Below are 144,179 nucleotides of genomic sequence, written 5' to 3' on the forward strand. Positions count from 1 at the left end.
GGAGTTTGCACATTTGCCCCGTGTCTGCATGGGTCTCACCCCCACAAGCCCAAGATGTGCAGGGTAGGTCGATTGGCCACGCCAAATTGCCCCTTAGTTGGAAATAAAAAGAATTTAACAAAAGGATTTGACAGGGTAGATTCAGAAAGAATGTTCCCGATGGGGGGGGAGTCCAGAAGTAGGGCTCAAAGTTTGAGGATAAGGGCATTTTAGGACTGAGGTGAGGAGAGAATTATTCAACCAGAGAGTGGTGAACCGACATGGTAGCACAGTGGTTAGCACTGCGATCTCACAGCTCTAGGGTACCGGGTTCAATTCTGGCCTCGGCTGACTGTCTGTGTGGAGTTTGCACTTTCTCCCCATGTTTGAGTGGGTTTCCTCCCACAGTCCAAAGATGTGCAGGCTAGGTGGATTGGCCATGCTAAATTGCTCCTCAGTGTCCAGGGATTAGTTGGGGTTATGGCGTTAGGGTGGAGGCATGAGCTTTAATGGGGTGCTCTTTCTAAGGGCTGGTGCAGACTCGATGGGCCGATTGGCCTCCTTCTGCACTGTAAATTCTATGATTCTATGAACCTGTAGAATTCACTATCACAGAAAGTAGTTGAGACCAATACGTCATATAACTTCAAGAAGGAATTAGATATAGCTGTTGGGGTTAACGGAATCAAGGGATATGGATGGAAGGCGGTATCAAGCTATTGAACTTGATGATCAGCCATGATCATAATGAATTGCAGAGCAGGTTTGAAGGGCCGAGTGGCTTCCTTCTGCTTCTATTTTCCATGTATGTTTTTATGTATGTTAACAGGAGCATACACCTCTGACAGCACAGCAGTCTCTCAGCACGGTGTTGGTCGTGTCAGCCTGGAGTATGTGCTATAGATTTGTGGGACTCATCATTTTATCATAGTATCATAGAATCTTTACAGTGCCATTCAGCCCATCGAGTGATCTGGGCCACTGCTGACACTCTGCTTAGATTTTGAGTTTTTCCTGCGAATGATCTACATTCACAAAAGATGCAAAATGTACCATGTTCGCTATGGCTGGTGACTGTGGATAAGATGAAGAAAGTTTTATATTCCTGAGAAGGTTTCTTAAGTCACTAACAGTCTAGTGATTTGATGCTTCATGCCATTTATATTCCAGATGCCACTGCCCTCTATATTAGTCCATTGGTGACATGGTTTATTACCGATAATCATAATTTCACAGGATTTAAGATAAATCCTTTCATCCAAACACATTTAATCTGATGTAGATTTGTGTTTACCCTGATTAAAGTTTAATATTAGGAGTGCACATTGCTCCAAAGGGCAGGAACAAATAACTAACTTGCAGTTCCTAAATCATTAGGCAAAACATAATATTTATGTATTTCTGGACAGAAATGGTATGTTGAACTGCCAACATACAGCAATATAAATCTTCTTTATTCAGCCGCCCAGGCTGAGGCTGATAATAACTGACTTCAAAACAAATCAAAGATTTAAAATGAAACACTGATCCCATGGTGTATTTTAATCAGAAGGTACAATTACCGAGGACCATCTGTTAACATTGAAAGCATTTATGAGTGCAGCTGAAAACAATATCTTTATCCCAGATCATGTTGTTATATTGTTGGTTGGGACATGTTTCTGATTCAAGTGATAGCTAACACTCTCCCTGTATATTGGCTTAAAGCAGGAACATTCTTTCACTGGTGCTGTCATTCAGTACCACCTGAATCATTCCATGTGTTCACAATTCTGTTTTGAGGACCAAAAGCTAGCAACGAAGAATATAGATGACAATGAGTTGCATTTAAAGATAACAACAGATTGGGAGTGAACGGGATTCGATGCTCTGAGATTTACAGAGTGACGTTCATTCTGGACATTGAAGCATATTTTCATGTTTAGAGTTAAGGGCACACATTTTAACACGCTGGGCTAAATCGCTGGTTTTTAAAGCAGACCAAGGCAGGCCAGCAGCATGGTTCAATTCCCGTATCAGCCTCCCCGAACAGGCGCCGGAATGTGGTGGCTAGGGGCTTTTCACAGTAACTTCATTGAAGTCTACTTGTGACAGTAAGCGATTTTCATTTAATTTAATTTCATATATGAAGTTCTGCGGAAAGGTCATGAACCTGGAACATTAGATTTGTTGTCTCTTCACAGGGGCTGCCAGACCTGCTGAATATTGTTATTTTTATTTCAGATTTTCAGTGTGGTACTGAAAACAGGCTTCAGAAGATACACATAGGCTATAAACTGACACTGTCTCCTGAGGCCCTGGCTGGAAGCAATACTGGCCATCTGCAAGAGCACTCGTCAAGGCAGCATGGTAGCACAGTGGGTAGCACTGTTGCTTCACAGCTCCAGGGTCCCAGGTTCAATTCCCGGCTTGGGTCCCTGCCTGTGCGGAGTCTGCACATTCTCCCCATGCCTGGGTAGATTTCCTCTGGGTGCTCCAGTTTCCTCCCACAAGTCCTGAAAGACGTGCTGTTAGGTAATTTGGATTTTCTGAATTCTCCCTCAGTGTACCCGAACAGAGTGCAGGTAAAACTTCCAGCTCAGGGGCTTTCCGGTGGCGGCTATGAAGGAGTAAGTCACACATTTGGTGGCTCCCGCTCGGGTCGGACTTTTGGACATTTCCCCCCGGTTTTCTACCGGACTTGAATTGTAAAAGTGAAGTCAGAGGCAATTGTGTACTGAATTCCCACGTCGATGCATGGAGAGAAGGACTAGAAGTGCTCGTAAAGGCAGAAACAGAAAGACAGAGAAGGCTTGGGCTGAAGCTGCAGCAGGAGACAGCATGGCAGAGGTCCGGACCTCTGGTTTGTCGACCCAGCGGTCAACGGAGCAGCTGATGCAAGCTATTAAGGAAGGTTTTGCTAAGCAGAAACGAGACTGCTTGGACCTGATAAAAGAGTCGATTGAACCGGCTGGAGCTTGGATTGGATGCCCAAGATCGGGCGATCCAGAAGGTAGAGAAGGTGCTGGCTGAGCAGGAGGAACATCAAACTGTTGTGGAGTTGGAGGTGGGGATGCTGAGAGTCCAGCAGAAGAAGCTCCTGGAGAAGGTGGAGGACCTCGAGAATAGGTCCCACTGGCAGAACGTGAGAATTGTTGGGCTCCGGGAGGGGTCCAATGGAGCGGACGCTGGGGCATACATCGCGGAAATGTTTGAGAATCTGCTGAGGAATGGGGCATTCTCCCCACGCTTGGAAGTGGACAGAGCTCACAGAGCACTCGCGAGGAAGCCGTGAATGTGAGACCCCCCCGACGGCAATGGTGGTGAGATTCCACAGGTACTTCGATAAGGAGCGTATTCTACAGTGGGCCAAGCAGACACGGAGCTGTAAATGGGCCAACAGTATCCTGCGGATCTACCAAGACCTGAGTGTGGAGGTGGCCAGGAGAAGAGCGGGCTTTAACCAGATCAGGTCAACCATTTTTAAGAAAAAGGTGAGGTTCGGACTGTTGTATCCAGCCCATTTCTGGGTCACGTACGAGGAACATCACTTTTATTTTGAGTCACCTGAGGACACGCTGGAGTTCGCAAAAAGGTGGTGGACTGAGAACTTTTGAACTTTGCTGCAATGTTCATGTATTTAAAAAAAAAGTTTCTCATTTTTCGTTTTGTGGAAGCTGTTTCTAATGCCTTCTGTATTAATTTGGGACCAGTGGCAGAGCTGAGTGAGTTAATATTTACATTTGCGAGTCCCCGATACGGGGGAACCACCGGTTTGTACCAGGGAGCATCGATGGCGGGTTTCTTGGCTGGCACAGGGTAGGTATTAGGAGGTTGAGGGACCTGTTTGTGGATGGGAGGTTTGTGAGCCTGGGTGAGTTAGAGGGGAAGTTTGGGCTCCCCCCGGGGAACATGTTTAGGTACATGCAGGTTATGGCGTTTGCCAGGCGGCAGGTGGAGGGGTTCCCTCTGCTGCCCCCACATGGGGTATGGGACAGAGTGCTCTCGGGAGTGTGGTTTGGAGGGGGGAGGATTTCAGACGTGTACCACGTAATGCAGGAGGTCGATGAGGCCTCGGTGGAGGAGCTGAAGGGTAAATGGGAAGAGGAGCTGGGTGAGGAGATTGAGGAGGGGACGTGGGCGGATGCCCAGGAAAGAGTGAATTCCTCCTCTTCCTGTGCGAGGCTTAGCCTCATAGAGTTCAAGGTGCTGCACCGGGCCCACATGACCGGGACGAGAATTAGTAGGTTTTTCGGGGGCAAAGACAGGTGTGCTAGGTGCTCGGGGAGCCCAGCGAACCACGCCCATATGTTCTGGGCATGCCCAGCGCTGGGGGAGTTTTGGAAGGGTGTGGCAAGGACGGTGTCGAGGGTGGTAGGATCCAGGGTCAAGCCAGGCTGGGGACTCGCAATTTTTGGGGTTGCAGTGGAGCCGGGAGTGCAGGAGGCGAAAGAGGCCGGTGTTCTGGCCTTTGCGTCCCTAGTAGCCCGGCAGAGGATCTTGCTTCAGTGGAAGGATGCGAGGCCCCAAGCGTGGAGGCCTGGATCAATGATATGGCGGGGTTCATCAAATTGGAGAAGGTGAAATTTTCCCTGAGGGGATCAGTACAGGGGTTCTTTAGGCAGTGGCAGCCTTTCCTGGCAGAACAGAAAATAGGCTGGCAGCAGCAGCAACCCGGGGAGGGGGGGGGGGGGGAGGGAAGGGAGGGAGGGAGGGAGGAAGGGAAGAGGAAGAGGGGGGGTGGTTTGTTTCGGGGGAAGGGAGAAATGTGTATATGTGTTTATTGAATATGCTGGGTGTTTATCTATTTCTTCTTTTTGTAGTTACTGGGGGGGGGGGGGAGTGTTGGTTTTGAGGGTTAGTGTGTTTTTTGTTTGGTTGTTGTTAATACTGGTTTCTTGTTGTTATTTTCTGTTTTTGATATGTTTTGGAAAATCTCAAAAATTATTTAAAACTTTTTTTTTACATTTGCACTGTTGGGGGATGGAGATGTGCTTGTTTGGATTTTGGATCTCTGACTTGATCTTTGTTACCTTTATTTTTTTCTTCCTGTTTTTTCTGTCGGGCAATTGTTTTGGGATTGTTTGTCATTGTAATATGTATGTATAAGCGGGGGGAGGGAACAATAGGTGGGAGCCTTTTCGGTGCCAGGGATGGGGGCCACCAAGCTAGCTGGGCGGGTTAGCTCATGGAAGCGTAGCGGGGGTGTGCATATGTTCGGTTTATCAAAGAGGTTGAGTTATATTGTGTTGCTACTCGGGGGGGGGGGGGGGGGGGAAGGGGGAAAATGTTCTGCTGACGAGGGAGGGACTTGGGCCAAGGGACAGAGAGGAGGTTGGGGACGGAGGCTGCCTGGGGGCGGGCCGGTGGAGGCGCGGAGAACAGACTGGAGGCGGGCCCAAAAAAGGGGATGGCTGATTGGCAATGGGGGGGGGGGGGGGGGCAATGAGCCCCCCAACTAGGCTGATCACCTGGAATGTACGAGGGTTAAATGGGCCGGACAAGAGGACACGCGTGTTTGCGCATCTGAGGGGACTGAAGGCAGACGTGGTAATGTTGCAGGAGACGCACCTTAGAGCATCTGACCAGATTAGATTGAGGAAAGGCTGGGTCAGTCAGGTCTTTCACTCAGGACTAGATTCAAAGACTAGAGGTGTCGCAATCCTGATCAATAAGCGGGTGGTGTTTGAAGCGGGTAGAATAGTATCGGATGTGGGAGGTCGATACATTATGGTCAGTGGGAAACAGGAGGGGGTGCAAGTGGTATTAGTAAATGTGTATATGCCAAATTGGGATGATGTGGAGTTCATAAAGAGGATGCTTGGGAAGACACCGGACCTGGATTTGCACACGTTGGTCATGGGAGGGGACTTCAACACAGTTATTGACCCTGGCTTGGACCGGTCAAGCTCGAAAACGGGCAGGGTGCCAGCAATGGCAACGGAACTAAAAGGTTCATGGAACAGATGTGGGGGGTGGACCCATGGAGATTTGGGCAGCCTAGGGTGAAGGAGTTCTCCTTCCACTCGCACGTGCATAAAGTGTACTCCTGGATCGAGTTCTTTATTCTGAGCAGGCCTTTACTGACGGGGGTGGTGGACACTGGGTACTCGGCGATCATCACAATCTCAGAGCATGCCCCGCATTAGGTTGACCTGCAGGATAGTAAAGACAGTAACCAGCGCCCGCACTGGAGGCTAGATGTGGGACTTTTAGCTGACGAAGGGGCGTGCGAGCGGCTGAGGAAATGCATTCAGGTCAATGACACGGGGGAAATTTCAGCTGCGGTGGTCTGGGAAGCACTGAAGGCTTCTCAGAGGGGAGCTGATCTCGATACGGGCCCATAAGGAGAAGGCAGACAGGGCAGAGACGGACCGACTGGTAAAGGAGATACTACAGATCGACAGGAGGTATGCGGAGACCCCAGAGGCAGGGCTTTTAAGGGAACGACAGAGGCTACAGGCGGAGTTCGGCTTGTTAACCACAGGGAGGGCGGTGGAGCAGCTGAGAAAGGCGGGGGGGGGGGGGGGGGCTATCTATGAGCATGGAGAGAAGGAGATTTTTACAGTAGGCTGTATGGGTCGGAACCCCCACCTGGGCTGGAGGGAATGAGGCATTTATATAAGAACATAAGAACATAAGAACTAGGAGCAGGAGTAGGCCATCTGGCCCCTCGAGCCTGCTCCGCCATTCAATTAGATCATGGCTGATCTTTTGTGGACTCAGCTCCACTTTCCGGCCCGAACACCATAACCCTTAATCCCTTTATTCTTCAAAAAACTATCTATCTTTACCTTAAAAACATGCAATGAAGGAGCCTCAACTGCTTCACTGGGCAAGGAATTCCATAGATTCACAACCCTTTGGGTGAAGAAGTTCCTCCTAAACTCAGTCCTAAATCTACTTCCCCTTATTTTGAGGCTATGCCCCCTAGTTCTGCTGTCACCCGCCAGTGGAAACAACCTGCCCGCATCTATCCTATCAATTCCCTTCATAATTTTAAATGTTTCTATAAGATCCCCCCTCATCCTTCTAAATTCCAACGAGTACAGTCCCAGTCTACTCAACCTCTCCTCATAATCCAACCCCTTCAGCTCTGGGATTAACCTAGTGAATCTCCTCTGCACACCCTCCAGTGCCAGTACGTCCTTTCTCAAGTAAGGAGACCAAAACTGAACACAATACTCCAGGTGTGGCCGCACTAACACCTTATACAATTGCAACATAACCTCCCTAGTCTTATACTCCATCCCTCTAGCAATGAAGGACAAAATTCCATTTGCCTTCTTAATCACCTGTTGCACTTGTAAACCAACCTTCTGTGACTCATGCACTAGCACACCCAAGTCTCTCTGAACAGCGGCATGCTTTAATATTTTATCGTTTAAATAATAATCCCGTTTGCTGTTATTCCTACCAAAATGGATAACCTCACATTTGTCAACATTGTATTCCATCTGCCAGACCCGAGCCCATTCACTTAACCTATCCAAATCCCTCTGCAGACTTCCAGTATCCTCTGCACTTTTCGCTTTACCACTCATCTTAGTGTCATCTGCAAACTTGGACACATTTCTTAGGGGGACTGAATTTCCCAAAGGTGGAGGGGGAGCTGGGGGCCCCCGATCGGGTTGGAAGAGATAGTGGAGGGTCTGAAGGCCATGCAGTCGGGTAAAGCCCCGGGGCCAGACGGGTACCCAGTGGAGTTCTATAGAAAGTTCTCTGGGATATTGGGACCGTTGTTGATGAGGCTGTTCAATGAGGCAAGGGAGAGAGGGGTGCTGCCCCCGGCGATGTCGCAGGCGACGATTTCGCTAATCCTGAAGCAGGACAAGAACCTGGAGCTGTGTGGGTCCTACAGGCCGATATCCCTGTTGAATATGGACGCCAAACTGCTGGCCAAAATTTTGTCCTCCAGGATTGAGGATTGTGTTCCGGACGTTATTGGGGAGGACCAGACGGGGTTTGTTAAGTGCAGTTGGTGGCCAATATAAGAAGGCTGTTAAATGGGATCATGATGCCCCCGGAAGGTAGGGAGGTGGAGGTAGTGGTCGCAATGGATGCAGAGAAGGCTTTTGATCGGGTAGAATGGGAATATCTATGGGAAGTACTGGGACGGTTCGGATTTGGGCGGGGCTTTATTGACTGAGTCAGGTTGCTGTATCAGGCTCCTGTTACAAGCATACGGACAAATAGGACAACATCGGACTACTTTAGACTGCACCAGGGGACGAGACAGGGATGCCCCCTCTCCCCACTGTTCGCGCTAGCTATAGAGCTGCTGGCAATTGCTCTGAGAGCTCAGGGGGCTGGAAGGGGCTCATCCGGGGGGGGGGGGGGGGGGGGGGGGGGAGGGTGGAGCCCAGAGTCTTGTTTTATGCAGGCAACCTGCTTCTGTATGTATCGGACCTAATAGAGGGGATGGAAGAAATCATGAGGATTCTAGGCGATTTGACTGATTTTCGGGTATAAGTTAAATATGGGGAAATGTGAGATGTGTGCGGTCCAGGCGAGGGGACAGGATAGGCGATTGGGGGAGCTGCCGTTTATATTAGTAGGGGGATGCTTTTGGTATCTAGGCATCCAAGTGGTGCGGGAATGGGACCGGCTGCATAAATTAAATCTGGCCTGACTAGTAGACCAAATGAAGGACGATTTACGGAGATGGGACGCGCTTCCGTTGTCACTAGTTGGGAGGGTGCAGACGGTGAAGATGATGGTCCTCCAGGGAAGGTAATGCTTGAGTGGAGTCGGGGAGAGGGCGGGCTGGCGCTGCCAAATTTTAGTAAATATTACTGGGCGGTAAATATGGCCATGATCAGGAAGTGGGTGGTGGGGGGAGGGTCAGCATGGTAGCGTATGGAGGCAGCTTCAAGCAAGGGCACCAGTCTGGGTGCGTTGGGAGCTGCACCTCTGCCGTTCCCGCTGGCACGGTACTCCACCAGCCCCGTGGTGTTGGCGGCCCTGAGAGTCTGGGGGCAATGGAGGAGACAAATGGGAGCAGAGGGATCATTGGTCTGGTCCCCAATCTGTAATAATCACCGGTTTGCCCCGGGAAGGCCAGATGGGGGGGTTCCGGATATGGCGGAGAGCAGGGATTGAAAGGATGGGGAATATGTTTATAGAGGGAGCTTTTCGAGTATGAGGGCGCTGGAGAAGAAGTTTGGGTTGGCGAGGGGAAACAAATTCAGGTACCTGCAGGTGCGGCACTTCCTACATAAACAGGTGTCAACCTTCCCGCTCCTACCACTAAGGGGGATTCAGGACAGGATAGTTTCCAGAGGGTGGGTGGGAGAGGGGAGCATTTCTGACATTTGCGAGGAACTTATGGGGCCTGAGGAGACGCAGACCGAGGAGCTGAAGTGCAAGTGGGAGGAGGAGTTAGAAGGAGATATAGAGGATGGTCTATGGGGGGACGTGTAAAGCAGAGTCAACGCGTCCACAACATGTGCCAGGCTCAGCCTGATACAGTTCAAGGTCATTCATCGGGCTCACATGACAGTGGCCCGGATGAGCAGATTCTTTGGGGTGGAAGACAGGTGTGCAAAGTGTGCGGGAGGACCAGCGAACCATGTCCACATGTTCTGGACATGTCTGAAGCTTAGGGGATTTTGGCAGGGGTGTGCAGATGTCATGTCCACGGTGTTAAAAACAAGGGTAGCACCGAGTCCAGAAGTGGCGATTTTCGGGGTGTCGGAAGATCCGGGAATACAGGAGGAGAAAGACACAGACATTCTGGCCTTTGGTTCCCTGGTAGCCCAGAGACGGATACTCTTAGCTTGGAGGGACTCAAAGCCCCCGAAGTCGGAGACCTGGCTATCGGTCATGGCTAGCTTTCTCTGTTTGGAGAAAATCAAGTTTGCCTTGAGAGGGTCACTGTTAGGGTTCGCCCGGAGGTGGCAACCGTTCATCGACTTCTTTGCGGAAAATTAATCGTCAGCAGAAGGGGGTGTGTGGGGGGAGTTAGTTTAGCTTAGAGTAGGAGGTTAATAAAGGTGGGACCTGTAGGGAGGGAGACGGCATTTGCACTATGTTGATAGACTCATGTACATTGTTTATTTTGCTGTTGTAATACCAAAAATACCTCAATAAAATGTTTATTAAAAAAAAACTTCCAGCTCAGCTGTGAGTCTGTCAGATTTTGTTGAGTAAGAGAATTATGAATAAAGTTGCATCAAACTGTGAACCTGTTTTGTCCTTTATTCATCTCGCAAGTAAGGGCACCTGGGTAAAACTATTAAGTTAACTGGTCGAAAGTATCAGAGGTTTTACAGGTACAACACCAGTATCCACATTATTCTGCCTTCCAATATAAAGTTTTAACACTGGGCAATGGCTGGAATCTCTCCAGTGGATCACAATAGGAATTAATGCATTGCATAAGGTTTATGGTGCCAATATATTTCTCCTTTGGTTATTTATTTCAATAAGTCTCTTTAACAATTACACATTAGCATGAAAGCAAATTGCTGCAGGTGCTGGAAATCTGAAATCGAAACAGAAAATTCTGAAAGTGCTTCGCAGGCCAGGCAACATCTGGGAAAGAGAAACCGAGTTATGTTTCAGGTTGATTTCCTTTCTGTGTCAGGGTCATGAAGGGTCATTGGCCTGAAATGTTAATTCTGTTTCCCTTCGCAGATGGTGCCTAACCTGCTGAGTATTTCCAGCATTTTCAAATGTTATTAATTATTGCACATTAGTGGGAATGTGATTTCCAAACACTAACTCCAATTAGGCAGCTTGCTCTGTGGTTCATTTTCAAATGATGATCTGGATCTGAAATGGGTGAATGTGCTGTTATTACTTAGTGAACAGATGGGGTTATTTCTCAAACTGTCTGGTTTGAGCTGCAGGAAGTAAATGAAAGACAACTTAATTTCTACAGATAAATGTTGAAGATGTAAAGTTGCTCTGATTTAAAAAAAGAACTGGACAAATATGAGGGGATGCTAATTGTTCAAATTATACAAGATAATTGCTCTGTTAATGATTGGGCCAGATTATCTACTGAGAAATTGATGCATTCAGAGCAGGTCCCGTATCCAAACCTCTGAAAGTTGATGAGTTCTGCTGGGATAACAGCAGCGAGGTGAGGTTTGGATGTATTTCAATTTTCCCAGTATAGGCGCAAGGGACATTTGGCAAGATTTTTGCTTCTTGTGGCTCGTGAGCAACTGACAGAGGAATGTTTATGTACTTGGACATCAGCTGAAAGACAGGACTATGTTCAGCTATAAAACAAGAAAGATCTTTCATTTGTATAGCACCTTTGGTGGCCTAAGGATTCCTTTTTGCAGTCAATTAAGTACTTTTGAAGTGCAGTCATTATTCCACTCTCCATGGCTACATCAACAGCAAGTTCAGAATCCTCAACCCTTACAGAACAGGGCAAGCAAACGTATGGAAACAACACCAACTGCAAGTTCCCCTCCATGTTACTCACCATCTTAGATACGGACTATATCATCAACCCTTCATTATTGCTGGGTCCAACTCTTGCAGCTCCCCACCTAATATCTACACCACATGGACTTCAGTGGTTGAAGAAGGCAATTAGTGATGGGAATAAATGCTGGCCTATCCAGTGATGCTCACATCCCAGGAAACTGCTGGTACATTTTGCACAGCAATGTTCCACAAACAACAAGGGGATAATGGCAAAAGATAATGTTATTCCAGTGGTGTTGGCTGGGAGATAAATATTGGTGCCAGGGCACTGGGGAGAACTTCCTCCTTCTTCTGTAAAAATAGTGTCACAGGATCTGTTGTGAACTAAGAGTGCAGAATGTTTCTCAGTTGAACAGTGCAGCATCCCCTGGAGCGTCAGCCTCAATTTTGTGGTAAAATCTCTGGGGCGAGATTTGAACCCACAACTTTTAAGATAATTGGCAAAAGGACAAGAGAGGAGATGTGGATTTATTTTTAATGCAGTGCGTTGATAGGATCAGGAATGCACTGTCTGGAAAGGCAGCTTCATTAGTCACTTTTAAAAGGGAATTTGATATAAACTTGAAAAAGGAAACATTTAGATGGTCATGGGGGAAGAGCAGGCGAATGGACTAATTGAATAGCTCTCTCAGAGAGCTGGTACAGGCCTAATGGGCCCGATGTTCCCATTCTGTGTTGTATGACCCATGATTGTAGGAATGGAGGGGAAAATATTGCAAGAAAAAATTATATGATTATATAATTAAAAGTGGGAAGTGCTGCTAATTGTGAAAGTTATATCCCGAGAGTAGTGTTCCCTCCCCCCCACCCCCCATGTTTCTTACAGGATCATAAAAATATTTTTAAAAAAGATAAACAGACATGATTAACCAATAGTGGTGAAAAATACAGGCAATTCTTGTACACTGGGACCGAGCACAATGATTTGAAAAAGGTCAGATTTACTGCAATGACTTCACCTGTTTCTAGTCAGAAACTAATCAGAAAACATGACCAGCCTTCAACTGTGAAATTTGCATCACACAGTGCCACAGTAGGAATTACATTGTTCTGTGTTACTACATCTGTAATTTACCATCGTAGAAGTTTCAGAATTGAGAAAGCTGGATGAGGGACAAAAGCTGACAGTGCAGAATAGCAAAAAGGCTGAAATCTATGCATTTCCATAGAGCTTTTAATGACGGAAAGATTTTCCCAAAGTGCTTTACAGTCAATGAAGTACTTTTCAAATTGTAGCCACTTTGTACACAGCATGATCCCACACACTTGAAATGGATGGCGGTATTCTGTTGCTCGAGGGACACGCAATAGGGAAAACATTTCATAGAATTTACAGTGTAGAAGGAGGCCATTCGGCCCATCAAGTCTGCACCAGCTCCTGGAAAGAGCACCCTACCCAAGGTCAAAGCCTCCACCCTATCCCCATAACCCAGCAACCCCACTGAACACTAAGGGCAATTTTGGACACTAAGGGCAATTTATCATGGCCAATCCACCTAACCTGCACATCTTTGGACTGTGGGAGGAAACCGGAGTACCAGGAGGAAACCCATGCAGACATGGGGAGGATGTGCAGACTCCGCACAATGACCCAAGCCGGAATCGAACCTGGGACCCTGGAGCTGTGAAGCAATTGTGCTATCCATAATGCTACCGTGCTGCCCCAAATTAAGTGCTTCCTTGAGATTGAGCGATGGTATATTTTACATAATATAATATTCTTTATTGTCACAAATAGGCTTACATTAACACTGCAATGACATTACTGTGAAAAACCCCTAGTCACCACAATCCAGCAACTGTTCGGGTACACGGAGGGATAATTCAGAATGTCCAATTCACCAAACAAGCACGTCTTTCAGGTCTTGTGGGCTGGAGCACCCGGAGGAAACCCACACAGACACGGGGAGGACGTGCAGACTCCACACAGACAGTGACCCAAGCCGGGAATCGAACCTGGGATCTTGGAGCGGTGAAGCAACAGTGCTAACCACTGTGCTACCGTGCCGCTCATATTCCCCCCCAGAGGACAACCAAGTTCTCAGTTGGACAGTCAGCTGGACAGATTGGAGCTCGGGCTGTGCAGCACCCCCTCAGTACTGCATCCGCCTGGAGTGCTGAAGGAACCCATAAACCTCTGACTCAGAAGCACTCAGGTGTGTGAGCCACATAACCACTGCAGACTAAATACAAAGTGTAGGCAGGGAAAGCTAGGCGAATGAGGGGTCGAGCAGGCTTGCTTTTATTTGCAGCTAAAATAACAATGTCATTTTATTGAGAATATATAACAATCTGACGGTATTTCAATTGCCCGCGAGAATCGATGTGGGGCATTGAGACCTGCCAAGGCTGTATGAATACACGCCCAAGTGCACACATTCTGCTTTGCGCTTTTCCACATTGCCTTGCAGACTGAAGCAGGTAGAAGGCGGCAGGAGCTGGGGGGGGGGGGGGGGGGGGGATCGCTGGGGACTTGTCAGCTTCGCAAGCAACACTCGAATAACAATGGTTGTGAGGACGCCCGGAGCGCTGGTGTTGGCGAGAGCACCTCGATGTCGCTGTCCTCCAATGAGGTGCTGAAATGCAAGCTGCGGGAGGGGGGAGTGGGTGCTTACCCCAGCTCCCGCCCTCCCAGCTCAACATTACACAGCACAGGAGCCAGGGAGGAGCAGAGCTCGCATCAACAGCAGCCTGTTCAACACATCGGACGGGGCAGGCAGTCAGAGTGGCGGATTGGCAACTCGCGATGTGGCCACAGCCCAAGTGGCTTCATCCAGGATCCTGATCCAAGACCTCAAAGCGCAAGTTTGACACCCAAATCGCTGTGGGCTCACCCCTGGGTGGAGCAGCCACTGGTTCCAGCGGGGAGACAGCGGGGTGACATGGCTAATTCCCCTTGGAGGGGGAGATGGAAGAGCTTGATGCTATTTTTCTGCAGGTTGGTCAGCATTCTGGATGGAGCGAGCGGGCAGATCCGCTATTCCATTCCCGAGGAGTTGAAGCACGGGGCTTTCGTTGGGAATATCGCGGACGATCTGGGGTTAAACGTGGCCGAATTGTCCGCTCGGAGGTTCCGGATCGTGCCCAGCGCCCGCAGGCATTACCTGGAGGTGAATTTGGAGAATGGCATCTTGTTTGTCAATGAGAAAATCGACCGGGAAGCTGTGTGCGGGCTGAATGCCGCCTGCTTCCTCAGCCTGGAGGTGGTGATTGAAAGTCCTCTGGAGCTGTACCAGGCTGAAATCGAGATTCTGGATGTGAATGACAACCCCCCAGCTTTCCCCAGCACCCAGGTCAAGCTGGACATCACCGAGTCGGCGGCCCCCGGCTCCCGCTTCCCCCTGGAAAGTGCCCAGGACCCAGACGTGGGCACCAACTCCCTGCGCACCTACCGGCTCAGCCCCAATGAACACTTCGTCCTGGAGGTGCAGACCAGGAGTGAGCGCAGCAAGATCCCAGAGCTGATCCTGGAGAGGTCCCTGGACCGGGAGAGGCAGACGGTGCACCGGCTGCTGCTCACCGCGCTCGACGGGGGGGTCCCGGAGAGATCGGGCAGCGTCCGCATCGCCATCCACGTTGTGGACGCCAACGACAACGCGCCGGTGTTCGAGCGGCCGGTCTACACGGTGAGGGTGGCGGAGAACGCGCCCAGGGGCACACTCCTCATCCAGCTCAACGCCAGCGACCTGGATGAAGGCACCAATGGCCGAATAGCTTACTCCCTGGGCAGCCACGCGCACGGGACGGTGCGGGAGCTGTTCTCGGTGGATCCGCACACGGGGCAGGTGCGGGTGAAGGGGGGGTTGGATTACGAGGGGGGTCCCGTGCATGAGGTCTATGTCCAAGCCAAGGATCTGGGACCCAACGCGGTGGCCGCCCATTGCAACGTGATAGTGGAGGTGGAGGACGTGAATGACAACCGGCCGGAGATTGTGCTGACCTCCCTGTCCAGCCCGGTACCAGAGGACGCTTCCCCGGGTACGGTCATCGCCCTGATCAGTGTGACGGACCGGGACACCGGGGCTAACGGCAGAGTGAGCTGCCGGCTGACCGGGAGCCCCCCCTTCAAGCTGCTGCCCTCCTTCAGGAAGTATTTCACTCTAGTGACCGAGCGGCGGCTCGACCGGGAGCTGGTGCCCGAGTATAATGTGACGGTGGCGGCCCGGGACGGCGGCTCGCCCCCGCTCTCCAGCAGCCGCACCATCCGGGTGAAGGTGTCGGATGTGAACGACAACGCGCCCCGCTTCTCCCGAGCCTCCTACACCGTGTACGTGATGGAGAACAACGCGCCCGGAGCCTCCATCTGCTCGGTGACGGCAGAGGATCCCGACGCCAACCAGAATTCCTACCTGTCCTACTCCATCCTGGAGGGCCAGGTCCAGGGAATGCCCGTCTCCACCTACGTGTCGGTGAACTCGGACACCGGTAGCCTGTACGCGCTGCGCTCCTTCGACTTTGAGCAGCTCAGGAAGTTCCGCGTGCAGATCCGGGCGCAGGACGCAGGCTTCACGCCTCTGAGCAGCAATTGCACCATCAACATCTTGATCCTGGACCAGAACGACAACGGCCCGGTGATCGTGGCGCCGCTGCCCCGCAATGGCTCGGTGGCAGCGGAGACGGTGCCCCGCTGGGCGGCGGCGGGGCATCTGGCGGTGAGAGTGACGGCGGTGGACGCGGACCAGGGGGCGAACGCCCGGCTCTCCTACCGCCTGCTGCGGGCCACCGAGCGCGGGCTCTTCAAGCTGGATGTGCACACCGGGGAGATTCGCATGGCGCGGCCCTTCGGCCCCCGGGACTCGCCCCAGCAGAGCCTGGTACTGCAAGCCCAGGACGGTGGGGTGCCCCCGCTCTCTGCCACCCTCACCATCCTGCTGACGGCGGTGGACCGGGTGCCCGAGCCCCGGGCAGAGCCTGACCGGGACAGCCAGCTGAACTCAGACCTGACCCTCTACCTGATCATCTCGCTGGGCTCCATCTCCTTCCTCTTCCTGCTCGCCATCCTGCTGCTCGCCCTCGCCCGCTGGCACCGGCACCGGCTCCACGCTGATGGCTGCTCCCCGCTCGCCTGCTGCCCCGCCGCCCGGAGGAGGAACACGGCCCACATCTTCCAGAAGCCCGATGTGAACCTGCAGCTGGCGGCTGGCGCCCAGGGCGCAGCGATCGGCAGTGGCGAGTTCCCCACCTGTGGCGAGTTCCCTGCCTGCCGCCTGCCCTCCCAGGCTTATCGCTACAAAGTGTGCCTGACCCCCGAATCTGCCAAGAGCGACTTCATGTTCCTCAGACCGTGCGGACCTGCCACCCCGCCCAATAACAACCCCCTGCAGGGCTGCCATGTCCGAGTGGCCGGAGGCAGTGGGCTCAGCGCTGCCACCAAGGCACCAACTGAGGTGAGGCTACATCACTCAACTCACTATCCAGCGGATGGAACTGAGCCCAATTTCCCCATTTCCAGACCCTTTATACTTCACCCTCACGCAGCTCATTTCAACCTCCTGTGCAATACAACACAAAACATGGCAATTCGGCCCATCTTCATTGTGCTGGCTCATTGAGAGAGATATCCTGTTAGCCCACCCCCCCACCCAACTGCTCCTTGACCTCAGAAATCCAAAGTTTGGCTTTCCACTTCCTATCCTTCAGAGATTTACTGTTCAACCTGTTTCTTCCAGGCAGAGCCCGCCTAAGGGAAGCCTCCTCCCCATCCCTCTCACACACACACACACACACAGCAGACACACAGACACACACAGCCAGACATAACACACACACAGCCAGACACACACACAGCCAGACACACATGTACACACACATATAGCCAGACACACACATACATACAGCCAGACACAGACACACACAGCCAGACATAACACACACACAGCCAGACACACACACAGCCAGACACACATGTACACACACATATAGCCAGACACACACATACATACAGCCAGACACACACACACAGCCAGACGCACACACATACACACACATACAGCCAGACACACAGACATACAGCCACACACACACACACAGAGCCACACACACACAGCCATACACACAGCCACACACAGCCAGACACACACACAGCCAGACACACACACACAGAGCCACACACAGCAACACAGCCAGACACACACTCAAACAGCTACACACACACAGCCACACACACACAGCCAGAGAAACACACACAGCCAGACACACACACACACAGCCAGACACACACACACAGCCAGACACACACACACACAGCCAGACACACACACACAGCCAGACACACACACAGCCAGAGAAACACACACAGCCAGACACACAGACACACACAGCCAGACACACGCACACACACAGCCAGACACACACACACACAGCCAGACACACACACACAGCCAGACACACACACACAGCCAGACACACACACACACACACAGACACACACACAGCCAGACACACAGACACACACAGCCAGACACACACACACACACAGCCAGACACACACACAGCCAGACACACGAACTCACACATTGAATGTCCTCACCATTCCTCAGGCACACACACACACACAGCCAGAGACACGAACACACACACACGTTGAATGTCCTCATCATTCCTCACACACATACACTATATAATATGTGACATGTGTGTTAATTTCTTTATTAAGAAACTGCATCAGTGGGGTACCTTTGGGATGTCTAAATATTTGGACACAATTTCCCACCAAGGGCTATTATTTCCAAATTCCAGTTTACGCGTATCTAGCGGGTGACCTGTGTTAATATTGAGTTTTAAAAGCTCCATGGGGAGGGGGGGGGGGGGGGGGGGGTCTTTTTACTGCACACCCACCCGAGAAGACGGAGGACCTCACTGCAAACTACGCATCCAGGGACCAAGTTTAACGCAAACATGAACCAATACCGCCCTCACCTCGTCTTTCACACACGGAACTGACCAAGTATTGTTTGTGTTAACCCTCAGATGACCAGTATCCTTGTCTCTTTAAACATATTACGCTGAGGTCTGGTCCGATCCGCTGTCTTCTACATCCACTGAAGTTATCGGCAATCATGCTTTGAACAGGCGAGATCTAAAACGTCTACTCGAACCACCGCAAGCTCCCAATGGGACAACATGTCCAATCTTACCGGGGCACCTCACTACGCAATCTACAATCACATCAACTGTCCTGTACTCGGGCAGATCCCCTCTGTGTCTTACATTTAGTGAAGCTGTAGTCGCCCTAACAAAGAACGTCTTAATATTTCACCATAGCTCCATCTCCCCCCTTTCCCTCAATAACTCCGACAAAGGAATTATTCGGCCATTGTTATTTCTTGGGTTAATGTTCCAAGGTGACAAGAAATGTACTTGTAGCAAGATTGCCGTCACTGGCTGTGTGCAGGTATCTTGGCAGAGTCAAATGTGTACACCCCGCGCTCTGGCGGTCCGATGTTACTGCCCCCCCCCCCCCCCCCCCCCCCACCACACACACACACACACCCTGTACAGACCCCACTCCCACCCTGATCTGGGTCAGTGGGGGTATTGGATACTCCACACGGTGAGAATCGATGCCCACAGAATCGGAAGAAAGAGCCGGTTCATCACTGAGGGAGTCATCGATACTTTTTATGCCACTTTTTAAAAATTAAGAGTTTTAAAAAAAATTGCAGACTGCAAGATACGATGCTGGATTAGCCCTTGCTGCATTCCGGCGTTGTGAGCCCACACCATTCTCCTGGCTGCCTCCCTTACCCGCCAGATAGAGGGCTAGGGGTGAGACAGGGAGAGCTGAAAACCACATTGATGACTGGAGACGGAGCTGAGCATTTTCCGCGGGCTTTGTAACTCCGCCTGAGTTGATTTGAAGGGAGGTTGCGCTGCTGTCCTCGCTATAGTTTGCACACTGCGATACCCAGAGAATCAGAGAGCTCGGAGGCAGGCCATTCGGCCGGTCGCTTCCCGACCAGCTCTTTGAAAGAGCGACTTGTGCCCCATTACACTGCCTTTTCCCTTGATCCAGTTTCCCTGTTGAAAGACACATTTGGAATTGCTTCTCCCGCCCTGTCAGTGAATTTCGGTGAACAGAGATGCAACATAATGAACTGTTTTCAAGCTGGCTTTGTTTCCCCGCACACACCCAAGTCTGGTTCTGCAATCTCTCTCGTGCTGTCACTGTTTTCACTCCACTGTAATTAATCTCCAATTAGTTCAGTCTCGCTTACCAAACGGGCCCCAAATTGCGGGTGGGCAAGCGATCAGATTGTGAGGTGATTGGGGGGCGAAGGGGAGTGGGGGCGGGGGTGTCATTGCTAATGTCACAGTGTGTATTGATCTAATGATCCGTTCACTCACATCACAGCCTTCTGCAAATCAATAGTACTGTGCCGTCTATGCACAGGACCAGAATTAATATGCAGTCGGATGAGTAACACTCGTAAACCTTAATGCAGCCTCCCCCCCCCTCACCCTCACCCCGCCCTCTGCTGAGAGAACATTCACTTTCCCAGATTGTCAGATTGATAATCCCAATTAATATTGATGTGCCGAGGAAGTGGGATCTCTGGGGCAGAGATGTGTGTGAGACAAGAGAGAAAATATCCCGGTGATTGCTTCGGGTTGTTCTCGTGTCGGTTGCATAAGCAAATGCATTATTTAAATTTGGATTTCGAGTGGAAATGATCTGGAGCTGTGCGCAGAGAGACTTTATTTTTTTTTGAGAAGAAAGGATTCGGACAGCTAATGCAGCGCCGGAGATGGTTTAACAAACCCGCGGATTTAATTAATGTCAAATGCAGTTCCATCAAAATTATTGGCTTCAAAACTGCAGCCTGCAAATCACAAAGTGCCAATGATCCAGTTTACAGATTTGCTTTTGTGTTCTGACCTTCAACTGTTACTCACCGCCAGCACATTGCTGCCGCGGGTAATCCGTCCCATTATTGGCACGGGTTTAATTAGTGTTTAACCCTTTGAAGATGCCGCTGATTATGGATCCGGCCTTCAGGGCCAACGGAGCGGACACAGGCAGACACACAGCAGTGTTGTGGGGGTCACACAGCAGTGTTGTGGGGGTCACACAGACCCCCCCCCCGCGCACATTTCACCTGTCACTGCCCTGGTTTTGGACTAACTTTTAACAGGGGGGAGAAGCGCCCAGGTTACACAAACCCCACCTGCTGTCACTCTCACAGCTTCTTGTGTTGTCTGCGCTGGCGAGTCAATTCAAAACAAACTGGCCCTGTTATGTTTTTCAGGTTAAACAACAAAACACTGACTACCCGCCTTTCCAGAGAAATGTTGGTTTCAGGTACTAATTCTTTCCGCATCTCATTCGCATCTCCATTCATTTTACCCTCGCTCTCTCTGTCGCTCTGTTTTATTTGGTTTCGCTACATGTTGTCGCCGTTAGCTATTCTTTTGGTTTGAAGTTCCTTTGCACATCTCTCTTTTTCTTTCTCTCTTTCTCTATCTTTCTTTCATTCTCTCTTTCTTTCTCTCTCTTTCTTTCGTTCTCTCGCTTTCTTTCTTCCTCTTCCTTTCTTTATCCCTCTTTCTTTCTCTTTATTTCTCTCTCTCTCTCTCTTTCGTTTCTTTATTTCTCTTTAATTCTCTTTCTCTGTCTCTTTCTTTCTCTCTCTTTCTCTCTTTCTTTCTCATTCTTCCTCTCCCTCTTTCTTTATCCCTTTATTTTACTTTATTTCTCACTCTCTCTTTCTTTCTCTCTTTATTTCTCTTTTTTATTTCTCTCTCTCTCTTTCTCTTTCTTCCTCTCCCTCTCTTTCTTTATCCCTCTTTCTTTCTCTTTATTTCTCTCTCTCTCTTTCTCTCTCTCTTTATTTCTCTCTCTCTTTCTCTGCCTCTTTCTCTCTCTCTCTCTCCCTCTTTCTCTCAGCCAGTCTCACGCTGCGGTTTTTTTTTATTTATATCCACTCACAGCTCACGGGAGCCGGAGGAGACGGGGATTCGAAACGATGGGCAGACGGAGTCAGGCAAAGTGCGGTCAGCGGTCACTACACCAACCGGTGAATACTCCGGCCAGGGAGGGAGGGAGGAGGAGGAGGGTGTGGGGGTGAGCGAGGGTGGGAGGAGGGGTGACTGATCGTATGTGTGTGTGAGAGGGTGGGGTGACTGAGGGAGGGGGTGGGGGTGGGGGTGACTGAGGGTGGGGGTGGGGGTGACTGAGGGTGGGGGTGGGGGTGACTGAGGGAGGGGGTGGGGGTGACTGAGGGAGGGGGTGGGGGTGGGGGTGACTGAGGGTGGGGGTGGGGGTGACTGAGGGAGGGGGTGGGGGTGACTGAGGGAGGGGGTGGGGGTGACTGAGGGAGGGGGTGGGGGTGACTGAGGGAGGGGGTGGGGGTGACTGAGGGTGACTGAGGGAGGCGGTGGGGTGAATGAGGGATGGGGTTGACTGACGGGAGGTGGGGTGAGGGGCTGGAGGGTGACTGGGGTGAGGGGCTGGAGGGTGACTGGGGGTAGGTGGTGACTGAGGGGAGGGTGAGCGGTTGGGGGTGACTGAGAGGGAGGGTGCGTGGGGGTGACTGAGCAGGGGTGAGGGAGTGGGGGTGACTGTGGGGGATGGGTGTTACTGAGGGGGTTGTGTGGTGGTGGGGGTGGATGAGGGAGAGGGAGTAGATTGACTGAGTGGGGGTGGGGTGACTGAGGGAGGTGAGTAGCGGTGTGACTGAGGGATGGGGGTTGACTGATGGGAGGTGGGGTGAGGGAGTGGAGGGTGACTGTGGGGGGGGGGGGGGGTGAGCGGTTGGGGGTGCCTGAAGTGGTGGGTGACTGAGAGAGAGGGTGTGTTGTGGTGACTGAGCAGGGGTGAGGGACTGGGGGTGATGGGGTGGATGAGGGAGAGGGAGTGGGTTGACTGAGTGAAGTGATGGGGTGGGATCAGTGGGGGGTAGGGGTGAGGGCAGGGGAGTGAGGCATGGGGATGTCTGAGAATGGGGTGACTGAATGGGGGTAACTGAGGGAAGATGGGATGGGGTGACTCAGGAGGAAATGGGAGTGACTGAGGGAGTGAGCGCAGGGGTGTGAGGGAGTGGGGGTGACTCAGGGGGTGAACGCAGGAGTGTGAGGGAGTGGGGGGTGACTGAGGGTGTGGTGAGAAGCTGGGATGACTGAGGGGTTGGGAGTGCCAGGGAGTTGAGGAGTGATGAGGGAGTGGCGATGACTGAGGGGGGCGTTGAAGGGTGGGGGTGACTGAGGGAGGGGGTTTGATTGGGGGGTGACTGAGGGAGGGGGTTTGGTTGGGGTGGGGGTGACCGAGGGAGGGGGGTTCGATTGGGGGGGTTGACTGAGGGAGGGGGTTTGATTGGAGTGGGGGTGACTGAGGGAGGGGGTTTGATTGGGATGGGGGTGACTGAGGGAGGGGGTTTGATTGGGGGGGTGACTGAGGGAGGGGGTTTGATTGGGGGGTGACTGAGGGAGGGGTTTGATTGGGGTGGGGGTGACTGAGGGGGGCGTTGAAGGGTGGGGGTGACTGAGGGAGGGGGTTTGATTGTAGTGGGGGTGACTGAGGGAGGGGGTTTGATTGGGGTGGGGGTGACTGAGGGAGGGTGTTTGATTGGGGTGGGGTGACTGAGGGAGGGGGTTTGATTGGGGTGGGGGTGACTGAGGGGGGTTTGATTGGAGGGTGACTGAGGGAGGGGGTTTGATTGGGGTGGGGGTGACTGAGGGAGGGGTTTGATTGGGGTGGGGGTGACTGAGGGAGGGGATTTGATTGGGGTGGGGGTGACTGAGGGAGGGGTTTGATTGGGGTGGGGGTGACTGAGGGAGGGGGTTTGATTGGGGTGGGGGTGACTGAGGGAGGGGGTTTGATTGGGGTGGGGGTGACTGAGGGAGGGGGTTTGATTGGGGTGGGGGTGACTGAGGGAGGGGGTTTGATTGGGGTGGAGGTGACTGAGAGAGGGGGTTTGATTGGGGTGGGGGGACTGAGGGAGGGGGTTTGATTGGGTGGGGGTGACTGAGGGAGGATGTTTGATTGGGGGGGTGACTGAGGGGGGGTTTGATTGGGGTGGGGGTGGATGAGGGAGGGGTTTGATTGGGGGGGGTGACTGAGGGAGGGGTTGATGGGGAGGGGGTGATGAGGGAGGGTGTTGATTGGGGGGGGGTGACTGAGGGAGGGGGTTGATTGGGGTGGGGTGACTGAGGGAGGGGTTTGATGGGGTGGGGGTGCTGAGGAGGGGTTGATTGGGGTGGGGGTGACTGAGGGAGGGGGTTTGATTGGGGTGGGGGTGACTGAGGGAGGGGGTTGATTGGGGTGTGTGGTGACTGAGGGGAGGGGTTGATTGGGTGGGGGTGACGAGGAGGGGTTTGATTGGTGGGTGACTGAGTGAGGGGGTTGATGGGGGGGTGATGGGGGTGACTGAGTGGGGTGGCTGAGGGATGGGGGTGAGATGTGGGGGGACTGAGGGAGGGGGTTTGATTGGGGTGGGGGTGACTGAGGGGTGGGAGTGACTGCTGCGGGGGTGGGTGGGGGGTGAGAGGTGGGGTGACTGAGGGAGGCAGTCTGATTTAAAGAGTAGCACTGACAGGCGCCTGTGTAAATATTCACATGGTTTATTTGTGGAAAGATTTTGACACCGGTTGAGGTGAGTGTATTGAAGCGGGTTAAACATTGCTTCAGGTGGACGGGGAACCTCATGTAGAACAGACGCTCCCACAAATCCAGCTTTTGTCACCTCTTTGTTCTGGCTTTTAATATCATTTGACATTTTATTTCAAGAATCCGATTCATTGTCACTCAGTTCAGTGGATGAACAGGGGGTCCGGGGTGGGGGGGGGGGGGGGGGTGTATAAATCAGTTAAATTACAGGCAACTATTATTTATCTTCTAATCCTGCCTTGTGTTCACAGTGTTCGGGTTTGTGTAAGTACAACTTTGCTGCCTGCTGTGATTGGAGAGAATAGGGTCCTTTCCCCACTGGCACTGACTTTGTTCCGTCTCTGAGAACTGGTCATTTCACGTGGGGATGTCTCAGTTCTCACAGAGGCTCAAACAGACAGATGCTCAGGTGAAGGAGGACGCTGAACATAACTCTGAGCTTTTATAAAACATTTAACATTCCATTAGTTAAATTATTACTTATTTGAAGCAACATCTCATTGGCCCAGTCTTCTCGTGTACCCATTGAGAGAACGTGTGACTATTAACACATTTCCTGCCGGTAGAGCTGTCAGCGACTCTGGCTTTCTGTTTGGAGACAGTCTCCACAACGAACACCTTTGCTCTGCACCGCTGATCATTAAGGATTGCCGGACGTGCGATTAGAAAATTGTGTTGCTGATAGGCAGAAACGTAATGCAGCAGGCGAGCACAGCAGGTTTCTCACCAGCCACATCTATCTGTCTCGCTCTCTCTCGGTCCCTCTGTGTGTGTCTCCTTTTCCCATTCCCTCTTTCTCTGCGTCTCTCTCTGTTTCCCCCTCGAAGACTCCGTGTGTGCCTGTACCTATTCTGCCTCTCCCTTTCTTTCCTGTCTCTCACTATCACTCTCCCCTTCTCTATCTCTTGCTGTCTCTCCCCCGTTTCTCTGTCTATTTCTGTTTCTCCACTTCCCTCACTCTCCCACTCTTGTTGCATCGCTGTGTCTCTGTCACACTCCTGCTGTAATTCAACCCAACAGGAGTGAGCAGCTGAAGCGTTCATCGCTTCTAAACCAGTTAAATCTGCATGGCCACCCTGATTATGTTAATATCAGCAGTGCTCATTAAAATAACGAAATCATAAGTAATGAGAACAGTAGAATAAAATTAATGTGATGAGATTTTGAAAGCCGTGCATCTACTTTATGCAGGACTAATCTGAAAGGGCGAATGCAAGAATGAAAATCTGTTTGTGGGGCCCCAGCAAGACATGAAATTCAGAGGAGGGAAGATGGTTATTGGGCAGGTGACATTTAACTACGTTTTGCAAAGGTGATGAATGATTAGCAACAAAACTGAAATCAGAAACCTCCGCAGTCTCAAGCAGGAGTTAGACAGGCATATGGAGATTCCATTACCTCTTAGGTCCCCCAATGGTCTATCTTTGACCACCTCCTATTTCTCACCTTTCTGCTGCCCCTTGGCAATCTCATCCACAAGCAGCTAGTCAAATGTATCTTGACAGAAGTTGGCTTTACCTCAGCACACCTCTCTTGACCACCCCGCCCCCCTCACTCCATTGCCTCTGGACTATCTGACTGAAGATCTACAATTTCCCCCTGATCAGACACAGGGGCAACTGGAGACACTGCTTTTTGTCCTTGCCACAGCTCTGCTTCCTCACCAACCATGGACATTGTCTGAGGCTCAACCAGAACATCTGGAACTTTTACACCTTCTTTGACCCTCAGCTGAGCCTCTGACCCCACGTTACCGTCATTGCTAAAATCTCCTGGTTCCACCTGTTCTTCTGTCTTTTATCCCACATCAATCCCTGTTTACCCATCACCCTTGTGTTTCCTGACTTACATTGGTTCCTAGTCTACCAGTTCTCATCCGTGTGTTCATATCTTCCCACGGCCTCATCTCCTCCCCACTGTGTAACCTCCCACCCTACAACCAGCACTGAGACTGGCTATTTCCACCTCTGTAACATAAGCAGCTCTGCTCCCCCTGACCTCTGCTACTGGAAACCTCATTCATTATTTTGTAACCTCTAAGCTTAATCATTCCCATGCAATCTTCTCTACATTCAACCCTCTGTAAACCTGAGGTCCTCTGAGGCTCACTTTTTATTTTTTTCATTTATGTGATTGGGTATTCCTGCATATATTGCCTGTCCCCAGTTGCCCTTCAGAATTTGGTGAGCTGCCTTCTTGAACCGCTGCGGTCCTTGAGGTGTAAGTGCACCCACTGTGCTGTTAGGGAAGGAAGAGGGAATTCCAGGATTTTGACTCGGTGATAGCGAAGGAACGGCGATATATTCCCAAGTCAGGATAGTGAGTGACTTGGAGGGGAACTTCCAGGTGGTGGTGTTCCCAGGTAACTGCTGATCTTATCCACTTTTTAAAATAAATTTAGAGTACCCAATTATTTTTTCCAATTAAGGGGCAATTTAATATGGCCAATCCACCTACCCTGCACATCTTTGGGTTGTGGGGGCGAAACACACGCAGACATGGGGAGAATGTGCAAACTCCACACGGACAGTGACCCAGAGCTGGGATCGAACCTGGGACCTCGGTGCCGTAGACAGCCATGCTAACCGGTGTGCCACCGTGCTGATCTTATCCTCTTAGATGGTTGTGGTTGTGGGTTTGGAAGGTGCTGCCGAAGGATCCTTGGTGAGTTACTGCAATGCATCTTGTAGATGGTACACACGGCTGCCACTGTGCGTCGGTGGTGGAGGAATAGAATGTTTATGGAAGGGCAGTTGAGCAGGCTGGATGTCCTGGATGGTGGCGAGCTTTTTGAGTGTTGTTAGAGCTGCACTCATCCAGGCAAGTGGAGAGTATTCCATTACACTCCTGAATTGTGCCTTGTAGATGGTGGACAGGCTTTGGGGGGGTCAAGAGGTGAGTTATGCACCAGAGGATTCCTAGCATTTGACCTGCTCTGATAGCCACAGTATTTATATGGCTAGCCCAGTTCAGTTTCCGGTCAATGGTAACCCCCAGGGTTTTGATAGTTGTATCTATTCTTGCTTGTATCTGCCCTGTGCTCACTGATCTACATTGGTTCTGGCGAAGCAACATCTTAATTTTAAAACTCTTATTGACATAGACATAGAATTTACAGTGCAGAAGGAGGCCATTTGGCCCATTGAGTCTGCACCGGCCTTTGGAAAGAGCACCCGACCTAAGCCCACACCTCCACCTTATCCCTGTAACCCCACCTAACCATTTTGGACGCTAAGGGCAATTTAGCATGCCCAATCCACCTAACCTGCACATCTTTGAACTGTGGGAGGAAACTGGAGCACCCGGAGGAAACTCACGCAGACACGGGGAGACCATGCAGACTCCACACGGACAGTGACCCAAGCCGGGAATCGAACCTTGGAGCTGTGAAGCAACTGTGCTAAAAGCTGTGCTACTGTGCTGCCCCTTCTTTCAAATTCCTCCATGGCCTCTTCCTTTTCTATTTCTATAACCTCCTCCAGCTCTGAGATCTGTGTGCTCCTCTACTTCAGGTCTCCTGAACATATCAATTGCTTCAGCACTTTTTGTTTCTTTCTTTTTTAAAATAAATTTAGATCACCCAATTATGTTTTCCAATTAAGGGACAATTTAGTGTGGTCAATCCCCCTACTCTGCACATTTTTGAGTTGTGGGGGTGAAACCCACGCAGACACGGGGAGAATGTGCAAACTCCACACGGACAGTGACCCAGAGCCGGGATCGAACCTGGGACCTCAGCGCCGTGAGGCAGCAGTGCTAACCACTGCGCCACTGTGCTGCCCTAATTGCTTCAGCATTAGCAGCTGTTCAATCAGCTGTCTGGGCCGCAGGCTCCAAAATGCCATCCCTAAACCTCTCTACCTCATTTCGTCCTGCATGACACTCATTAGAACCTACCTCTTTGATTAAGATTTAAGCCAATGTCCTCACCTTATCGGGTTTGGTTTTGAATTTTGCTTTGTAATGTTCCTGTGAGACAACTTGGATCATTTTACTACCTGACCAGCACTATATAAATGCAAATTGCTTTTGAAGAGTTATGTGTTTCTCCAATTCTGGCCTTACACATTAACCTAATCCAGTGTTTTTCAAACTTTTTTTCCGGGGACCCATTTTTACGAACTGGCTGACCTTCGGGACCCACGCCGACCGACATTCGCAACCCATGCTGCCCAAACTTCGTGACCCACCATTTCTGTTTACCTTTAATAAGACAGGTGAGCCTGCTTGGTCCACACGATCTCACTCGCTTTGTCATTCAATGTTACATTTCTGTATGGGCTGTTCATCAGATGTCCTGGTGCTCATACCAGCACTGCTTTGTCTTGTAGATTCTCCTGCGCTGCTCTCTCCAGCAGGTTTTATTGTGAGATCTTGGCCTGTTTGTGTCTCTTGCCCTCTCTTTCTTATTACAAAATGATCCATTGATGGAACCATCAATTCACTAGACACGTGCTTTAAGATATGAACAGTGGTTTTAATCTACTAACAATAGAGCCAGCCTGTTCCACGTTGAACTCTCGATGAACTGAACGACTGGCTCTGAGCATTGGTATTTATACAGCAGTCCAGGGGAGGAGTCATGGGTGGAGCCAAGGGTGGATCCCTGTACAAACTCCTAAGCATTCCCAGCGCTACTCCCCCTAGTGGTCGGGCAACGCAACTGCGCTTACAAATGCATGGTCTCATGTATATACAATACAGTGTGAATTACGGAGTTACATTCACCACATCCATTTTAAATTTTACTCTCCTGTTGCTCGTTTGCGGCTGACAAAATGGAGGAATCACAATCACGCCCAGAGCATGTGACGTCAGTGTTCTGGGCATGTGACTTACTTTCTGGCGCTTCAGGCAAGAATACTGCATTGAATTAAAAAAAAAAAAACTTCTCCTGGGTCAGCGTGCTGGAGTTTCTCACTGGACTCTGGGCCTGCGCACTGATGAGTGCGCCCGCATTCTGAAAGCCGGTCGCGCCCGGCATTTTAAAAAGTCGGCTGCTGCTGCTATTGCGCATTAACTCTTGCGATCGGGAATGCTGCATCGGATGGCTCTGCGCCACTCCCGACACCTGCCCGCGACCCATCCGCAGGCTATGACGCCGACTTTGAAAATCCCTTCATACCACTATTGGAAGCCAAGCTATCAGCCGGATGGGCCCATATGAGTGGCACAGCGATCACACAGTGCCAGAGACCCGGTTTCGATTCCCGGCTTGGGTCACTGTCTGTGCGGCCTCTGCAAGTTCTCCCCGTGTCTGCGTGGGCTTCCTCCCGGGTGCTCCAGTTTCCTCCCACAAGTCCCGAAAGATGCGCTTGATAGGTGAATTGGAAATTCTGAATTCTCCCTCTGTGTACCCAAACAGGTGTGGTGACCGGGGAACTTTCACAATAACTTCACCGTAGTATTAATGTAAGCCTACTTGTGACACTAATAAAGGTTATTATTATTATGTGGCTCTCTCGGGCTGGTTTAGCACACTGGGCTAAGTCACTGGCTTTATAAAGTAGACCAAGGCAGGCCAGCAGCACGGTTCAATTCCTATACCAGCCTCCCTGAACAGGTGCCGGACTAAGGGCTTTTCACAGTAACTTCATTGAAGCCTACTTGTGACAATAAGCAATTTTCATTTCATTTCATTTCTCCCTAAAGCATTCCTTCCTTCTACCTCTCATTTCTTCTTGAAACATTCCTGAAAACTTACCTCTTTGACTAAGTTTTTAAACCACTTGTCCGAACATCACATCATTTGCTTCGGTGTCAGAGTTTGTCTGATTCTGCCCCTTTGAAGAGCATTGGAATGTTTTACGAAATAAGACCATAAGACATAGGAGCAGAATTAGGATATTCGGCCCATCGAGTCTGCTACACCATTCAATCATGGCTGATATAAAAGAACCCTTTATCCCCACTCTCTGCCTTCTGCCAATGAGCCAATCTCTATTCATGCTACTACCTTGCCCCTAACACCATGGGCTCTTATCTTATTTAGCAGCTTCCAGTATGGCCCATTGTCAAAGGCCTTCTGGAAATAAAAATAGATCAGGTCTACCAGCTCTCCTTTGTCTAACTTCCTTGTTACATCCTCAAATAATTTTTTTTCTTGAAAAATATTTTATTCAGGCATGTAAATGATAAATTTTAACAGAATAAGCAACCACACATGAAACAAACAACAAAACCCAGCCAACATGGCTCACATAAATAACTCCCCAACCCCAATTCCCTACCAACCTTCCCCCACTGTATCCAACTCCCCATGCTTCCCCTTTTTAATCCTGCACTCCACCCTAACTCCACTGCTGATAGCTTAATTTTTCCCAAAGAAGTCGATAAATGGCTGCCACTTCCGGATGAACCCTAGCATCGATCCTCTCAGGGCGAACTTGATCTTCTCAAGCCTGAAAAACCCAGCCATGTCACTAACCCACACCTCGGAGCTCCTCAACGAACTCTAACAGATTTGGCAGACACGACCTCCCCTTGACAAAGCCGTGCTGACTCAGTCCAATTTTACCATGCACGTTCAAGTACTCTGCAATCTCATTTTTAATGATGACTAAAATCTAACCAGTGACTGAAATCAGGCTAACCAGCCTATAATTTCCCATCTTCTGCCTCCCTCCCTTCTTAGATAGTGGTGTTACATGAAAGAGGCTACCTGAATAATCTTGAATATTTGCATAACATCTCTTCTCCTGAATAAACAATCCCAGGCTCTTCAATCTCTTATTTTATCTTAAACATATCTTTGTAGCATTGCTTCAGTGACAGCATATCCCTGCTGTAGTACAGTGACCAGAATCACATACTGTGTTCCAACTAGATCTGTATCAGTGCCTTTTACTGTCTGCTTATTCACTCACGGGCTCGGTGTTCCCGGCCCCTGGTTATGCATTCCAAGGTCATACTCCTTACTACTTCCACACAATGTATGTGCGCAATCGCAGTGCGCAATCCACTGATGTCTGTGCTTCCTCCTGCATTTTCTCCCATCCCCTACAGCCATTTAGTCGATCTAGCCAGTGATCATCTCTCTCAGCTATTGTCACTACTTTGCCTTTGTCTATGTCACATGCCATTTGCCACCATCAGCCCCTTTTGTCCCGACCATGTGACCTCTCTCTGCAATTTGCTGTCATCTGCACTTTTGCTTCTGTTTCCAAATCCATAAAAAGCAATGTCCCCAGCACTAATTCCTGAGTGGCACCTTATTGGCGACCCTCTTGTCAGGTCCCTTTATTAAATACAGCTTGTTTTCTTTGGTCTAACCAATTTTCAACCCATTTTAGAAGTAATGAACACATTGATAATCCATTGATTTAAAGTGCTGTTATACTAATGCACAGGGGGATTTCATTCTGTGATGTTTGCTCCTTTATTATTGAATTGCCCATGTTTACAGTGGACCGTTGCTGAAAAGTGGCTTGAAAGACCACCACCATTATCCAGTTGCATACATGGCACCATCAAAGTTTCTGGTTATTCTGTCTGAGATGCTCTGTTCACTTCAGATGCAAACTGGTCACTCATCTAAAAAAACAAAATCCTGTAGATGCTGGGCGGCTGAAATAAAAACAGAAAATGCTGGAAATACTCTGCAGGTCAGGCAGCGTTGGTGGAGAGCACCGACCTTTGTGTCTCTCTTTCACAATCAATGCTGTCTGTCCTGCCGAGTGCTTCCAGTCTTTATGGTGCTTACTCATCAGCTCATACCTCATTATGGTGCAACTGAATTACAGGAACAAACGTATAGATACTGCATTAATAAGAACAATACCAGATGATTTCCATCTTTTGTGTAAGTCAATAGCAACTCTATAAGCGCACTCTGTGTGATGAAATAACCTCTTATTGAGACAGATTTTTGCCTCCCTTAGGTTCCCCCCCCCCGGATTGCTGCTGCTGACCTCTTTTTTTTTATCGTTCTGCCAGGAGATCTAGGAATGGGTGCCATCTCCTGAAAAACCCCTGCACTGATCCCCTTAGGGCAAATTTCACCCCCTTCAATTTAATAAACCCCGCCATATCGTTGACCCTGGCCTCCACGCTTGGGGGCCTCGCATCCTTCCACTGAAGAAGAATCCTCCGCCGGGCTACTAGGAACGCAAAGGCCAGAATGCCGGCCTCTTTTGCCTCCTGCACTCCCGGCTCCTCTGCAACCCTAAATATTGCGAGCCCCCAGCCCGGTTTGACCCTGGATCCTACGACCCTCGACACCACCCTTGCTACGCCCTTCCAAAATTCCCCCAGCGCTGGGCATGCCCAGAACATATGGGCATGGTTTGCTGGGCTCCCTGAGCACCTAATGCACCTGTCCTCGCTCCCAAAGAACCGGCTCATCCTTGTCCCGGTCATGTGAGCCCTATGCAGCACCTTAAACTGTATGAGGCTAAGCCTTGTACAAGAAGAGGAGTTCACCCTTCCTAGGGCGTCCGCCCACGTCCTCCCCTCAATCTCCTCGCCCAGCTCCTCCTCCCATTTACCTTTCAGCTCCTCCACCGAGGCCTCGTCTACCTCCTGCATCACTTGGTACGTTTCCGAGATCCTCCCCTGTCCAACCCACACCCCCGAGAGCACCCTGTCCTGGACCCCACACGGCGGCAGCAGGGGGAACCCCGCCACCTGCCGCCTGACAAACGCCCTTACCTGCATGTACCTAAAGGTGTTCCCCGGGGGGAGCCCAAGCTTCCCTTCCAGCTCACCCAGGCTCGCAAACTTCCTGTCTATGAACAGGTCCCCCAGCCTCCTGACACCTGCCCTGTGCCAACTCAGGAACCCGCCATCAATTCTCCCCGGAACAAACCGGTGGTTCCCCCGTATCGGGGACCTCATTGAGGCCCCCACCTCCCCCCTGTGCCGCCTCCATTGCCCCAGATTTTGAGGGTAGCCGCCACCACCGGGCTTGTGGTATACTTCATTGGAGGGAGCGCCAGCGGCGCCGTTACCAGCGCTTCCAGGCTCGTGCCCACACAGGACGCCATCTCCATCCTCTTCCATGCTGCCCCTTCCCCGTCCATTACACACTTGCGCACCATCGCTGCGTTGGCAGCCCAATAATACCCACAGAGGTTGGGCAGCGCCAGCCCCCCCATCCCTGCCCTGCTCCAAGAACACCCGTCGCACCCTCGGAGTCCCGTGTGCCCAGGCAAACCCCATAATGCTCCTGTTATCCCACCTGAAAAAAGCCTTCGGGATAAGGATGGGTAGGCACTGGAACAGGAACAGAGATCTCGGGAGCACCGTCACCTTGACTGACTGCACTACCTGCCAGAGACAGCGGCAACATGTCCCACCTTTTAAACTCCTCCTCCATTTGCTCCACCAGCCTTGTGAGGTTAAGCTTATGCAAGGCCCCCCAGCTCCTGGCCACCTGAACCCCCAAGTACCTGAAGCACCTCTCCGCCCTTTTCAGTGGGAGCCTACCAAACCCCCCTCCTGGTCCCCTGGGTGTACCACAAACAGCTCGCTCTTCCCAAAGTTGAGCTTATACCCTGAGAAATCCCCAAATTCCCAGAGAATCCCCATCACCACCGGCATTCCCCCCACCGGGTCCACCACATACAACAATAGGTCGTCCGCATAGAGCAACACTCGGTGCTCCTCCCCACCCCGGACCAGCCCCCTCCAATTCCCCGACTCCCTCAGCGCCATAGCCAGGGGCTCGATTGCCAGCACAAAAAGTAGGGGGGACACGGGACACCCCTGCCTCGTCCCTCGGTATAGTCGAAAATACTCCGACCTCCTCTTATTCGTGGCCACGCTCGCCATCGGGGCCTCATATAGCAGCTTCACCCAACTGACAAACCCCTCCCCAAACCCAAACCTTTCCAGCACCTCCCACAAGTACCCCCACTCGACCCTATCAAAGGCCTTCTCCGTTATGGCAGCATTGATGAGTGAGACACATTATAGAGTTTGCAACCAGCTGTGCTTAAACAACAGTCAACGCATTTCATTTACTTTATATTAAAACTATAAGACAGCTCATTATTTTACAGTGTATTGTGGGCAAATTGTGGCAGCATTCCAGTATTTACACCAAAGGCAGAGTATATTTAATGCCTTTTCTTTTCTGACAGTCAGCAAAACAGAAAGTTTTGCTGTGACGGGAATAGCAACATTAGCAAAATCATGAAACTGGACAAAGAGTTGAGGCAGATTGTAAACCTCTTTTATTGAATGACTAAAAAGAACCTCTGTATTTATATAGCAGCCAATCAGGTTAAGGAGTGCATGCATTATGAAATTACAGTGTTTGAGTCAAAGGTTCCCATGTTACACTGGCCATTGCATGTAATGGGGACATGCCTGAAAGAATCCTTGGGGACTTGTAGTAATGCAATTTCAACACTTGCTTGGTCATACAGAACTTGAATATTACTGAAAAGAAAGGCATATTGTTGAAGCTTTTCATCTTGTCCTAATCAGGACAAACACAAGAATGCCAAGTTTCAAAATGATCGCAACAATTTATGGCATAGGAGAAAAGAGTGCTGATTGACTGACACGTTAGTTTGACAGAGGCAATCAGCACCCTTTCCATCAACCAATCAGCACCTTTTCTCCTGTAGCATAAATTGTTGTGACCATTTGAAATTTGACATTCTTGTGTTTGACCTGATGAGTACAAGACGGAAAACTTAGGTAACATGTCTCTTTTTTCAGCAATTTTAAACTCAGGTCTTTAGAACAGAATTAGTCTGTTGGCTACATATTTTCTGTCACTACAGATTGTCTTGCCAACCGATATCACAGTGCCAGCAACAGGGCCATAGTAAAGCCGAATCATTTATTTATTCCAATTTCACAAAAATATAGAACAACTTGCGAATCCACCTATTTAGACCATCTGCATTTTTGAATTCAATAAACCAACAGTGTGTCGGGCTTGTGGGAATAAATTATACCGTTAAACTTACTCATTAGTATCAAGGTTTTGCTTTAGTTTCCTTAGCTTCTCTCATTTCGCCTTATCCAAAGACAAATCTGTTATCAACAGTGTAGTCCCAGAGGAAAAAAAATGGTTAAATAACCACAACAATAATAACTTGCTTCAACACTTGCAGAGTGCATTACCAAGGCGTAAGGAAAACACACTGCCTTAGCCAGAGAAAGAAATGTTAAAGGCTGAGAGAGGGTAAGAGGTTTGGGGAGGTAACTCCGAACTAACGCCATTGCAGTGTTAACATAAACCTACTTGTGATACTGATAAAGATTATTATTATCATAGGCATCAGAGCCACCATTTGGGGGAGGGGACAAAGGGGTGGAATCAGTGGGGAGGTGGTTCTGGTGAAGTGGGTGTTTGGGGATGTGTCAAAAGTGGGCAAGGGTGAGGTCAGGGAAGAACTTGCAAGCAAGAATGGGAATTCTAAATCTGAGGCACTGGGGGCCCAGAAACTAAGTGAAGTTAAATTTCTATTACGAGTTTTCTGCCATTGTATTGGAGAGGGTCGTCTCACATTAGAGCTTGAAACTGTGTTGAGTGAAATTCTTGTAACCTATTTTGCTGCCTGTTCCTTCTTAACCTGCTGGAGTGAGAAGATGAAAATAAAGTATTTCATGAATCCAAGATGTCCCAAGTGCACTTTACAGTCACTGAAGTACTTTAAAGTGTATTTGGTGTTGTAATATGGGAAACACAGCAGGCAATCTGTGTGCCGCAAGGTCCCACAAACAGCAATGTGATCTATTTTAGTGAAGGTTGAGGGAATAGAAGGGGAGAACTCTGGCTCTTCTCTGCATAGTGGTATGGAAACTCTCACATCCACTTGAAAGGGCCGCGATTTAGTATCTCATTTGAAAGACAGCAGTCCTGACAGTGCATCAACCCCCTCAGTACTTAAGCATGTGTTTAACCACATAGAACAATAGTCCTATGCATTCTGTTCTACACACGGGAGACTGGGTCTATGTACCAGCATCTTGTCAAGAAACTCAGCCACTTTGACTGAACTGTCTCCACAGCTTCTGCAGATCAAAATACCAGACACTGAGGTGCTCACCCAAGCGGCATGCCAAGCATATTGCGATAGTCACAACTGAGTTGGGCTGTAGCCAGAATGCCTGACACTCGCTTCCCAAAGGAAATCTTCTCTGGAAAGTGCTCTGGTGGTATTCAAAGGCAGCTCCCTGAGGACTTCACTTAGGAGTTTTGACATCACTCTCGAGCCCTGGGAGAAGTTCCCCAAGGATTGCTGTACCAGCGCATCTAAATAAAAAATGGTGCCATCTCCTTCGCAAACAAGCACTTATTGGCAGCAGTGAGAAAACTAAAGAAGATGAAATCCCAATCCAACAACTCTTCCAAAACTCAATTGTCTGATATGTTGTCCAATTTGGTCTACTGCCTTTGCTGCTCCCAATGTGGTCTCCTCTATATCGGAGAGACCAAACGCAGACTCGGTGATCGCTTTGCTGAGCATCTTCGGTCTGTGCGCATTCAGGACCCTCACCTTCCTGTTGCTTGCCATTTTGACACAAGACCCTGCTCCCATGCCCACATGTCTGTCCTTGGCCTGCTGCAATGTTCCAGTGAAGCTCAACCGCAAACTGGAGGAACAACATCTCATCTTCCGGTTAGGCACGCTACAGCCTTCCGGCCTGAACATCGAATTCAACAACTTCAGATGTTCAGCTCTACCCCACCTCGACCCATTTGTTTTCAATCCATTTCATTTTAACTGTCGTATGCTATTTCTTTCTTAATATATATTTAAACCCCCCATCTTATCCACCTTTCCTTATCCTTCTTCCTCTTTGCTACCCCCTTCCCCTCCCCCCACATCTACAGTTCATCCTCTGATGTTAGTTTCCCTGCTGTTTGACCTTTCACATCTTTTGTCCTCTCTGGGGACTGCTATTAGCCCTCTTTCCCCTTGGTATCTGTGGCCATTAGCACTCGGTTTCCCTGGGTTTCTGTGGCTATGACTCATCTTTCATTCTCACTCCACGGTATAAATATTTCCCACTTTCTCTGTCTATTGGCTTTGACAAAGAGTCATCGGACTCGAAACGTTAGCTCTTTCCTCTCCCTACAGATGCTGCCAGACCAACTGAGATTTTCCAGCATTTTCATTTTCGTCTGTCCTATCTTATCCTATTTGCATTTCTGCGCCCAGTGCGACCTGAGCATCACCTACATGGTGGGAGCGAGCCCTACTAGACACCCTAGATGGTGAACATTGTCATCTTTGCCTCGAAGGATGAATGAGAAGCACAAGAGTAAAAACGTCCATCTCACTTCTGGCCAAGTCACTTATGGCTCCGACCAGGCAGACACTGAGGTATTACGTGACTACCAGTCCTATTATAATAGTCAGCCTCAGGTTGTCAGGCCTTAACATCAATATAGAGAAACCAAAGATAATGTGAATAAACACTCGGAATAACAACTCCATTAAGATAACATGTTTTACTTACCTGGGTAGTGGCACAAGTACTACAGGTAGGATTTTTTTTTTTTTTTTTTTTAAATTTAGATTACCCAATTATTTTTCCCAATTAAGGGGCAATTTAACGTGGCCAATCCACCTACTGTGCACATTTTTGGGTTGTGGGGGCGAAACCCACGCAGACACGGGGAGAATGTGCAAACTCCACACGGACAGTGACCCAGAGCCGGGATCGAACCTGGGACCTCAGCGCCGTGAGGCGGTTGTGCTAACCACTAGGCCACCGTGCTGCCCTGTACTACAGGTAGGATAATGAGGATGTAAAGATCAGAACTGGGAAGGCTAGATCAACATTCATCTCTCTCTCGATTTCCAGATATTGGAGAGATTAAGGCAACAAAGCTGAAGATCATAGAATCATAGAATTTAGAGTGCAGACGAAGGCCATTTAGCCCATTGAATCTGCACCGGCCCTCACTGTGTGTATATATAATCACCGTGTATATAATCACCGTGTATATATACACCGTGTATATATTCACCGTGTATATATTCACCGTGTATATATTCACTGGGTGCATATAATCAACGTGTATATACTCAGTGTGTGTATATACTCAGTGTGTGTATATACTCAGTGTGTGTATATACTCAGTGTGTGTATATACTCAGTGTGTGTATATACTCAGTGTGTGTATATACTCAGTGTGTGTATATACTCAGTGTGTGTATATATAATCACTGTGTATATACGCACTGTGTATATACTCACTGTGTATATACTCACTGGGTGCATATAATCACTGTGTATATACGCACTGTGTATATAATCACCATGTATATATGCACTGTGTATATACTCACTGTGTATATACTCACTGGGTGCATATAATCACTGTGTATATACGCACTGTGTATATAATCACTGTGTATATACTCACTGGGTGCATATAATCACTGTGTATATACTCACTGTGTATATAATCACTGTGTATATACTCACTGGGTGCATATAATCACTGTGTATATACTCACTGTGTATATAATCACTGTGTATATACTCACTGTGTGTGTATACTCAGTGTGTGTATATACTCAGTGTGTGTATATACTCAGTGTGTGTATATACTCAGTGTGTGTATATACTCAGTGTGTGTATATATAATCACTGTGTATATATAATCACTGTGTATATACGCACTGTGTATATACTCACTGGGTGCATATAATCACCGTGTATATACTCACTGTATATATAATCACCATGTATATACGCACTGTGTATATACTCACTGTGTATATACTCACTGGGTGCATATAATCACCGTGTATATACGCACTGTGTATATACTCACTGTGTATATACTCACTGGGTGCATATAATCACTGTGTATATACACACTGTGTATATAATCACTGTGTATATACTCACTGGGTGCATATAATCACTGTGTATATACGCACTGTGTATATAATCACTGTGTATATACTCACTGGGTGCATATAATCACTGTGTATATACACACTGTGTATATAATCACTGTGTATATACTCACTGGGTGCATATAATCACTGTGTATATACGCACTGTGTATATAATCACTGTGTATATACTCACTGGGTGCATATAATCACTGTGTATATACGCACTGTGTATATAATCACTGTGTATATACTCACTGGGTGCATATAATCACCGTGTATATACGCACTGTGTATATAATCACTGTGTATATACTCACTGGGTGCATATAATCACCGTGTATATACTCACTGCGTGTATATACTCACTGTGTATATACTCACTGTGTATATACTCACTCACTGGGTGCATATAATCACCGTGTATATGCTCACTGTGTATATGCTCACTGTGTATATACTCACTGTGTATATGCTCACTGTGTATATGCTCACTGTGTATATACTCACTGTGTATATGCTCACTGTGTATATGCTCACTGTGTATATACTCAGTGTGTGCATATAATCACCGTGTATATACTCAGTGTGTGCATATAATCACCGTGTATATACTCAGTGTGTGTATATATAATCAGTGTATATACTCAGTGTGTGTATATAATCACAGTGTATATACTCAGGGTGCGATTCTCCGCTCCCCACGCTGGGTGGGAGAATCGCGGGAGGGCCGGGCGACTCATTCCACGCCCCCCTGGTGCCGCCCCCCCCGTGATTCTCCCACCCCCCGCTCAGAAGAATCGCCGATCGCCGTTTTTCACGGCAACCGGGGATCTCCGGCCCGGACGGGCCGAGTGGCCTTCCGTTCGCGGCCATTTCACGATGGCGGCAAGCACACCTGGTCGCTGCCGTCGTGAACATGGGCGCCAAAGGCCCGTTTGAAGCTTGTGGGGTCGGGGAGGGGAGAGAGCACCATGGCCGTGCTCAGGAGGGGACTGGCCCGTGATCGGTGCCCACCGATCGTTGGGCCGGCGTCTCAAAGCGACGCACTCTTCCCCCTCTGCCGCCCCGCACGTTCAAGCCGCCACGTCTTGTGGGGCAGCGGAGGGGAAGACGGCCAGCGAGCATGCGCGGGTTTGAGCCGTCAGCCGTCGTGACGTCAGCCACGCATGCGCGGGTTGGAGCCGGCCAACCTGCGCATGCGCGGCTGACATCACATAGGCGCCGCCGTCGCGTCATTCTCGGCGTGCCGCCTTCACGCAAGCGTCAAGACCCGGCGGTCGAGAATAATGGAGCACTGCTCCTAGCTCCCCAGGTGGGGGTGAATAGGGTGAGACGAGCGGCGTCTGAGGCCGTTGTGAAACTCGGCCGAGTTCACGACGGCCTTCCCGATTTTTCCCGGGAGCGGAGAATTCCGCCCTCAGTGTGTGTATATAATCACCGTGTATATACTCACTGTCCATATACTCACTGTGTATATACTCAGTGTGTGTGTGTATATTCACCGTCTTTATATGTTATATATATTCACTGTGTTTATATTCACTTTGTGCATATATAATATATATTCACTATGTAGAAATGTTCACTGTGTGTATATACTCAGTGTTTGTACTTAGTGTGTGTATATAATCAGTGTATATACTCACTGTGTGTACATACTCAGTGTATGTATATGTTGACTGTGTGTATATACTCAGTGTTCACTGTGTGTACATACTCAGTGTATGTATATGTTCACTGTGTGTATATACTTAGTGTATGTACTATTATGATCCCAGACAAAAACCCAACAGTGGCCAGGATACTGGGCACAAATCCCAAAATATCATTGTAATTTTGTAAGTCTGTGAGGAAAGAATTTTCAAAAAACTTTATTAATGTCACAAGTGGGCTTACATTAACACTGCAATGAAGTTACTGTGAAAAGCCCCTAGTCGCCACATTCCGGCACCTGTTCAGGTACACGGAGGGAGAATTCAGAACGTCCAATTAACCTAACAGCACGTCTTTCGGGACTTATGGGAGGAAACTGGAGCACCCGGAGGAAACCCACGCAGACACGGGGAGAACGTGCAACCTCCGCACAGACAGTGACTCCAGCCGGGAATCAAACCCATCTTCCTGGCGCTGTGAAGCAACAGTGCTTACCACTCTGCTACTGTGCTGTATTATGGATATTTCATTCCAGGAGTGATTTCACGCAAAATAGGCATATGGTATAGTAAATCAAACTTTATGATTAACACAGTATTAAAGTCTTTGACATCACACCCAAAAATAGCTCACAATTACTCTTTAAGTAATACTACTCAATACTGTGAATACAATACCCTTAATTGTTATCTTTATTCCCAATTAAACAACAAGAAAATAAACCATCTCAGCTCTTAATTCACCCTAAATACCAATGGCACGCATACCGTACATAGGGAAGGAGAGACTACAGAATGTAATGTTACAGTCATAGATCGGGTGTAGAGAAAAGATCGAGTTAATATGAAGTAGGTCCATTCAAACGTCTGATGGCAGCAGGGAAGAAGCTGTTCTTGAGTCGGTTGGTACGTGGCCTCAAACTTTGGTATCTTTTTCCCGACGGAAGAAGGTGGAAGAGAGTATGTCCGGGGTGCGTGGGGTCCTTAATTATGCTGGCTGCCTTTCTGAGGCAGTGGGAATTATAGATAGAGTCAATGGATGGGAGGCTGGTTTGCGTGATGGATTGACGATACATTCATGATCTTTTGTAGTTTCCTGTGGTCTTGGGCAGAGCAGGAACCATACCAAGCTGTGATACAACCAGAAAGAATGCTTTCTATGGTGCATCTGTAAAAGTTGGTGAGAGTATAGCTGACATACCAAATTTCCTTAGTATTCTGTATTCTGTGAAAGTAGAGTTGTTGTTGGGCTTTCTTAACTTTAGTGTCAGCATGGGGGGGACCATGACAGGCTGTTGGTGATCTGGACACCTACAAACCTGAAGCTCTTGACCCTTTCTACTTTGTTCCCATAAATGTAGACAGGGGCAAGTTCTCCTTTACGCTTCCTGAAGTCGATGACAATGTTCATTTTGTTGACATTGTCGTCACACCAGATTCTCTATCTCATTCCTGTGCTCTGTCTCATCATTGTTTGAAATCCGACCCACTACGGTGGTGTCATCAGCAAATTTGAAAATTGAGTACTCAGTGCTACCCAGGGTCCTGTCGTTTATCATGTATTCCCTCGCCATGTTTGTCCTGCCCAAGTGTATCACTCCGCACTTATCCGGGTTGAATTCAATTTGCTACTGATCAGCCCATCTGACCAGCCCGTCTATATCCTCCTGTAATCAAAGGTTATCCTCTACACTACCACCCCATCAATTTTCACATCTTTCGCAAACTTACTGATCAACCCTCCTACATTCATTTATTTATTTAAAGAAAAGATAGTACCGAATTAATGTCTCCAATTAAGAGGCAATTTAACGTGGCCAATCCACCAACCCACTTTAGATTGTGGGGGTGAAACCCACGCAAACACGGGGAGAATGTACAAACTCCACACGGACAGTGACCCGGGCCCGGGATCGAACCTGGGACCGTGGCGCCGTGAGGCAGCAGTGCTAACCACTGCACCACCATGCTGCCCTTGCCCTCCTACATTCATGTGTAAATCATTTCTATAAACCACAAACAGCAATGGCTCCAGCGCTGATCCCTGTGGGACCCCACTGGATAGAGGCTTCCAGACAGAAAAACACCCCTCAACTATCACCCTCTGCTTCCTGCCACTCAGCCAATTCTGGATCCAATTTCCCAAATAACCTTGGATCCCAAGGACATCATTACCTTTATTATCTGTCTCCCATGAGGGATCTTATCAGAAGCCTTGCTGAAGTTTAAGTGGACTACATCAAATGCATGACATCATCTACACACCTGGCTCTCTCTTCAAAAAACTCAATTGAGTTGGTCAGACATTTATTTTTTAAAGTTAGAGTACCCAATTCATTTTTTCCAATTAAGGGGCAATTTAGCGTGGCTAATCCACCTACCCTGCACATCTTTGGGTTGTGGGGGCGAAACCCACGCAAACACGGGGAGAATGTACAAACTCCACACAGATAGTGACCCAGAGCCAGGATCAAACCTGGGACCTCGGCGCCATGAGGCAGCAGTGCTACCCACTGTGTCACCATGCTGGCCAAAGTTGGCCAGACATGACCTTCCCTTAACAAAACCACGCTGATTGTTCTTGATTAATTCCTGCCTCTCCAAATACAGATTGAGTTTGTCCCTCAGAATTGCTTCCAATAGTTTCCCCACCACTGAGGTTAGACTGACTGGCCTGTAGTTTCCTGGTTTATCCCTTCTTTCCTCCTTGAATAATGATTCCACATTGGCTATCCTTCAATCCTCCGGCACCTCTCCTGTGGCCAGAGAGGAATTGAAAATTATTGCCAGCAACCCTGCTATTTCCTCCCTTGCCTCACTCAGCAGCCTGGGATACATTTCATCTGGCCCTGGAGATTGATCTACCTTTAAGCCTGCCAGACCACTCGGAACCTCCTCCTCTTTCTATGTTAATCTCTTTAATCTTATTACAGCCCTTCTCCCTGATTTTTATACCCACACTGTCTCTCTCTCATGAGTGAATATTGACACAAAGTATTCATTTAAAACCTACCTATATCCTCCGGCTCCATGCACAAATTACACTGTGGTCCTTGATGGGTCCAACTCTTTCCCTAGTTATCTTTTTACCCTTTTTACCCTTAACGGGCGTAGCTAAGGCATCAGGCTTTTTGAGAAAACATTTTCAAAACAACTTAGGATTTTCTTTTATTTTACCTGGCAGTATCCCTTCATGTCCCCTTTTTACTCTCGTAATTTCCTTCTTAAGTTCCCTCTTGCACATTCTATGCACCTCTCGGCCTTCTGTTGTTTTGAGCCCTTGACGAGCTGTCATATGTCTCTCTTTCTCTCCTTATCCAATGCTGTGTGTCCCTTGATATCCAGAATTGATTGAATTTGTTGGTCCCACTTTTTTTTGAGATTGGCTGAACTTCTGGCTGTATGTCTTCGAAAACATTTTCAACTGGCATGTCTCAGCTCCCCTTTATCCTCGGACAAGTCTGTGCTGCTTTAAATACTGTTAATCTCTTTTAACTAACCTACAGTGAGAGGAGAACTGCCTCACTTGTGCACACAGCTTCATTCAGCTGAGGACAGAACTGAACTGAAAATGTTTTCTCAAAAAGCCTGATGCCTTAGCTACGCCCAGCAGTGACATCACCTCACCAAGCTGAAAACTAATTACCATCTGATCAAATCCCCTGAATCGAAAACAAAATTGCATTAGACCAAGCTTTTTATGATGGTTCATTGCACCTCTAGCTGCTAAAAGGTTTGTTGTCTTTCAAGCCAAGGTTCTTTTCAAACGTGGCTTCAGCAGTCAAACACACTCTAACCCAGGTTTTTAACCCTTACTTTACTAAATATTTATAATACAACATATCCAAAATTCCTACATTCAGCACACCTCTCCCTTAAAAAGGTTAACCAGCAATATAAAAAGATGACTTCATTTTCCCAAAGATTGTTAATTCTGAACATTTCACATTATTAAACACAACGTCTGTACAATACTTATATTACATTTAAACATGCAAACTTAAACATGTGTAGTTCATTTCAGTCTTTATCTTCCACCTTTGAACACTCCAATCTTCCCACATTTCACACTCCTGATAAAGCATTGGCAACCATGTTACCTCTTTCTGCTACATGTATCACTTTTAATCCAAATGGTTGTGACAATAAATTCCATCAGAACAGGCTTGCATTTTGATTTTTAAACTTTTCCAAAATCTTAATTTTCTTAATGCTTCCGATTAATTGTTAGCAACATAAATACCAAAATGCTGTAACACCAATACCAAACTCAATGTCTCCTTCTCGATGGTCAGATATTTCTTTTGATAACTATTTTATTTCCGAGAAAAGTAACCAACAGGCCTTTCAATTCTTTCACCATCTTCCTTCAACAGTACAGCACCAACACCCACATCACTTACATCAATTGGTACCTTAAATTGCTTGGCATAATTAGGTGTCCTCAACACTGGTGTGGCGGTTAACACAGTTTTCAGACTATCGAATGCCTCCTGACATTCCGAGGTCCACTCAAATTTCCTGTGCTTTATCAGGAGTTCAGGCAGGGGAGCAGCCATGTTGCTGAAATTTGGCATGAATTTCCAGTAGAAGCCATTCATGCCCAGAATTCCCAGAACTTCTCTCCTCACTGATGGTACTGGAAACTCCACAATAGCTTTCGTTTTCACATTCCGTGGGGCCATCTGACCATTTTCAATTGTATGGCCTAAGAATGTGGCTTGGGCTTTCGCAAATTCACGCGTAGCCAAGTCTACCACAAATCCAGCCTTCTGTCGTTGATGAGTAATTCATTTCAATTTTCCAAACGCTCCTTCCATAGAACATAGAACAGTACAGCACAGAACAGGCCCTTCGGCCCTCGATTTTGTGCCGAGCCATGATCACCCTACTCAAACCCACGTATCCACCCTATACCCGTAACCCAACAACCCCCCCTTAACCTTACTTTTTAGGACACTACGGGCAATTTAGCATGGCCAATCCACCTAACCCGCACATCTTTGGACTGTGGGAGGAAACCGGAGCACCCGGAGGAAACCCACGCACACACGGGGAGGACGTGCAGACTCCGCACAGACAGTGACCCAGCCGAGAATTGAACCTGGGACCCTGGAGCTGTGAAGCATTTCTGCTAACCACCATGCTACCATGTTGCCCCCATGTTTGATTGAACACCACCAAATCACCAATGTACACTGTACAATTGTTTAGTCCAGACATGTCATTGTTAGTTAATCTTTGGAATGTTGCTGACACGTTCTTTATTCCAAATGACATGACTTTAAACTGATACAAACCATTTGGCATCACAAAAGTCAAAACTTCCTTCCCTGTCTGATAAAGGTACTTTCCAATATGCCTCATGTAAGTCAAGTTTGGTAATAAAATGTGTTTGTCCCTCCTTTTCAATAGTCTTTCAAATGAGGAATAGGATACAAATCGGACTTTGTAACTATGTTGACTTTTCTTTAATCCACACGTAATCATTGTGTTTTGGTACCATCACAATAGGTGAGCTCCAATCGCTGCAACTGCCTTTGATGATATCATTCTTGAGCATGCTGTTAATCTCCTTTTGTACCTGTACTAACTTTAGTGGAATTAACCCGTATGGGTGTTGTTTAATAGCATTTCCAACATCTACATCATGCATCATTATTTTTGTACTTCCCAATTTCTTCCCACATACAGTTCTATGTGACTATAATAACTCTTTTAGGTGATTTTGATTTTCCTCTGGAAAGTAACTCAATAATTTATCCCAATTTCTTATTACTTCCTCAATGTCCAATCTAATTTGATGAATGTCAAACTCCGAATCATCTGAATTTATCTCTTTCCCTGAGTTACAACGACTAACACCTCTTTCTTTCCTTCTTTCAAAATACCTTTTGAGCATATTAACATGACACACTGAGTTTTCTTTCCATCTGACATTCTTATCAAATAATTCACCTCACTTAATTTCATTTCAGTTTGATAAGGCCTCCTAAATTTTTCTTTTAATGGTTCACCTACCATTGGTGACAATACTAATACTTTCTCGCCACTAACAAAACTGCAATTTTTAACATTCTTACCTGCCTCTTTTTCATCACATGTTGTGACAAGTTTAATTACTTTCTAGCCAACTCACCAGCCTAGTTAACCTCCCCCTAAAGTTTGACGCACAGTCCAACAATTTAGTCACTGAACGCTGACTCACCAACTTCTCTTTGATCAATTTAAGTGTTCCTCTTACCTCATGATCAAAAATCAATTCTAATAGACTAAATTTAGTTGATTGATTAGGTCCAACTCTAATTGAAAATAGTACAAATGAATACAGAAATGTATCCCAATCCTCTGAATAACTCTCTAACACCCTTTGTGATTCCAAATGATATACAGCTGAATTACATTGCTTTATTCTGAAGCTATCCATAATCTCCTTGAATAACTTCAACATAAAACTAGATCCCTGATCTGATTGAATTTCGTTTGGTAGTCCATATCTCGTAAAATATTTGGTTAACTCCTCTACAACCCTCTTAGATGTGGCAGATGGAGTTTAATGCGGAAAAGTGTGAGGTGGTTCACTTTGGAAGGAGTAACAGGAATGCAGAGTACTGGGCTAATGGCAAGATTCTTGGTAGTGTAGATGAACAGAGAGATCTCGGCATCCAGGTACATAAATCCCTGAAAGTTGCCACCCAGGTTAATAGGGCTGTTAAGAAGGCATATGGTGTGCTAGCCTTTATAAGCAGGGGGATTGAGTTTCGGAACCACAAGGTCATGCTGCAGCTGTACATAACTCTGGTGCGGCCACACCTGGAGTACTGCGTGCAGTTCTGGTCACCACATTATAGGAAGGATGTGGAAGCTTTGGAAAGGGTTCAGAGGAGATTTACTAGGATGTTGCCTGGTATGGAGGGAAGGTCTTACGAGGAAAGGCTCAGGGAATTGAGGTTGTTTTCGTTAGAGAGGAGAAGGCTGAGAGGTGACTTAATAGAGACATATAAGATAGTCAGAGGGTTAGATAGGGTGGACAGTGAGAGTCTTTTTCCTCGGATGGTGATGACCAACACGAGGGGACATAGCTTTAAATTGAGGGGTGAGAGATATAGGACAGATATCAGAGGCAGTTTCTTTACTCAGAGAGTAGTAGGGGTGTGGAACGCCCTGCCTGCAAAAGTAGTAGACTCGCCAACTTTAAGGGTATTTAAGTGGTCACTGGATAGACATATGGATGAAAATGGAATAGTGTAGGTCAGATAGGCTTCAGATGGTTTCACAGGTCGGCGCAACATCGAGGGCCGAAGGGCCCGTACTGCGCTGTAGTGTTCTATGTTCTATGTTCTATGTAATGTTTCTTAATGGAATTGCCTCCAGAAATGTAGTAAACACATCCATCATAGAGTCATAGAATTTACAGTGTAGAAGGAGGCCATTCGGCCCATCAAGTCTGCACCGGCTCTTTGAAAGAGCATCCTACTCAAGCCCACACTTCCACCCTATCCCCATAACCCAATAACTCGACCCAACACTAAGGGCAATTTTGGACACTAAGGGCAATTTAGCATGGCCAATCCACCTAACCTGCACATCTTTGGATTGTGGGAGGAAACCGGAGCACCTGGAGGAAACCCACGCACACAAGGGGAGAACGTGCAGACTCCGCACAGACAGTGAGCCAAGCCGGGAATCGAACCTGGGACCCTGGAGCTGTGAAGCAATTGTGCTAGCCACCATGCTACCGTGCTGTCAAAAGATACTGATTCCCACTTTTTTCTTTAGACAGGGGTCCCATGCAATCAAGTAGGACCCTGGTAAAAGGTTCCTCAAATGCTGGATGGCTATTAAAGGTTAAAAAGGTTTGGTTAACACTTGAGGTTTCCCTATTGTCAGGCAGGTGTGGCATGGATGGCAAAATTCAACAACATCCTCATGCAGCCCGGGTCAATAAAAATATTTTTGTATTTTTGCTGGAGTTTTCCTTACTCCTAAATGACTCCCTACTGGAACCTCATGCGCTACCCTCAAAACCTCCTTTCTATAACCCACCGGTAATACCACTTGATCAACCTCTGCCCATATCTCATCTGCTTGAATATGTAAATGTCTCCATTTTCTCATTAATACACTAGTTCAATGTAATAACACTCTGATATACACTCAGACTCCATTTCTGTATATGCTTTCAGATACAACTGCTTTATCTCTGAATTTTTCTAATGTAATTCAACCAACTTTCTTGAACCAAAGATAGCCACATCATCCACCACTTGCTCTTGTTCTTCACCAATCATCTGACCAAACATGGTTTCTGACAAAACATCAGCCTCCCTATCTGTACTCCTCAAGTTCTCTTCCTCCCATCTCAACTTGTGACTTTGTGATCTTATTCCCACACAATCAGGAAACACCCCAGAATATGCTTCTTACAACATCTCAGTTGTTTGCCTTTCCTCTGGCTTTTCCCCCATCTGTGATCCAGCTGTAGCATTATCCAGGATAAATTGTACTACTCAGAAAGATAATTTTTCTATTACACTTACCAGCACTTCACCATTGTTCACTCGACTCTCTACCCTTACCTTACATAGTGGCACACGACTCCTCTCAACACTAATTTCGCATATTACCAACTTTTCAGGCAATACTCCTTACAAATGATACATCTGCTTATCTCTCGCCATTATAGGCTGACGTGCTCCTGTAACCCTTAAGATCTTAATCTCCTTTTCTACTCCACCTTGTAAACACGAGTGAACATTATCCCCACAAACAAAATCCTTAAAAAGCTCACCTGCTTATCTACCAACCTCTGAACAGGCTGTACACTCTGTTGCACCTTGTCCTCTGGGACAATGCCTTTTTCTCCCCACTTTAATAATCCCCACTTGCTTAACTTGCTTTAATGGGTCTGTCTTCCCAGTACTTTTCTTAATCCACCAACATTCCACGTGCCCAACTTTATTACAATGAAAACACTTATGTTTTGTTTTCCCTCTTCCACTATCAAAGGTTTCCTTTTTAACCTGAGGCAAACTCTCCTAAACATCACCAACTAAACCTCAGTTGCCTTGACCGCCTGTGAATTCCTCAGTTCTCCAGCTTCTATCCTTCACAGGTTGAAATTGATGTTGAAGAAACCAGGCTTTGCTTTGTGAACTAATTCAAAATCATCAACTGTTTCTGCTGTCAATCTCCGAATCTCAAATTCTCTTTCCTTTGCTTCTGCCATTGTCAATCTCTTTTCCCTTATCCCTTTGTTCCTTTGCTAATCTTTCCATTTCTATCTCAAACTCCGTCCTTTCCATTTTGTTTTGAAAAGACGCTTTGCTTTTCTTCTATTTCCAATTTCTTCAATTCTGTTTTTTTTCTATTATTTCCCCTGCATAATTGTTTCACTTGTAATTGAATTATAGCCAATTCCAATGATTCAGGCTGTGTCTCTGGCAAGTTTAAATGCTGAGTTATTGTTGGTATTGTTCCTCACCCCCTTTATTGTAATAATCTTTATTATTGTCACAAGTAGGCTCACATTAACACTGCAATGAAGTTACTGCGAAAAGCCCCTAGTCGCCACATTCCGGCGCCTGTTCGGGTACATGGTGGGAGAATTCAGAATGTCCAAATTACCTAACAGCACGTTGTTCGGGACTTGTGGGAGGAAACCGGAGCATCCGGAGGAAACCCAATCAGACACAGGGAGAACGTGCAGACATCGCACAGAAAGTGACCCAAGCCAGGAACCGAACTTGAGATCCTGGCGTTGTGAAGCAACAATGGTAACCACTGTGCGACCGTGCCCCTTCAAATAAGGTTAACTGCAGCTTTCCTGCCATACCCAACAGTTTTACTTTAGTCACTGTTTGTAAACCGAGGAACATCTTCCATACCCAGGAAAATGTTTGCGATTGAAAGAGCCATCTCCAGTAATAATAATAATAATCTTTATTGTCACAAGTAGGCTTACATTAACACTGCAATGAGGTTGCTGTGAAAATCCCCTAGTCGCCACATTCTGGCATCTGTTCGGGTACACTGAGGGAGAATTCAGAATGTCCAAATTACCTAACAGCACATCTTTTGGGACTCGTGGGAGGAAACTGGAGCACCTGGAGGAAACCCAGGCAGACACGGGGAGAACATGCAGACTCCGCACAGACAGTGACCCAAGCTGGGAATCGAACCTGGGACCCTGGCGCTGTGAGGCTTTAGTGCTAACCACTATGCCACCATGTCACTCTCTATTTAAGCTTCAAAACCTGAAAGAAAGCAACCGTTCCACACACTAAGTATCACCATGAGACCTGATCCGACCTGACCCGGAGAGACCCGCCCAATGCCCTGACTTACTGGCAGATGGAGGAAAGGTGGAGAATACACGTGGGAGTCCAATCAGGCCTACCCGAAGAGACAAATCCAGGAACAACTGACCAGACCACCAATCCTGGAACCGGACTTGTGGCCTGACCCAACCTGCCCCAGCCCTGCCAGTGACCCAAATCCGGACAAAACACGGCCAAAATGGCCGGGATCTTAGACGAGGACAAAAAAGTAGACGCGCACTTGCGAAACCCTGGGGCCCAATTGGATCGCGAACATGCCCCCCCCCCCCCCCCCCCCCCCCCCGGTGACCCCAAAATCGCAACCAGCACCCGGGACCCCGCCAGACGCAACCATCTACCTTCCATGAGGTCAGAAGATGGAGGGGTTTGCCTCCTCATCAACACTTCTTGTGCTCAGAAATGGCGACCCTGGCAACCTACTGCTCCCCGGACCTGGAATGCCTGACTGAAATGCCATCTATTCTACTGTCCACGGGAGTTCACTTCTGCCATTATCACAGCCATCTACATCCCACCCCAAGCGGAAGTGAAGAAGGAACTTGACGAATTGTACACAACTATAAATAACAATGAAACAGAACACCCCGAGCCCTTGTTCATGTTAATCGTGGCCAGGGACTTCAAGTAGGCCAAATTCAAGGGTGTACTGCCAAAATTCGGCCAAAACATCTCCTGTCCCACCAGGGGCACCAACATCCTTGACCACTGCTACACAAACACTAAGGGCAGATATCGATCCATCCGCCAACTGCACTTTGGAAAATCAGAGCACAAGAGGGTGCTCCTTCTCCCAGCATACAAGCAGAAACTTAAGCGGGAGTATCTGGTTAAGAAGATCACGTAATGCTGGTCTGAGGCAACAGAAGAGCTGATACGTAGTTGTTTGGAGTCAGTGGACTGGTCCATATTCAAGAACTCAGCGACCGTCCTAAACGAGGATGCCACCACCATCACAGACTTCATTTGCAGATGTGTAGAAGACTGTGTGCCAAAGAAGGTAGTACGTACGTTCCCCAACCGGAAACAGTGGTTTAACTGGGAGATTCACTCCCTACTGTGAAACTACTGTGAAGTTTCACAGTAACTTCATTGAAGCCTACTCGTGACAATAAGCGATTTTCACTTCATTTCCTTTCATATTGAAGGGAAGGTCTGACGCGATCAGGTCAGGTGACCGTGACCTAGATAGGAAATCCAGGTATGACCTTCAGAAAGCCAACAGGGATGCCAAGAGACAATACCAGACTAAGCTAGAATCACAGACTAAGGACACGGACTCTCGTTGATTGTGGCAAGGCGCAAACAGCATAATGGGCTACAAAGCGAAGCTGAGCAGTATCTCCGGCAGCAGCGCATCATCCCCGATGAACTCAATCCATTCTATCCTCGTTTTGAGCAGGAAACCAAGATGTCACTGTCGAGTGCCCCAGCAGCCTCGGACACACCCTACCTACCATCACAGCTTCTGAAGTCAGATCGGCCTTCTTGAAAGTAAACCCTCGGGAAGCAATGGGTCTTGATGGAGTCCCTGGTCATACACTCAGATCCTGTGTGACCAAGAGGAGGGTGTGTTTGCGGACATCTTCAATCTCTCCCTGCTCCGTTGCGAGGTTCACCTGCTTCAAGAAGACCACCCCAGGCGCCGGTGGCAAACGTAAGAACTAACCGAGTTCGGTTGGAATACTTCAGTCTCTGTTGGGGGATAAGGCAGGAATGCCCGCTCTCCCCATTACTGTTTCCCCTGGCCATAGAACCCTTAGCAATGGCCCTGAGATCAGCGAATGCCTGGCGGGGTATAAAATTTGGGTGATTTTCAGGCTAGAAGTTAAAAATGGGAAAGAGCGAGACGTTCGTGATTCAGGCACGGGGGCAGGAAAGGGGGCTGAAGGAGTTCCTTTTAAAGTGGTTGGGAGGAGTTTTAGGTATCTGGGGATTCAAGTGGCCAAGGATTGGGGGCAGCTCACAAGTTAAATTTGGGCAAAGCAGTGGATCAAATGAGAAGGGATTTTTGTAGATGGGACATGCTCCCACTGACGCTGGCTGGGTACTTAGCCCCCTACTCTCCTCCCTATGCACACATGACTGCGTGGCAAAATTTGGCTCCAACTCCATCTACACATTTACTGATGACACAACCATAGTGAGTCGGATCTCGAGCAAAGATGAGTCAGAATACAGGAGGGAGATAGAGAACCTAGTGGAGTGGTGTAATGACAACAGTCTCTCCCTCAATGCCAGCAAAATGAAAGAGCTGGTCATTGACTTCAGGAAGCAAAGTATTGTACACACCCCTGCCTGCATTAATGATACCGATGTGAAGACTGTGCACAGTGACCCAAGCCGGGAATCGAACCTGGGTCCTGGCACTGTGAAGCAAATTACTGTACTACAGTGCTGCCCATATACGGATGGTACTAGTGTCCTCCACTGTGAAAACTGAAGCAAAATATTGATTTTGCATCTCTGCCATTTCTGTGTTTTCCGCCAGTGTCACCTTCCAAGGGATCAACATTCACTTTAGCAACTCTCTTCCCTTTTATGTAGCTGTCTGCCATTCATCGACCCACTGCCCAATTGATCAAGATCCCATTGCAATCCTTGATAACCTTCTTCACTGTCCACTATGCTACTAATCTTGGTGTCTTCTGCAAACCTACTAACCATGCCTCCTAAATTCTCATCCAAAACATTCATATAAATAACAAATAACAGTGGACCCAGCACCGATCCCTGAGGCACACCGCTGGTCACACGGCTCCAGTTTGTAAAACAACCCTCCACAACCTCCCTTTGTCTCTGTTGTAAAACAAATTTTGTATCCAATTGGCTACCTCACCCTGGATCACATGAGATTTAACCTTATGCAACAACTTACCATACAATACCTTGTCAAAGGCCTTGCTAAAGTCCATGTAGACAACGTCGACGGCACTGCCCTCAGCTACCTTCTTGGTTACCCCTTAAAAAAACTCAATCAAATTCGTGAGACATGATTTTCCGCTCACAAAGCCATACTGACTGTTCCTAATCAGTCCTTGCCTCTCCAAATGCCAGTAGATCCTGTCTCTCAGAATACCTTCTAACAACTTACCCACCACAGACGTTAGAGTCACTGGTCTGTAGTTCCCAGGCTTTTCCTGGCGGGCCGCCTTAAACAAAGGCACAACATTTGTTACCCTCATCTCACCTGTGGCTGTTGGCGATTGAAATATTTCTGCTAGGTCCTGCCTCTCTCTCTCTCTCTCTTACTCTCTGTTCTTTAATGAAGTTCCGCCTCTCTCTCTCTGCGCTCTTTAGTCTCGCCTCTCTCTCCGCGCTCTTTATTGAAGTCTCGCCTCTCTCCGTGTTCTTTAATTGCTATCTTTATTCCCACTTAAACAACAAGGAAACAGTTCTCAATCCACCTTAAATACCAATGGCACAGAGGAATACTGGTTTTACAGAGGTATCCTTTGAGAAAAAGATCTCTTGACACCGCTTCAGAGAAAAGGTCTGATTCCTGTCTGAACATCTGGCTGTCTGGCTTCAACAGCTGTTTCAGCTGGTTTGTTTCAGCTTCCCCTTGTCCTCAGACAAGTCTGCACTGCTTTAAATGCTGTTAATCTGTTTTAACGAACCTACAGTGAGAACAGTACTGCCTCACTTGTGCACACAGCTCCATTCAGCTCATAACAGAACTGAACTGAAAATGTTTTCTCAAAACGCCTGATCATAGAATTTACAGTGCAGAAGGAGGCCATTCGGCCCATCAAGTCTGCACCAGCTCTTGGAAAGAGCACCCTACTCAAGGTCAACACCTCCACCCTATCCCCATAACCCAGTAACCCCACCCAACACTAAGGGAAATTTTGGACACTAAGGGCAATTTATCATGGCTAATCCACCTAACCTGCACATCTTTGGACTGTGGGAGGAAACCGGACCACCCGGATGAAACGCATACATGGGTAGAACGTGCAGACTCCGCACAGACAGTGACCCAAGCCGGAATCGAACCTGGGACCCTGGAGCTGTGAAGCAATTATGCTATCCACAATGCTACCGTGCTGCCCCATGCTTTAGCGATGCTTTAGCTTCACGCAGCAATGTCATCATCTCACCAAGCTGAAAACTAATTACCTCCCCAGGAAATCACCTTAAATTAAAACAAAATTGCATTAGCCCAAGCTTTGTATGATGGTTAATTGTACCTCCAGGTCCTAAAAGTTTTGTTGTCTTTCAACTCAAGAATTGTTTAAAACATGACTTCAGCAGTCAAACTCACTAACCCAGGAAATATTTTTAACATGCATTGCAATGAGGAAGACTGTAGAATCATAGAATTGCTGCTACTTCGAAACCTAAATGCCCTAATAGCTTAGGGTTTAACCCAAATTCTCTTCAAGATCTCTTGAAGTATTGATACAAGTTAATAAGGCCGTAAATATTGCAATCAAAGCACTGGGGTTCATTTTGAGAATTAAAGAGCAGAGAAATGATGTTAAGGTCGATAGAACCTTGGGTTCGACCACATTGTGCATTGTACTTGGTTTCATTATATAAAACTGATGCAGAGGAACCAGAGAAGGTAGAAAAAGATTTTGTGACGCTTGTGATCGGAATGTTGTTTCCAAGGGGTTTCATAGGTCTCGGTGCTCAATCTCTCGCTTTTTGTGGTACATGTCAACCATTTAAAATTAAATGTAGGGGACATGATTAAGAAGCTTGTCGAAGGTGGAAAATGTAAGCATGATAGTGAAGAGGAAAACTGTGAACTGCGGGGAGGTGTAAACGGACTGGTCAGAGGGCAGGAGTGTGGCAAGTGGAGTTCAAGCGGGAGAAATGTGGGGTCATGCGTTTGGGGCGGGTAAAACAAGGCAAGGGGAATTCACAATAAATAGTCGGATTCGGGGAAGTGTAGTGGGGCAGCGGGAACATGAACTGGATTTTTTTCCTTTATTAGCTGTGAATAGAATAAAAGAGCAGGGAGGTTATGCTAAAACTTTATAAAACACCAGTTGGGACAAGTTCTGGTCACCACATTATAGGAAGGATGTGATTGTAGTGGGCAACGTGGAGATTTAGTAGGATGTTGCTGGAACTGGAGAATTTTAGTCATGAGGGAAGATTGGATAGGCTGGGGTTGTTATCTTTGTAACAGAGGAAGCTGAGAGTTTTACAAAAAATTTAGAGTACCCAATTGTATTTTTTCCAATTAGGGGGCAATTTAGCACGGCCAATCCACCTAACCTGCACATCTTTGGGTTGTGGGGGGGGGGGGGGGGTTGAGACCCCCGCAGTCACAGGGAGAATGTGAAAACTACACACAGTTACCCTGGGCCGGGATTGGAACCGGGTCCTCAGCGCCGTGAGGCAGCAGTGCTAAGCTGAGGGGAGATTTATTGAGGTGTATGAAATTATGACGGGTCAGATAGATTTGGTCCTGTTAATTGTACAGGAAAGACCTATTTCATTTAGCAGAGCAGTCACTAACACATGAGCATAGGTTCAATGTAATTGACAGAGGAGAGTGAAGGGTGGTGGGGCCTGAAATTCACTGTTTGAAACCATGGTGGAGGTCCTGTCATCACATTTAAATTGGCAAAGTTTACTGACAATTCCACCACTAGATGGCGCACTCTTCACATTTGAAATTACACAGATATCGTTACCAACAGGGCCACAGACTGGAAAGTAGCAAATAGAATTCCATCTGGGTATCCCTTTTCCTGCCAGCACAGATGATGGGCTGAATGGACTCCTTTTGTACTGTAAGCTGCCTGTGTTTGTATCTTGGAATGATATAAAGACTGAGGGACCAAGCCAATCGGAAAAGATTTTTAAAAAGTTCATTTAACGGGATGTTGGCATCGTCAGCGTTTATTGCCCATCCCTACTTGCCCTTCAGAAGGTGGTGGTGAGTTGCCTCTTGAACCGCGGCAGGCCTTGAGGTGTAGGTACACCCACTGTGCTGTTAGGGAGGAAGTTCCGGGATGTTGCTCCAGTGACAGTGAAGGAACGGCCGATATATTTCCAACTAGTCAGGGTGGTGAGTGACTTGAAGGGGAACCTCCAGGTGGTGGGGATCCCAGGTATCTGCTGCTCTTGTCCTTCTAGATGATAGTGGTCGTGGGTTTGGAAGGTGCTGCCTAAGGAACCTTGGTGAGTTACTGCAGGGCATCTTGTAGATGGTACACACGGCTGCCACTGTTCAGCAGTGATGGAGGGTGTTAAATGTTTGTGGAAGGGGGGAGCAATCAAGCGGGGCTGCTTTGTCCTGGATGGTGCTGAGCTTTGTGAGTGTTGTTGGAGCTGCACTCATCCAGGAAAGTGGAGAATATTCCATTACACCCCTGACTTGTGCCTTGTAGATGGTGGACAGGCTTTGGGGTGTTGGGAGGTGAGTTACTCGCCGCAGGATTCCTAGCGTTTGACCTGCCCTGGTAGCCACAGTATTAATGTGGCTAGTCCAATTCAGTATCTGATCAACGGTAACCACCAGGTTGTTTATTGCTTCCTTAAGGTTGTCAGTAACATATTTACAACATGGGTCATTTACAGTCAACTATAGAACATACAGTGCAGAAGGAGGCCATTCGGCCCATCGAGTATGCACCGACCCATTTAAGCCCTCACTTCCACCCTATCCCCATAACTGAATAACCCTCCCTAACCTTTTTGGTCACTAATGGCAATTTATCATGGCCAATCCACCTTTGGATTTTGGAGGGTTATATAGATTTGGTCCTGTTAATTGTACAGGAAAGACCTATTTCACTTAGCAGAGCAGTCACTAACACATGAGCATAGATTCAATGTAATTGAGGAGAGTCAGAGTGAAGGGTGGTGGGGCCTGAAATTCACTGTTTGAAACAGTGGTGGAGATCCTGTCATCACATTTAAATTGGCAAAGTTTACTGACAATGCCATCACTAGATGGTGCACTTCGTCTTTGGACTGTGGAAGGAAACCAGAGCACCCGGAGGAAACCCACGCAGACACAGGGAGAACGTGCAGATTCCACACAGACAGTGACCCAGCGGGGAATCGAACCTGGGACCCTGTTGCTGTGAAGCCACAGTGCTATCCACTTGTGCTGCCCACCAATGTACAAGGTGTAACAAGGAAAGGTTGAGACAATGAAAGAGAGGGTGTCGACAACAGTCCTTCATAGGGTTAATCTGTCAGGGGTCTTCTGAGGCCTGGTTGACCCAGGTCACTCGGTTCCGGCTCTTCCGTGGGGGCACTCCTGATGCCTGCTGCTTCCTCCTGTTCAGCCGTTAGGGTTGTGGCCTCTCAGTTCATTCCATGGACTACGTGCTTCCACACTCAGCTGCCCTGCAAGCCCACCATGTACGAGGCTGGACCAAACTTTGCCACAATTCTGCCAGGTAACCACTGTGGACCAGATGTGAAGTTTCTTACAAACAGCAGTTTGCCAATTTTCAATAACCTGTTTCCTGTCACTGAATCCTGCTGCCTGCCTCGCGCCCCTCCACCCTCCCTGCCAAATTGGGGAAAACTAGGTCTATGTGGGTCTGGAGACGACAGCCCATTAGGAGCTCTGTTGGCGTCACTCCAGTGATGGTATGGGGATTGGGGGGGGGGGGGGGGGGGGGAGTATTACACAAGAAAAGGAAGTTGTCCAACTTGAGGTGTAACGGTCTGTGATCTCATTGCAGACTTGAACTTTGAAGTGCTCTCTCTGCTAATCCGTTCGAGGACAGGTGGTAAGGGGCTGTTCGAATGTGGTGGATGCTGTTTGTTTTGACAAAGTACTGAAATTCCTCCCCGTTAAACGCCGGGCCATTAACTGACATCAATACCCCGGGAGGCAGTGGATAGCGAAGATGTGCTTCAGCGCGTCAATGGTGACGGCTGAGGTGGTCATCCCCATCTCCTGGTCATCCAACCACTTGGAATGGCCTCTCACCAGTACCAGGAACATTATTCCCAGGAAAAGGCCCACAAACCAATATGCAACCTTGCCCACGGCCAACCGTGCCATTCCCATGGATGCATGAAAAGGTTTGCTGTGTCTGGCAGAAATCCCAGTGGTGGACTAGGATCTCAATATATCTGTTGATGCCGGGCCACCAGATATAGCTCCGGGCCAACATTTTCCTCTTTGTCTGGGCAGGATGTGCAACTCCTGCAGCAGAGGCTCTCTCGCTGCGGGTGGTACCACCTCCCGGGACCCTCCGGGTAAAACCCCATCCTCACAACTGAGCTCATCTTTTCTGATGAGGTTTGGTCTGAGCTGATGTGATTGGTCACCTGGTCAGAACCATTCGCTTCACCTTGGAAAGGATTGGATCACGTTGAATCCAGTTCCTGATATGGGCTGACGGGACCAGCAGGGTCCCATCTGGAAGGTTTAACGCCAGGACAATCTCTTGTGGGACAGGTGGTGGTGTCAGATCTTGGGGAAGTGGGAGCTGACTCATGACATCGGTGCTGGAGACCTGCCCCCCCCCCCCCCACCGAATGATGCTGGAAAATATAGTTATAGGCGGCTAACAACCATGCCCACCGCTGTACCCTGACAGAAGCAAGTGGAGGAATTGGTCTGTCCTCACAGTGGGTCCGAGCAGTGGCTTGTGGTCTGTTATAATGGTGAAAGAGCGGCCGTACACACGCTGGCGAAATTCCTTGACATTGTAATTTACAACGAGGCCTTCGTTTCAAATCGGTGCGTATTCTGCTTTGTGCCAGTGAGAGTTTGGGAGGCAAAAGGCGATGGGCCTTTCTGAGCCGTCCTCCATCCTATAGGACAGGACCACCCCTATATCTTAAGGCGTTGAAGATCAAGATGGTTTGATTGCTTGGACTGAAATGGACTAACAAGCTGGACAAGTGCAGGGCCTGTTTGACTTGGTGGGAAGTCTGTTCTTGTGCGTCTTTCCAACGTTAGTGTTGATGCGTCTTCCACAGGAGGGGCAGTGGCATCAACACCGTTACCAAATTGGGGATGAACCAACCAGAATAGTTTATCATCCCTCGCAATGATTTTAACTCGGCAACATTCTTCGGCATCGAATCTTCTTAGTTGGCTTTTACCTTTTCCTCAAGGGGGCTTCGGCCTTTGGAGTCCACTTTGAATCCTAAGTGTGGCCTGGAATTAACACTTCTCTCGCTTCAGTCTGATACCAGCATCTCTGAATCCTTTAAACCTCTTGTCAGCTGGCTCGGGGCTCTTTGTGCGATGTTCCTGTCACTAAAATATCATCCAAGTCGATCACAACCTTCGGGCTGCCTTGGAGTAGACTTTCCCTTAGGTGCTGAAATATCGCACTGGCAGAGGAGATTCCAAAAGGTGAGCTGGTTTATTGAAGAAGACCTTTGTGCGTATTAATGGCCACATACCTCTGGGAATCCTCGTCCAGTCCACATTCTAAATACGCGTGGCTTAAGCCAGGTTTTGTGTGTGTGAGGACCCCAGACAATTTTGCATAGAGGTTAATCGGATATTTGTCACATTGTGCCGCTTGTAGTCTCCACACATTCTCAGAGCAATCTGGTTTTATGATCCCCAATTCTTCCAGACGTTTTAACTCGGCATCACCTTTTTGTGCCAGAAGAACTTTGGTGTGGATTCAGGGTTGACATAAATCTTGGCTTTACTCCTCAAATTCGGCCGAGCTCGATCTGAAACTTACCTTTATAATTACATGAGACTCCCTGGAAAATGCCATCTGCGGTCTTGAAAATCTCTAACCAGTTTAGCTTGATTTGACGCAGCAAATCTCACCCCAGGAGACTCGGCCATTGCCCTTCCACAGCGATCAAGGGTAACTGGGCATCCTGTGGCTGATGTCACACTGGCATCGCAGTTGTCCCCAAAATCGTCAGGGTCTCCCCTGTGTATGTCCCCAACTTGGTGGTTGTACTGCTTCCGCTCAAAGGCTAAACTCCTCCTCGAAGGTATTTGAAAGTTTGTGCGGCAAACGCTGTGTTGGCCTCAATGCTTAAAGGTGGCCCATGGACCATGAGGACTATTTCTACAGGGGCTCTTTATCTCCCTTTCGCCATGTTCAGCCCGTCAATTTCTGATTCTTTGTCGGAGTTCCTCTTTCTTCTTTATTCACTGGAGTCGTTGTTCGCAGCAACTCGCCTGAACGTGGTCATTTCTGTTGCACCTGAAGCAGATACATTCTCTGCACTGACACACATCTTGGGGGCGACCCCCCCCCCCCCCCCCACCTATAGCATTCAGCATAATTCCTGGGTTGGTGGCTCGTTTCCTTTTGTCCTGACCTCTGACCACCTGATCCTGGGCCTGTGGCTGAACGTTCACTGTGCCTGTTGACCTGTGTGTCGCCTTGCAGCCGTACAGTCGGTTCACCTCCCCCTCTTGCACACATTGGGGCTCTGACGCACCCTTTTCGCCGCATTCGGACGCTTGAGTCGGTTTCAATCATCTTATGCGGGCAAATCTTGGTCTGAGCCAGCGGTTTCCATTGCACGTTGATATTATTCATGCCGCATACCAGCCGGTCACGCAGCATGGCGTCAAGGCCAGGCCGAATTCATTATGTTCGGCCATTTGGCAAGCAAAGCTGAGGTTGTCTCTCCTGGGTCCCTGACAGTCAAATTGAACTTGTCGCACTGGGGCATGTTGGAGAGTCTGGGGTTGAAATGCTGCTTCACAAGCATCACCAATTAATCAAATTGTTTTGTGTCGGGAGCCTCAAATTCCTTACGAGATTGTAGGTCAGGGGCCCAAAAGTCTTTAATAGAATAACCTTTTGTTCATCTTCCTCCGTGATCGCGTTGGCAGTAAAGAAATAGGGGAGCTGCTCGATATACTGACTCCAATCCTTGACCCCCTGATTGAACGGATCGGGTTTCCCAATAATGGGTATGGTGTTTTTCACTCGCTGTTTCTCGGTAACACTTTTTTAATATTCCGGAGTCTTTTGATGTAACCCCATCCCCCACAAACTCTGAGACTAGCAATCGTTGTCTGACTTCCGGTCGTCATCAATGTGGTGGCTTGAGGCAATATCGCGGAGGTTTCTGGTACACATGGTAGCACAGTGGTTAGCACTGCTGCTTCACAGCGCCAGGGACCCGGGTTCGATTCCCGGTTTGGGTCACTGTCTGTGCGGAGTCTGAACATTCTCCCCGTGTCTGTGTGGGTTTCCTCCGGGTGCTCCGGCTTCCTCCCACAAGTCCTGAAAGACGTGCTTGTTAGGTGAATTGGACATTCTGAATTCTCCCTCAGTGTACCCGCCGGAATGTGGTGACTGGGGGATTTTCACAGTAACTTTATTGAATATAACTTTATTAATATAAGTCCACTTGTGACACTAATAAAGATTATTATTATAACCAAAAGAGGGTTATTAAGAAGAAGGGCAGCAGGGTAGCATGGTGGTTAGCATAAATGCTTCACAGCTCCAGGGTCCCAGGTTCGATTCCCGGCTGGGTCACTGTCTGTGTGGAGTCTGCACATCCTCCCCCCGTGTCTGCGTGGGTTTCCTCCGGGTGCTCCGGTTTCCTCCCACAGTCCAAAGATGTGCGGGTTAGGTGGATTGGCCATGCTAAATTGCCCGTAGTGTCCTTATAAAAGTAAGGTTAAGGGGGGGGGGGGGTTGTTGGGTTACGGGTATAGGGTGGATACGTGGGTTTGAGTAGGGTGATCATGGCTTGGCACAACATTGAGGGCCGAAGGGCCTGTTCTGTGCTGTACTGTTCTATGTTCTAAGGGAAAGGTTAACCATACATGGGTCTCTGAAACAGGTCCTCATTCTCTGACTCCCTGGTCTACACTGCCCGGGCCCTGTTTCCAGGGCCCTGTGCTTCTGCCTCATTGATCGGTGTTTGGGCGTTCATGCGCAACAGGCCCCCTAGCCTGTCCGTGAGGGATCGCCCCTTGAAGGCTCCGCGATGCCACATGTAGCACAACTGGATGTCACACACCTCAGTCCTCTCCTCAATGTAATTATCCAGGAGAGAAAATTTAGGAACTGTGGGGAAAAAAGGGGGAGAACATTTTAAAGAGTGAATTCCAGAATTTAGGGCCTGGCCCCCAATAGTGGGTGAAATGAGTGCAGGGAAGTATAATTTGACAGAGAATAAAAATATGGTTTGGCACATGAATAATCAAGGGATTAATGCATAAAATGTGAATAATACAACATGGTATCTACAACACCAGCAGAGGCCTGATTATACTCCCACTGAAATTCAACAAGCAGGATTATCCATGGGAGGTTGCTGAATTTGACCTTTTAGGTTGTCAATCTATTAGAATAGTTGACACGTTGAAACTGTGCAGAAAATCTTCAACATGATCCAACAGCGCCGCCGAGGGGCCAATATCCGCAACTTCATGTGCCTCCAACAGTGCTCATCAGCGCCGTCTTGTGGACACAACTGGGTAGTGCCCGTGAAATGCTGCAACGTGGAAATAGAACGGAGATTTCACAGAAACAGATCATTTGGCCCAACCAGCTGGTATCGCTGTTTAGCCACCATGCAGTGAACTAGTCCCAATCCCTGTTCCCTCTTCAAACTCTCTTCCTTTATCCATCTGTGCAGCGGATCTCAAATCTTGACACTGTTTTCTGCTTCAAGCACAAATTCAGGGAGTAAATTCCACAGCCTCGTAACTCTTGTTTTTTTCTACCTTTTGTTCTGTATCACTTACATTAAATCTTCCATCTGCAGCCCTTTGTTTTGCTGCTCTGAAGAAATGGAGACAGCCTGCTCTGCTACACTTGCAGAGAGACACCACAGGCATGATGGGACAATGGCCTCCTGTGTTGTCTGTGATTCTGTGACCCTTCCATCGTTTTCAATGTTTAAAATTCTATCGTCCCATAATTTGTGTTGTTCCATTGAAAATTCTTAGTAATTGTATTTCCTCAGCTGCTTGGCTCCTGAGTGTGGCGGGGATGGGGTTGGGGGGGAAATGAAATGTCATGTGTTCAAATCCCAGCCAAGGGTCAACATCTAAACTGACAACCCCAGCTTTGTGCTGAGGGAGTGCTGCACTGTCAGATTCTGACATCATTCTGTTGCGGTGCTAAGGCGAGGCCCTGTCTGTCCTCTCGACAGTGGGGGGGGGGGGGGGGGGGTCCAGGTGGACTGAATGGTTGGTGGCAGTGGACATAAAAGATCCCATGGACCAACCCCCGTCCAGTGTCCTGGACAAATGCATCCCTCACACAATGTCGCAAAGACAGATTGTTTGACATCAGTATCCCATTGTTTTTGTGGGATCATGCTGTACACAGTTTGGCTGCCATGTTCCTAACACTGACTGCACTTCAAAAGTTGCTTGATTGATTGATTGATTGATTTATTGTCACATGTACCGGATTACAGTGGAAAGCATTCTTCTGCGGCCACGAGAATGTACACAATACGTACATAGTAGACAAAAAGTATAATTGACAGAGTACATTGACAAACAGTGATTGGTTACAGTTACCGAACAAGGGGCCAAACAAAGCAAATCCATGGGCAGGAGCAGCATAGGGCGTGGTGAATAGTGTTCTTACAGGAAACTGATCAGTCCGAGGGGGAGTCATTGAGGAGTCTGGTAGCCGTGGGGAAGAAGATGTTCCTATGTCTGGATGTGCGGGGTCTTCAGACTTCTGTATCTTCTGCCTGAAGGAAGGGTCTGGAAGAGAGCAAAGCCTGAGTGGGAGGGGATCTCTGACAATGCTGCCTTCCTGAGGCAGCGGGAGGTGTAGACAGGATCAATGTGAGGGTGGCAAGCTTGTGCGATGCGTTGGGCTGAGTTCACCACACTCTGCAGTTTCTTGTGATCTTGGGCCGAGCAGTTGCCATACCAGGCTGTGATGCAGCCAGGTACGATGCTCTCTATGGCACATCTAGAGAAGTTTGTGAGAGTCGATGCAGACATGCCGAATTTCTTTAGCTTTTGCACCATTGTCTGTAAAGCACTTTGAGATGTGTCGACATTTCTCCTTCTTGACAGACACACAACCTTTGACCGCACCACAGACGGGAATCTGCTCTCTCATTTATTTATTTTTTAATGCAGGAACCAATGGGCTAGCCCCGTCGCCAGGAGCTGATGACCATGGATGGACACGAAGGTACGGGCCTCAGTATCCTTACCCTGACCAGCCCACAGGATACAAGCGGAACATCTACATACCTGGCAGTATCCCAGTGAAGACCAGCAAACCAAACTCACCCATCGATCAGGATCAGAACAATACTTTCTCTACCTTTGGGAAAAAGAACAAACTGACTTCATCATCACTTGATATTGAGCGGGATAGAACTTTGAGTTAAAGTTCACAACGTACTGGATTCACGCCCCAGTTTAACAATACAGATCATTAAAAATCATTTTAGAATGGGATGATTAACCAATAATTGACAAAACCAAAGCCACGAGGAGATGAGGAGAATTTGTTCCTACACAGCACGTTGTTCCGATCTGGGATGTACTGTCTGAACCGGAGATGGAAGCAGATTCAGGCGTAACTTTTCAGACCGAAATGGATCATTAATAAGATCGGAAACATTCACATTCACAGTCCTGTGACTGGATTAAGGAAAAGGGAGTGAGGGGTTTGGATTAATTTGTAGACATTCCAGCGAGTTGGCAGAGGTGTGATCGGCTCAATGGCCTCCTCAAGGTTCAATTATCTGTTAATCCAAGAGTTTACTTGGAGCATGTTTCAGATTAAATCACATTGTGATGTTTTATCTTCTTCTGTGTTTTCTCACAAGGACACTTTCTCCCAGCCCCTGAATGTTGGAAACTGTGGAAATGAATAATCTCCCACGCGCGACCTCTACCCGTACTTCTAAAAACATGTTGAGGGGTTGAACAATCATTAAGAGAGAGTGAGGACAGGGAGAGAGATTTTACTTTTATTTTGGAGGTACTAACTCAAGCTGGTGCAGAGTTACATTGGCAGTGAGTGTCCTCCAGGACCTTACCTGGTACTGATTGCCCTCCAGGTCCTTACCTGGCAGTGAGTGTCCTCCAGGTCCTTACCTGGCAGTGAGTGCCCTCCAGGTCCTTACCTGGTACTGATTGCCCTCCAGGACCTTACCTGGTAGTGATTGCCCTCCAGGACCTTACCTGGTAGTGAGTGCCCTCCAGGTCCTTACCTGGCAGTGACTGCCCTCCAGGACCTTACCTGGCAGTGACTGCCCTCCAGGTCCTTACCTGGTAGTGAGTGCCCTCCAGGTCCTTACCTGGCAGAGAGTGGCCTCCAGGACCTTACCTGGCAGTGACTGCCCTCCGGGTCCTTACCTGGCAGTGAGTGCCCTCCGGGTCCTTACCTGGCAGTGAGTGCCCTCCGGGTTCTTACCTGGCAGTGAGTGCCCTCCGGGTCCTTACCTGGCAGTGACTGCCCTCCGGGTCCTTACCTGGCAGTGAGTGCCCTCTGGGTCCTTACCTGGCAGTGAGTGCCCTCCGGGTCCTTACCTGGCAGTGAGTGCCCTCCGGGTCCTTACCTGGCAGTGAGTGCCCTCCGGGTCCTTACCTGGCAGTGAGTGCCCTCCGGGTCCTTACCTGGCAGTGAGTGCCCTCCGGGTCCTTACCTGGCAGTGAGTGCCCTCCGGGTCCTTACCTGGCAGTGAGTGCCCTCCGGGTCCTTACCTGGCAGTGAGTGCCCTCCGGGTCCTTACCTGGCAGTGAGTGCCCTCCGGGTCCTTACCTGGCAGTGAGTGCCCTCCGGGTCCTTACCTGGCAGTGAGTGCCCTCCGGGTCCTTACCTGGCAGTGAGTGCCCTCCGGGTCCTTACCTGGCAGTGAGTGCCCTCCGGGTCCTTACCTGGCAGTGAGTGCCCTCCGGGTCCTTACCTGGCAGTGAGTGCCCTCCGGGTCCTTACCTGGCAGTGAGTGCCCTCCGGGTCCTTACCTGGCAGTGAGTGCCCTCCGGGTCCTTACCTGGCAGTGAGTGCCCTCCGGGTCCTTACCTGGCAGTGAGTGCCCTCCGGGTCCTTACCTGGCAGCGAGTGCCCTCCGGGTCCTTACCTGGCAGCGAGTGCCCTCCGGGTCCTTACCTGGCAGCGAGTGCCCTCCGGGTCCTTACCTGGCAGCGAGTGCCCTCCGGGTCCTTACCTGGCAGCGAGTGCCCTCCGGGTCCTTACCTGGCAGCGAGTGCCCTCCGGGTCCTTACCTGGCAGCGAGTGCCCTCCGGGTCCTTACCTGGCAGCGAGTGCCCTCCGGGTCCTTACCTGGCAGCGAGTGCCCTCCGGGTCCTTACCTGGCAGCGAGTGCCCTCCGGGTCCTTACCTGGCAGCGAGTGCCCTCCGGGTCCTTACCTGGCAGCGAGTGCCCTCCGGGTCCTTACCTGGCAGCGAGTGCCCTCCGGGTCCTTACCTGGCAGTGAGTGCCCTCCGGGTCCTTACCTGGCAGTGAGTGCCCTCCGGGTCCTTACCTGGCAGTGAGTGCCCTCCGGGTCCTTACCTGGCAGTGAGTGCCCTCCGGGTCCTTACCTGGCAGTGAGTGCCCTCCGGGTCCTTACCTGGCAGTGAGTGCCCTCCGGGTCCTTACCTGGCAGTGAGTGCCCTCCGGGTCCTTACCTGGCAGTGAGTGCCCTCCGGGTCCTTACCTGGCAGTGAGTGCCCTCCGGGTCCTTACCTGGCAGTGAGTGCCCTCCGGGTCCTTACCTGGCAGTGAGTGCCCTCCGGGTCCTTACCTGGCAGTGAGTGCCCTCCGGGTCCTTACCTGGCAGTGAGTGCCCTCCGGGTCCTTACCTGGCAGTGAGTGCCCTCCGGGTCCTTACCTGGCAGTGAGTGCCCTCCGGGTCCTTACCTGGCAGTGAGTGCCCTCCGGGTCCTTACCTGGCAGTGAGTGCCCTCCGGGTCCTTACCTGGCAGTGAGTGCCCTCCGGGTCCTTACCTGGCAGTGAGTGCCCTCCGGGTCCTTACCTGGCAGTGAGTGCCCTCCGGGTCCTTACCTGGCAGTGAGTGCCCTCCGGGTCCTTACCTGGCAGTGAGTGCCCTCCGGGTCCTTACCTGGCAGTGAGTGCCCTCCGGGTCCTTACCTGGCAGTGAGTGCCCTCCGGGTCCTTACCTGGCAGTGAGTGCCCTCCGGGTCCTTACCTGGCAGTGAGTGCCCTCCGGGTCCTTACCTGGCAGTGAGTGCCCTCCGGGTCCTTACCTGGCAGTGAGTGCCCTCCGGGTCCTTACCTGGCAGTGAGTGCCCTCCGGGTCCTTACCTGGCAGTGAGTGCCCTCCGGGTCCCTACCTGGCAGTGAGTGCCCTCCGGGTCCTTACCTGGCAGTGAGTGCCCTCCGGGTCCCTACCTGGCAGTGAGTGCCCTCCGGGTCCCTACCTGGCAGTGAGTGCCCTCCGGGTCCCTACCTGGCAGTGAGTGCCCTCCGGGTCCTTACCTGGCAGTGAGTGCCCTCCGGGTCCCTACCTGGCAGTGAGTGCCCTCCGGGTCCTTACCTGGCAGTGAGTGCCCTCCGGGACCTTACCTGGCAGTGAGTGCCCTCCGGGACCTTACCTGGCAGTGAGTGCCCTCCGGGTCCTTACCTGGCAGTGAGTGCCCTCCAGGTCCTTACCTGGCAGTGAGTGCCCTCCAGGTCCTTACCTGGCAGTGAGTGCCCTCCAGGTCCTTACCTGGCAGTGAGTGCCCTCCAGGTCCTTACCTGGCAGTGAGTGCCCTCCAGGTCCTTACCTGGCAGTGAGTGTCCTCCAGGTCCTTACCTGGCAGTGAGTGCCCTCCAGGTCCTTACCTGGCAGTGAGTGCCCTCCAGGTCCTTACCTGGCAGTGAGTGCCCTCCAGGTCCTTACCTGGCAGTGAGTGCCCTCCAGGTCCTTACCTGGCAGTGACTGCCCTCCAGGTCCTTACCTGGCAGTGACTGCCCTCCAGGTCCTTACCTGGCAGTGACTGCCCTCCAGGTCCTTACCTGGCAGTGACTGCCCTCCAGGTCCTTACCTGGCAGTGACTGCCCTCCAGGTCCTTACCTGGCAGTGACTGCCCTCCAGGACCTTACCTGGCAGTGACTGCCCTCCAGGACCTTACCTGGTACTGACTGCCCTCCAGGTCCTTACCTGGCAGTGAGGGCCCTCCAGGTCCTTACCTGGCAGTGAGGGCCCTCCAGGTCCTTACCTGGCAGTGACGGCCCTCCAGGTCCTTACCTGGCAGTGACGGCCCTCCAGGTCCTTACCTGGCAGCGAGGGCCCTCCAGGACCTTACCTGGCAGCGAGTGCCCTCCAGGACCTTACCTGGCAGCGAGTGCCCTCCAGGTCCTTACCTGGCAGCGACTGCCCTCCAGGTCCTTACCTGGCAGCGACTGCCCTCCAGGTCCTTACCTGGCAGCGACTGCCCTCCAGGACCTTACCTGGCAGCGAGGGCCCTCCAGGACCTTACCTGGCAGCGAGGGCCCTCCAGGACCTTACCTGGCAGTGACTGCCCTCCAGGTCCTTACCTGGTACTGAGTGCCTGCAGGTTCTCACCTGGCAGTTAGTGCCCTCCAGTGCCTCACCTCATAGATTTTGCAGTGCATAAGGAGGCCATTCAGCCCATCGAGTCTGCACCAGCCCTTGGAAGGATGGAGGGCAGTGACTGCCAGGTGAGGTGCTGGAGGACAGTCACTGCCAGATGGCACGGTAGCACAGTTTTTAGCACTGTTGCTTCACAGCTCCAGGGTCCCAGGTTCGATTCCCGGCTTGGCTCACTGTGCAGAGTCTGCACGTTCTCCCCGTGTGTGCGTGGGTTTCCTCCGGGTGCTCCGGTTTCCTCCCACAGTCCAAAGATGTGCAGGTTAGGTGGATTGGCCATGCTAAATTGCCCCTTTGTGTCCAAAAAAGGTGGAGCTGTGGGCTTAGGTAGGGTGATCTTTCCACTGCCCTTCAGTGCCTCCCCTATGTTGGCAGATAGCTATTCCTTTGCCACTATAGCTCTCTCCTTAAAGCATTTGTGTCATGCTGGGGTCAGTTGGCTTCCAGTATTTCACCCAAGCGGCCATGATTCCAGCTGATTTTTAAAAAAGATTCAATCACAAGATAGTTAATTACCGACAACTGAGTCGCTTACTGGGCCATTTCCGAGGGCAGGTATGTGCCAATCACATTGATGTGGGTCTGGAGTCACATGTGGGCCAGACCGGGTAAGGACGGCAGATTTCCTTCCCTAAAGGACATGAGTGAAGCAAACTGAATCTGACAACAAACTGGTTTCCATTTCAGATTTATTTCACTGAATTTATATTCTCTGTGGTGGGATTGGGGAAAATGTCTCTGGTGTATTAGCCAAGACCTCTTGATGATTCGTCCAATAACATAACCACTTTGTTACCGTCCCGACAAGCCTTGATAATGACCCCTGAGAAATGCCTCCACCATCACGGGGAGAGGTTGTGGGAGGGGAGATTGGACCAGCCCAGTTCAACCTGTGCTGTATAGTAACGTGTACATCCAGGTGGAGGTGCTGGACTGTGAGAACTCTGGATCATTCTCCGCTCGCCCGGGGTTTTTGTAACTGTTTGAACTTCTGCCCCCCACCCCCTCCCACCATAGCCTGAACGCCCCCCCCCCCCCCCCCCCTCACACCCCGCCCCCACAAACACCATGCCAGCTGATTTGCTGAAGTCAGCACAAATTAAGATTAAAACGAGGCATTTATGGTCAGAAACGCACTGAATAAACTCACGGAAAACTGCAAATAGTTATTTTCCGTGCGCGAGTGCCACATTGAGCATCAGCTGGGGGACTGAACAGCGGAGGCTTCGCAGTTGAATCAGTTCCCTTCTCTCTTGATGCCAGCAGACAGGAATTTTCCATAAGGTATCGCAAGTTGGAAAGCCCATGAATTTCGCCTGCTCTCCACCCCAGGAGCAGCACTGCCTTTATCTACACATTGTTTCAGATCAGCTAACTCAGGTGTAGCGTCTGACCATGGTGACCTGCCTGACTCCCTGCCCATCTTATTGACTGTGGCTAGGTAAGCAGAAATAAGAAAGAGAACATAAGAGCACAAGAACATAAGACCTAGGAGCAGGAGTAGGCCATCTGGCCCCTCGAGCCTGCTCCGCCATTCAATGAGATCATGGCTGATCTTTTGTGGACTCAGCTCCACTTTCCGGCCCGAACACCATAACCCTTAATCCCTTTATTCTTCAAAAAACTATTTATCTTTACCTTAAAAACATTTAATGAAGGAGCCTCAACTGCTTCACTGGCAAGGAATTCCATAGATTCACAACCCTTTGGGTGAAGAAGTTCCTTCTAAACTCAGTCCTAAATCTACTTCCCCTTATTTTGAGGCTATGCTCCCTCGTTCTGCTTTCACCCGCCAGTGGAAACAACCTGCCCGCATCTATCCTATCTATTCCTTTCATAATTTTATATGTTTCTATAAGATCCCCCCCCATCCTTCTCAAGAGTTGACATTTACACAGCAGCTGGTACAGCATCGGGACGTCCAAAGGCCGTCACAGGCAATTAAATACTTTCTTTTGAAGTTTGATTACTATTGCAACATCATGTGGAGATGCCGGCGTTGGACTGGGATGGGCACAGTAAGACGTCTTACAACACCAGGTTAAAGTCCAACAGGTTTGTTTTAAATCACTAGCTTTCAGAGCACTGCTCCTTCCTCAGGTGAATCACTCAGAAAGCTAGTGATTCGAAACACACCTGTCGGACTTTAACCTGAGGTTGTAAGTCTTCTTACTATTGCAACATAGGAATCCCAGTAACCAATTTGCTCACAGCAAGCTCTAACAAACAACAGCGCGCTAATGATCGGATAACTTTGGATTCGCCAAGTTGGCTGAGGGATAAATGTTGAGCAGGACACTGGGGGAAGGATTCCATTGAAATAGTGGACAGCCCGCCTGAGAGGACAGTCCGACGTTGGTTTGCCATCTCACCTGAAAGATGGGAATTCAGAGGGTTTAGCCCTCTCTTAGCACAAGAGTATCAGCCAGGGCCCAAGCCTCTGTGTTGGCATCTTAAAGCCAGAACCTTCTGATTCACAGGCATGACAGCCACGCACTGAATCACAGCTGACCCCAAACGTGGCAGAGCACCAATGATTCATTTTGATTCGCACATTTACAGAGGGGTTTCTTCCACTGGGACACAGCGAATTGACAAGAAAAAGATGCCAGATGGATACAATTCCGTCACCCAACATCTTGTCCATGCTGTAATTACTTGCCGATTCAATGTGTTCACAGCTTGCTCCATTTTTGCTGTTTTCATTAACTGGGTGAATTGATGGAGAGGGTAGTCGGTGCACTGAGAGAGAGAGTGCTGCTATAATGAGCAATGTTAGTGCAAAAATAAAGCAATGGAAATGGGTCGAAAAATTCCATCCACAACATTCAATAATGTTTTGTACCTGGAACCGTGTAGAGTTAGATCACGAGCCTTCACTTTCCCATTTAGGGTGCTGGACTGAGAGGGTGCTGTACTGTCTGAGACACCAACTATTAAATAAGATGGAAAATTGAGGCCCTATCGCACCCCCTCCCACCCCCCCACACCCTCACCCCACCTCCTGTGGATGTAAAAGTCGCATGGTTACTATTTTGAAGACGAGCAGGGGAATTAATCCCAGCCTGGCCAACATATTATTCCCTCAGCCAACAATCACTGAAAAACAGATTATCTGGTTATTACCACGCTGCTGTTTGTGGGAGCTTGCTGTGCAGAGAGTGACCATTGCATTTCCTGTATTGCAACAATAATCACACTTTAACAGTCCTCCATTGACGTGGAAGTGTTTTGGGATGTCCTGATGTTGTGAGAGAGGCTATGTAAATTCAATCCCTTGCTTTCATTCGTGTTTTGGAGTTCCACGGCATTGCACCCAGATTTTTCCATTTAGTATTAATTGCAATGTTTTGGAGTGTTTAAGAAAATGATCTGCGCCGGCTCTTGCTCTGTATTTTCTGTTTCCTTTAATGCAGTTTTATGTCAAAGTATGGGTCACATTAAAACAAAGGAAATCGGTTTAATGTCTCATCCGTAAGTGGCACCTTTGACAATTTGTAACCGTTTTGTCACCTTCTATGCGTAGAGATGGGGCAAAATAAAGTAACCGACCAGGTCCCAGAAGGAAATGTTTTGCAAGATGTCGGGTTGGAACTGGGTGTGATTCTTCCCATAATGGAATAGGCCATGGGCAATGCTATCCAGGATCCCATACAGTTGACACTGGGAGAATCAGTGTGCTTAACTTTCTGGAATGGGACTGTGAACCCTTAACCTACCACCTCAAAGATGAAAGGGCTCCCAACCAACTCGTCAATCGAACAAGTGCTGCCGGACACCGGATTCAGGATGTTTTGAAGACCGTGATCTGCTCATAGAATCATAGAATCTGCAGTGTAGAAGGTGGCCATTTGGCCCATCGAGTCTGTACCAGCCCTTGGTAAGAGCACCCTACCTCCACCCTATCCTAAGCCCACACCTCCACCCTATCCCCGTAATCCAGTTACCCAACCTAACCTTTTTTTGGACATTAAGGGCAATTTTGCGTGGCCAATCCACCTAACCGGCATATCTTTGGACTGTGGGAGGAAACCGGAGCTCCCGGAGGAAATCCACGTAGACACGGGGAGAACGTGCAGAAGCACAGGCAGTGACCTAAGCCAGGAATCAAACCTGGGACCCTGGAACTGTGAAGCAACTGTGCTGACCATGGTGCTACCATGCCGCCTCAGATGGAGAAATTAATGGATGGTCTTAAAATGATAATGGACTCCCAAGCCACATGGCGAACAATGAATTGTGATGCAATTTCTTTGCTTGCTAATTGGTTTAATTACAGAACGCAGCATTACAGATGTCTGCCTCCCATCTACCAACACTCAGTGCCCTGACAGTCTCTCTTTATTCTCTTTTTAAAATAATAAACGGATAGAATAAACTAATCAGCAAATTAGAGTGGCTGACACTGCAATGAAAAGACAAACCTTCAACAGAAACGTTTGTTAAATTTGTTTTGCTGGTACTTTTCTGAGTACCAGAAAAACAAACAAAGAAATTGAAAAAAAGAAGCCAACAATTAAACCAATTGACAGTCCCCAGGGAGCACTGTTGCTGAAGAATAAAAATTAAAGGAACCATATCAAATTAAATTAACATTTATTTTGAGGGCAGTCTCTCTTTATAAGTGCTCTATACACTTAATTAAGCAATACCCTTCACCTATGTATTAACAATATAACAAACCAACAATTAACAGTGAAGAGTGATTTGTATTATATGATAATTTGTCTGTAGCCCTGAATCCCAGTTTTCTGGCAGTCATGTGTGTACACAGACACTGGAGCCCTCTGAGTTTAAACAAGAAGTAAAACCCTCGGCTGGCATTTTTAATATTGAAATAAATATGTATTAATAGCATTCAATTTAGTAAAGCCTTTAGAAATATGCCTTAGCAGCAATGCTATTGTAGCAAGTTTCTGCTGATCTTTTCCTGTTCACCTTGGACACAACCCCTTATTGGACATGACGTTAGTTTGGACTTGATTGATATGATACACCAAGAAATTCCGTTAAAATGTGGAACGTATTTCTCACTGTGAAACTGAATCACATTGCATAGAATTATGTCAAATTCACAGCCAGGCCGTTCTGCCTATCCAGTCTATTCTGTACCCAAAACAGTTTACAGGAGGAGAGGGGTAGCCTGGGGATTTCCAATTCCTGACTCTAGGGGTAGGGGGAGCGGGGGTCTTGGGAGGCTGGAGTGCTGTAAAGACATTTACCTTCTCCCCAAAGCTGCCCTTACGTCATGTCCCTCCTTACCGCACCAAGCCCCCCCCCCCCCTCCCCACCGCCACCCGAGGGTTAGACGACGGCATCCACAGAATGTTGGAGCCATTCACCCAATTGTTCCAGGACCTGTTTGTGGCCAACGAACAAGCAGAAGAATAGCCAGGTAGCCAAGAATCAGGGGAAAGTAGCCAAGGCGTGAGAGGGAGGGATAGACCGGGGGGGGGGGGGGGGGGGGGGGAGGGGGGAGGAACAGCTAAACCTAAGAGAAAAGAAAGGTGAACCACAGCAGAAGGGGAGGGGGGGAAGGGGCGAATGGGGTGGGGGGAGAAGAGGGAGGAGACAGGGAACAATAGAGGGGAACCAGAGAGGTTGGGGGGAGGCAAGGGAATGATAGCCGGAAGGAGGGCATGGGAAACAGTAACAAATTTGGCAAATACAGGAACAGAGAGCAAGGAAAATACTGGTGAAAGACGGGACGAACGGCCGAAGCGGAGGTGAACGTGAGATGACAATGACAGCGAAAACTGTCCGGGAGAAACAAGTAACAACACCAACATCAGATCCATTCCCGTATTGCCCTCTCTGTATTGGGCATAACTGATGTAATTGTTTCTCCGGCACCCAAATGTATACGTACCTCCCCGGTTTCCCCGCCTCCCACAAACAGGTGCCTACTTATATGTTAAATATAATATTGCCAATTGTACAGAGTTGCTGTTATGGAGCTCGTGCATAATATCCGACCAGTTTTATTTTTGTGTGTTGTCTTCTCTTCTATACACACTTTATTTTGTGTACATAACTGTCAATATACTTTGTTCAAAAACCCAATAAAAACCATTTATTAAAAAAAAACCGAGGGACTTAAGAGGAGGTGAGGTTAGAGAAAGTGCGGGGTGGGGGGGGTGGGGAATGGAGGGAATTCCAAAGGATCTCGGTGGTTGAAGGCATATTCCTCAATGGTGGAATGAGAGGGGTACAAGCATCCATTGGGAGAACAGGAAATCTTGGGAAGTGGAGTTCACGGAAATAGGGAGAGGTGAGGCTGAGAAGACAGGCTCTTAAAGACAAGAATACAAATTTTAAACTCAAACGCTTTGGAAGCCAATGTGAGGAAAATAAAAGTCGAATAGTTCTTGTCAAATTTCATGGCAAATATTAAACCAGCAACTCTGGTAAACATTACAAAAATGTCAAATAATGATATACTTGCTTCAGTGATTCTGCAGTTGTTGTTAACTAAAAACATCGCTAACTGCATTGCTGCTGTTGTGGAATTCACCTCACATATGAAGTTTCACACTCCCTGAACCCAATCAGAAACAGCGTGTGTACCAGGCAGCAGTCCCCTTGACTTTAATGACATCCCATTTGAAAGCAGCACGTGAGCAAATACCAATTCCTCAGTGCTGTCTCCCTCACCTTAATCAGTTTGCACAGACAGAAATTCAGCTGAGCCTCTGACGTCCCCGTCTGGGACGTGAGCAGTGTCTTTAGCGCAGATTACATGTGTGAAAATTTTCATTCAATTCCTCATCAACTTTAAATGCTTGTCACTTCCCCTGCCACCCGCCCCCCCACACACACACCCAGCCTCCCCCCCCAATTTTAATTGATGGTTGCTCCCCTGAAATTTTTTTTATCCACCTTCGAAATGTGGGATTGAATTGTGTAAGATAGGTCTATCCAAACCATTATCATCCTGGGCCACTTAGTTGCAAACCATGAAAAGTGGGCCGATATATAAAACTAGGACCCCCTTTGAACTGGCTACATCTGAAGTTGCCCAGACCCACAGTTCTGATTTGGGATTTCATTGCAAATGAGGCAACACTGTTAGTAACAGCTATTTCTAAATATTTGGGCTCACAAGACTCAAACAGGGTCACCCAACAAAATAGAAATAATTGCAAATGAGGGCCGGGCTTAGAGCTGTACAGGAAGCTGGGACAGCAGTTTAGATATTCCTGTCCTAACAAGCAATTGGATGCAGTGTTGTGAAATCATGGGTCATTTTGGGGGGGGGGTAGGGTAAGATGAGAGGAATGGTATTCCACGCCGGTCAATATCCCGTGAATGCAAAGGAAATGAAATGTTGGTTTACGGTTGGACCTACTTATGTGTTTGTTTTAATCGAGGGAGACGTACATGAGAGTCTGTTATTAAAGATGAGATCGCGAAGTACTTGGAAGTGCATGGTAAAATAGGACTGAGTCAGCACGGCTTTGTCAAAGGGAGGTCGTGTCCGACAAATCTGTTAGAGATCTTTGAGGAGGTAACAAGGAAGTAAGACAAAGGAGAACCAGTGGATGAGATTTATTTAGATTTCCAGAAGGCCTTTGACTAGGTGCCGCATAGGAGACTGTTAAATAAGTTAAGAGTCCATGGTGTTAAGGGTAAGATCCTGGCATGGATAGAGAATTGGCTGACTGGCAGAAGGCAGAGAGTGGGGATAAAGGGGTCTTTTTCAGGATGGCAGCCAGTGACTAGTGGTGTACCTCAGGGGTCTGTGCGAGGATCACACCTTTTCACAATATACATTAATAATCTGGAGGAAGGTACTGAAGGCACTGTTGCTAGGTTTGCACATGATACAAAGATCTGTAGAGGGACAGGTAGTATTGAGGAAGTAAGAGGGCTGCAGAAGGGCTTGGACAAGCTAGGAGAGTGGGCAAGGATGTGGCAAACGAAATACAATGTGGAAAAGTGTGAGGTTATGCACTTTGGAAGGAGGAATTTAGGCAAAGACTATTTTCTAAATGGGGAAATGCTTCGGAAAGCAGAAGCACAAAGGGACTTGCGAGTCCTTGTTCACAATTCTCTCAGTCCAGGTTCAGTCGGCAGTTAAGAAGGCAAATGCAATGTTAGCATTCATGTCAAGAGGGCTAAAACACAAGATGAGGGATGTACTTCTGAGGCTGTATGAGGCTCTGGTCAGACCCCATTTGGTGTATTGTGAGCAGTTTTGGGCCCCATATCTAAGGAAGGATGTGCTGGCCTTGGAAAGGGACCAGAGGAGGTTCTCAAGAATAATCCCGAGAATGAAGAACTTGTCGTATGAGGAACGAGTAAGGACTCTGGGTCTGTACTCGTTGAAGTTTAGAAGAATGCTTTGGGATCTTATTGAAACTTACAGGATACTGCGAGGCCTGGATAGAGTGGACGTGGAAAGAATGTTTCCACTTGTAGGAAAAACTAGAAGCAGAGGGCACAATCTCAGACGTAGGGGACGATCCTTTAAAACAGAGATGAGGAGGAATTTTTCAGCCAGAGGGTGGTGAATCTGTGGAACTCTTTGCCGCAGAAGGCTGTGGAGGCCAAATCACTGAGTGTCTTTAAGACGGAGGTAGATAGGTTCTTGATTAATAAGGCGATCAGGGGTTACGGGGAGATGGCAGGAGAATGGGGATGAGAAAATACCAGCCATGATTGAATAGCGGAGCAGACTCGATGGGCCGAGTGGCCTAATTCTGCTCCAATGTCTTATGGTCTTATTTTGAATGAATCTGTCTTTCCGTCTCCTCTGATGTACCTTGTTCAATAAAAGAGGACTTGTCATTGGCCATTAATGTATCTTTGCCAAATTTGATGACAGCCTCATGGTAGACTTGCAGGCATCATTAAAATTCAGGGGATTGGTACAGTTTTGGTTTCCATCCCAAAGGAAAGATGAATCTGACTCAGAGGGGCTGCAAAAAAAGTTTCAATAGATTGATTCCCGGGATGAGATTGGCGTTCCATATGAGGAGACAGTGAGTACACATGAATTAGGAACAGCGGTAGGCGATTCATCTGCCCGACACTGCTCCACCATTCAATAAGATCCATTTATGTTTGGAATTCCATATTTCCATTTGCTCCCGATACCCTTTGATTCCCTCCCCAATAAGAATCTATCCACCTCTGTCTGAAAAACATTAAGTGCCTCCCTCCATTAATGGGGCAGCAGGGTAGCATGGTGGTTAGCATAAATGCTTCACAGCTCCAGGGTCCCAGGTTCGATTCCCGGCTGGGTCACTGTCTGTGTGGAGTCTGCACGTCCTCCCCCTGTGTGTGTGGGTTTCCTCCGAGTGCTCCGGTTTCCTCCCACAGTCCAAAGATGTGCGGGTTAGGTGGATTGGCCATGCTAAATTGCCCGTAGTGTCCTAATAAAAAGTAAGGTTAAGGGGGGGGTTGTTGGGTTACGGGTATAGGGTGGATACGTGGGTTTGAGTAGGGTGATCATGGCACAACATTGAGGGCCGAAGGGCCTGTTCTGTGCTGTACTGTTCTATGTTCTATCTCCTGAGGCAGAGTTCCCAAGTCACACAAACCACTGAGAGAATTAAAATCTCCTCATCTCTGTCCTAAAAGGGTGGTTGATGCCGAATGTTAGAACAGTGTTCCCTCGTTCTGGACTCATGAAATGAAAATCGCTTATTGTCACAAGTAGGCTTCAATGAAGTTACTGTGAAAAGCCCCTAGTCGCCACATTCCGGCCCCTGTTCAGGGAGGCTGTTACGGGAATTGGACCATGCTGCTGGCCTGCCTTGGTCTGCTTTCAAAGCCAGCGATTTAGCCTTGTGCTAAATTCACAAGAGGAAACATTCTTTCCACAGCCACCTTGCCAAGGTCATCTTATTCACTTCAATCAAGTCGACCCTCACTCTTCTAAACTCCAGCAGAATGGACCGATTCCCTCTGCAGTTTAGAAGAATGTGCAGTGATCTCACTAATTCTGAGGGGGTCTGGAGAATCCAGAACTAAGGATTGTAGGAACATAACAACATATGTTGGGGCCTCACGGTAGCATGGTGGTTAGCATCAATGCTTCACAGCTCCAGGGTCCCAGGTTCGATTCCCGGCTGGGTCACTGTCTGTGTGGAGTCTGCACATCCTCCCCGTGCCTGTGTGGGTTTCCTCCGGGTGCTCCGGTTTCCTCCCACAGTCCAAAGATGTGCGGGTTAGGTGGATTGGCCATGCTAAATTGCCCGTAGTGTAAGGTTAATGGGGGGATTGTTGGGTTACGGGTATACGGGTTACGTGGGTTTAAAGTAGGGTGATCATTGTTCGGCACAACATCGAGGGCTGAAGGGCCTGTTCTGTGCTGTACTGTTCTATGTTCTATATGAAAATGGGTAAGCCAGTTATCCCCTCAAAGGCTAGGAATCCTACGGTGAGTAACTCACCTCCTGACCCTCCAAAGCCTCTATCATCTACAAGGCACGTGTCAGGAGTGTGATGAAATATTCTCCACTTGCCTGGATGAGTGCAGCTCCAACAACACTCAAGAAGCCCAACACCATCCAAGACAAAGCAGGACAAACATTCAAACTCTCCACCACCGATGAGCAGTGTCAGATGTATGCACCATCACCTGCAGCTCAAAAACTTCCTACGAAAGGAGACAAGGACGTACCCACAACCGCCACGACAGACACTACTGGAAGACCTACTGGACGCAAGTATCCTAGAGAAAGGGAACTGTAGCGACATGTATGACCGACTGGTAGATAGGGACGACACCGTACTGGACGCAACAAGAAAGAAATGGGAGGATGACCTGGGGATTGAGGTAGGGTGAGGACTCTGGAGCGAAGCACTGCATAGGGTCAACTCCACCTCCATGTGCGCAAGGCTCAGCCTGACGCAACTAAAAGTGGTACATAGAGCCCACTTAACAAGAAACCGTATGAGTAGGTTCTCACCGGAGGCGGAGGACAGATGTGAACGGTGCCAAAGAGGCCCGGCCAACCACGCCCACATGTTCTGGTCTTGCCCCAGACTTGTGGATTACTGGACAGCCTTCTTCGAGGCTATGTCCAAAGTGGTGGGGGTGAGAGTGGAGCCATGCCCGATAGTGGCGGTCTTCGGGGTTTCAGACCAGACAGATCTATTCCTGGGGAGGAGGGAGGACGCCCTTGCCTTTGCCTCCCTGATCGCCCGCCGTAGAATCCTGTTTGGCTGGCGGTCAGCAGCACCGCCCAGAGCTGCAGACTGGCTGTCCGACCTCTTGGAATCTCTCCAAATGGAGAAAATCAAATTCGCCATCTGAGGGTCAGACGACGGCTTCCACAGAACGTGGGAGCCATTCATGCAATTGTTCCGGGACCTGTTTGTGGCCAACGTACAAGAGGAAGAATAGTCGGGTGGCCAAGAATCAGGGGAAAATGGACGGGAATCGGGGGAAGGTAGCCGGGGGGGGGGGGGGGGGGGGGGGGGGGGGGGGGGGGGGGGGGGAGAGGGCTACGGGTTCGTTATGGGGTTTGATGGCTAGCTAAGGCCCAAAACCAAACTATAAATAAATGCCTATAAACATGTGCCTCGCCATATTGGGGAATATAAAATATGTATGCCGGCTAAAGGGGGCGGCCACAGTTGTTCTTACGAAGGTGCTTACCTGTAAATATGTTAATTTTTGCGTGGTTTTTTTTTCTCTCTCTAATAATTTGTAATTTGTTGGATATAAAATATGAAAACTCAATAAAAAACATTTTATAAGATGTATGTACCATCTACAAGATGCTCTGCAGTAACTTACCAAGGTTCATCCAACAGCACCTTCCAAACCTACAACCACTACCATCTAGAAGGACAAGAGCAGCAGATACTTGGGACCACCCCCCCCCCCCCCTCCCCCCAACCTGGAGGTTCCCCTCCAACTCACTCACCACACTGAGTTGGAAACATATCACCGCTCCTTCACTGTCGCTGGGGCAAATTCCTGGAACTCCGTGCCTAATAGCACTGTGGGTGTACCTACACCTTAAGGACCGCAGCCGTTCAAGAAGGCAGCTCACCACCACCTTCTGAAGGGCAGCTAGGGATGGGCAATAAACGCTGGCCTAACCAGCGATGCCCATCCCTAGCTGCCCTTCTAGATGGTAGTGGTCGTAGGTTTGGAAGGTGCTGTTGGATGAACCTTGGTGAGTTACTGCAGAGCATCTTGTAGATGGTACATACATCGGACACTGCTCATCGGTGGTGGAGAGTTTGAATGTTTGAATGAATAAAGAAAAATCTGTCCTGCCATTAAGTGGGATCATGGATGATCTCAGAATAACTACATGTACCTGCTTTTGCCCCATAACTCCTCATATGTTTGAGTAGCAAAAACCTACCAATCTTAACTTTAAATTTAGGAATTGATCTTTCAGTAATTGCTATTCGTGGAAGAGAGCTCCAAACGTTTACTACCCTTTGGGAGTAGAAATGTTTTGTAATTTCATAGGCAGCAACATCTGGGTTTCTGCATTTAATGCGGCATGTGCGGACTCCAGAGGTTACTGTCAGTTTCAGGGCAGTAATGACAGCGAACACGAACAGTTTCCTTATCATTGCTACTGTAAAATCCCAGCTTTAAGTCCAATCCTGATCACCACACTTTAGGAATTGGATTGGATTGGTTTATTGTCACGTGTACCGAGGTCCAGTGAAAAGTATTCTGCATGCAGCTCAAACAGATCATTCCGTACATGAAAAGAGAATACATAATAGGGCAGACATAAAATACACAATGTAAATACAGAGACACAGGCATCGGGTGAAGCATACAGGAGTGTAGTTCCACTCAGTAGAGAAGATGTGTGAAGAGATCAGATCAGTCCATAAGTCTATCAGTCCATAAGAGGTTCGTTGAAGAGTCGTAACAGCGGGGAAGAAGCTGTTTTTGAGTCTGTTAGTGTGTGTTATTATGTCAAGACCTTGAGAAAATACTGTTTAGCTCAGTTTTCTGGGTAGCTGGTTCATGATGCAGAGCGGGGCCAGCAGTGCAGGTTCAATTCCCATACCGGCTGAGGTTATTAATGAAGGTCCTGCCTTCTCAATCTTACCAATCTTTTGTGACCCTCATGTTTAATCACCACCAATCAGCTCTCCTCCTCAAAGGGGGAAGCAGCCTGTGGTCATCTGGGACCATGGAGGCATTACTTTTTACTTTACAAAGCAGCATAGCAAGTATTAAACATGAAGAGTTTCCAAGTTTATAACCAACATCTGGGAAACAACGAAAACAAGAACACACCACATGGTGGCAGCAAGTAACAGCGCAGGGAGGGAACATTCAGGGTGCAACACTGGCCCAGAGTTTGCAGTCAGCAGCCGCCACTGATCTCAAATCAAACTAGACACTTGCCCAGAATTATCCATGCAGCAAGAACTTGGGTTTGAGGGAGGGAGAATTCCTGGTGTGGACCTCTTTAATGAAGAAGCCCATTTGACAAGATTTATCAGTCTGCTGACATGTTTTCATGTTGATTTTTAAAACAAGATTTTCTGATGCATTTTATAAGTTATTTACATTAAAACAATGTAAAAAGTCCGATAAATCTTGTTAAAATAGTTATAAAGTCAGATTAATGTTTTTAAAATGTCATTCATATGAATCCATTTTAACATTTAAAAGAAATGTATCAGTGCCTTTTCATGGAGTATTTTGAAGTGTGAGGAGGCTGTTTAACACTGGATAATACCTGCTCGAAGATCCTTCTGCGTGAAGAGATTGTTAGTGGACAATTAGCCCACTTATTCCATACCTGCCATTTAAATCTGCAGATCAATAATAGAAGTTGCAAGGCCTTGGGAGTTGTGTTGGGTGGTCTATGACAACTTCTGTACTTATGTACGAGAGTGCACATGTCTCCGGGACTTTTTGAGCCTCTCTGACACACAATAATAGTGAATGCTGAGCACATGAAAAATGAAATGAAAATTGCTTATTGTCACAAGTAGGCTTCAATGAAGTTACTGTGAAAAGCCCCTAGTCGCCACATTCCGGCACCTGCCCGGGGAGTGAACCGTGCTGCTTGGTCTGCTTTAAAAGCCAGTGATTTAGCCTAGTGAGCTAAACCAGGCCCTGCAATCACATCACTGGTACCATGAGATGCAGCCAATATGTTTTTTTTTAGCAAGATGTAGCAAAGTTGATAATTTGTTATAGTGACGTTGTTTGAAGGATTAATGTTGACCAGGGAGAACTCTCCTCTTCTTTGATTTGGCACCAAGAGATCGACGTCCAACTGATACCGCAGATGAGGTCTCAGTTAATAATAATAATAATAATAATCTTTTTATTGTCACAAGTAGACTTACATTAATGAAGTTCCTGTGAAAATCCCCTAGTCGCCACACACCGGCACCTGTTCGGGTACACCAAGGGAGAATTCAGAATTCTCAGCTGATACGGGAATTGAACCCGCGCTGCTGGCCTTGTTCTGTAGCACAAACCAGCTGTCTAGCCCACTGAGCTAATCCAGCCCCCTGGCTTAAACCAGTTAAACTTCTCACCTGAAAGATGGTACCTCTGACAGTTTCGCACTCCCTCGGTACTGCACTCGATGTTTGTGTTCAGATCTCTACAATGGGACTGTGAACCCACAACCTTCTGACTTAAAGACGGAGTACTGCCCACTGAGCTGTGGCTGAAGACTTAGCATTGATGTAGCACAGTGGGCTGAATGGTTTCCTTCCATCGTTCAATAATGAGATAATAATAATCTTTATTGTCACAAGTAGGCTTACATTAACACTGCAATTAAGTTACTGTGAAAATCCCCGAGCCGCCACATTCCGGCGCCTGTTCGGGAATAAAAAAAAAAATCACTTATTATCACGAGTAGGCTTCAATGAAGTTACTGTGAAAAGCCCCTAGTCGCCACATTCCGGCGCCTGTCCGGGGAGGCTGGTACGGGAATCGAAACGTGCTGCTGGCCTGCTTTATAAGCCAGCGATTTAGCCTTGTGAGCTAAACCAGCCCCTGGTTCTCCCTTTATGGAGGGAGAATTCAGAATGTTCAAATTACCTAACAGCATGCCTTTTGTTGGAAGTTGTGGGAGGAAACCAGAGCAGCCGAAGGAAACCCACTTAGACACAGGGAGAACTCCGCACAGACAGGCGCCGTGAAGCAGGAATGCTTACCACTGTGTTACCGTGCCACCCTGAAAACCTTTGCTGTTTGTTGGGTGTAAATCTCCCCAGACATGAGTGACCTCCATGGGAAACTGAGAAACATCATTGCAGGTGTTGTCCATCTGAGATAGGGAATGTGGTTATTCTTGATCACTTTTTCCAAGATCTGAGATAACTGATATCAGTACTGGTATTCCATTTTAGTCCTGTGCCTCAGTGTAGCAAACTCACAGACAACCGAAAAGAAAACAAAGAACAAAGAACAAAGAACAAAGAAAAGTACAGCACAGGAACAGGCCCTTCGGCCCTCCAAGCCTGTGCCGACCATGCTGCCCGTCTAAACTAAAATCTCCTGGCACTTCCTGGGTCGTATCCCTCTATTCCCATCCTATTCATGTATTTGTCAAGATGCCCCTTAAATGTCACTATCGTCCCTGCTTCCACTACCTCCTCCAGCAGCGAGTTCCAGGCACCCACTACCCTCTGTGTAAAAATCCTGCCTTGTACATCTCCTCTAAACCTTGCCCCTCGCACCTTAAACCTATGCCCCCTAGTAATTGGCCCCTCTACCCTGGGGAAAAGCCTCTGACTATCCACTCTGTCTATGCCCCTCATAATTTTGTAGACCTCTATCAGGTCACCCCTCAACCTCTGTCGTTCCAGTGAGAACAAACCGAGTTTATTCAACCGCTCCTCATAGCTGATGCCCTCCATACCAGGCAACATCCTAGTGAATCTCTTGTGCACCCTCTCTAAAGCCTCCACATCCTTCTGGTAGTGTGGCGACCAGAATTGAACACTATACTCCAAGTGTGGCCGAACTAAGGTTCTATACAGCTGCAACATGACTTGCCAATTTTTATACTGAATGCCCCGGCCAATGAAGACAAGCATGCCGTATGCCTTCTTGACTACCTTCTCCACCTGTGTTGCCCCTTTCAGTGACCTGTGGACCTGTACACCTAGATCTCTCTGACTGTCAATACTCTTGAGGGTTCTACCATTCACTGTATATTCCCTACCTGCATTAGACTTTCCAAAATGCCTTACCTCACATTTGTCCAGATTAAACTCCATCTGCCATCTCTCCGCCCAAGTCTCCAAATGATCTAAATCCTGCTGTATCCTCTGACAGTCCTCATCGCTATCCGCAATTCCACCAACCTTTGTGTCATCTGCAAACTTACTAATCAGACCAGTTACATTTTCCTCCAAATCATTTATTTATGCTCTGAACAGCAAAGGTCCCAGCACTGATCCCTGCGGAACACCACTAGTCACAGCCCTCCAATCAGAAAAGCATCCTTCCATTGCTACTCTCTGCCTTCTATGACCTAGCCAGTTCTGTATCCATCTTGCCAGCTCACCCCTGATCCCGTGTGACTTCACCTTTTGTTTGTCCCTCTATCAAACACCATCTTTTTTGCATCTTTCTGCCTTTTTCTCAGGGGAGTAGCAGACAAGTGGCAGAAAGTTCTGGAAATTGAAGGAGCTTTTTGGCCGGCCCATTCTGAGGGGGTTGGTTGAAGAAAGACGCATTGACCAGGTAGGTGGAAAACCCTGTTTCTGTTTTGCACACTCCTCTGTAATTCTATCTGCGTTTCTATTTGCACGCATTTTGAATAATGTTATAGCAGCTTGGAAAACATATCAAATCTCAGCCCAAAAAATTCCATTATATGAAAAAAAAATTGGTAAGCACATTTTGAAATGTCGGGACAATCAATAAAGTTAATGCAATGTACATAATTCCTGAGGGATACCTGTCGATCTACAATCCAAGCACAGCCATCTGCTGTCATGAAGTTGGCAGAATAAACGTGTAAACAGCAGATATTTATATTCTCTGCCATCATTTAGGCTATGACAGACTGTGATAAACAATTGAACAATTTTCATAATCAGCCGTGCGTTGAGTCTCTGATTGAGTGTTCTATCGACGCTTGCTCGTTGATAGACTGAGATGAACATCCAAAGAAATATCCAAACCAGCATCAGCTATTGTATCGACAACAGCAACCTGTATTTATCTCGCGTTTCTAACGTACTAAAGTGTTCCAGGAGTCTTTCTGCCCCAGCTTTAGTCCATCAACTGCTGCTTGAAACCCTCAGCCGTGCCGATCTGGAATATTCCAGTTCTCCCCTGGCTGGTCTCCCATCTCCCAATCCTCATCAACTTGAGCTCATGCTGCCAATTCCTAACTCACATTGAGGGCTGCTCGTTCATCGCTCCCCTGAGAAAAATGCAGAAAGATGCACAAAAAATGGTGTTTGATAGAGGGACAAACAAAGGTTTGGAGGAGCTAAGGAACAGATTGTGTGGCTTTAAATTTGCTGTTCACAGGTTTGAATCTGTGCTGCCTTGTCTCACCTTCAGTATCATTAAAAAAATTATTTTTTAACGACTTGTCAAGGCTCCATTTTCACTGGAAATCCACATCGTTCGTCCTCTTGGCCATAGAGTTATAGATGTTTACAGCATGGAAACAGGCCCTTCAGCCCAGCTTGTCCATGCCACCCAGGTTCGATCACTAAGCTAGTCCCACTTGCCCGCATTTGGCCCATACGCCTCGATACCCACCCTGTCCGTGTAACGGTCTAACTGCTTATTAAAGGGCAAAATTGTACACACCTCTACCACTGCCTCTGGCAGCCCGTTCCAGATGCTCACCACCCTCTGTGTGAAGAAATTCCCCTCTGGTCTCTTTTGCATCTCTCCCCTCACACCTTAAACCTCTGCCCTCTAGTAGACTCCGCTTCCTTTGGGAAAAATGTCAACTATCTACCTTATCAATGCTCCTCATTATTTTATGGACCTCTATAAGATTACCCCTACGCTCCAGGAAAAAAAGTCCCAGCCTATCCAGCCTCTCCTTGTAACTCATCCATCAAGTCCTGGTAGCATCCTCGTAAATCTCTTCTACACTCTTTCTTGTTTAACAATATCCTTTCTATAATAGTGTGACCTTTAGCGTTTTGATGTTATCCTTTGTAGCCTGGATACGCAATGCCGCAAGTGAAGTCAAACAGAGCAAGAAACATTTCACATCAAAATATGATACGGAGCATAACAAGGTATTTTGATATAGAATCAATCCGTGGTTTTTTTGCAAATGAATCAATGTTAAAAGGGAGCCAGACTGAATACAGAGCAGAATGTAATGTTCCAACTCTAATTTCCAAATAATTCATGAGTCCCTAGGTTTTGGCTCCATTCATACCCAATAGACTGAGACATATCTGCCCCTTCCATGAAAAAAATAGAGCAGAACAGATGGACAAATGTTCCTCTGTGCGTGTGTGGTCATTGCCCGACATCTTGGCTCCACCGCTCACATTGCCTGCTGTCTGCGACTAGACTCTGTGTGTTTTTGAGTATCTTGTTAGTTAGATCCCGAGTGGTCTGGTAGCAATAAACATTCTAATCTGCAGTCGAGTGGTGTCTGAGTTTTGACAGCTTGAACTTTGCATTTTGGATTTGGAACAATTCAACTTTACATGTTTCAAACCCTCGATGTTATCTGCAGACCTGTCGCTGAAACAAGCACCACTTCTTTTACCTACTTGTAATTTTAAGCCAAGCATTCCAAAAATATATTCTAATTATTGCCAGTGCCAATTAGCATGATTTAGTGTTAGAAATTGCTGCTGATGGATGTTTATATGAGAATATTTATGCCTCAATCAACATCACAATATTACTCCAGGTAATCTGATTGTTCGATATCAGTCCCTTGAAATGAGGCTTTGTGATTTATATGTCCTCAGGTTACTCAGCAGGTCAGTCCTGGAGCGACAGGTATTCGGGCAGAGAGGAGTAGAAATGCCCAGAGGAAGGTGGGGTGTGTGGGGGTGGGGTATTGGGTGTTCTTTGTGTTCTAATCTGAGGATGGTTGGTGTAGTGTCCATAAACCACAATTAGCTTTTATATTGAACATGGAACATAGAACATACAGTGCAGAAGGAGGCCATTCAGCCCATCAAGTCTGCACTGACCCACTTAAGCCCTCACTTCCACCCTATCCCCGTAACCCAATAACCCCTCCTAACTTTTTTGGACACTAAGGGCAATTTAGCATGGCCAATCCACCTAACCTGCACGTCTTTGGACTGTGGGAGGAAACCGGAGCACCCGGAGGAAACCCACGCAGACACGGGGAGAACGTGCAGACTCCGCACAGACAATGACCCAGCGGGGAATCGAACTTGAGACCCTGGCGCTGTAAAGCCAGAGGGCTAGCCACTGTGCTACCGTGCTGCTAAAGATTTATTTGCACTACTTAATTGAATTTGACACTAGTTGTTAATGCCATTCAGACTGACCCATCCCTCCCACTGACCACATGTACATTCTCCCGCAGGATCCTCATCTGACGTTTGCTGGCCCATCCGTGGTGGTCCCACGAGAAGAGCTTGGAGGAGAGCTCCGAGGACACCACCGTGTTCATGGCACAGCCATCATCCCCACCCTCCACCAGCGCAGAGACACACATCTCGATGGATGGCACCAGTGGACAGGCTTCTGGGGCACATTGCGGTGAGCACCACACAGTTGCCGATGCACATCAGGTGGAGGCAGGAACCCCCTGGAGAGGCAGCAGTCAGAGGTCTGCTGGATCCCAGGGCCCAGCTGGGTCCCAGGCAGATGCTGAGCCTCTGGAGCAGGTTTACCCGGAGCTGAAGCAGATGAGGGCAGCACGGTAGCATGGTGGTTAGCATAAATGCTTCACAGCTCCAGGGTCCCAGGTTCGATTCCCGGCTGGGTCACTGTCTGTGTGGAGTCTGCACGTCCTCCCCGTGTGTGCGTGGGTTTCCTCCGGGTGCTCCGGTTTCCTCCCACAGTCCAAAGATGTGCGGGTTAGGTGGATTGGCCATGATAAATTGCCCGTAGTGTCCTAAAAAGTAAGGTTAAGGGGGGGGTTGTTGGGGGTATAGGGTGGATACGTGGGTTTGAGTAGGGTGATCATGGCTCGGCACAACATCGAGGGCCGAAGGGCCTGTTCTGTGCTGTACTGTTCTATGTTCTATGATGTGGTGTGGCCAGGACATTCAGAGGGGGATGTCAGTGACACTCTAGCAGGTCCCTAGCCAATTGGAGGAGTCCCCGAGGCTACGGTGCAGGAGATGGTGCCGGCAATGTATGGCACTGAGGCCAACACTGCTAGGGTGGCGACCGCAGTGGAAAGCCAGGTGCCCAATCTCAGCAGCATGAGTGGAGGTGTCCAAAGCGTGGCTCAGTCAGTGATGGCCATGGCTGAGGGTCTCGGCAGCGTGCCCCAGCCACTGAGGGATGTGACCCAGTATCAGGTGGGCCTTGATTAGGCATTGCGGGGCATGCCCCAGTATCAGAGTAGAGACTCTCCAGTGCACCTCCTGGTCGCTGGTGGAGGTCTCCCAGTCACAGGTGGGCATTGCCGGGATGCTGCGGAGCATGTCCCAGTCACTGAGGAGCATCAACACTGTGCTGCAGATATTGGGGGGGCCGCCAGGGCTGGCAGAGCCAGATGATGCAAGGGCAGCCAGGGCTCGATCCAGCTACCCCTCTGCCCCAAGCAGCACCCCCAGGGCTCTATGGGCACCGACCTGGAGGAGGGGGTGCTGGGTGCAGACCCAGAGCCACCCAACAGAATGGTGATGGAGCCCACCAACTCCCCCAAGACCAAATCCCCTGACAATGGTGCTTCTCGGAAGCACCCGGCACAGTGCGGCACGGCAGGGCATGTGCCACCGGCAAGTGCATCGGGTCTCTCTGGCCCCAGGGCCCCCAGAGGAAGCCCGCCAGGGGCATCGAAGGCTACGCCACACAATAGGCAACAGGCTGCCTCCACCTCTGATGTGCATCCTGGGGACACACCTGGGAGCAGCGGTAGAGCATGGTAGAGCGGTAGAGCAAGCCGAGAATCACTGAGAGGGCACGAGGGGGAGGGGGGTAGAGGGTAAGGGGGTGAAGATGTGCTGGGGGGGTGGGGGGGGGAGGGGTTGGGAGAGTGGGGCGGCACCATTGTGGAATTTGGGCAGTTGGGGACACGTGTATAGCATCAATATGACGCCTCTGGAACTTTCTTCCGCCCTGCGGGCCGAGCACCAGTCCCATGCCCCGGCTCCCTGGACATAGAGGTCCTGGATGCCCCTTTCCTCCTGCTCCCCCCAGCAAGCCCCCCCCCCCCCTCACCCCAGCAAGCCCCTCCCCTCAGAAAGCCCCCCTCTCCATCCCAGCAGCACACGGTGCAGGTGATGGGGGTGAGCGAGTATTTAGCAGACAGACTGGGGTCAGACTATGGCACAGATTGAGGAGCACCAGCCCACAGCTCTAAATCGGGTTATCTTCACCCCCCTCCCCGCCCCGCCCTCGCCAGTGACCTGCTGACAGTGTTTTTTTTTTTTAAATTTAGAGTACCCAATTCATTTTTTCCAATTAAGGGGCAATTTAGCATGTTCAATCCACCTACCCTGCACATCTTTGGGTTGTGGGGGTGAAACCCACGCAGTCACGGGGAGAATGTGCAAACTCCACACGAACAGTGACCCAGAGCCGGAATCGAACCTGGGACCTCAGCGTCGTGAGGCTGCAGTGCTACCACTGCGCCACCGTGCTTCCCCCTGCTGACAGTGTTGACGCAGTCCCGGCACCCTGGAGTGATGTTGTAGAGATACTTTGAGGGTGGGACAGGTGGGGAGCAGGGTGGGTGGGGGGGATGTGGGGGGGAATGACGGACGAGGCCATCTGGTGGTCGCACACGAGCTGGGTGTTCAGGGAGTGGAACCCCTTCCTGTTGATGCAGGGCACTCCCAGACGGCCTGGTGAGCATAAGGCGACATGTGTAGCATCTATTAGCTCCTGGACCTGGGACATCTGTCCTGCTGCCCGGGCATCTTGTTGGGCCTGGTCCATGTCGAAGTTTATATAGCTCGCTGCCTGGGCAAACAGGGCATCCATGACCTCATGGACACACTTGTGGGCTGTAGCCTGTGAGATGCCCCAAATCCCTGCTCGAGCCCTGCAATGATCCTGAGGTGCAGAGGTTCAGGGCTGCGGTGACGTTGACAGCACTGGGAGCTGGTATTCTCCTCCTCCTTTACATGGTGCCAAGTCTGCAAGGACAGCGGGTCCACAGGGTGTTGGAGGGGCCCTGCACAGGAGCTGCTGCCTTGAGTATCTGTCAATGCTGCTGCTGCTGCCTCCCCCAGGCCGGCTAGCAACACCGTGTGGGCAGCTTCCGGGGCTCCAAAATATCCTCCACTGCGTGGAATATCTGGAAGAATTGGGGAGAGGGTGTGAGACTGACAACCAGAGAGGTCTTCCACCTCGGGACCCTCCATTGCCCCATTGCTCCCCCTCCCCGCCACATTCCCCCATTGCCCCCCTCCCTCCCCGCCACATTCCCCCATTGCTCCCCCTCCCCGCCACATTCCCCCATTGCCCCCCTCCCTCCCCGCCACATTCCCCCATTGCTCCCCCTCCCCGCCACATTTCCCCATTAACCCCCCCCCCCCCAGGCCCCCCATCCCCTGCCCCGGCACACCCTGCCCACGCACCGCAGGCCTCAGCGGGGATCCCTGTTCATCGGACCCCACACCCTGTACCCCAGGCACCCGCACGGAACGTAACCTGGACCGGGTGTTGGTCACCTCCCCGGTGCACACCACCCTCCCTCTTCTTGTAGAAATGTGCCCAGTGCTGGGGCCCAGCCCCTGGGTGTTTGGATGTTGGCTGCTGCATCCATGTTGTTTCTTCCCGCAGTGTCCAGGCATCACGGCCTGATTGTGATGCTCGGCAATAACGGCCACATGCCACATGGCACACCTATCCACGGGGATCCACTTGCGAGCTGTGAAGTGCTCACTTTAAAAAAAATTAAATTTTTTATTGGAATTTTTTGAAAAATATATATCAACAAAACAATAATAACAATAACAATAATAGTAATAAACACCCCCGGGCACCCGTAACAAGGCATATAACAAACCCCCACCCCCCAACCCCAATAACAACAGAATAAATTAACAATAAGCAAATTAACTTAAACACTATCCCCCTAAACCCCCCCCCCTTTCCCCCCCGGGTTGCTGCTGCTGCTGACCTAGTACCTTAACGTTGAGCCAGAAAGTCGAGGAAAGGCTGCCACCTCCTAAAGAACCCTTGTACCGACCCCCTCAGGGCGAATTTGACCCTCTCCAGCTGAATGAATCCCGCCATGGCGTTAATCCAGGTCTCCACGCTCGGAGGTCTCGCATCTTTCCACTGCAGCAAGATCCTCCGCCGGGCTACTAGGGACGCAAAGGCCAAGACATCGGCCTCTTTCACCTCCTGCACTCCTGGCTCCACCCCAAACCCAAATACCGCGAGTCCCCAGCCTGGTTTGACCCTGGATCCCACCACCCTCGACACCGTCCTCGCCACCCCCTTCCAGAACTCCTCCAGTGCCGGGCATGTCCAGAACATATGGGCATGGATCGCAGGACTCCCCAAACACCTGACACACCTGTCTTTGCCCCCAAAGAACCTACTCATCCTAGATCCGGACATGTGGGCCCGGTGCAGCACTTTGAACTGGATGAGACTAAGCCTCGCACATGAAGAGGAGGAGTTCACCCTCTCCAGGGCGTCCGCCCATGTCCCCTCTTCAATCTACTCCCCCAGTTCCACCTCCCACTAAGGCTTCAGCTCCTCTACCGACGCCTCCCCCACCTCCTGCATTACCTGGTAGATGTCAGACACCTTCCCATCCCCGACCCACACCCCCGAAAGCACCCTATCCCTTACCCCCTACGGGGGCAACAAAGGGAACCCCTCCACCTGTCGCCTAGCAAACGCCGTGACCTGAAGGTACCTGAACATATTCCCCGGGGGAGCTCAAACTTCTCCTCCAGTTCACCAAGAGTCGCGAACCTCCCGTCGATAAATAGGTCTCCCAACTTCCTAATGCCCGCCCTGTGCCACCCCACGAACCCGCCATCCATGTTCCCTGGGACAAACCGGTGGTTCCCCCGCAGCGGGGCCTCCACCGAGCCCCCCACTTCCCCCCTGTGTCGCCTCCACTGCCCCCAAATTTTGAGGGCAGCCGCAACACCGGGCTCGTAGTGTACCTCGTTGGAGGGAGCGGCAACGGCGCCGTTACCAGTGCCTTCAGGCTCGTGCCTCCACAGGACGCCATCTCCATTCGTTTCCATGCTGCCCCCTCCCCATCCATTACCCACTTACGTACCATCAAGACGTTAGCCGCCCAATAGTACCCAGAGAGGTTGGGCAGCGTTGGATGGTTCTGTTGTTGTGTTTGCTGCGCTCAAGGACCACATTCCGTGGATAATACGAGTCCTTCAACCAGTTACTCGTGTCAGCGTGCTTTGTGGCATCTGCTGTTTTCTTGAGCGTGCCGTCACTGAGTTTGCGGCGCTCCCTGTCTGGAGTCTTGTCCGGCTTACTTGAATCAGCTTTGGCTTGTTGATTCTCCCCATCTTGAGTCTGGTCTGTGTCACCTGAGTCAGTGTTGGTTTGTCGATGCTCCCCGTCTGGAGTCTGGTCTGTGTCACCTGAGTCAGTTTCGGTTTGTCGATGCTCCCCGTCCGGAGTCATAGCAGGTTCACTGGAGTCGGCTGAGATTTCTTGATGCTCCATGTCTGGAGTCAAGACATTCCGGAATGCATTTGCTTGTGGAGAGGCTCGAGCGAATGAGGTTTGAAGTAACGTGGTGTCACCGGAGTCACCAGTGGCCTCACTGTGATCGTCGAGTGCCTCTGCACACACTAGCTGACGCCTGTCACATTGCACATCTGGTATGGGAAGTGGGATGCCGTCGTCACTCGTCTCACATACAGTGGGTAGAGCCTCAGTAGCTTCTTGTTGTTCACTTGAGCTGTGTAGACTGTCAGAGTCTTCTTCTGGTGGCTCAAACAATGTGGGTGGACTGTCATAGTCGCTTTGTTGTTCACTGGAGCGTGGTAGACTGTCATTGTCTTTCTGATGTTCACTTGAGTGTGACAGACTGTCATAGTCTTTCTGTTGTTCACTTGAGTGTGGCAGACCTGCATCATCTGCTGCTGATTGCTCAGAGGAGGTTACTAGACCTTCATGGTCTTGTTCAGGCAAGGACTGCACTTTGGAGTCTTGCGTTGCTTCTGTCGTGGAGGCTGTCCACGAGCTCGCTGTGGAGGCTTGTGTCACTCGAGTCACTTCATGTTCATGCAAGGACTGCGGTGTGAAATCTTGCGATGCTTCATTTGTAGAGGCTGGGACCCTTTGTTGTGCGTCGACCACTCTCTGTGTGGCAGCAGGCCGCTCTCTGTGTGGCAGCAGGCCGCTCTCTGTGTGGCAGCAGGCCGCTCTCTGTGGGCTTGTACCGCTCTCTGTCTCTCGGTGTCAGGCCGCAGCAGAATCCTGCACTCACGAGTCGGGATGCCGTATCTGCTGGGCTGAAGATCCTCAAATTCGAAAAACTCGTCATTGGGGTCTTGAATGTACAACACATCTAGTTGTGGTTCGGATTTGGTATTGGGGTAGCCTCCCAAGGTGAAAGCTTTGTCTGAGTCGTAGTCTTCTAGGACCATATCATCACTTTTTGTGTCAGAGCTGGCATTGGGCTTGTGACATCCAGAGAAGAAATCAAGGTCGATGTCATAGTATTCAAGGACTGAATCATCTCTTTGGGCGGTGCTAACTGCTTGTTGCAGGTTCTGTGGAGGTTACTTTCAGCTACTGGTTGAATTTCAGGCATTGTGCTGTCATTCCAGGTGAAAGAATCTTATTTTACGGCTTTAAGAATTTTTTTTCGAGTTTTGGGCATTTCCTCTTTAAGCGGGCGTGGCCTGGGGCCTCTGACTTCACGACGCGTGTGACGTAGGTCATAGGAAGCGACTGAGCGAGCTCAGATCGCTGTTCCTTTACTGGGGGCCTTTTTCTCCACTGCGCATGTGCAGCACCTTTACCAAGATGGCCGCAATTCAAAACTGCAGATTTCTGCTGCCAGCCTACCTCGTGGTGAGTTTTGGTGCTTCTTTTGCCGTTTTTTCTTGTATTCTCCTTGCCAGAATTCTTGAAATTTGTCCAGGATTGTCTGGAAATCGTTCTTGTTTTGCCCCTTTGAGTATTTGAAAGTCTGGAAGATTTCAGCTGCTTCTGGACCCGCGATGGTGAGTAGAAGCTTTATTTTCTCTGCATCCGCCACGTCATCTAGGTCGGACGCTACCAGGTAGATCTCGAATCTCTGCCTGAACCAACGCCAGTTTTTACTGAGATTGCCTTGGTACCTGAGCTGTTGTGGAACCGGAATCGCGAACATCGTCTTGCCTGGCTGTTGTTGCTGGTTGTCACTGTTTGCTGAGTTGTAACTATATGGATTGAAACAGCCACTCCTGTGTACCATGTCTTGTTATGCTCTTGGCGTAGCATAAGCGGCTTCCTTGATGTGCACTCTGACAAAGGAAGGTTCAGACGTGGAGATAACTTCAACACGTTTATTAAACTATTTACAATTCTCCTACTCGGGTTCGCCACTACTGTTAATCCTTCTATAGCTACTCAGACTGACAAACCAGTCTGCTACAATCCACGTGGTGGGTGTGATCAACCCTGTGTCTGTACTCACTGAGTGTCTCCACTGGAAAGAGGAAGATCATGTGTGCTGTGTCCTTATATATGGGTTGGTGTAATGCCCCCCTGTGGTAGTGTCACCTCTGTGTGTATCGTGAATGCCCATTTTTCGTGTCCTATCTTACTGACCTGTTGGTTGAGTGTCTGTGTGTCATGTCTCTGGTGCTCCCTCTAGTGTCTAGCTAGTCTACGTGTACTTACATTAAACCCTTGTGTGTCTGCAGTGATGCAAATCACCACACGCAGTTTTCGATTTCGGCCTCATCAGGCTCTCGCTTAAGCACAACGTGGTCATTAAATTGCACTCTATGACTCCATGACTACAGATGCTGCAAATTTGAAAATTTAACAATCTGGAAATCTGGGCTCTGACAATAGTGTATTCCACAGCTGCTCCCAGACCTGCTGTGTCTTTCCCATCATTTCTGTACTTTTAAAATGATTCATTCCTGGGAGGAGGGTGTCGCTAGCTCGGCCAGCATTTATTTCCCATCACTAATTACCCTTGAGAAGGTGGTGGTGAGCTGCCTTCTTGAACTACTTGTCACTACCCCCTGGGCTAGTGTGCGATCAATTCCACCCCCACTGATCTGGAATCGCAACACTGGTGAAATTATATATTTAAAGAAATACCCAAGGTCCTTGGTTGAGCCAATAAACTCGTCACCAGGTTTGAACATTTAAAACACAAGTAACCTATAATTGTGTATTGTATTATAATTAAAAGGACAGAAAATGTAACTGACCATATACTACCCCTTTTCCAACCCCCCTTACTAACTTGCCCCACTCTCTATATACACTCACACACACACACACACACACACGACAAACAACAATAGAGGGGAAAGGGTGGTCGATAGGGGAAGAAAATATTAATGAAAATAAAAGGCTAAGGATCTCTGATGCACTGGGATGACTTCCAGTGAATGTCTTTCGGAAGGTCAGATTTTCGTGTTGGTACTTCTTCCTTCGAGGACTGAGATGGTTTTCTCTGGCCAGGTTGTCTACTTTCTCTGCAGATGCAGCCTCATTTCGGGATCACAGCAAAGGATGAGTCAGACACTCACTGATTTCAGGACAACAGAACACTTCTTTCATTGCAGCACGCAAGGGAGAGAAAGAGAGATCGCGTCCTTTTCACTTCAAAGGTCTAAACACGTCTGCTCAGTTCTCTCAGAAAGCATCACGCAGAAACCAATCACTGACCGTTGTCAGGCAGAACACCATCCCTGGCCAACCCACCACTTGCCAGTTAACCAATCGAACCGATTCCCTCCGTAACCTGGTTCCTAAGATCCACTCGGTGCCGAGGAGTCTGGTTTATCCTCTACAAAATATCAAGCCTGGGAACAGTGTTCAGGCAAGCAGACTGTTTCAACTGAGTTTGCTGCTTAAAGGCACATCCCGGTAATGGGTCCGTGCACCAAAATAATGAAAGAAAAGAAATGGTAACAAAGGAAATAAACAGCAAGAACTTTTACTTCCTGTCGTCCATGAGGTGTAGATACACACACAGTGCAGTTAGGAAGGGAGTTCCAGGATGTTCACCCAGTGACAGATATATTTGCATTCAGGATGGGGAGTGCCTCGGAGGGGAACCTCCAGGTGATGGAGGTCCCAGTATTTGCTGCCCTTGTCCTCCTGGAGGTCGCAGGTTTGGAAGGTGCTGTCGAAGGAATCTTGGTGATTTGCTGCAGTTCATCTTGTAGATGGTAAACACTGCCACCAATGTGTGTCAGTGGCGGAGGGAGTGAATAGTTATTTTGGTGATGGGCTGCCAATCAAGCGGGGCTGTTTTGTCCTGGATGGTGTTGAGCTTCTTGAGTGTTGGAGCTGCGCTCATCCAGGCAAGTGGAGAGTATTCCATCACACTCCTGGCTTGTGCCCGTTGGATAGTGGACAGGCTTTGGGGAGTCAGAAGTTGAGTTACAGTATTCTCAGCCTCCTGACCTGCTCTTATAACCACAATAATTATATGGTTGGTCCAGTTCAATTTCTGGTTAATGGTAACCTTCAGGATTGGGGGGGGGGGGGGGGGGGGGGGGGCGGTCAGCGATAGTATAGCCATTTAATGTCAAGGAGAAATGGTTGGATTCTTTCTTGTGGGAGATGGACATTGCCTGGCACTTGTGTTGTGTGAATGTTACTTGTCAGCCTGACCCTGACTATTGTCCAGGTCTTGCTGTATATGGGCATCAACAGCTTCAGTATCTGAGGAGTCGCGAATGGTGCTGAACATTGTGCAATCATCAGCGAACATCCCACTTACGACCTTATGATGGAGGGGAGATCATTTAAAATATATATATTTTTATTGATCAATTTTCATATACATAAAACAGTGAAACACCCCAAAAGAAAAAACGCCCCAAACCCTCTCCCCCCTCCCCAGCCTAACATGAGATGGTGACCAATTCCTTGAAATGCATGGCAAATGGCTGCCATCTTACATCAAACCTCCCAATCGAGCCTCTCCGTCGATATTTGATTTTCTCAAGGTATAAAAACTCCAAGAGATCCCCCAGCCACGCCGAGGCATTGGGGAGAGAAGCTGACCCCCACTCCAGAACCCGTCTGCAAGCAACCAGCGAGGTGAAAGCTAAAACATTTGCCCCGCCCCCATCTGCAGCTCCCGGCCAGTCCGACAACCCAAAAAACTCCGAATAGAGGATCAGGCTCTAATTCCATTTGTAAGATCGCCGACATGGTGTTGAAGAAGGAGCAGCAGGCCTTTGCCAGCTTAGGACATGCCCAGGACATGTGCACATGATTCGCTGGGTCCCTCGCACACCGCTCGCACTTATCCTCTACTCCCTTAAACAACCGACCCATCCTAGCCCTTGTGAAGTGTGCCCAATAAACCACTATTAACTGTATAAGCCCGAGCCACACAGAGGACAACATGGCATTCACCCTCCGTAGGACTTCACAGCACACCCCCTCCTCCGGCTCCCCTCCCAACCCTTACTCCCATTTAACCTGAATCCCCCCCAGTGACACAACGTCCTCCACCATAAATTCTTGAAGTACTCCCCTCCTCCACCCCAGCCAACGACAGGATCCTCTCGAACAACAATGATGGCAGCATCACTGGGAAGATTGGGAAAATCTTCTCAGCAAAATCCCTAACCTGCAAATATCTAAACATTTCGGACTGCGCAAAACCATCCTCCCCCGCTCGCTCCTCCAAACTCGCACAAACCCGTCCAGGAATAAATCCCCCATTACCACCACCTCTAAACCTGGCGTCCAATCTTGCAGGCTCCAACAGGTTATTCTGAAATGGAGCCATCTTTTACCCTGTCCCCAATTTAAAATGCTGCCGTTATTGCCTCCATATTGTTCACGTGACCACCACCACCTTATTCTTCCCTGGACAGAACGGAAGCAGAGCAGCCCTGTCCCCTTGCACGACCTAGCCTCCATCTACATCCAGATCTCCTCCTGACCCCCATACCAACTCACGTTCTCCATGTTCGCCACCCAGTAATAATAAATCAGGTTGAGCAGCGCCAAACCCTCTGACTGCCGGTACCTCTGCAGGACCACCTTCCGAATCCTCGCCAACTTACTCACCCAAATGAGTGACAAAATAAGCCATTCCACCCACAAAGAACGCGTTAGGCAGAAACACTGGAAGGTACTGACGTAATAACAAAAACCTTGTGGGATATTCATCTTTACTGACTTCACTCACCCAGCCAGAGACAGAGAGCGATCATCCCAATTCTGCAGGTCCGCCTTAACCTTGCTCCCCAAACTGGTAAAGATCAGCTTCTATAGACCCGCCAGTCCCAGGCTACCTGTACCCCCAAATATCTAAAATGCGAACTTGTCAGGCGGAACGGCAACACCACAAGTTATTTCCCTTCCCTGATGAACTGACCGGAAAACATTCACTTTTTTCCAAATTCAATTAGTACCCTGAGAAAGCCCCAAACTGCTTTAACAGCCCCATTATGTCCCCCATCGTGGGAACTGGGTCCGTGATGTACAGCAGCAGGTTGTCAGCATGTAACATTACCCTATGCTCCTCCCCCCTTCATTATCCTCCTCCATTTGTCCGACTTCCTCAAGGTGATGGCCAACGGCTCAATCGCCAATACAAATAGGAGAGGGGACATAGGTCACCCTTGCCTCGTTCCCCATTACAACCGAAAATAACCCGAGCTTACATTGTTCCTCCGAACACTGTCCCTTTGGTTCCTTGTGCAACAATTTGACTCACGACACAAACTTAGGTCCAATCCCGAACCGCTCCAACACCACAAACAGGTACCCGACTCTAACCTATCAAAGGCCTTCTCCGCAGCTAAAGTCACTATCACTTCTTGTTCTCCACCCCTCTGCCTGGGACGATACCACATTTGTAGGCGCCGCACATTGGAAGATAATCGCTTACTCTTCACCAAACTAGTTTGATCAACAACCTACGCAAGACACCCCTCCAATCGAGGCGGCAGCAACTTTGCCAAATTTTTGCATCAATATTCAACAATGAGATTGGCTGGTATGACCCACACTCCACCTTGTGGTGCTTGTCCTTTTTTCAATTGGAGTGAGATGACACCCGGGCCACCGAATCCTCAAAAGTCTCCACCAATAATGGCACCACGCGATCTGCAAACTTCGTATAAAACTCCACCGGGAACCCATCTGGCCCCGGTTCCTTCCCTGTCTGCATGCTCCCAATTGCCCTCCTAACCTCCTCCCTCACTAAAGACTTCTCCAACCCTTTCTGATCTTTCTCCTCCAACCTGCGACACTCGAATCCCTCCAAAAACTCAACCAACTCAACTCAACTCTCCCCTGGCAATTCCGAGCTGTGCAACTTCTTACAGAACACCTTAAACACTCCATTCCCCTCCTCAGGCACTGACACCAGCTCCCCACCCACTCCTTTCCTGCACCTGAATGATTTCCCGGGACGTCACTTGCCACCTCACCTGGCACGCCAACAGTCAGCTTGCATTTTACCCATATGCCCATGCTTTATCCATTGGCACCAGATCAAACTATCCTTACAGCAACGTCCTGCTGGCCATTGGTTCCGCAGTCGGGTCCGCCCAATATTTCCTACCCACCTCAAATATTTCCTTCACCAGCCACTGGCACTCCTCCCTCACTTCCTTACCCTCCTGCGCCTTGTAAGCAATCGCTTCCCCCCTCCCCCACCACCTTCAGTGCCTCCCACAGAACCGAGTGTGAGACCTCCCCATTCTTATTAAACTCTACTCACTGATCCAACACCTTAGCCATCCTCACACAGAAACCCAGATCCACCAGCAGGCAAACATCCAAACTCCACTCCGGCCGCTGGGCTGCCTCACTCTCCATGAGGGAAGCTCATTGATGAAACTGAAGATGGTTGGGCCTTGGACACAACCCTGAGGAACTCCTGCAGTGATGCTCCATGACTGAGATGATTGACCTCCAACCACCACAACCAGCTTCCACGTGCTAACCAATGGGGAGTTTTCTCCCCGATTCCTATTGAGCTCTGTTCGAGCTCTTTGATGCTGCATTCAGTCAAATGCTGCCTTGATGTCGAGGGCAGTCATTTTCCCCTCACCTCTGGACTTCAGCTTTTTGTTCATGTTTGGACCAAGGGCTGTAATGAGGTCAGGAGCTGAGAAACCCTAGTGGAACCCCAAATAAATTTCAGTGAGCAGGTTATTGCTGAGTAAGTGCCACTTGATAGCACTATTGACGACACTTTCCATAACTTTGCTAATGATTGAGAAAAAACCGACGGGGCGATCGTTGGCCAGGTTGGATTTGTCCTGCCTTTTGCGTACAGGACATACCTGGGAAATTCTCTGTATTGCCGGGTAGATGCCAGTGTCGTAGCTGTACTGGAACAGCTGGGCTAGGGGCGCGGCATGTTCTGGAGCACAAGTCTTCAGTCGCACTGCTGGAACGTTGTCAGCGTCCATCGCCTTTTCAGTATCCAGTGCCTTCAGCCATTTCTTGATATCTCTGATATTACAATCAGAGTGGCCAGCAGTCCTTCAGGGTGGGACCTCCTCTCTCTGAGGGACAGATTTTCCACTCTCAGCCTGTTTAGTCTGTGGGAAATGTGTTATGGCTGTCAGGGTGGCCCTTTTTTAGGGGGATGGGACGTTTCGGCGTGGCCAATTCGGCATGGCCAATTCGGCGTGGCCAATTCGGCGTGGCCAATTCGGCGTTTTTAACTAGGTTTTTAAAATATTTTTAAAAGTGACGTTGAAATGTCCTGACGCCTAAACGGCCACGACAAATCAGCCAATTATTTCCCTGACGCCCAATCGGCCACGCCGAATCAGCCACGCCGAATCGGCCACGCCGAATCAGCCAATTATTTCCCTGACGCCCAATCGGCCACGCCGAATCAGCCACGCCGAATCAGCCACGCCCAATCGGCCACGCCGAATCAGCCACGCCGAATCAGCCACGCCGAATCGGCCACGCCGAATCGGCCACGCCGAATCAGCCAATTATTTCCCTGACGCCGAATCGGCCAATTATTTCCCTGACGCCGAATCGGCCACACCGAATCAGCTGCGCCAAATGGGCTACGCCGAAACGTACCAAACCCCTTTTTTAGGTGCATCAGTTGCTGGCTAACTCTTGCAATGGTGGGGTTTGTTATATAAGGGTCTGGCACAGAAAGGGTTAACGTGGGATGTGGGTGAGTACAATACCACCCTTGCTGTGATGTAAAGGAATGCAGGACCTGAGTCTAGAGGGCAGTCTGTACTGCACAGAGACATGTGTAGATGCAAGCATGGAGGCAGCTCCGAGATTAGCCCTTATATTGTACATATTGTCATGCAATCTATTGAACTACATGTAACATCTTACAACAAGGGTGAGGGGAGTGGGGGTGGGGGTGATATTGATGCAAAATTCAGGTCATTAGATCTGTCTCTCTCTCTGCTTCCCTCTTCAAAGGTGCAGCCAGATCTGCTGAGATTTTCCAGCACTTTCTGTTTTCATTCCATTCCAGCTAAACCTGTCTTAAGGTTGATGGCCACCAGATGTCCTTGTGCTACAGCCCTGGGCTCGCTTTGAATTTTCGAACAGTTAGGGGCTTTGCAACTGATTTGATTGAGCAAGCAGCTGCTTTTTTGTGTGATCACGCTATTTCTCTAAAATCTATTTCTTCGGTTCACACAAAACCTTGTTCGTTCTGAAGCACAAATTTTCTGCACAATGTTACTCAGAACAGTGTTGCATAATCTTCGCGTGCTGTGATAGCCACTGCATCTTCTGGCAGTGCTTGTAATAGAGGCATAATTTGCTTGTGAGCGCATTTCTCCAGCGAACCCTGCACTTAATAAAACCAATTATAATCCAAATTAGGATAGGTAATGACTTTAACTGTGCTTCATGTGGATTTGCGAACACTCACCTAGTTTAAATGTTAGCAAAGTACATTAGGACAAGGTATTACTTTGAATGTGCAAGCTGTGGCTCGGTGGGCAGTACTTTCACCTCTAAAGTCTGGAAGGTTGAGGGTTTGAGCCCCATTCCAGAGTCTTGAGCACAGAATCCAGGTTAACACTTCAGTGGGGTACTGAAGATGATATTAAACCAAGGACTGCCCTTCTGGGCGAAAGCAAATGATGGCACGGCGCTCAAAAAGAGGATAAAAGGGGAACTATTTCTGGTCAATTCTTATTGTTCACCAACATCACTAAAAAAATAGATTTTCGGGGTATTATCTCATTACTGTTACCGGGAGCATTGCTGTGTTTTCCTTATTACAACATTGACCTCATTTCACTAGCTGTGAAGCTCAGGAAGGTGCCAAGGCCATGAAAGAATTTGTATTGAATCAAAGTCTTTTGTTTCTACTGAAGATGCACTATTGCCAGCAGGACTTCTCTCCAGCTTCACACAACTGCTGTGCAAAAGCATTTATTTCCTTAGGTTCGAATCTTAATGCAGTTTTATCAAAAGCAGCAAGGAGAGTGAGCAGACCCAAACACATCGATGTAGTTCTACCACATTAAGGAATTTCTATCAGAGCCCGATTTTAATTAGAGTGAGGGTTGGGGGCATAAGCTTTCAGCTATTTCAGAAATCAGTTCAAAACAGGCAGCAAAAATGAGGCCGGGGAAATCAAATCAACGTAGAGGCACTTCTTTGTAAATTTACTTTTATGGGACGTGGGCGTCGCTGCATTTATTGCAGCACATTTATTGCCCTCACTGGTTGTCCTTTGGAATATGGTGGTGAGTTGCCTACTTGAAGACATGCAGGTTAGGTGGATAGGCCATGCTAAATTGCCCTCAGTGTCCAAAAAGGTTAGGTGGAGTTTACTGGGTTATGGGGATAGGGTGGAGGTGTGGGCTTGGGTAGGGTACTCTTTCCAAGGGCTGGTACAGATTCGATGGGCTGAATGGTCTCCTTCTGCACTGTAAATTCTATGATTATATGACTGCACCGCTGCAGTACTTGAGGTGTAGGTACACCCACTCTGCTGTTAGGGAGGGAGTTCTAGGATATTGCCCTTGTGACAGTGAAGGAATGGCGATACATTTCCAAGTCGGGATGGTGAGTGACTCTTGTCCTACTAGATTGTAGTGGTTGTGGGTTTGGAAGGTGCTGTCGAAGGAACCTTGTTAAGTTACTACAGTGCATCTTGTAGATGGTACACACGGCTGCCACTGTTCGTCAGTGGTGGAGAGAGTGAATGTTTGTGGAAGGGGGAGCAATCAAGCGGGGCTGCTTTGTCTTGGATGGTGTTGAGCTTCTAGAGCTTGTTGGAGCTGCACCCATCCAGGCAAGTGGAGAGTATTCCATTAGACTCCTGACTTGTGCCTTGTAGATGACGGACAGGCTTTGGGGGTGTCAGGAGGTGAGTTACTCGCAGCAGGATTCCTAGTCTTTGACCTGCCCTGGTAGCCATAGTATTAATATGACTAGTCCAGTTCAGTTTCTGATCAACGGTTACCCCAGGATATTAATTGTGGGGAATACAGCGATGGTAATGCCATTGAATGTCAAGGGGCGGTGGTTAGAACCTCCCTTGTCGGAGATGGTCTTTGCCTGGTACTTGTGTGGCACAAATGTTACTTGCCACTTGTCTGCCCAAATCTAGATATTGTCCAGGTTTTGCTGCATTTAGGCATGGACTGCTTCATTATCTGAGGAGTCGTAAATGGTGCTGAACATTGTTCAGTCATCCGCAAACATCCCCACTTCTGACCTTATGATGGAAGGGAGGTCATTGATGAAGTAGCTGAAGATGGTTGGGGTCCTGGAGCTGAGATGATGGACCTCCAACCACCACAACCATCTTCCTTTGTGCCGGGTATGACTCCAACCAGCGGAGAGCTTTCCCCCTGATTCCCATTGACTCCAGTTTAGCTCGGGCTCTTTGATGCCACACTCGGTCAAATGCTGCCTTGATGTCACGGGCAGTCACTCTCACCTCACCTCTGGCGGTCAGCTCTTTTGTCCAGAATATATAAGGAACAGAGAAATATAACAAATAGAAGCAACATAAAATTAGGAGCAGGAGTAGGCAGTCCTGGTTCTTGAGCCTGGTCTGCCATTTCATCCGTACCCTGTAGTGCCCTCTATAGTACTGAAGATCAGAAAGACCTTAGTGCATTTCCACTGATCCCTGAAGATGGCAGGACAGATAGCCAAGGTGGTTAAGAAGCCATAGGGATATTTGCCTTAATTAGCCTGAGGCACAGAATGAAAGAGCAGAGAGGTCATACTGGAACTGTATAAAATGCTGGATTAGCCATAACTGAGTTCTGTCTGCAGTTCTGCTCACTACCTTATGGGAAGGGTGTGATTGCACTGGAGAGGGTTCGGAGGAGATTTACCTGGAAGCGGCGGGAGAGTCTCAGTTATGAGGAGAGATTGGATAGGCTGGGACTATTTTCCTTGGAGCAGGAAAGGTTGAGAGGGGACCTGATTACATTGCATAAGATTATGAGGGGCTTAAATAGGGTGGATAGGAAGACACTTATTCCATTAGCAAAGGAGTTCTTTTAAGGGCAACAAAGCGTCTACACCAAGCAGATCGAAACAAAAACTTACTTTATTTAACAATTACTATTATATACATCTCCCTACTGGATCTTCGCTAGTCCGTGCCTTACTGGCTGACTCTGTTTCTACAAAGCCAAGTATTATACTTTTTATATACTTTTCGGTGGGGAATCTTGATCTCTCGCTCTAATCATAGAATCCCTGCAATGCAGAAGGAGGCCAGTCGGCCCATCAAGTCTGCACCAACCCTTTGAAAGAGCACCATACAGAGTCCCAATCTCCCACCCTATCCCCGTAACTCCGCCCAACCTTAGGACACTTGGGGGGAATTTATTCTGGCCAATCCACCTAACCTGCACACCTTTGGACTGTAGGAAGAAACTCACGCAGACATGGGGAGAACGCACAACTCCACACAGTCACTGGAGGTCGGAATTGAGCCTGGGTCCCTGGCACTGTGAGTCAGTAGTGCTAGCCACTGTGCCACCATGCTGTACTGTTAAGGGTCCCCTGCTCCCTTATTGGGGGAACTTGTATTCTGTAAGATCCCCAGGGTAGTTAATCATCCCTACCCTAGACCCGTGTGGGTTATTACAGGGGTTAATAACCAGCTGACATAAATTTAAGGTAAGGGGTAGAAGATTAAGAGGGGATTTGAGGAGAAACGCTTTCACCCAGAGGGTGGTGAGAGTCTGCAACTCACTGCCTGGAAGGGCAGTTGTCAGAAACTTGTGTAACATTGAAGAAGTATTTAAATATTCACTTGTGCTGCTGTAATCTCCAGGGCTATAATAATAATAACAATAATCTTTATTATTGTCACAAGTAGGCTTACATTAACACTGCAATGAAGTTACTGTGAAAATCCCCTAGGCGCCACATTCCGGTGCCTGTTCGGGTACACAGAGGGAGAATTCAAAATATCCAAATTACCTAACAGCACGTCTTTCAGGACTGAGGGAGGAAACCGGAGCACCCGGAGGAAACCCACGCAGACACGGGGAGAACATGCAGACTCAGCACAGACAGTGACCCAAGCCGGGAATTGAACTTGGAACCCTGGAGCTGTGAAGCAACAATGCTAACCACTGTGCTACCTGTTGTGTTATGCTTCTTCGTGTAGCATAAGCTGCTTCCTTGATGTATGCTTTGACAAAGGAAGCTCCCGACTCGGAGCTAGGTTTAACACATTGATTGAACAGTTAACAATTCTCCTACAGACAGTGACCCAAGCCGGGAATCGAACTTGGAACCCTGGAGCTGTGAAGCAACAGTGCAAAGCACTGTGCTACCGTGCCGCTCATTGGCCATGCGCTGGAAATGAATGAATGAATAAAAAGAAATATCTGCCCACCTCTGCCATATTAACCCCACCAGAGTTTCTGCCAGGCAGGTAGGATTAAAATCACCTCTGGGGTAAGTCCAGAAGACATCCTGTCCATGTTTCCTCCGACCACATCCTCTACCATTTCCCCAAGCCCATCTTCCATTTTCAGAAATCTTTTTTTTTTTAGAAAATATTTTATTGAGGCATTTATAATTTTAACAATTGAAAACATTAAATTTCAGTAAAAATGAAACCACAATAATATACCCAACAAACCTCTCCCGGTACAAATTCCAGCCAACATGGCTTACACAAACTGTGCCACCTTCCCCAACCACCTCCCATGCCTCCCCTTTCTCACCCTCCCCCACCCACCCCTGTTGACAGCTTAATTTTTCTCAGAGAAATCGATGACCAGCTGCCACTGCCAAGCAAACCACTGCAACGAACCCCTCAAGGCAAATTTAATTTTTTCGAGTCTAAGAAACGGCCCCATGTCGCTAACCCACACCCCGGAATTCGGGGGCTCCGAGTCCCTCCAACCTAGGAAGATCCGTCTCTGGGCCACCAGGGAGGCAAAGGCCACGACGCAGCCTCTCTCGACCCCTGGGCTCCCGGCTCTTCTGATACACCGAACATCGCCACCTATGGACTCAGCACCACCGTCATTTGTAACACATATGACATGATGTCAGCAAAACCCTGCCAGAAAGCCCCTCGGTCGAGGACACACCCAAAACATATGGATGTGGTTTGCAGGACCCCTCGCACAGCACCAATACCTATCCTCCACCTCCTCAAAGAACCTGCTCATCCAGGCCACAGTCATGTGTGCCCTGTGGACCACCTTAAATTGCATCAGGCTGAGCCTGGTGCACGATGAGGACGCATTAACTCTCCTCAGGGCCTCCTCCCATAACCCGGCCTCCAACTCCCCACCCAGCTCTTCTACCCACTTTCTCTTCACCTCCCCTATTGGGGGCCCCTCCCACTCCATCAGCACCTTATAGATCGCTGAGACATAGAACATAGAACATAGAACAGTACAGCACAGAACAGGCCCTTCGGCCCTCGATGTTGTGCTGAGCAATGATCACCCTACTCAAACCCACGTATCCACCCTATACCCGTAACCCAACAACCCCCCCCTTAACCTTACTTTTTAGGACACTACGGGCAATTTAGCATGGCCAATCCACCTAACCCACACATCTTTGGACTGTGGGAGGAAACCGGAGCACCCGGAGGAAACCCACGAACACACGGGGAGGACGTGCAGACTCCGCACAGACAGTGACCCAGCCGGGAATTGAACCTGGGACCCTGGAGCTGTGAAGCATTTATGCTAACCACCATGCTACAGTGCTGCCCGTCCCATCTTCTACTCCTGTTCTTGGCACCACCTTATCCTTTAGTCCCTGGGGTACCTCCAGAAACCTGAGCAGTAAGGAAATAACTTTAATTTATAAAGCACTTTTCACAAAATCCCAAAGTCTTTTTCAGGCAATGAAGTTGCTTTTGATGTTTCAAAGTAGGAAATGTTGCAGCCCATTTACACATAGGAAGATCCCACTAATGGGAAGGTGTTAATGGCTCTCTGATCAGTTTTTAATGATGTTTGTTGGGGGATAAGCATTGGCCAGTAAACTGCACAGAACTCCCCGGCTTTTCTCTGAATCATAACCTCTATCTTGGATATTTTGGTTTTTGTGGTAATCACCACTGTTGTGTATGTTAGGAGATGTGTGGTAAGACCCTGTACTACAGGTACGGGGGTAGTCCCTGCCTGCTGGCTCCACCTAGTAGGCGGAGTATAAATATGTGTGCTCCCTGTACAGCAGCCATTTCGCCAGCTGCTGCAGGAGGCCAAACATCTTAGAGTAATAAAGTCTCAGTTGTATTCAACTCTTGTCTTTATGCAATTGATCGTGCATCAGTTTATGAAGCGAGGTGTTCTCAGGAGGCTTTCAGCATGATCAGCACTGACATCAGCCAGGGTGCCAAGGGCAATGCCAGCACATTTCCCTGCCATGTGCCAGACAACCTGAGGGCAACTATGGCCTCCCAGCCCCCACCGGCCTGGTCGTCAAGTCTGGCCTCCATTTGTGGAGACCAGTAGTGATTCCCGCTGATGCCACATCACGCTGGCAGGTGGGAACGTTGCAATCTATATGGTGAAGGTACGCCCATAATGCTAATAGGTAGAGAGTTCCAAGACTTCAGTCCCATCAGCAATGAAAGAGGTGAGCAGGTAGAGCAGCTTCAACAGAGTTTCATTCACCTGAATGATTCAGGAGTTCCGAGCAGGAATTTCAATGGATTTAGCTGCAGGCAGTTCCTCAGCCTGATTTCAAACAGATTGAAAAGTACATAAACAGCTACTAGCACCATTCATCACAGTGAGAGATGTTTTTGACGTGATTGGGGGCATCATAGGGGCAATTTGCCGCTGACGTTGTGCCCAGCACAAATCTCGCTCTGTCAGGGAAATTCCGGGAGAGTCCTGAAATGGGATTTGTGCCGGGCATGAAACAGTTAGCGATGTTCCCGGGCCCTTCCTGGAATTCCTGGAAGATTCGACGTGAAGCCAACTTTACCTAATTAAAACAATTTAAATGAACGGTGATCAGGTTCCCGCCCTTGCTGGGCAGGAACCTGATTATGTCAGCAGGGAGGGCCTGGGAACATCGCTAACTGTTTCATGCCCGGCACAAATCCCATTTCAGGACTCTCCCGGAATTTCCCTGACAGAGCGAGATTTGTGCTGGGCACAACGTCAGCGGAAAATTGCCCCTATGATGTCCCCAATCACGTCAAAAACATCTCTCACTGTGATGAATGGTGCTAGTAGCTGTTTATGTACTTTTCAATCTGTTTGAAATCAGGCTGAAGAACTGCCTGCAGCTAAATCCATTGGAATTCCTGCTCGGAACTCCTGAATCATTCAGGTGAATGAAACTCTGTTGAAGCTGCTCTACCTGCTCACCTCTTTCATTGCTGATGGGACTGAAGTCTTGGAACTCTCTACCTATTAGCACTATAGGCGTACCTTCACCATGTAGATTGCAGCAGTTCAAGAAGGCAGCTTACTGTGGTAATATACCGATGAGCTATATCATAGATGGATGGAGTATGACCTCCAACCAGCAGTTGGCAGTGCAGACACACCATGTGGTCGCAAGACCAAGGTCATGTGACCAGTGACTCCCATATAAGGGGAGACACATCCAGCTGTGATGAGAAGATTGTAGAGGGTAATACAAGTGAATGGTCGGTGCTCGGTGTGGCTTTCAGAGGAGTAATAAGCAGACTCCATGATAACGTGCTCTGTAACAGATTGCTATCCTGCCACACGAGACTTAATAAAGATCCTGGTTTGGACAAGTCAAGGTGTTTGGTGGATTCCTTTGCAAGGTATAGAAGACTAAATGCAACATGGTACCACGAGTACTGAAGATTTAAAGATAGCGACGGCAGTGACAATGTTAGGTATTCGGCTGGAAGACAGGTCTGGTGAACTGCGGCCTGAGGTGGCTCAATGCACCAGAAGATGCTGGAGCTACAGATTGACAAGGTCAGGAGACCCCGCCAGCTCCGGTTCACGGGTAACGTAGAAACAAATTGGCACTTCTTTAAGCAGCAATTCTGACCCGACCTTTTAGCCCTGGGGCCTGCAGGCTCAGCCTGAAGACAGGCTTCTTGTGTTGCTGCTCACGGCAGTAGGTCCTGAAGCAGCAGAACTATCTAATACAAATACAGACTCCAAGATAATGTGCTCTGTCACAGATTGCTAACTTATCACATGAGACTCAATAAAGATCCTGGTTTGGACAAGTCAAGGCGTTTGGTGGATTGCTTTGCAAAGTACAGAAGACCAAACACAGCACTCACCACTAGCTTCTGAGGCCATATATGGAAGAGCAATAAATGCTTGGCCTTGACTGTGATGATAACATTTCAAGAATTTAATGAGAAGAACGCTCTTTTTTTTATTTCTATTGGCTCCTACAACTCTCATTCCCTTTTTCTAATTGCTCCTCTCCGCAGACTAGATGACTGTCAAACTTTGTGGCTGCATGATGTACCTTTTCAATTTGGTGCCTGTGCAATTCGTCTGTAGGCGGAGATGCACCATCTGGCTCTCTCTAGACAGCCTGGCGATCTGGCTCTAGTGAGGGAAATCTGCTCTGCCTGTTTATTCCAGATGTCTCTGGCTGGTTGGTGAAAGTTTTGGCTGTTGTTTCTCCGACTGGAGTGTTGCCATCTGTGTGGGAAGTGAATGAAAAGGTGCCCCAAGGATTTGGGCCAAACACTGTCAGCACCTTGCCGCACAACCTGAAACTATCAAGTCAGAAACAAGGACATCGAGATTGTTGATTTCACAGCCATTGTTATCACAGGTTATTGCTTTACAAATGGTAGGAAAATGCATTTCAAGAAAATAATATGATTTGTAATTACCACAATGCATCTGATGGTAGAGTGAGCAAATTTACTTTGCCTACGGAATTCTTTTGGAATTGAATCATTTTTTACAAAGCAGAGTGGGTGAATGCACTGATTATTGTACACAGAAAAATATGAAAGACAACAATATAATGGAGCTTTCGTGACTCGGGGACATCCCAAAGCATTTTACAGCCAGTTAAATATTTTTGAAGTGCAATCATTGTCCCAATGTAGCAACTGGGGAAATGGATTTCTGCATAGCGAGCTTCCATAAACAGCAACGAAAAAAAAAAAATGACAAGGTCATTTATCTTAGTGCTATTGATTGACGAACGAACACTGGGGATAACTACCTGCTCTTTTTCAAAATACAGGTGGCTGGATTCTCCGTTCCTGAGACTAAGCGTTTTGCCATGGCAGGATTTGTGGAGTTCTACGAGAGCAAAACTGGCACTGCTCCTGGACCAATTCACGGACCGTTAAGGAGCTAGCACCGGCGCTACATGGAATACAATCGATTCCAATGGGAAAAGGTGCCGGATTCACTGGTTTTGCGATTGACACTCAGGTGGCTGAGAAGCTGCAGCTGCCTAAACACACTGCACTCCCCACACACACCATCCCAGCCAGCAAGATGGCAGTGAGAGAGCAGCTCCCCGTTTCATGGACGCTGAGCTCAAGACCCTGGAAGATGCCTTGGAGGAGAGGTGGGCGACCCTGTATCCCGGGCCAGGAAGCAGGATGCCAGCAATCGCTGTTCGCCATGTGTGGATGCAGGTTGCAGAGTTTCAGTGCCGTGGGTACTGACCAGTCAGTAGTGCATGAAGTAACTGCGCAACCTCCTCAAGGTGGCCAGGATGAGTAGGCAACACTGTGCCCCTGGCACCAACCCCTGTCTCCCACCCACTCGCAACCCCACCTCTCCCCCACCAGCCGGAGGGCGGCCGAACCTCCACCCTGCAGCACATGCCGACACCCATACCAGCTGCCATGGCCACGTGCCCTGTCCACTGAAGCCTCTAGCTACCCACTCCGTAGGCTGCGTGCGTTGGACTGTCTAACACTGTGCGTTTTCTGTTCTCCACCCCCCCCCCCCAGGCCACCCATAACCACCGGGAGCGTGAGAGACTGGGGGTGGGGGGTGGGGGGAGAACCACCAGACCTGCGGCCCCTCACTGTAGCAGAGCAGAGGGTTCTGGATGAGGTTGGCAGGCCCGAAATAAGGGCATCGGTTGAGGAAGTAATACCACGCTGAGTTGCGGTTCCTCATGACACGCGTGTCAAGCACCCTCGCCGCCATCTCCACACCACCCTCACACCCTTACTCTCCCCTCCCAAATACACCCCGTTCCCCTCTCCCAAGCACACCCCCACCACAAACTTGGGTGCTTTAGTGAACAGACTCCTGGGGAACTCATCTGGTCATCTGGTGTGCAACACACACATACTCCAGGACAGCAGGTGCAGGTAGGAACTCCCGAGGGGGTGGACGGTCAAAGGAGTCCAACCGCATGCAGGTTACAGCGGCGTTCCTGAGCGTGGCCCAGTCACAGCGGGCCATGGCTCAGAGTGTCGTCGGCATTGCCCAGGCATTGGTCTTCGCTGCACAGACACAGAGGGAGATGGCCCAGTCCCAGAGGGAGATGGCCCAGTCCCAGAGGGAGATGGCCCAGTCCCAGAGGGAGATGGCCCAGTCCCAGAGGGAGATGGCCCAGTCCCAGAGGGAGATGGCGCAGATCTTAGCTGATGTGGCACAGACCCAGAAGGTGGTGACACAGTTACAGCGTGATGTAGCACAGTTGTAGATGGAGGGTGTCCACTCCCTGTGCTCCATGGTTGTGAGCAAGCAGACCCTGGCCCAGACGTCAGCGGCTTCTAGGACTACCAGCAGCAGGTGGTGAGGAGCCTCAGCTGTTAGCTCTTCTCGCACCCCGGTCCCATGCAGTAGCCCGGGGGCTATCGGGCACCCCAAGGGAGGAGGAGGTAAAAGGGCCTGTGAAGGTGACTCCCGCAGGGGAGGTGCCAAAATACAACAGCACCTTGAACTTCCCCCCCCTCCCCTTCTGTCCTTGGTGCATCACATGGGACACCCAATCAGCAGCCAGGCCCAACAATGCAGTGTCCATGCCCCTGGCCATTCTCCCCACTCCCTGCCCCAGTCGGTGAACCTGGAGGCGATTCAGAGTGTCCCGTGCCCATTGGCCCTGGCACACACATTGTGCAGCCTCCCAGCCTGCCTGGGTCCCATGTCCTGCCCATCTGCGCCATCCCCGTATCCTTCTCGCCGGGCGAGGCCTGGCGTTCATCATCCTCCTCCAGCACATCACCCCTCTGCTGTGCGATGTTGTAGAGGACGCAGCAGGCCATAACAATGCGTGCAACCTGATGTGTTATCTGTGTTGGTCTAACATTGACTGCAACTGGATGCAGTGAAACGAGAAACAGGCTTCCGACACAGGAGATGCTCCAACACTGTTTTATTGAACCTGTTGATTACTGTACATAATCTGCTGTGGGTTGACACTCTATTAACCTAACTGATAACCTCCTACTGGCTTGACCAGACTAGCTCTGTACCATATGGTGATGACGTTCACTGCCTTGTGCACTGTGACTATCTCCCTACCCGTGTCCTGTGAGAGAGAGAGAGTCTTAATGCCCTGTGGGCTTTCTAGTGGTGGTGTCCTGTCTGGTGATTGGTTGTTCTGTGTCGTGTGTGTTCATTGGTTATCCTGTGTGTCAATCACTGCCTGTCTGTATCTCATGATATACATGAGTGGATATTATGACACGACCCGCCCAGCGCTGTACTGGAGGGCCCCTCCAGAGCGGTCCAGGCTCCTGAACCGAATCTTCAGGAGGCGGAAGCACCGCTCGCTCACTCCCCTGCCCGCGGCATGGGCATCATTGTAGCGGGTCTCCACGTTGCTCTGGCCTCCGGATAGGCAACATCAGCCATGACTGAAGCGGATAACCCCTGTCACCCAGGAGCCAACCCCCCAGCCAGGAGTGGAGGGGGGGGGGGGGGGGGGGGCGCCGCAAAGTGGCCAGGAACCATTGAGTTTGCCAGGATGAAGGCATTGTGCCCACTGCCCGGGTATCGGGCACAGACGTGTATGATGCACAGCTGATGGTCACACACCAGCTGCACGCTCATCGAGTAGAACCCCTTTCGGTTGGTGTAGAGCGGCCTGTCACCTGCAGGTGCTTGGAGGGGGACAAGCATTCCGTCGATCACCCCCTGGACCCGAGGCATCCCGCCGATTGCAGCGAACCCCTCTGCCCGGGCATCCTGGTGGGCTCGGTCAATAATGAACTGCATGTATTGTACTGACTGGGCCTTTGGGCCCTCCATGATGGTGGGGATGCTCCTGTTCACCGACCTCTGTGAGATCCCGGACAGGTCCCCACTTGGCACCTGGATAGAGCCCATGGCATAAACACTCAGGGCGACTGTCACCTTGACGGCCACCGGGAGCGTTGCACCCTGCCTCATTCCCCCATGGTACCAGGTACTCCATGATCCAGCAGATATGTCGCACTGTTCCCCTGCTCTGCCGGAGTCTTCGACGGAATTCTAAATCCGGTTGTCTGCGAATGACAGATGTTGCTGGTACACACGAGGCTTCATGCAGCACCTCCTCCTCCTCCTCGGCCTGTTGGGAGGCCGGCTCTCCATCCTCAGCGGCTGCCTCCAGTTCCTCTGGTCACGCTCTGCTACTGCAGCTACCCCCAACCCGAGCAGCTCCAGCTCGTACAGGGCTGCGCGATTAGCAGGAAGGCCACCATTACTGGTTGTATTCCAATATTCATTGTCTGCAGGGTGTGAAAGGCTGACATGTTAGCATGGTGCATACCCTCGTGCCCAACCAGGTGCAATGGGCTATACGGTGGCCCCGTTTGTTACTGCAGACTCTGCACCCGCATGCCTCCTCTATCCCTGTACCCCTGGACCCATCGATGCCCGGCGCATTGGGGGCCTCTGACCCTGGAGCCCATCCCTGCTCTCAGCGGTACCACCGGCTGGTGCTGTCCATACCAGCGGTACGCTCCAAAGCCCCAGTCCGGCGCCACCCTCTCTAGGGGCTGATGTAGGCGGGTTCTGTGATGCCCTGCTGGCGGGTAGGCATTCTGCAGAACCAGGGGCCAAGGTGGGTGGTCAGTGGAATGCACAGCAAGATGGCTGCTTTGCAGGCCACGGCAATTGCGGTCTGTGCCCTGGTACAGCCTCAGTCCCGTGGGGGTCACTCCGGCCTCACGGCTCATTCTCCCCCTCCCCAGCCCTGGTAGGGATCCCCCCCCACCCAACCAGCTTGGCCAGTGTCAGGACCAGCAACCCACAGTCGTGCCTCTCCGTGTCCTACCTCCTCTCTCCCTCACCAGCCAAGGAGCCTGTTCCTCGATTTTTAAAAGCGCAAGTGAAACTCGCTGCCGGGAACTCCCCCCAGTGGAAGCAGAGCATCGGAGAGGACCCGGAGAATACTGGGTCAGGCCCGCTAGCGATATGCAAATGGCATTTATTGTAGGTGCGGAGTGGAATGCATTGATGCCATTGTTGAGGCACCGGAGGATTAAGATTTGGCGTGAAACCTGGCTCCCCTCGCGATTTTGGCATCAAAACCGATTCTCCGTCCAATCACGTTTCGCAAATCTGTCGGCCAACGGACAATCCTGCCCAGGATTTTTTATGTTCATGTCAGAGTTCACAGAGTTCCTCAATTCAGTACATCACCTGTGCCATGACTGCTGAACTTTACAAAACAGTTACAAGACGTCTCCTGTAACTTACCTTATACAGAATGTAATAAAAATGGAGATGATCAGATGATGATGAACATGCCATCTCAGAGACATGCCCATGTAATCAGGTTGCCCGGGGAAGTCAAACTCAACTGGAAACTCATTGGAGAGCTGGGAGTGGCTGTGGGAACGTTCCTTTGAAGCATAAAATTTTGCCAGAAGCGTGATGCTCAGTGAAATTATTTTCTAAGACTTATTTCAGTCATGCTAGTTAGTAAATGTGAAAATACCTTTTCTTTAGTCATCTATTTGTTACCTTTAATTAATGTTTGATCATGTTCATTTTAATTTTTTTGTTGCAGTAAAAGTCTGAAATAGTGAAATCTTGTCCTTTGGTTCTTCCCATTGTGAAAATAATCTCTTTTGAAACATTATCGATATCCTCAGAGATCATAATATCTAACAAAGAACAAAGAAAAGTACAGCACAGGAACAGGCCCATCGGCCCTCCAAGCCTGTGCCGACCATGCTGCCCGTCTAAACTAAAATCTTCTACACTTCCTGGGTCCTTTTCGGCGGGAATTCAGCTGTTGGAGTGGGCGGAGCTACAGAGTCGAGCGGTGAGTATTTAAACTAGCTGCTTCGCGGAGTCGAGCCTTTTCGGCGAATTGGAGTGGGCGGAGCTGCTTCGCTGCTTAAACAGCGGCCACAGGGTCTTTGGGGATAAATTTGAAGAGTTACATCACAGCAAGGCAGTGACCTGATTGGCTGGTAAGGAAAGTGCTCCAATTCGCAGTAGCTGGGAGAAATTTAACTCTTCGTGTGCTGGTAAGTATTGTGATTGGTAAGTAAAATCTTTATTGCTTTCACTTATTCATTATTTGATATAACATTTGTAATCCGGTAAGGTAAAGTGTATAAATGGCATGGAAATCCCAGACCCGTGTTATGCTTCTCGTGCTCAATATGGGAGTTCAGGGACGTGGCCGATGCCCCTGACTCCTTCATGTGTGGGAAGTGTGTCCAGCTGCAGCTTCTGTTAGACGCATGACGGCTCTGGAGCTGCGGATGGACTCACTTTGGAGCATCCGCGATGCTGAGGAGGTCGTGGATAGCACGTTCAGTGAGTTGGTCACACCGCAGATTAGGATTGGTGAGGGAGACAGGGAATGGGTGACCAAAAGGCAGAGAAAGAGCAGGAAGGCAGTGCAGGTATCCCCTGCGGTCATCTCCCTCCAAAACAGGTATACCGTTTTGGATACTGTTGGGGGAGATGACTCACCAGGGGAAGGCAGTAGTAGCCAGGCTCATGGCACCGTGGCTGGCTCTGCTGCACAGAAGGGTGGGAAAAAGACTGGCAGGGCTATAGTCATAGGGGATTCAATCGTAAGGGGAGTAGACCGGCGTTTCTGTGGTCGAAAATGAGACTCCCGAATGGTATGTTACCTCCCGGGTGCACGGGTCAGGGATGTCTCAGATCGGCTGCAGGACAAACTGAAGGGGGAGGGTGAACAGCCAGTTGTCGCGGAGCATATAGGCACCAACGATATAGGTAAAAAATGGGATGAGGTCCTACAATCAGAATTTAGGGAGTTAGGAGTAAGTTAAAAAGTAGAACCTCAAAGGTAGTAATCACAGGATTGCTACCAGTGCCACGAGACAGGCAGAGTAGAGAAATTCAAAAATAGTCAGAATGAATACGTGGCTTGAGAGATGGTGCAGGAGGGAGGGGTTCAGATTTTTGGGACATTGGAACTGGTTCTGGAGGTGGTGGAACCATTACAAATCGGATGGTCTACACCTGGGCAGGACTGGAACCAATGTCCTAGGGGGTGCTTTTGCTAACACTGTTGGGGAGGTGTTAAACTAAGCGGCAGTGTGTGGGAACCAGATTAGGAAGTTAGAGGTCAGTAAAGAGGCAGCAACTAAAGCCAGTAAGGTACTAGATAATAAACTCATTGTGACGAAGGGGAAGAGTAGACAGGGAAGAGATGATGAATGCAAAGGGACAGGCGGTCTGAGGTGCATTTGTTTTAACGCGAGAAGTGTCGCAGGTAAGGCAGATGAATTTAGGGCTTGGATTAGTACCTGGGAATATGGTATTATTGGTATTACTGAGACTTGGTTGAGGGAAGGGCAAGATTGGCAACTAAATATCCCAGGGTATAGATGCTTCAGGAGGGATAGAGAGGAAGGTTAAAGGGGTGGAGGAGTTACATTACTGGTCAGAGATGATATCGCTGCTGTGATTAAAGAGGGCACTATGGAGGATTCAAGCACTGAGGCAATATGGGTAGAGCTAAGAAATAGGAAGGATGCAGTAACATTTTTGGGACTTTACTACAGGCCTCCCAAAAGCGAGCGTGAAGTAGAGGTACAAATATGTAGACAGATTATAGAAAAATGTAGGAGCAATAGGGTGGTCGTGATGGGAGATTTTAACTTCCCCAACATTGAATGGGACTCATGTAGTGTTGCAGGCGTAGATGGAGCAGACTTTGTAAAGAGCATCCAGGAGAGTTTTTTAGAGCAGTATGTAAATAGTCCAACTCGGGAAGGGGCCATACTGGACCTGGTATTGGGGTATGATCCTGGCCAGGTGGTTGAAGTTTCAGTCGGTGATTACTTTGGGAATAGCGATCACAATTCCGTAAGTTTTAGAATACTCATGGACAAAGACGAGAGTGGTCCTAAAGGAAGCGTGCTAAATTAGGGAAAGGCCAAGTATAACAAAATTTGGCAGGAGCTAGGGAATGTGGATTGGGAGCAGCTGTTTAAGGGTAAATCCACATTTGAAATGTGGGAGTCTTTTAAGGAAAGGTTGATTAGAGTGCAGGACTGACATGCCCCTGTGAAAATGAGGGATAGATTAGGGGACCATGGATGACGGGTGGAATTGTGTGACTAGCTGAGATGAAAAAGGAAGCATACATAAGATCTAGGCGATTTAAAACTGATGAAGCTTTGGACGAATATCGGGAAAGTAGGATAAATCTCAAACGCGCAATAAAGAGGGCTAAAAGGGGTCATTAAATATCTTTGGCTAACAGGGTTAAGGAAAATCTCAAAGCCTTTTATTCATATATAAGGAGCAAGAGGGTAACTAGAGAAAGGATTGGCCCACTCAAAGACAAAAGAGGGAATTTATGCGTGGAGTCAGAGGAAATGGGTGAGATTCTTAATGAGTACTTTGCATCGGTATTCACCAGGGAGAGGGAGATGATGGATGTTGAGGCCTAGGGATGGATGTTTAAATACTCTAGGTCAAGTCGGCATAAGGAAAGGGGAAGTTTTGGGTATTCTAAAGGCATTAAGGTGGACAAGTCCCCAGGTCTGGATGGGATCTATCCCAGGTTACTGAGGGAAGTGAGGGACAAAATAGCTGGGGCCTTAACAGGTATCTTTGCAGCATCCTTCAGCACGGGGGAGGTCCCGGAGGACTGGAGAATTGCTAATGTTGTCCCTTTGTTTAAGAAGGGTAGCAGGGATAATCCAGGGAATTATAGACCTGTGAGCTTGACGTCAGTGGTAGGCAAATTGTTGGAGAAGATACTGAGGGATAGGATCTATTCACATTTGGAGGAAAATAGACTTATCAGTGATAGGCAGCATGGTTTTGTGCAGGGAAGGTCATGTCTTACAAACCTAATAGAATTCTTTGAGGAAGTGACAAAGTGAATTGATGAGGGAAGGGCTGTAGATGTCATATACATGGACTTCAGTGTAAGGCGTTTGATAAAGTTTCCCATGGCAGGCTGATGGAAAAAGTGAAGTCGCATGGGGTTCAGGGTGTACTAGTTAGATGGATAAGGAACTGGCTGGGCAACAGGAGACAGAGAGTAGTGGTGGAAGGGAGTGTCTCAAAATGGAGAAAGGTGACGAGTGGTGTTCCACAGGGATCCGTGCTCGGACCACTGTTGTTCGTGATATACATAAATGATCTGGACGAAGGTACAGGCGGCTTGATTAGCAAGATTGCAGATGATACTAAGATTGGTGGAGTTGCGAGGGGGACTGTCAGGGAATACAGCAAAATATAGATAGAGTTGGGCAGAGAAATGGCAGATGGAGTTCAATCCAGGCAAATGCGAGATGATGCATTTTGGAAGATCCAATTCAAGAGCACACTATACGGTCAATGGAAGAGACCTGGGGAAAATTGATGTACAGAGAGATCTGGGAGTTCAGGTCCATTGTATCCTGAAGGTGGCAACGCAGGTCGATAGAGTGGTCAAGAAGGCGTACAGCATGCTTGCCTTAATTGGACGGGGTATTGAGTACAAGAGTCGGCAGGTCATGTTACAGTTGTATAGGACTTTGGTTAGGCCACATTTGGAATACTGCATGCAGTTCTGGTCGCCACATTGCCAGAAGGATGTGGGTGCTTTAGAGAGGGTGCAGAGGAGGTTCATAGACTTTTCATAGATTTTACAGTGCAGAAGGAGGCCATTCGGCCCATCGAGTCCGCACCGGCTCTTGGAAAGAGCACCCTACCCAATCCCACACTTCTACCCTATCCCCTTAACCCAGTAACCCCACCCAACAGTAAGGGCAATTTTTGGACAACAAGGGCAATTTATCATGGCCAATCCACCTAACCTGCACGTCGTTGGACCGTGGAAGGAAACCGGAGCACCCGGAGGAAACCAACGCAGACATGGGGAGAACGTGCAGACTCTGCACAGACAGTGACCCAAGCCGGAATCGAGCCTGGGACCCTGCAGCTGTGAAGCAATTGTGCTAACCACTATGCTACCATGCTGCCCTTTCACCAGGATGTTGCCTGGTATGGACGGCTTAGCTATGAGGAGCGGTTGAATAAACTCGGTTTGTTCTCACTGGAACAACTGAGGTTGAGGGGCGACCTGATAGAGGTCTACAAAATAATGAGGGGCATAGACAGAGTGGATAGTCAGAGGCTTTTTCCCAGGGTAGAGGGGTCAATTACTAGGGGGCATAGTGTGGCGACCAGAATTGAACACTATACTCCAAGTGTGGCCTAACTAAGGTTCTATATAGCAGCAACATGACTTGCCAATTCTTATACTCAATGCCCCGGCCAATGAAGGCAAGCATGCCGTATGCCTTCTTGACTACCTTCTCCACCTATGTTGCCCCTTTCAGTGACGTGTGGACCTGTACACCTAGATCTGTCTGACTGTCAATACTCTTGAGGGTTCTACCATTCACTCTATATTCCCCACCTGCATTAGACCTTCCAAAATGCATGACCTCACATTTGTCCGGATTAAATTCCATCGGAAAGATAGCGGACCGGATTCTCCATTATTGGGACTATGTCCCACGCCGGCATCAAAACCCTGGAGTTTTACTCCTGAAAATCCTGGAATAAAGGAATCAATTCCCAGCCCTGCAGGGGACTAGCAGGGATGCAGAGTAAATCGCGCAGCTTTTGCTGCAGTTACGGGCCCACTCACTTCCGGGTCAGAGGCCGCACATGCGCACGGCGGACTCGGACCGCGGAGGTAGACCAACAAAGGAGACCCTCCGATCGGTCGCGTGCCCGACCCTCAAACCCCTATAAGGCACGCCCTGGCCTCTGATCCACCCAGCGCGGCCGCGGACTGAGTCCGCAGCCGCCACTCGAGTATCCCGACCGGCTGGAGCAGGTCAGTTCCACGCCGTCGGGACTTCGGTCGGTTGGGGACGGAGGATGTTGGAGTGGGCCTCTGACAATGCCCCATGGCGGCGCGACTTACTCCCCAGTGACGCCACTTTTCGGGGCCTGCAGAATCGGTGACCTGTGGTGTCCCGATTTTTTGCGCGAACGTCGATTCTCAACCCCCGCGCCAGCCGCGATTTCGGCGCGAGGGTGCGGAGAATCCATCCCAGCTCCTCTGACTGTGCCACTCTCCCGGAGTTCTGCATAGCAGTTGTTAGTGTAGATTATGGGCTTAAGCGTTTGCAGTGAGACTTGAAGGCACAATCCTCAGTCCTGGCATTATGCTGCCCACTGAGTCATAGCTGACCACAGCGTCCCAGTGCTGACTGTACTGATCTTTGCTGAGGCTGCAGTTCAAACAATACAAGGCTTTGCTCTGGACCAAGGATATGCTTAACCAAAAAAGTGAAAGCTAACAAGAAACTAGGAGAGGGAAACACCTGCTCCAGCTGCTACACCCCCTTCCATACAGTATAAAATCCATCACTTTTCTACCTCTCTTTAGCTCCGAAGCAGAGTCGAAACTGCTGCCAGACCTGCTGAGTTTCCCAGAATTTTCTGACTTCGTTTCACATTCCAGCATCTGCATTATGTTGCATTTATTACAGTAATGCAGAGGTTGTCCACTCTAATCCCACCAGGCCAAATTATGAAACTGACAATTTCTGAACTAGCATGAAATAAAATTGTAATGACAGCTTCTCCAATGTTGGAATATTCCGATTGGTTTACTAATGTATTTCAGGAAAGGTAATCATTTCCTACCTGGGTTGGATCTTTAACTGGCTCCAACTCAAACAATCCAATTGGCTCTACTAGGGGCTGGCTTAGCACATGGCTAAATAGCTGGCTTTTAAAGCAGACCATGGCAGGCCAGCAGCACGGGTTCAATTCCTGTATCAGCCTCCCCGAACAGGCACTAGAATGTGGCGACTAGGGGCTTTTCACAGTAACTTCATTTTGAAGCCTACTTGTGACAATAAGCGATATTCATGTCATTTTATTTTCATACTATGTCTGGGACAAATAATTGACAATCAATGCAAGTGTCATCAACATTTCCCATCATGATCAATAATAATTAAATGTGACTGACTTCAAATGTTGGACGGACCATCACATGGAATCAGTGGAGGTATTGGGAGTGTTAAGGTTCGTATAGTTTGCAAAAGATTGATTCAAAAAATAAGCGAAGAACGCGTCATCTGAAAGGTTGAATAAGTGATTGATTCCCGAGCACGAGATTTCCTGGAGTTGTCCAGGAATTTGAACAATTCTGAGTGATGGATCAGCCACTTTGAATTTTTTTTATTTCTGTGTTTGGAAATTCAGAAATTTGGAATTTAAAGAAAGAAATGAAGAAAGACTTGAATTTACAAAGTGCTTCATATGGCCGAAAGACATCCCAAAGCATTTTGCAGCCAATGAAGTACTTTTGAAGTACTAGTTGCGTAAATAGTGAGAGCAATTAATTAAGTAATAAGTATTCACCAAGGCATGGGAGCTCTGCTGAAACCTCTCTCCACTGGTTCATTGCTAATTTATAGAAAACACTACATGTTCTCCAAAGCAGTTTGTAAGCTTACTTGCTAGTCTACATCTATTAATAAATGTCTTTCAAGCTGTCTGCATTCTTGAGGAATGGGAGAAAGATTATTTATCAAAATTTCTCTCATTATTGCATTGGCCCTTTCCAGACAGGTTAACTAAACTCTCAGTACCATAGACATTTGCAGCTCAATATGAGGCCATTCAGCTCATTATAAGCTTACTGGCTCTTTGCTTGAGCAAGCCAAAACCAATCCCACTGGCCCTTCCTTTCCCCGTTCATTACAATGTTTTAAAAAAAATATTTTTATTGAAATATTTGCGAAATTTTATAACAGAAACAGAAAAAGAACAATAGGCGTTAAACATTACCATTGTGCAAAAATAGATATCCCCCCAAATGGCTCTGTCTTCACAGACCACCGAAAATAACAAAAAACAAACTAACACAACACTACCCCGCCCCCCCCCCTCGGAAAGCTGCTACTGCCGACATTTTAAATTAAATTTCCCCAAGAAAGTCGACGAACGACTGCCACCTCCGGGAGAACCCTAACATTGATCCTCTTCAGGCAAACCTTATTTTCTCCAGGCTGAGAAACCCAGCCATGTCACTAACCCAGGTCTCGACACTCGGGGGTTTCGAGTCCCTCCACATTAACAGGATCTGTCTCCGGGCTTCCAGGGAGGCAAAGGCCGAAACATCGGCCTCTTTCACTCCCTGAACTCCCGGGTCTTCCGACTCTCTGAAGATCGCCACCTCTGGACACTTGTGTTCCTAGCACCTTGGACATTTCTGGCAAACCCCTGCCAGAACTCCTCAAGCTTCGGGCATGCCCAAAACATATGGACATAGTTTGCTGGGCTCCCCGCACACCTCGCACATCTGTCTTCTACCCCGAAAAACTTGCTCATCCTCGCCGCTGTCATGTGTGCCCGGTGAACCACTTTAAACTGTATGAGATTGAGCCTGGCACATGATGAGGAGGAATTGACCCTACTTCGGGCTTCCGCCCATAGTCCCAGCTCCAACCTCTCTCCTAACTCCTCCTCCCACTTGTTTTGAGCTCCTCCACCGGCGTTTCCTCCGCCTCCAACAGCTCCTGGTAGATATCTGACATCTCCCCCTCCCCCACCCAGGTACCGGACACTACTCCATCTTGTATCCCCCGTGGCAGCAGCAGCGGGAAGGCCACCACCTGCTTCCTCAGGAAGGTTCGCACTTGTAAATACCTAAAGCCGTTCCCTGGCAGCAATTCAAACTTGTCCTCCAGCGCCTGCAGGCTGGGAAAGCTCCTATCTATAAACAGGTCACCCATCCTTCTAATACCTGCCCTCTGCCAGCTCTGGAACCCGCCGTCCATCCTACCCGGCAGCAACCTGTGGTTATTACATACCAGGGTCCAGAGCGACGCTCCCTCCACCGTCTTGTGTCTCCTCCACTGCCCCCAGATCTTCAGTGTCACCACCACCGGACTTGTGGAGTAACGGGCTGGCGAGAACGGCAGAGGTGCCATTGCCAGCGCTCCCAAACTGGTGCCTTTGCATGACGCCGCCTCCAACCGTTCCCATGCTGACCCCTCCCATACCCACTTCCTGATCATGACAATGTTGGCCACCCAGTAGTAGTTGCAAAAGTTCGGAAGTGCCAACCCACCCTCCGACTGCGTTCCAGCAACACTCTCTTCACTCGCAGGGTCTTAGTCGCCCACACAAATCCCAAGATGATCTTATTAACCTTAGGGATGAAGATGGGAAGGCACTGGAATACAAATAAGAACCTGGGGAGGACCATCATTTTCACAGGCTGTACCCTCCCTGTCAGTGACAGCGGGAGAATATCCCATCTTTTAAAGTCCCCTTCCATTTTTTCCACCAGCTGGGTCAGATTAAGCTTATGCAACAAATCTCATTTCGGGGCCACCTGTATACCCAGGCAATGAAAGCTCTTCTCTACCCTCCTCAGCGGCAGCTCCCTCAGTCTCTTCTGTCCTTTAGCGTGGATCACAAACAGTTCGCTCTTCCCCACGTTCAATTTATACCCTGAGAAACTGCCAAATTCCCTTAAGATCCGCATGACCTCCCCCATCCCCTCCAATGGGTCCGAAACATACAGGAGGAGATCATCCGCGTAGAGCGAGACCCGATATTCCACCTCCCCCTGGACTAGCCCCTGCCAGTTCCTTGAAGCTCTCAGCACGATGGCCAGCGGCTCAATGGCTGGAGCAAATAATAACGGTTAAAGGGGACACCCTTGCCTCGTCCCCCAGTGGAATTTAAAATACTCCGACCTAAGCCGGCTCGTACGCGCGCTGTGGTAGTATGACTAGAGGTACTATCGTACCTGGGAGTGTGAGCTACCATTGGTGGAGAAGGCTCGCTGCTCATTGGCCCAAGTGTTTGCATTTCATTGATCGGGATGTAAGGTAGCTCCGTCCAATGAGGTGGGGTATAAGAACCCGTGTTTCCCAGCAGCCAACCTTCTTTCTGTACTTGAGCTGCTGGGGAAACATCTTGTAGATTAAAGCCTTCAATTCGGATTACTCCTTCGTTTCAGTAGTTATTAATCGCGCATCACACGCTTGCCACAGGCGCCTGGTACAGCAATCGCACCCACCGAATAAAGCCCTCACCATACCCAAACCTATCCAGCGCCTCCCACAGGTACTCCCACTCCACCCGATCAAAAGCTTTCTCTGCATCCATCGCTGCCATAAACTCTGCTTCCTCCCCTTCTGAGGGCATCATAACAATATTTAAACGCCTCCACACATTAGCATTAAGTTTCCTGCCCTTAACGAATCCAGTCTGGTCTTCCCTATCACCCTCAGGACACAATCCTCTATCCTCATGGCCAAGATCTTAGCCAATAGCTTGGCATCCACATTTAGCAACGAGATTGGCCTGTAAGACCCACGCTGATCAGGGTCCTTATCCCGTTTCAGAATGAGTGAGATCGAGGCCTGTGACATTTTAGGGGTGGAGGATCCCCTTCTCTCTCACCTCATTAAAGGTCCTCATCAATAGTGGGCTCAACACCTCTGAAAATTTCTAAAATATTCCACCGGGAAGCCATCCAGCCCTGAGCGTCGCCCGAACTGCATGCCCTCCAGCCCTTCCACCAGAGCCTCCTCCACCCTCAGGAACCTCAACTGGTCCAGAAATTGCCCCATCCCTTCCTCACCTGCCGGGAGTTCCAACTCATATAGTTTGCTGTAGAATTCCTTAAAAACTTCACTCACCCCCTCTGGGTCCAAAACTAAGTTGCCCTCCTTATTCTCTTCTCCCCCAATCTCCCTGGCCGCCTCTCTCTTCCTAAGCTAGTGCGCCAGCATCCTGCTCGCCTTCTCCCCATATTCATAAACCGCACCCCTAGCCTTCCTCAACTCTTCTACCGCTTTCCCTGTGGTCAACAATTCGAACTCCGCCTGAAGCTTGTGCCACTCCCTCAGGAGTCCCGTGTCTGGGGCCTCCGCATATTTCCTATCCACCCGGAGTAACTCCTCCACCAATCGCTCCCTCTCCGCCCTTTCCCTCTTTTCTCTATGGGACCAGATCGCTATAAGTTCCCCTCTAATAACCTGCCTGCAGGGCTTCCCAGACCGTCGCTGCCGAAACCTCTCCTGTGTCATTTGTTTCCAAATCGTCCTGGATACTCTTATTCATCCCCCGCAAACCACCTCGTCCGTTAACAACCCCACATCCAGTCTCCATAGTGGATGCTGCCCTCTCTCCTCCCCAAACCGCAAATCTACCCAGCGCGGGGCATGGTCCGAGACTGGAATCGCCGAGTATTCCATCCCCGTCACCTTTGGGATCAACGCCCTGCCTAGAACAAAAAAATCAATGCGGGAATAAACTTTGTGGGAGAAGAAGGAAAACTCCTTTACCCTCGTCCGTGTAAAGCTCCAGGGGTATATGCCCCCCCCCATCTGTTCCATAAAACCCTTCAGCTCCCTTGCCGCCGCTGGCCTCTTCCTTGTCCTGGATTTTGGGCGATCCAATTCAGGTTCAATGACCGTATTAAAGTCCCTTCCCTTGACCAATTTGTGTGACTCCAGGTCCGGGATTTTGCCTAACACAGGCCTCATAACGTTCATTACAATTAACTGCATCAATATTAAATACAATGGTCTTGGCATCAACAACTCCCTGGGCCGAATTTGATGGCCCGCCATGGTTCCTGTTTCCATCCCCTCTGCTGCACCCTGGCTAAAATGTCAGGGGGAGCCCATCCAGGAGGAGAATGGCTGCCTTGCAGCCATTTAATTTTAAAATGCTGGAGGCAGGATTTCTGTCCCTCAGGAGGTCCCACCACCAAAAGCTGCTGGCTGATCGGAGGCAGCTCTCCGGTACTGACAGCGCCATTGGGTGCGGTGGCAACTGCCGGTCCTGGATTCAGGTTTAAGGTCAGGGTCCCAGGTTCGATTCTGGGCTTGCGTCACTATCTGTGTGGAGTCTGCACGTTCTCCCCATGTAGTAGCAATGCTCCTATCCCAGGTCACTGGCTTCTGTTGCCATTTAAATGGTCTAAAAATGTCAGGGAGAGTCACTAATTGGCCTTCAATTTTCAGGGGCAGCATGGTAGCACAGTGGATAGCATTGTGGCTTCACAGCACCAGGGTCCCAGGTTCGATTCCCCGTTGGGTCACTGTCTGTGCGGAGTTTGCACGTTCTCCCCGTGTCTGCGTGGGTTTCCTCCAGGTGATCCGGTTTCCTCCCACAGTCCAAAGACGTGCAGGTTAGGTGGTTTGGCCATGCTAAATTGCCCTTAGTATCCAAAACGTTTAGGAGGGGTTATGGGGATAGGGTGGAAGTGAGGGCTTAAGTGGGTCGGTGCAGACTCGATGGGCCGAATGGCCTCCTTCTGCACTGTATGTTCTATGTTCGTCCCAAAAGACGTGCTTGTTAGGTAATTTGGACATTCTGAACTCTCCCTCAGTGTACCCGAACAGGCGCCTGAATGTGGCGACTAGGGGATTTTCACAGTAACTTCATTGCAGTGTTAATGTAATCCTACTTGTGACAATAAAGATTATTATATTATTTTTATTTTGAGACTGTGACCCTGTGTTTCAGGTTTCCCAATCAGGGAAATCATTTGCTCGGTATTAAACCTGTCAAGCCCCCTACGCATTTACTGGTTTCAATGCCTCTCATTCCAGACTTCTATATATAGAAGATACCTTTGCAGCACAGGCCACAGGCCCAACAAATCCATGCCTGTGTTTATGCTCTCGCCCTTCTTCATATCATCCGATCAACATATTCTTCGAATCCTTATGCACTGATGTGCTCATCCGCTTCCCATTAAATGCATCTATACTCTTCATCTCAACCACTGGTTGCAGTGGGCATGAGTCCTCTGATAAAGGACAATTCTATTTACATTTTTAGTGTATTTAAAATTTGCACTCCATCACATCACCAAGTTAATTGCTGTTAACCAATTATAACATAGTGCTATGATAATTATTTTTATTTGATTCCAGCTCCTCACATTGTTGTGGAACTCAGGCGAGTGTAATTATTGAGCACATTTGATAAGAGATTAGGAATTAGAGCAGGCATAAAATAGAGGCATGAAAACCCTTAGGGCATTGGTACTGACAAGATATTCATGCTTTCATTTGCCAATTGACAGAAAGGGCAAAAATGTAAACCCAACGTCTCAGATCTAGAAATGGTTGTGTTAGGACATTCTTTTTGGAGAAATTTTGTATCAAATCCGAGTTCTAAAAAAAAAACAACAAATTGCACCCAGCAACGTGTTAGGAAGAGTAACTGGATGACCCGAAGAAAAGTGGCATAATTTGAAATCTTTCGATAACATGCACATGTGGATTAAAGGTAATGGCTGGAAATGACTTGTACACCATTAGGAAAGGAACACATTATTGTGGCAGGTAGGTAATTGAATAACTAAAGAGGAAGCCATTTGAGGCATAGAGCTATTACTGCTGGAAAAAGCTCTTTCCAATACAGTTAAAAACGTTCGTAGGAGTTGGTGATATACTGGCATTCAATTTCTGCACTAGAATTTAAATCCAACTCAGACTGGTGGAATAAACATCACAGGTTGTTTTATTTCTTTGTTGCTGCAAAGAGAACATTTTTGGAGGTGTGGAAAACACAATGAGAAATTTATTAAAGGTGTTGCTCATACAATCAAGAACGCAACTTCAAAGGCAGCAATATTTAAAATTAATATTGCTTGCCTAATCCTTGACTTCATATTAATATTACTTGGGTGGTAATCCAATGAGGCCTGTGTTAATGATCTGGTGTCAATACTTCAGATCCCTCCACAGCCCCTAATGTTTAATTAAATTAAATCTGAAATAATAATGAAAAATGAAAATCGCTTATTGTCAAATGAAGTTACTGTGAAAAGCCCCTAGTCGCCACATTCCAGCGCCTGTCCGGGGAGGCTGGTACGGGAATCGAACCGTGCTGCTGGCTTGTCTTGGTCTGCTTTAAAAGCCAGCGATTTAGCCCAGTGTGCTAAACCAGCCTTTGGTTACTGTGATGTGATAAACTGCGATACTGCGATAAACTCTGGTATCTGTAATGATGATGGTGAGACGATCAGATTTTGTAAAATTCCATCTTATTTTTCTTATTTTATTCATCCATTCGGGATTGTGGGTGTCGCTGGCTGGACAAGCATTTGTTAACCATACCTAATTGCCCTGGAGAAGGTGGTGGTGAGCTGCCTTCTTGAACTGTTGCAGTCCATGTCTTGTAGGTACACCCACATTCTCAATAAGGAGAGGACGTTCCAGGACTTTGACCTGTGAGGGAATGGCGATATTATCCCAAGTCAGGATGGTGAGTGACTTGCAGGGGAATGTCCAGGTGGTGGCGTTCCCAAATGGCTACTGACCTTGTCCTTATCGATGGTATTAGATCGTCGGCATGGTAGCACAGTGGTTAGCGCTGTTGCTTCACAGTGCCAGGGACCCGGGTTGATACCCGGCTTGGGTCACTGTCTGCGGAGTCTGCACGTTCTCCCCGTGTCTGCGTGGGTTCCCTCCGGGCGCTCCGGTTTCCTCCCACAAGTCCCGAAAGACGTGCTTGTTAGGTGAATTGGCCATTCTGAATTATCCCTCAGTGTACCTGAACAGGTGCCAGAGTGTGGCGACTAGGGGTTTTTCATGGTAACTTCATTGCGGTGTTAATGTAAGCCTGCTTTTGATGCCAATAAAGATTATTATTAGCTGTGCATTTGGAAGATGCTGGGTAAGGAGCAGAAGTTTCTAAATTCAACTTGTTCTTCAGGGAAAGAAATCTGCTCTCCTTGGCTGCTCTTGCCTTGATCCGACTCAAGGTGATTTGATATATGATTGACCTCTCAAAGTAGCCAAGAAAACAACTCAGGTGTATTCAAGAAGGTGGCCCAAATTCCACCTTCGCAGGGGCACTTAGGGGTAAGTAATAAATATTGGCATTGACAGTGATGACCAGGTCCCATCAATGGTTAAAGAAAACCGGATTGCTCCCGTTGCCATGTGCAATTGAGAATAGGAACAATAAGGTATGTTAGATTATAGTGTGGCTGCAGAAAATGGTGCAGGAAGGAAGGATTCTCAGGGCAGTGGGATGGGTTCTGGGACAGGAGGGACCTGCACCTTATGGGCGCACTGCATTTCAACAGACAATGGCCTGTGTCCTCTCAATCAGGTGAATGAACACCGTGGAGAAAGAGTTTACCCTAATTTGGCAGGGGATCCACAGGGTGAAGTGTTACTGAGGAGTTACAAGGTGTACCACAGACTGGGAGAGACAAATATCATTCAGAATAATAAATACTTCAGAAATAGGATGTTGAAGAGAGGGATTTACGAGTCAGTTTAAGATGGTTGCACGTGCATTAAGACCTGAAGTGTGGTAAATACGGTTGATAGTAGCAGGTAGTAGTTACATGGGGTTCTGTCTCAAATAGGACAGGGATCGACATTAATATGCAACTACATTTAATGTAAGGTTAAATGGGGCTGGGGGAATTGACAGCATCGATTCGAGTTATTGGGCGTAACTTTGAACCTGTGTCAGCCATCAGCTAGAACCATGGGGTGGGTGGAAAATACAGTCAGAATCAAGAATCGAAAATCCCACCATGGAAGGCTGGGAACTTCATTTAGCATCATTAGCGATCCCTCCCACTGGGACTTTCCCCCTCACTGAATGTTCATCGGACGCTGGTATTGCCGGACCAGACCCCAACAGTTGCTGGGGTAAGAAAACAGCTCAGAATTACCCGTTAAACAATGAAAATAGACCGCTAACTGCTGTCTTTTATCTCCACTCACCGCGGAGGAACTGCCCCGCCAGAGTGGCAGCTGGACAGTGGGTGGGAGCGGGTGAATCCACAGGGTCAGTACTGGGGGTGACTGAGGTTCATGGGTGGGGTCCCATGAGAGGCCAGGCTTCACGGGCAGAGGCAGAAGATTATGACAAGCGGTGTTTTCCAGCTTCAGGAGGCCTGAAGGCCCTCACACAGCGGGGAGGATGACTGCAGTCAGAATGAACCCGCACATTCAGGCAGCACTATGAAGCCAGAGGGCATGAGAGACGTGAAGGCCAGGCTGTCAGGGATTAGAGTCTGGGTGGCTGGCTGTTCAAATCGGAAGTCTAATTTAATCCACAGCATTTCAGAGCTGGGGGAATGAGGGTGCCCTGTAAGGATAAAGTTGATAAACTAATTTCAGTCTTCACACACATTGCCTCACCTGCCACAGGGGGAAGCCAGTTGCCTAATCATGTCCCTGACCCTTCCTTGAGGAGTCAGTTGTGCCAATTTAATCAACAGTGCAATGCGTAAGAGTGCCACTGATTGACGCCCAATTTTTGCTTTAGTGACCCCTTTAATCATAATTTGGTTTGATGTTTCAAGTCTTATTTGCGATCCCCTTTTTTTTCAGGCAATTTTCCTTTAAGGGACTGTCCGTCCCTTTAATTTGTCCCTCAGTTTATTTGATTTAATTTACTTGGTTATTTATGTTGATCAAAATAGTTGGACACCACTTCCGGTTGCGGCTATGCGGAGCTAAGCCGCACGTTCGGCAGCTCCCGCTTTAATAGGACTTGTGGGCTCCTTTAAGGGCCCCAAACGGTTCTGATTCGATGATTCCCGGTGGATAAAGGGGTCTGGAGCAAAACCCCCCGGGATTTATGGTGTGGACTCGGAGTGGGGCGAGGAGAAAAACGGCAGCAGCTCCCCTGGAAAAGCGGGGGAAGGTGAACAAAATGGCAGCTGGTGGAGCCCCTGAGGAGTGGAGGCAGTGGGCGGAGGAGCAGCAGGCGGCCCTTCTGCGCTAGTTTACAGAGCTGAAAGGGGAGTTGTTGGAATCCCTGAAGGTAACGACTAGTAAGCTGCTGGAGACCCAGACAATCCAGGGTGCAGCGATACTTGAGTTGCAGCGGCAGGCCTCTGAGCGCGAGGATGAGGTTTCGGCCCTCGTGGGGAAGGTGGAGATGCACGAGGCCCTCCACAAAAAGTGGCAAGATCGTTTCGAGGAGATGGAGTTTCAATCACGGAGGAAGAACTTGCGGATCCTGGGCCTCGAGGAGGGGCTGGAGGGGTCGGACCTGCCGGCCTATGTGGCCGTGCTGCTGAACTCGCTGGTGGGGGCAGGATCCTTCCATCTGCCCCTGGAGCTGGAGGGGGCCCACAGAGTACTGGCCCGGCGGCCTAAGGCGAATGAACCCCCGCGGGCGGTGCTGGTGCGGTTCCATCGGTTCAGTGACCGGGAGTGTGTTCTGCAATGGGCCAAGAAGGTGAGGAGCAGCAAGCGGGAGAATTCGGTAGTGTGTATCTACCAGGACTGGAGTGCAGAGGTGGCTAAGCGGAGGTCCGGGTTCAACCGGACGAAGGCGGTGCTCCATGGAAAGCAGGTGAAGTTCGGCATGTTGCCGCCTGCGTGCCTGTGGGTCACCTACAAGGACCGGCATTACTATTTTGAGTCCCCGGAGGAGGCGTGGGCCTTTGTGCAGGCTGAAAAGTTGGACTCGAACTAGAGATTGGGGGCTGTGGGAGTTTTTTTATTTCTGTATCACTGTTTATGCTGTTGCTGGTTATTCTGTTTGTTTCTGTTTTTTCTCTCGCTTTTGGATGATGTTGGTTATGGTTTTGTGTTTTAAGGGGGGTATTGGGGTTTGTGGTTGATCTGTGTTTTTGTTTGTACGGGGTTGGTGGATGGGTTGGGACTGCTATTTGGGAGCTGCGTTGGGGAGGTGGGGTGGGGCAGTGGGAAAGTGTGGGCTTTTCCTCTGGTTTCCCGCGCTGCGGGATGAGGGGGGGTGGAGCTGGTGGCGAGGGGCGTGGGTATCAGATCCGTTTTCCCGCGCTGAAGCGGTGCCAAGGAGCTGATGCAGGGGAGGAGGGGTGACCTCATATCGGGAGGGGTCGGAGTTAGGGCGGGAGCTGCCGGGGTCAGCAGAAGTCAGCTGGCTCACGGGAGTACTACGGAGGGAGTGTCGCAGCTAGGAGGGGTCCTAGCCTGGGGGGGGGGGGGGGGGGGGGGGGGGGGGGGGATACCGGGTTGCTGCTGGATTGGCCAGGGAGGAGCTGGTGTGGTTTGGGGGGGTCGGGGTGAGGTTCTATCGCCGTGGGAAACGGGCTGAATGGGTGCTGGCCAGGGGCGAGCAGTCGATGGGCTATGGCTAGTCGACAGGGGAGGGGGACGGGGTGCCCCCTGATCCGGCTGATCACGTGGAACGTGAGGGGGTTGAATGGGCCGGTTAAGCAGGCCCGGGTGTTTTCGCATCTGAAGGGGCTGAAGGCGGACGTGGCCATGCTTCAGGAGACTCACCTGAAGGTGGCGGACCAGGTCTGTCTGAGGAAGGGGTGGGTGGGGCAGGTTTTCCATTCAGGGCTCGACTCGAAGAACCGGGGGGTGGCGATCCTGGTGGGGAAGAGGGTGGCGTAAGAGGCGTCTGAGGTGGTGGCTGATAGTGGCGGCAGATATGTGATGCTGAGCGGTAAGCTGCAGGGGGAGAGGGTGGTGTTGGTAAATGTGTACGCCCCAAATTGGGATGATGCTGGTTTCATGAGGCGTATGTTGGGCTACATTCCTGGCCTGGAGGTGGGGGGGCTTGATCATGGGGGGGGGGGGGGGGACTTCAATACGGTGCTGGATCCCCTACTGGATCGTTCTAGTTCAAGGACAGGCAGGAGGCCGGCGGCGGCCAAGGTGTTGAGGGGGTTTATGGACCAGATGGGAGGAGTGGATCCCTGGAGGTTCGGGAGGCCGAGGGCTTGGGAGTACTCTTTTTTCTCCCTTGTGCGCAGGGTTTATTCCCGTATTGATTTCTTTGTTCTGAGTAGGGGACTGGTCCCGAGGGTGGAGGAGGCCGAGTATTCGGCTATTGCGATTTCGGACCATGCTCCACATTGGGTGGATCTGGAGATGGGGGAGGTGCGGGACCAGCGCCCGCTTTGGCGTCTGGACGTGGGGTTGTTGACTGATGAGGAGGTGTGTAGGAGGTTCCGGGGATGTATCGAGAGGTACCTCGAGGTCAATGATACTGGGGAGGTCCAGGTGGGGATGGTGTGGGAGGCTCTGAAGGCAGTGATTAGGGGGGAGCTGATCTCCATCCGAGCCCCTAGGGAGAGGGGGGAGAGGAGGGAGAGGGAGAGACTGGTGGGGGAGCTGTTGAGTGTAGATAGGAGGTACGCGGAGGCCCCGGAGGAGGGATTGCTGGGGGAGCGGCGTAGCCTGCAGGCTAAGTTTGATTTATTGACCACCAGAAAGGCGGAAACACAGCGGAGGAAGGCGCAGGGAGCGGACTACGAGTATGGAGAGAAGGCGAGCAGGATGCTGGCGCATCGGCTTCGCAAGCAGGACGTGGCTAGGGAGATTGGTGGAGTGAAGGATAGGGGTGGGAATGTGGTGCGGCAGGGGGCAGAGGTCAATGTGGTCTTTAGGGACTTCTACAGGGAACTGTACCGGTCGGAGCCGCTGGTGGGAGGGGGGGGGGGATGGAGAGCTTTTTGGACAGGCTGCGATTTCCAAGGGTGCAGGAGGAGCAGGTGGAGGGACTGGGGGCGCCAATCGAGCTGGAGGAGCTGGTCAGAGGGATTGGCCACATGCAGTCGGGGAAGGCGCCGGGACCGGATGGTTTCCCGGTTGAATTTTATAAGAAATACGCAGACCTGTTGGGCCCCCTGTTGGTTAGGACCTTTAACGAGGCATGGGAGGGGGGTGCTTTGCCCCCGACGATGTCTCGGGCGCTGATTTCCCTGATCCTGAAGCGTGATAAGGACCCCTTGCAGTGCGGATCATACAGGCCAATTTCACTGCTGAATGTGGACGCCAAGTTGCTGGCGAAGATCTTGGCCACTAGAATAGAGGACTGGGTGCCGGGGGTGGTACGTGAAGATCAGACGGGTTTTCTGAAGGGGAGGCAGCTGAACACTACAATGCGAAGGCTGCTAAATGTGATAATGATGCCGGCGGCAGAAGGAGAGGCGGAGATTGTGGTGGCATTGGATGCGGAGAAGGCCTTTGATAGGGTTGAGTGGGGGTACTTGTGGGAGGTGTTGGGGAGGTTCGGGTTTGGGGTGGGGTTTATTAACTGGGTGAGGTTGATGTACGAGGCCCCGATGGCGAGTGTAGCGACAAATGGGAGGAGGTCCGAGTACTTCAGGCTCCACCGTGGGACGAGGCAGGGGTGCCCCCTGTCCCCCTTGCTTTTTGCCTTGGCAATTGATCCTCTTGCCATGGCTTTCAGGGAGTCGGGGAGGTGGAAGGGTCTGGTGCGGGGTGGGGAGGAGCACCGAGTGTCGCTGTATGCAGACGACTTGCTGCTGTATGTAGCAGACCCGGTGGGGGGAATGCTGGAAGTGATGGAGATTCTTGCTGAGTTTGGAAGTTTCTCGGGCTATAAATTGAACCTGGGCAAGAGTGAGCTGTTTGTTGTACACCCGGGAGATCAGGAGGAGGGGATTGGTCGGCTCCCGCTAAAGAGGGCAGAGAGGAGTTTTAGGTACCTGGGGGTTCAGGTGGCAAGGAGCTGGGGGACTCTGCACAAGCTTAATTTTACTAGGTTGGTGGAGCAGATGGAGGAGGAATTTAAAAGGTGGGACATGCTGCCGCTGTCGTTGGCGGGTAGAGTACAGTCCGTTAAAATTACGGTGCTCCCGAGGTTTTTGTTTTTGTTTCAGTGCCTCCCAATTTTCATTCTGAGGGCCTTTTTTAGGAAGGTGAACAGCAGTATCATGGGATTTGTTTCGGCGCAAGGGACTCCGAGGGTACGGAGGGTCTTTATGGAGCGGAGCAGGGATAGAGGGGGGCTGGCGCTGCCCAACCTCTCTGGGTACTATTGGGCGGCTAACGTCTCGATGGTACGTAAGTGGGTAATGGATGGGGAGGGGGCAGCATGGAAACGAATGGAGATGGCATCCTGTGGAGGCACGAGCCTGAAGGCACTGGTAACGGCGCCGTTGCCGCACCCTCCAACGAGGTACACTACGAGCCCGGTGTTGTGGCTGCCCTCAAAATTTGGGGGCAGTGGAGGCGACACAGGGGGGATGTGGGGGGCTCGGTGGAGGCCCCGCTGCAGGGGAACCACCGGTTTGTCCCAGGGAACATTGATGGCGGGTTCCTGGGGTGGCACAGGGCGGGCATTAGGAAGTTGGGAGACCTGTTCATTGACGGGAGGTTTGCGAGCCTGGGTGAACTGGAGGAGAAGTTTGAGCTCACTCCGGGGAATATGTTCAGCTACCTTCAGGTCAAGGCGTTTGCTAGGCGGCAGGTGGAGGGGTTCCCTTCGCTGCCCCTGCGGGGGGTAAGGGATAGGGTGTTTTCAGGGGTGTGGGTCGGGGATGGGAAGGTGTCTGACATCTACCAGGTGATGCAGGAGGTGGAGGAGGCATCGGTAGAGGAGCTGAAGGCTAAGTGGGAAGTGGAACTGGGGGAGCAGATTGAGGAGGGGACATGGGCGAACACCCTGGAGAGGGTGAACTCCTCCTCTTCATGTGCGAGGCTCAGCCTCATCCAGTTCAAGGTACTGCACAGGGCTCATATGTCCGGAACGAGGATGAGCAAGTTTTTTGGGGGTGAGGACAGGTGCATCAGGTGTTCGGGGAGCCCAGCGAACCATGCCCATATGTTTTGGGCATGCCCGGCACTGGGGGAATTCTGGCAGGGGGTGGCGAGGACGGTGTCGAGGCGCATATTTAACGCTCTAATCCAGTGGTTTTCAAAATCCGGATCGTGGAGCAATTGGTCCCGCCATCCCGCGGTGGTCCCGATCGTGGGAGAAGCGCCCAACTGTTGCTACCGGCTTTTACATCAAGAATTGTGGCCGCTGCCACCTTTTAAATGGCGATGCATTCGGCTGTGTGGAGTCCTCCGGCCAGAAATGGCAGCAGAGAGTGGGTCACACATGTGGAATTGACGTGAAGCACTGTCCAGATATGTGCTTTTGGCGCCAAAGCAGGGAGCAGAGTTGGTTCAATTTTGCAGCTGTTGGCAATAGTGAATGGTGCAGATGAATGTTTTTTTTTTAAAACAGTAAGAGACGGCCAGAGAATCAAATAGGCAGTTTACTTACTGGACAGGATCTCACAACAGAATCTGCTGGAGAGAGCTGCACAGGAGAGTCCAGGGCAGAGTATAGCGTGAGGGGCAAGGGCACAAACATGTTTATATATGTTCACTATTGCACAAAAACACCTGTTCACAATTTTTCCACCTGCCTTCATGCTCTGTCAGAAGGGTGTAAGGGATGGGCTGGCCTGGGCTAGCTGCAGAGGGGGCGCTGGGGAACATGGGGGTGTATGGATGGACGGTGGTGGTGGACTTGGGCCAGGGACCCAGTTCAGCTAATGCTTGCCCTCTGGTGCACCACCCCATCCCTATCCACCCCATACCCCCCACCAGTTCTCCCGCCAGCCCCCACCCCGCGTATCCGCTGTCGTCACCTCCACCACCCCCACCCCAAGGGTTTGTTGGGGCGGTGTGATGGAATGGCCAGCTCGCCTGCGGGGATCATCCAGGTGAACCATGGAAAGTGCTACTTTGGGCAGGAGTCAGAGGTTGTCAAATGGTGCCGAGCACTGAACACTTCACAGAGCGGGTTGTCATCATCTTCCATCCCCTGGACCAGACTTGTTGTTGCTGCCAGCCCTGAGTGAGGCAGGTAGGAACCAGAGTGTGGGTTGCATGGCCGGAGAGGGCATGTGGGGGCATGGGAGGGTGTTGATGGGAGGGAGTGGTCGGCCGGGGGTGGGGGGGGTTTGGGAATGGGTGTGGCCCCCGGCCAGGCCCCCTAGTCGGTAAACCTGGAGGTGAGTAGAGTGTCCCATGTGCGGCGGCTCTGGTGCACATGTTGTGTGGGCCCCCTGTGCCTGCCCAGGCCCCATGCCCTGCCCATCTTTGCCCTCCTCCACATCCTCCTCATCAGACGAGGTGTGGCATAGGCCTCCCACAGACATAAACAGGGAATGTGTAATAAGGGCCAAAGAAATGGCTGAGCAATTGAATACATACTTTGGTTCTGTCTTCACAAAAGAGGACATAAATCAGATCCCAGAAATGTTGGAGCATGAAAGGTTTAGCGAGAGGGAAGAACTGAGGGAGATCAGCATTAGTAGAGAAATTATGCTGGGAAAATTGATGGGATTCAAGGCGGACAAATCCCCAGGGTCTGATAATCTGCATCCCAGAGTGCTGAGGGAGGTGGCTGTGAAAATAGTGGATGCATTGGTGGTTATCTTCTGGGACTCTATAGACTCTGGAACAGTCCCTGCAGATTGCAGGTTAGCTAATGTCACTTCAATATTCAAAAAGAGAGGTAAAGGGAAAACAAGGAAGTAGAGACCAGTCAGCCTAACATTGGTAGTGGGGAAAATTCTTCAATCCATTATCAAGGACTTTATAGCGGAACATTTAGAAAGCAGTGGTAGGATCAGTCAGAGTCAGCATGGATTTATGAAGGGAAAATCATGCTTGACAAATCTGTTGGAATTCTTTGAAGATGTAACTAGTACAGTTGACAAGGGGGAGCCAGTCGATGTGGTATATTTGGACTTTCAGAAGGAGTTTGACAAAGTCCCGCACAAGGGATTATTGTGCAAAATTAAAACGCATGGGATTGGGGGAAGCGTATTGAAGCAGATAGAAAACTGGTTGGCAGAGAGGAAACAAAGAGTAGGGATTAATGGGTCATTTTCAAATTAGCAAGCAGTAACTAGTGGGGTGTCACAGGGATCGGTGCTGGGACCCCAGCTATTCACAATATATATTAATGATTTGGATGAGGGAACAAAATGTAACATCTCAAAATTTGCAGATTATACCAAGTTGGATGGAACGGTGAACTGTGACGAGGATGTAGGGATCCTACAACATGATCAGGGCAGGTTGGGCGAGTGGGCATATCAATGGCAGATGCAGTATAATTTGGATAAGTGTGAGGTTATTCATTTTGGAAGCAAAAACAGGAAGGCCGATTACTACCTGAATGGCTGTAAATTGGGAGAGGGGAGTGTGCAGTGGGACCTGGGTGTCCTTGTGCACCAGTCGCTGAAGGTAAGCATGCAGGTGCAGCAGGCGGTAAAGAAGGCTAATGGTATGTTGGCCATCATTGCAAGAGGTTTCGAGTATAGAAGCAGGGATGTGTTGTTGCAATTGTACAGGGCCTTGGTGAGGCCACACTTAGGAGTATTGTGTGTAGTTTTGGTCTCCTTCTCTGAGGAAGGATGTTCTTGCTCTCGAGGGAGTGCAGGGACGGTTTACCAGACTGATGGCGGGACTGTCACATGAGGCGAGATTGACTAGGTTGGGATTGTTGTCGCTGGAATTCAGAAGAATGAGGGGGGATCTCACAGAGACTTATAAAATTCTAACAGGAATAGAAAGGGTCGATGCAGGGAAGATGTTACCGATGGTGGGCGTGTCTGGAACCAGGGGCCACAGTCTGAGGATTCAGGGTAAACCATTTCGGACAGAGGTGGGGAGACACTTCTTCACACAAAGAGTGGTGAGCCTGTGGAATTCATTACCACAGGAAGTAGTTGATGCTAAAACATTGAATATATTCAAGAGGCGTGTAGATATAGCACTTGGGGTGACTTGGATCAAAGGTTATGGGGAGAAAGCAGGATTAGGCTACTGAGTTGGATGATCAGCCATGATCGTGATAAATAGCGTAGCAGGCTCGAAGGGCCAAAAGGCCTCCTCCTGCTCCTATCTTCTATGTCTCTATGTATCTGTGTATGCAGGTCTGGTGGCATTCAACTGTGTGAAAGGTTGATGGTGCCTTGGGTATGAAGTGTCACGTGAAGCTGCATTCACATGTGGAGTCACTAAACCTATTCCAGCACTGTTGCCTGGTCCTCAGGGCTGGACGATGGGTGTTGAGCTCCCTGGGCACCTGCTCAAAAGAGGTACTTGAGGGCCTCTGAGCTCCCTGTGGAAACATGGTGTCTCTCCTCCTATTCATTACCACGACTAATTTCTCCAGTGCTATGACGGTGAAGCATGTAGACTTCTCTCTGCTTGGTGCTGCTGTATTTCCATGACTCTATTTCCAACAGTGAGTGTCAGTGGCAGCCCCCAATGATTCAATGCAGCTTTACTTTAAGACGGACAGACCATGTTTCAGAGCCCGGGGTTAGCTGGACGTGCACTAGCCTCACGTGCTGTTAGCTCCTTTGGAACCAGATGTGTAGGTTGTGCTGGGCTGAAGCCCAAAGGGACTTGGAAGTCTTTGTTCATGATTCTCTTAAGGTTAACTTGCAGGTTCAGTCGGCAGTTAGGAAGGCAAATACAAAATTCATTTTGAGAGGGCTAGAATACAAGAGCGGGGATGCACTTCTGAGGCTGTATAAGGCTCTGGTCAGACCCCATTTGGAGTATTGTGAGCAGTTTTGGGCCCCGTATCTGAGGAAGGACGTGCTGGCCTTGGAAAGGGTTCAGAGGAGGTTCACAAGAGTGATCCCTGGAACGAAGAGCTTGTCGTATGAGGAACGGTTGAGGACTCTGGGTCTGTACTCATTGGAGTTTAGAAGGATGAGGGGGGATCTTATTGAAACTTACAGGATACTGCGAGGCCTGAGTGGAGTGGACGTGGAGAGGATGTTTCCACTTGTAGGAAAAACTAGAACCAGAGGACACAATCTCAGACTAAAGTGACAATCCTTTAAAACAGACATGAGGAGGAATTTCTTCAGCCAGAGGGTGGGTGAATCTGTGGAACTCTTTGCCGCAGAAGGCTAGATAGGTTCTTCATTAATAAGGGGCTATGGGAGAAGGCAGGAGAATGGGGATGAGAAAAATATCAGCCATGATTGAATGGCAGAGCAGACTCGATGGGCCGAGTGGCCTAATTCTGCTCCTATGTCTTATGGTCTGTCTTATGGTCTAATATTACTTATAGTCTAGTAAAGGATGCCAGCAGCATCACATTTAACATGAACCTACGATTGGAAGTGCAAGCAAGGTGATGTGTTGCCCCTCTCTGAGTTAGTCTCCCTTGGCACTGACTTACATTCTGCTAAGGCCTTCAATCTTTAAAATTCTTTACAGCCGCACTGGAAAGAGCTGTGGTTTTCATAGATTGCATTGTCAGGTCCTACTACCTCACTACTCTGTTCTCTCTACATTTCCGTACCAATTTCTATTTCTGTCTCATATAGAATAAGCAGCTATTGCTTTTGCCCCATCTCTTCAAACTTCACATTCTGCATTCTCCTCTGAACATTTCTCTTGGACCTTTCATTGAGTTCAAGTGAATCCACTCTAAATTTAAATGAATGTCAGCCTTCACTGTGAACTGATTCCTCTCTTCTTGTGTCCTAATCCTATCAGTGACTCTTTGAGTACCGTGATCTTTGTCAAGCAGCAAGCGTTGCAAATATTATAGATTGTCATTTTCATAAAGGACCATCGATGCCAACACTTAATCTGTCTCAGAGGTTCTCTCATTACACTGTTCATCCCGCTCCAACCTAACTTCCACTGTGTTTCTCAGACGTTAACTAAAAACTAATTTCTAGATTTTACCTAATTTATCATGCTTCCCAGAATCTATGGTGTGCGACTGATTCGAAATGAACATGTTACCTCATTGAAATCCTCTCTCATTCTGAATATCATCCCCTCCCTCAGCCATTGCCAGTTCTATTTATTCTTCCTTACAATAAATTAAAGCTTGATTTTGCCCGTTATCAATTATTGTATCTTGAGTCTTCTGCACAAACAAAATCACTGGCACTGAATTGCCCAATTATTTTGTCGGGATTTAAAAATGAATGCTTCAGGATCTGAACAGCAACAGAAAATGCCGGAATTGTAAAGTATATCAGTTAGCATCTGAAAAGCGCAGGCAGGTTAATATACATTGCAGGGGAATTCTGATGAAGGGTCATTGTCAAATCATTAGCCAATCTTTTTCTTTTAGATGTTGATCCACCTGCTGTGTATTTTCAGCACGTTCTGTTTTTAGCTGAACATTTACTGCTTTATTGAGTTAACTCCCAGGCTTTTGCCAAGCAGCCAATTCTCCCTGTTATTTCTTAGGTAGGAACCAGTTATGCGGCAAAATACATCATTATAAAAGTGAATTCGTAGAATGATATGGCACAGAAAGCGATTATTCAGCTCCCTGTATATGTGCTGACTCTTTGAAAGAGCGATCCAGTTAGAGCCAATCCTTTATTCTTTCGCCATATTGCAACACATTCCATCCCATTCAAGTGTCTACTTCCTTTTGAAACTTACCACTAAATCTGATCCCAGTGCCCTTTCAGGTGGTGAAGCCAGATCGCGACAATTTGTTGAGTTAAATAAATGTTCATCCCACCTCCACTTCCAATGCCAATTATCTTAAATCTATGTCCTCTGGCCTCTGACCCTTATGTCACTGGAAGCAGTTTCTCCTTAATTACTCTATCATAATCCTTCTAGAATCATAGCATCCGACAGTGCGTGTGGAGGCCATTCGGCCCACCCAATCTGCACCGACCCTGTGAAAGTGCACCATATCCAGGCCCAACCCCTCGCAAACCCGGAACCCCACCTCACCTTTGCACACTAAGGGGCAATTTAGCACAGTCAATCCACCTGACCTGCACATCTTTGGACTGTGGGAGATAACTGGAGCACCCGGAATAAACCCACGCAGACGCGGGGAGAATGTGAAAACTCCACACGGTACGGTCACCGGAGGTCGGAGTTGAACCCGAGCCCCTGACGCTGTGAGGCAGTCGTGCTAACCACTGTGCCACCATGCCACCCAATCACTAGGAATTAAATCAATTCTGTGTATTCCTGCAGCCTCTAAAATATTTCATCATGTGTAGGCCTGCGCCTCCATGCTTATGTTAATACTGATCTAAATTATCATAATGATCACAATTATGATAATGTTAATCAAAGTGGAAAATTGCTCATATATGTCCTGTCCACAAAATGTAGGACAAATCTAATCCAGTCAATTACACTCCCAGCATGCTACAC

The 144,179-nt window shown here is 49.2% G+C and overlaps 1 protein-coding gene across 7 annotated transcripts; it reads left to right on the forward strand.

Moving 5' to 3' along the window:
• Positions 1 to 13,891: 13,891 nt before the first annotated feature.
• On the forward strand, positions 13,892 to 65,498 carry LOC119965468 (protocadherin-10-like). Of its 7 annotated transcripts, XM_038796284.1 has the most exons (5): positions 13,893 to 16,793; positions 20,655 to 20,707; positions 21,337 to 21,422; positions 28,224 to 28,227; positions 64,824 to 65,056. In XM_038796284.1, exons 1-5 carry the CDS (start codon positions 13,959 to 13,961, stop codon positions 64,855 to 64,857), a joined length of 3,012 nt encoding a protein of 1,003 aa, XP_038652212.1. In that variant the 5' UTR covers positions 13,893 to 13,958; the 3' UTR covers positions 64,858 to 65,056. The 7 variants fall into 7 exon arrangements, 6 of the variants coding, with proteins under 6 accessions (XP_038652215.1, XP_038652216.1, XP_038652212.1 ...); XR_005460518.1 differs by lacking the exons at positions 20,655 to 20,707; positions 28,224 to 28,227 and adding an exon at positions 25,202 to 25,322 and having other exon boundaries at positions 13,892 to 16,793; positions 64,824 to 64,948; XM_038796287.1 differs by lacking the exon at positions 20,655 to 20,707 and having other exon boundaries at positions 13,892 to 16,793; positions 64,824 to 65,055.
• The last annotated feature ends 78,681 nt before the right edge of the window (positions 65,499 to 144,179 follow it).

Source organism: Scyliorhinus canicula, chromosome 4, assembly GCF_902713615.1.
Source record: "Scyliorhinus canicula chromosome 4, sScyCan1.1, whole genome shotgun sequence".
NCBI classification, from domain to species: domain Eukaryota; kingdom Metazoa; phylum Chordata; class Chondrichthyes; order Carcharhiniformes; family Scyliorhinidae; genus Scyliorhinus; species Scyliorhinus canicula.

Coding starts and splice junctions, on each gene's coding strand:
- LOC119965468 (XM_038796283.1), top strand. CDS start 13,959: ATGTCGCTGTCCTCCAATGAGGTGCTGAAATGCAAGCTGCGGGAGGGG. Junction 16,794..20,654: donor CCACCAAGGCACCAACTGAG/GTGAGGCTACAT, acceptor TATGTTTTTCAG/GTTAAACAACAAAACACTGA. Junction 20,708..21,336: donor CAGAGAAATGTTGGTTTCAG/GTACTAATTCTT, acceptor ATCCACTCACAG/CTCACGGGAGCCGGAGGAGA.